Genomic DNA, 142,675 nt, shown 5'->3' with positions numbered 1-142,675 from the left:
GAGCCCTTTTCGACATGTAGAAGGGCAAAGTATTCCTGGCGGCGGACGGGATTGTTAAGTTGCAGTTCCAGGTGAAGCGCTTGTGCCGACTGATGATCCCGACAGTTTTGGGATTATCTGCAAGTTTGGGGATCCATGGCGTCCACGTTAGAGTTGGTGCCCTGGGCCTTTGCTCACATGCGGCCCCTGCAGCGCGCACTGTTGTCCAGGTGAAATCCTTTGTCTGAACTGTACCATCTCCCCTTGCCCCTACCTCAAGGGTCCAAATCCAGTCTCTCCTGGTGGCTGTCTCGTCCGAATTTGGAAAAGGGGGTGGACCTGGAGTCTCCGGTCTGGATGGTGGTTTCCACAGATGCCAGCCTCTCAGGGAGGGAGGCGGTGTGCTTGGGCCAGTCCCGTTCAAGGACTCTGGTTAGCGGAAGAGAGGCTTGGTCCAATCAACCAGCTTGAACGTGGGTGATCCATTGAGCTCTTCAGGCCGTCCTCTCCCCTAGTCCGGGGCCGAGTGTTTGTGTATTTTCGGACAATGCCACAATGGTGGTGTACATCAATCGGCATGGGCAGAACGAGGTAGTCCTGCCGTGGCACTGGAAGCATGCAGGCTCTTTGCTTGGGTGGAACCCCCACCTCGAAGATCTAGCAGTGTCGCATGTCGCGGGGTGACAACGTGCAGGCGGATTTTCTCAGCAGCAGCAGCTGGATCCCGGAGAATGGGCGTTGTCTCCCGAGCCATGGAATCAACATCTGCACCAAGTGTGGAGTCCCCCAACCGGATCTGATGGGCGACGAGTTGTCGGTGCGAAGACGGAGAGATTCTTCAGCCACAGAAAAGAAGTCTGCTCGGTGGGCCTGGATGCTCTGGTGTGTCCATGGCCAATGAGCTTCCTCCTGTACGTCTTTCCTCGATGGGCCCCTCATAGGAAGGGTCCTTTGCATAGAGTCGAATCGGTTCGGTGGTGCCAGAAGTGGCTGCGGCGCCCATGGTTCACAGACCTGGTTCGACTCACGGTAGACGGTTCTCTGCATCTGGCCCTCTTCCAGGATTGCTGGTCATGTCTCGTGGCCTGGCTTTTGAGAGGTGGAGATTGCATCTGAGTGGATACTATGAGCAGTTATTTCCACTCTCCTGCAAGCTAAAAGACCATCTACGTCTATGGCATATGTTAGGGTCTGGAGGGTGTTTGAAAACTGGTGTCAACTGCATGCATTAGACCCCCTCCCCCCCCGACGGCAGAGGTTTCACATGTCTTGGAGTTCCTGCAGCGGGGGCTGTCTTCAGGGTTGGCGTATAACTCACAGGTGCAAGTCGCTGCCTAGGGGGCATTCAAGGGGCAAGCATCATGGTCGTGTGCTTGCTGCTCATCCCAATGTATCCCGGTTTTTGAAAGGGGTTTAAACATCTGCGCCCTTCTCCCTCCCAGTGTGCAAGATTTGTCCGAATTGGAACCTGATCCTGGTTCAAGTAATTTGCGGGGCTCCGTTTGAGCCTTTGAAGAGAGCGACCATTAAGGACTTAATGCTGAAGACAGTTTTTTCTAGTAGCCATTTGTTCAGGCCAGGCGGATTTCAGAGTTGCAGCCCTGTCTTGTAGGGATCTGTTTTTGCAGATTTACAATGATAGTTTTGTTGTGAACTGTTCCTTCCTTTGTGCCTAAGGTAGTGTCGTCTTTTCACGTTAATCAGACGGTGGATTTGCTGGGGTTTCCAATCTGGTCGAAGACTCCCCTAAGGATAGGGAGTTGCATCTTTGGATGTGCGTAGGACTCTCTTGCGCTATTTGGAAGTCACTGATCCCTTTCGTTGTGATTATCTATTTGTGGTATATGGCAGAGTAAGAAAAGGAGATAAGGCCTCTAAGGGTACCATCTCTCATTGGCTTAGGGAGGTGATTACTTCAGCATATATTTGCAAGGGTCGACCAATTCCTGTGGGTTTGTGCGTTCACTTCCACAACGGCGCAAGCTACGTCCAGGGCTGAATGTCATCTTTTCTCGCCACAGGAGATTTGTAGGGCCGCAGTGTGGTCCTCGCTTCATACTTTCACCCGGCTTTATCGTCTGCATATGAGAGCGCAGGATGAGTCGTCCTTTGGTGAGCGTGTCCGTGCGGGCCTTTTGGATTCCCTCCCAGTGAGGGGGCTTGGGTACATACCACTGATCTGGACTGATCTGGGTATGTTCAGGAAAGGATAATTGGTTCTTACCTACTAATTTTCGTTCCTGTAATACCACCGATCCGTCCAGAGGCCCGCCCAGTTTGACTCAGCCTGAAATTCCTGTCAACTCTTGGGACACTGAGAAGAAGAAGAAATTTTGCCGGATTTCTTTCAAGCAGGATCCATGGTGTCCTGCATCTTTTATCTTTACTTTGTTGTTTATAGTTGTGGTTGCACACGTTTACAGTTCTTTATTGGGGGTTTCCAACCCTTAGGCCTGGTATCATACTTATTCTGGCTTGGGTACAGGTCAATACTGAGGGACTGCAGGTGGCTCTCTCTGAAAGAGAGCACGTAAGAAATTCCTCAAGGAAGCATTCGAACCTTCAAGGAAGCATTCGAACCTCATCACTGATGAGGTTTTGAGTACTTTGCTAGCAGCCAATCTGTTTTTGTTGGACTGTTTTTTTGGGTTTTTTTTTTTTTGTTTCTGTGTGTTAATGTTTGTTTTAATGCTTAATTTCTGTATTAGCTTAATGTATGTGACCCTATACCCCGCCCTCGACTTTGGAGGACATGGGCAGCCAATATTTTAAATAGATTGAGATCTGGTCCTGAAATCTGTCAGTGTATCTTCTGTGTTAGTATGACAGGAGGGCCGCATATTAAATTCCTGGCTGGTTCCTTTCCCCTGCCCGTGCTTCCAGATTGCTGGTATTTCTTCAGTGTTTACGCGGTACTTGTGGTCTGCAGCTGAAGGCGGACCTCGCATAAGAAAAATCTCCCAAAAGTTCAGCAGCACATGTAAGACACACAGAGCCTTCTACTAAAAGAAGTCTTCCTGCCTGCGTCTATGGGAAAAGTATTTCTTGATTAGGGCCTGATGAGTTTAGCTCTTATTAGTTGTGACCTTTCGCTGATCCTTACGAGCAGGTGCTTGTCTAATCTGTTGTTGTTTTAATGGCCCCCGTTACAGAGCACCTGTAGGCAGCTGGCAAGACCCCAGGGAGTCCTGAGCAGATCAGAGGTTGGGGGTGTCTGACACACCCCATGCTTTTTCTCATGTCAGGAGCCATGCAGTAGGCCGCTGTGCCCTATGCGTACCCCTCTTTCTGTGGCAGTTTCTGCTCCACGTGGCGTACGTGACTGCCAGCTGCCTTCTTGCCTGATGTACAATGGTAACTTAGTCATGTAGTACGAGTCTGCTGCGCCGCCGGCATCTCCTCTCAGACAGCGTGGCATGATTCACTAGTCCTGCCAGCTGCCTGGCATCAGCTCCCTTCTCTGGCAGGCTACTTCACATTGCTGATGTTTAGTTCTGGCATCTCTCTCTTAACAAAATTAATTTGTCCTTGTTGTATGATTAGCTAAATCCTTGTCCAGTTGTAATGAGGGAAAACGTGAGAGGTTTTCTTTAAGGATTTAAATCTGCGCACTTTACCGGCTGGCTCGAAAATACGAGAGAACTGTGTGCGAGGCGCTTACAGAGGTTGTGCTAAGACGTGTTTCAATAGAGCATAGCTCTGCCTGAGAAGATTTCCTGTTTAATCCTTTCAAATCTTTTTTTCGGCCGTGTGATGCGAGATGTTTAACCTTTATTCTGGGGGTCTCCCTCTCTCTCTCTGGCTGTTGCCTTCTTTGGCCATCATGGCAGGCTGTTGAACCGAGTTTGTACTTGAGGTGTAGAAATGATTGGAATATATTTGCACAGTGAGTGGTCCATCCACTCTGCCCAGCGAGTTGCCTAGGGTAATAGCTGCTGCTCTGGGAGGGTTACCCCTATGCCTTATGCCCATCCTTTAGTTGTTGGGCATCTTCGTGTGTTAATCCCACACCCTTTTGAAGTCCATTACTGTTCTTGTCTTCACCGCCTCTTCCAGGAGGGCATTCCATGCATTCATCACCCCTTCCATGAAGAAATATTTCCTGATGTTGGTCCTGAATCTCCCTCCTTGGAGCTTCGTATTATATCCCCTAGTTCTACAGCTTTCTTTCCATTGTAAAATGTTAGATTTTTTTTGTGGATCATTAATATCCTTCAGGTATTTAAGTCTATCTTATCTACACTGTCCCTTCTCATGTTTAAGGTATACATATTTAGGGTCCTTCAGTCTCGTCTCATAAGTCCAGTACAAGACCCCTCATCATTTTGGTCAGCTTTCTGTGGACCACCTCCATCCTGTCTCTCTCCTTTTTTAGATACGGGCTCCAGAATTGAACACAGAACTCCAGGTGAGACCTCACCAAGGATCTGTGTAAGGACATCACCACCTCTGGTTATGCCCCTCTCTATGCAGCCCGGCATCCCTCTAGCCTTAGCCGCCACCTTGTCACATTGCTTCTCCTCCTTCAGATCATCAGACGCTGATCCGGGCACATCACTCTTTCATCCCCCGTCACATACAGCTCCTTTGGATTTCCGCATCCCAGATGCATGCAGGACTCTGCACTTCCTGGCATCGAATCCCAGCTGCCAAACCTTCAACCACTCCTCCAGCTTTCTTAGATAACTTTTCATTCTCTCTCTTCCTTCAGGGATATCAATCTGTTGCAGATCTTAGTGCCCTCCACAAAAGGACAACATTTTCCTTCCAACCCTTCAGCAATGGTGCTGACAAGGATCCTTGAGGCACTCCACTTACCACTCTTCTTCCCTCAGAGTGGCTTCTCTGTACCACCGCTTGTTGTCTGTCAGTCAGCCAGTTTGTAATTCATTGTGTTCATGAGCTTCCTATGTGGAACAGTGTTAAAAGCTTTGCTGAAATCCCCATAAATTATATCAAGTGCTTTGACCTTTATCTAATTCTCTAGTTACCCAATCGGAGGTCAAATGAAGGTCATTTTGACATGACCTTCCTTTGGTAAAACCCTGTTGCCTTGGATCCTGCAGCCCCCCCCACCCCTACAGAAGGGTCCCATTTCTCTGGTGTCTCTGGGTGTTTAACGTCGGGGGTTGTTTTCATCAGCGTCTTGCATTGAGTAATATATTCCACAGTAATAGAGGAGCATGTATATGGTTTGTATGCTGAAAGATCCTGTGCTGCTGGCTGATCAAACCCGTAGAAATGGGCAGAGCGGGATTTAAGAGACATTGGGTTTCCTCGCTTATTTCCAGCCATAATGCAGACTCTGCTGTTTTGTCTGTTACCTTTACGTATGGAAACCACCAATGCCTGTAAAGGCTGGAAGACCCCTTGGCCACACTGTCTCTCCCCTCATCCTCTTACTTTACAACTCTCCTAGTTTTGAAAGCAAAGGCCACCCTTCGCAGGGGACCTGGATTTGCTTGTGTGTTGGGCTACATTATCCCTAGCTCATTCCCTGCTGACCTGATGCAAAGCTCGCACAAATGTATTATGTTAGTTTAGTGATAAAAAAAAAAAAATGGTCTGGCCTATAACTTGTTTGACCTTTTTATAGTTTGTAGGAGGGAAACAACCCACAGAGAAAATTGTGCGAGAAAGGAGGTTTTTTTCCTCACCAATTCCTAACTTGAACGCTTCTGGGCAAAAGCCTTGCAGTAGTTTTTTAGTGGCTCAGTGAACTTTTCGTTTATTCCCTCCTTCCTGAAGTTGAGGAAATTGAAATCCTCGGCCCAGAGATGCGCAGTTTTTAAAACTTTGCAAACTGCCTTGCAGGGGTCATGTACTACTTTAGCCCAAAATGTAAATCTAACCCTGAACGTAGTGCTCCTCCATAGAGTGTGTCCTGCGTGGGAAACTGCCGAGTCCTGACACCGAGTTTGTTTAGGGTGATTTTTATTTTTGTATAAGCATCCGTAAACAGGTGCTAAGCCGCCCTTGCTTTGGTTTATCAGGAGACGGAAGGACAGGCATGAAGCCAGCGGCTTTTCCAGGCGCCCAGACACCGAGTCCGATGAGGAGGAAGATTACGAGAGGGAGAGGAGGAAAAGAAGTAAGAGCTTTCACATCTTTGTCCTTGGCTGAATCCGGACTGTTCTCCCTCCCCCAGACCCGGTGCCTGTGCCGCTAGCAGATTGTCTCCCAGACGGGAGCTTAACGTGTGCCTTGGGGGTATGGGTTTAAGGAGAGCCTGGATTTAGGTGAATTAATCACCTGCAGTGAAAGCCAAGCAATGTCTGGACTCGCCTTTTATTATTCGTAAGTCCCCTGGTGCTTGTTTGTATCAGAACAGCTTTTAAAATGGCAGCCTTGATGTGTGCAGTGAACTGTCTGCGTAGGCCACATGTGGTAAGTGGGCTGCATACTATTGTAGCAGATCACAGTAAGGTAATAAATGTGGACCTGTGCAGGGGTGCGTGAAGGTGAATGCCTTGAAATCTTTCCTAAATAAATAAGAAGGGACTGAGTTTTGTTAACTTTGACCGTAAAAGGGTTTTAATACATGGGCTACCTCTTTAACCAGATCCAACCTTTCCTGTTCATACCCCAGATCAGTCCAGACAGGTGGGTTTTGCCTCCCTGCCAGCAGATGGAGACAGAAGAAAAGCTTTACTGACACTGCTCCGTAAACCAGTGAACTCCCTGCCGTCCCTCGGTGTTTCTCTGTCGCCGGTAGGTGGCAGAGGTGTAAACCTGCAGATGGGAGAATTTAAAAAGAAGAAACGGGAAATTAGCAGGACTTTACTCCCAGGGGTTGTGAGGTACCTGGCGGGGCCGTCACCCTCCGGTTGAGTTGGGCAAGCAGAGGATTGGTGGCCCTTGAGAGCCTCGTCGGTGGATTGGTGGTGGGACTTTGAAAGCTGGCGCTCCAGCTCCCATGGGACCCCTTCCTCCCCGGCAGTGGCTTTGAAGATTCAGCTCAGGAGAGAATTCCTTTTGTTATTGGGTATAAAGTTTGTTTAAAAAAAAAAAAAAAAAAAGACTGATGGAGAGGCAAGAGCCAGCGATGCTGAGAGCGGGGCGGACAGGGAGACCACCGCCCGAGGTTTGAGCAGAGCCGGGTAAGTCCAGGGTCGAGATTGTTGGTGCATTAAATCCGGTTGTGCCACCTCCCTTTAGTGTGTAACTGGCTGGCAGGTGGTGCTGGGCTGGTCGAGGTTGCTGAGGATATCGTGTTTCCTGGTGATAGGAGAACATCCAGGTGAAAGAGAAATCGGCAGAGACAAAAATCTTTGCTGCAGTGTTAACATCTTGGAAAGAGAAGTTGGGAGGAGGGGGTCTGTGAATTGGGCAGCGATGACCTGTGCACTGCTCAGTTCTATAGATAGTGAACGGATCTCCCTGTTTGCATACAGTCAGTGGTGTCTAAGTCTGCAATGGCTACCGTGAATTATATAGTGCCAGGGGTCAGCCAGAGCAGTCTGGCCCTGCTGACAGCAGTGACATGGTTCCATGGCCAGAGTTTTCTGGGCACTTGCCCCTTATGTTGGAAACTAGCAGTCCCAGGGCCAGTAACACACCCTTATTGTAGTCCCATGCTTGGAAGGTTCCCTGGCTTTTTCCTGAACACCAGTTCCAAAGGTTGTAGGAGAGCTGTTAGGACTCAGATAATACAGTAAATGCACCTTCACGCATCTTGGAAAGAGAATGCTTAACGCCAGGATCCCAGCAGTCAGCCGGACACTGGATCAGCCAGTGCGGCTATGTTTTCTATATTATACTTTTCAATCCTAGTGAGCTCAAACCAAGTTCTAGTATCATCATTTGCTAGTTTTCCTTCACCCCGCATACTGTAAATCTGCAGCTCGTCAAATGTTCAGACTGCCACCTGGAGTTATGTATTCTTAAATATAAACCTAACAGTAAACAGCAACCTGTCTAGCTGGACACATTCTCAGAATTTGACTAATTTATCTAATAATCTGACCAGAAGGGCAGAAACCATCTGTTCCTGTTTGTACCCTGGCTAAGTCCAGACGAGTGGGTTTATGCATCCCTACCAGCAGATGGAGGCAGAGAACAAAACATTGAGGCACTGCTACATAACCGAGAGCGCCACCTGCAGTCCCTCAGTATTTCTCTGTCTCCAGCAGATGGTAGAGGTGCACTCCTGAAGTCTGGAGTTTTCAAGAAATTTTAAAAATGAAGAACTGTGAAAATTTCGGCTCCCCGAGATGTTAGGATCCTTCGTGGGCCATCCCTTGGGTAGAGCAGGGGATTGGTGATCGCTGGGGAGCACTGCCTTATCTTCAGGGGCGGTGATAGCTGGTGGTTCCAGTTCCCTCATCCTCTCTGGGTCCATGTCGCCTACCTGGGCTCAGCCATCTTCACCAGAAGCAGGGAAGTATTTTCAGTGTCCCTTTAAGTAAAAAAAAAGTTGAGAAGGAAAGGGACGGTGCAGCTTAGGCTGTGCTCCAGCGGCTGGCTTCAGGTTTCACTGCTGGGAGGCAGGTCGAGGTGAGTGGAGCCGAATGTGTGTGTCGGGGCCAGTGGGCTTGGTTCAGCACCCGGACAGCGCCACCTGCAGTGCTTGCGGGCAGGGTTTATTTTTAGGCCCCTTTTGTTGGCATGCCGTGCAAGAGTTTGCCTCAAATCGGCCGCGCTTTGTGGAGAATGCGCCTCCGGAGGTGTGGGGACCTCAGCGGGCACCCTGGGGGACAGCAGGAACCCAAATTTGGTGGGGTAGGTTTTGAAGTGGGTGGGTCTGAAGAATGGGCAGCCATTTTGTGCGCACATGCTGGGAGCCAGGCTGCTGTTTTAGGGCCTCAGGACTCCCCTCCCATACTTTTTTCCTGCAGAACAAGACCCTGCTGACGGCAGGGCGGGGGAGTAGCCGCAAGGGAATGCGGATCTGGACCCTCCTTCAGGTCGGAAACTTTTTCCCCGCATTTCTCCTTTTGATGCATAAGGCCTATTTGGCCAGGAAGGGAGATGGGACCAAGAGGCCTTTGCCCTAGGAAGTCTCAGGCAGCAAGGAAACATAAGCAGACAGAGTCCGGAGGTTTCCTGAGGCTCTTGGGTCTTAAGAGGGCCGTGGTAGTGGTGGAAGACCCGTCTGAGACAGTTGATCTGGATCGGGTACAGAGAGGTTCGCTGGATCCAGGTAGGGACCCTGTTGGTATGGCACGGGATCCATTGCTGGATCCGGGTCAGGATCCTAGCACTCCTGTAGGGGATCTATGCAGGATCCGGACGAGATTCTGGCTGAGGATGGGGATGATCCTCGGGTGGTCTGTTTGTTCCGCAGGGAATAGTTGGACCCATTGATCCTCCAGGTTCTGGAAGAACTGGGGATTAAGTCACTCAGGAGGAGTCACAGTGAGAGGGTGAACCCAGTCCTGGAGGGATTGCAGGGGCCCCCTAAGGCTTTCCTGTTACCTAAGATGATGATGAAGTTCTTGGATTGGGAGTGGGAATCTCCTGAAGCAGGCTTGAAGGTAGCCAGAGCTATGGCCAAATTATATCCCTTGCCGGAACAGACCCTGGAGTCGTGGAAGGTTTCCCCGGTTACCAAGAAGACTACCATTCCGGTGGCAGGTGCAGCGGTGTTAAAGGATATTCAGAATCGAAAACTGGAAATCCTCCTTAAAAGGTTGTTTGAAGTTTTGGCTCTGAGCCTGCATGCAGCGGTTTGCGGCAGTCTGATGCAGAGAGCCTGTTTGTGCTGGGTTCAGAAGGATCACTGTAAGAAGTCGGGATCAACTGTAGAGGTGGTGCAAGCGGCCCACTTGGAAGCAGAAGCAGCCTATGTGGCAGATGCCCTGTACGACATGATTCGGGCTTCCACCAAAAGCATGGTCTCAGCAGTGGCTGCAAGGAGAGACTCCTTTGGTTATGAAATTGGTTGGTGGATGTGTGGTCTAAGGCCCAGCTGTCTAACCTCCCTTTAAGGGGAAGCTGCTGTTTGGAGAGGATCTTGAGCAGCTCATGAAGCAATTGTGGGAGTCTAAGGGTAACAAGTTGCTCGAGTACAAGAAGAACCCCAAGATGTTTTTTTTCCTCCACATTCTCGATTTTGAGAGGCAAGGAGGTTTCGCGCTGGCAGGAGTTGGGCGCCGGCTGCCCCAAAACAGAGTTTTGGCCGGCAGCAGTCCTTTTGAGCCCAACACAGGCCCCCCGAGGGACAGTGGGTTTCCAAGGTGGAGGCGGGAACAAGATCAGGCAATGAAGGCATGCGGGTCCACTCCTCTCCAGAGGCCATTGGAGGGAGACTGACCCTGTTTTATGAGGAGTGGACCAAGATCACATCGGACTAGTGGGCCCTGCAGATGGTGAAAGAAGGCTATGTTTTAGAATTTTCTCAGCCACTCAGGGATGCCTTTGTAATTTCCTGCTGTAGGAGTCGCTGCAATATGTGCAACTTCTGCAAGCTATTGTTCCAGTGTCTCTGGAAAGGGACAGGGTCGTTATTCTGTGAACTTCGTGGTGCCCAAAAAGGAAGGCACTATCGGCCCATTCTCGATCTGCAGAAGGTCAATGAGGCCCTCTGCGTGCCACGCTTTCAGATGGAGACGCGCACAGTGATAGCGGTGGTTTGCAAAGGGGAGTTTCCAGCATCGTCGGACCTGTCAGAAGCCTACCTCCACATCCCCATTCGGTTGACCACCAGAAGTTTTTGAGGTTCATGGTACTGGGGAACACTTCCAGTTTCAAACTCTTCCTTTGGTTGGCGATGGCGCTGCGCACTTTCTCAAAGGTGATGGTGGTAGTGGTGACGACTCTCAGGAAGGAAGATATCCTGGTGCACCCGTATCTGGACAGTTGGCTGATACGGGCAAAGTCAGAGGTGAAGTGTGTGCGCTCGGTCCAGCGAGTACTGCAGCATCTGGAGTCGCTGGGCTGGGTGACTAACCTTGCGAAGAGTCATCTGGAGCCAACCCAATCCCTAGAATATCTGGGAGCTCGCTTCGATACCTGGCTGGGGAAGGTGTTTGACTATGGAAAGAGTCCTCAAGTTGCAGAATCAGGTCCTTCAGTTACTGGACTTGTCGGTGCCCGGGATCTGTGATTACCTGCAAGTGTTGGGTTCCATGGTATCTACTCTGGAGTTAGTGCCGTGGGCCTTTGCTCACATGCGTCCTCTGCAGGGGTCTCTGTTATCCCATTGGGATCTGCTTCGGAAGAATTTCAGCTTCCTTTACTGTTGCCGGAGGATGCCAGGTCCAGTCTTTCGTGGTAGCTGTCTCAGCACAGTCTGGAGAAAGGGATGGATCGACTGGGTGTTAGTGACCGTGGATGCCAGCCTCTTGGGCTGGGGGATGATTTGCCAGGGGAAATCAGTCTAAGGTCAGTGGCTGCGAGAAGAGGCAACTTGGTTTATCATTCAGCTGGAAACCAGAGTGGTGCGCAAGGCCTTGTTAGCGTTTCTTCCGCTCATTCGGGACAAGTTAGTGCGAGTGTTCTCTGAGAATGCGACGACAGTGGTGTACATTAATTGGCAGGGCAGCATGAAGAGTCATCTGTTAGCACTGGAGGCGCAAGAATTGTTTGAATGGGCAGAGAAACATCTGTGGTGGATAGCTGCTTCTCATGTGGCCAGAGTGTGCAGGCGGACTTCCTCAGCAGGCAGCGAGTGGGAGTTGTCGACAGAGGCCTTCACCTTGCTGCAGACAAGGTGGGGCAAACCAGTGGTGGACCTCATGGCGACTCCAGTGAATGCCAAAGCGGATCACTTTTTCAGTCGCAAAAGGGAGGTTGGATCAGAGGGCATCAACACTCTCGCTCAACCATGGCTGGCACTCCTGTTGCTGTACGTGTTTCCCCTGTGACCTCTTGTAAGTTAGGTGCTGGGGCGCAACGAACTACATCCAGGCAGGATGATTCTGGTAGCACCCGAATGGCCACGGCGGCTGTGGTTTGTGGATTTTTTACATCTGGCAGTAAACTGTTCCATTTGCTTGTCTCACCTCTCGGGGTTGCTGCGACAGGGTCCCATGTTTTCAGACTGGGAGGATCGCTTTTGAGAGGCGGCAACTTCGTTTGAAGGGCTATTCTAAACCAGTGATTGCAATTTTGCTGCAGGCAAGAAGACCTTCCACTTTGATGGCTTATGTCAGAGTATGGAGAGTCTTTGAATCTTGGTGTTGGCAGAACAGGGTGCAGTCTTTAAAGGTCCTGGCCTTCTTGCAGAGCGGTTTAGCGAAGGGTTTGGCCTTCAGGTCCACTAGCAGCCTTGGGTTCCCTTTGTGGCAGGATGCAGGGTAGGCCATTAGTGTTGCATCCGGATGTTTCGTTTTCTGAAAGGAGCAAAACATCTGTGTCCTCTGGTATGGAAGATCTTTCCAGATTGGAATCTGAATTTGGTTCTTCGTGTGCTGTGTGGTCCTCCCTTCGAACCAATGCGGAAAGTGTCGTTGAAGGATTTAACCCTGAAGACTGTTTTCCTTGTGGCTGTCTACTCGGTTTGGCGAAAATCAGCTACAAGCGTTATCGCACAGGGATCCCTTCCTCTGCTTTTCAGGGGATGGAGTTTCCTTACATATGATTCCTTCTTTTTTACCGAAGGTGGTATCCTCCTTTCACCTCAATCAGGTTGTCAAGCTTCTGGCCTTTCTGAACTTGATGGCCGATTCTCCGATGGCTAGGGAACTTCAATTTTTGGATGTGCGTTGATTTCTTTTGCAATATCTCAAGGTGACCAATGCCTTTCGGAGATCAGATCATCTGTTTATCCTGTTCAGTGGAGCAAAGAAGGAAAATAAGGCTTCCAAGGGCACTGTTGCTCGTTGGTTAAAAAAGATGATAATGTTGGCTTACATCTCTAAGAGCTCATCACTTCAGGAAGGGTTGAGAGCACATTCCACCAGGGCGCAGGCAACCTTGTGGGTGGAGTGTCAGCTGCTCTCTCCAAAGGAGATCTGTCGTGCGGCGACATGGTCTTCTCTTCACACTTTTTACCAAACATTACTGCTTGGATGTGCGAGCCCCAGAGGAGGCTATGTTTGGGGAAAGTGTTTTGCGTGCAGGTCTTTCGGGTTCCCACCCAGAATAAAGGGGCTTGGGTACATCTCGTCTGGGCTGCTCCGTGGTACGAACAGGAAAGGAAAATTGGTTCTTACCTGCTAATTTTCATTCCTGAAGTACCACGGATTAGTCCAGAGACCTGCCCCCATCTGTCGAAAGACTTCCTGCCTTCTGGATATGGCTTCAGAATATTAAGCAGTGTACATAGTTTGGTATAGTTTTTTTGGTTAAATCAAGGAGGGGCTAGTTAAGTCTCTGTTCACCCAACGTTTATTGGGGTTTGTTAAGGTAGACAACTTGGCTTGGGTAAAGGTCAATATTGAGGGACTGCAGGTGGCACTCTCAAAGTTTTGTCATCTGCTGGTGGGGATGCATAAACCCACTCGTCTGGACTGATCCGTGGTACTTCAGGAACGAAAATTAGCAGGTAAGAACCAAATTTTCTGTTTGTCTTTCTAAGTAGAAACTGTGGGATTATTTCATTCACTGCTGTATACAGGATGGCTTTGTCCTAGTTTCTGTTTTGGTGATGTGATTATCATTGCTGTCCTAGGCAGGTTACAGGCTGGGGGTGTCAGTGTGCAGTGTGCTCAGCTCTCCTTCTCACATGCTACTGGAGGAAGATTTTTGAGTTTCCTCTGGGAGAACAACAGATTAAACGATTGGATGGATCAGTCCATTAGTCCTGACCTGTGAAATGGGTTCTCAGGTCTGATTGACAAGAACGTGTTTGGACAGTTAAATGCATGTGGCTTTGAGTGTATCTAATATGAAAATCAGTGCAAGTCTACACCTTGGGCAGCTCAGATTCCTTGACCCGGGTGCATGTGGGTGAGCAGAACAAACACGGGTTTGTCACCTGGGTTCTGGGATAGCTTATAGGTTATCCCACGTTGGCATCAGAGGTGGAGTTCTGTAACCTGACTCATAAAGATGCTACCTAAATCCAAATTATTTAAATTTGAAACAAACACTATGGCAATTGCTTGCTCTTGACATTTGATTTCCTTGGAGCTGTCTGAGTCTTTACATTATGGGCCAGTTTTTGTTCCTGCCAGCTGTGAACAGCAAAGCCTACGTTTAATAAAGTAGGACCTGACCACGACTTCCTGCTTTTCTTGGAATATGTTGGTGGATGAGCTCCTACACTTTGGGACCTGTAAATATTGCGAGATGCAGGGAAACCTGTAATGAAAGAACATGTCTTCAGTCGTAGAGCAGCTCCTGAATCATGCACCTGCCTATGGTCCAAGCCTGTTTCCCTCCTCTGATTAATCTCTTCTCTTTTAGGTATGGGAGGAGCCGCCATCGCACCACCTACTTCTCTCATGGAGAAGGACAAAGAGTGTAAGTATCCCACCGTTATCTGCCTCTAACATGACATTTGGTTTCAAGTAGGGTGAGGCTGTAATGCATATGTTCTACCACTAGGTGGCAGATCTTGACTTTGTTTTGCACATAATATAAACCTCTTGCATTTCATACAATTCCAACGTCATTACATTTTTTTAAATTTTCCTTTGTTTTTGTTCTAGAAAACTGGTGAAGTTACATTAAACCATTTTTAAAAGCTGAAATTAGAAATAAAAGCAGAGTAGAGGAATTTATTGATTTGAGAAAATTAAAGCAGTGTAACTCGTCTTTTCATGACATAATAAAGCTTTCCACACAAAAAATACCCTTTATAGATGTAGTCCAGTCTGCAGATAACCAGCAATAACCATTATTTGATTGTCTGGTCTCAGATCTCTGGCTCATTTTGTTATGAGCACATCGTGGTCCTGGCTGGGCAGAGGGTAGGAATACGTCAGAACAGAGAAATGGAAAATTCTTTTAAGCACGCCAAAGCCCCCTGCTGTATACGAGTTTATTTGTAAGTGCAAGCTATTCCTGCTTCTCTGTTCTCATGAAGATGCATGAGAAGGGTCATATAAACACTGCAGCACATGGCAGGCTGGGCTGAATGCACAGAGAAGTACAAATAAGGCCCACAACATGCACAGAGTTTAAAAAAAAATTCCACAGCAATGTGTTTTCCCTTAGAGAAGTGTAACCCTAGCAATAGCATCAAACCCAATCCAGTGAATAAAGCGAACACACCAGGGGGAATGTTCAGGAAGCAGGCGAGCAGCAAAGTTATCCGGATTACTTTCGCCCCTTATTCAGCAGAGCTTGCCTGATAAAGCTGTCAGGATGGTTTTGCCACTCGCCGACTTACTGAATATTTGGGCGGGTGGGGACATTTTGGGAGCCTCTCTGTCCATCAGCTGGGAGGAGGAGAGTCTCTCACCTCCTTCCATGATGTGAATTCAGTTCTGATCCAGGAATCAAGGAGCCAGTCCTGGCTCAAGTGAAGTGAATACTTAAGTGTTGAGTGCACAGCAGCCTTGCATGTTAACATTTGTCGGCATGTTCTGTCTGCTCTCAGCTGTTCCTGCTCCTTATGAAGACGAGCCGAGGTCGCGATCTTCAGGCTCTAAAGCCGCCGTCCCGCCCCCGATCTACGATGAGCCAGAGAGACCGCGATCTCCAACAGGCCCCAGCAATTCCTTCCTTGCTAATATGGGGTAAGCATTGGTCATTCTGAGTTCCCTGTACGTACCCAGATCAGTCCAGACCACCTGGATTTTGCCTCCCTGCCAGCAGATGGCGACAGAGTGAGTTTTACTGCTACTTAACCCCGTGTGCCACCTGCAGTCCCCTCAGTATTTCTCTGTATCCAGCAGATGGTAGATGGTGCAAAACCTGAAGTCTGGGCAATTCCTTTTAGATTTTGAGCCTTCCTCCGGGGGGGGGGGGGTGTTTGGATGCAGGTGGGTCCTTCCCTGCATGGATGAGGTGGATAGGCTGGGGGTTGGTGACCTTTTAGTACCCTCGCTCCTTGATCCCTCCCCTTCACGAGGCTGCTTAGACGGCTGCAGGCTCTGGGTAATTTTTTTTTCTCCTGAGTTACCCTATTTTTGGTTCCTCGGTTTTTGAGCTCTATTCTTTCAGCCTTGGGGGAGTTGTCAATAGTTTTTAAAAAATAAAAAAAAGAGAAGAGAGTCTGAGGCGGCAGCACAGCTCTCCTGTGTGGGCGACTTCCTCCTCTTTCTCGGGTGGCTGAGCTGTTTCACTGGGGTGTTTTTCCTTCTCTGAGGTAGGTTCCCCGACTACGGTGATGGGGGCTGCGGGTCGGCATGCCATGCGTGCGGCTCGGCGCATTCGCGCTCAGTTGGCTCAGCTTGTGCTCCGGCTGTTCAGCGGGCGGGAAGGGCTCATCTGACGGTCGGGTGTGCGCAAAAAAGAAATGGAGGGCTCCCGCTTGTGTTCCGACATCGCTGCCGGGTTCGCGCGGGGGCGAAGATCCTTTCCCGCTCAGCACGGGAACAGTGGCCATTTTGGATTAACTTTTGGCCGTTCCTGTGTCGGGGGGGGGGGAGGGGGATGGCTCCCCCTCATTTGTCTCTGGCATGTTGAGGCTCTGAGGGGGAAGAGGTTCATTTGCTGCCTATCCCGGGTGCCTCTTTGGCTGGGGCTGGGATTGTTAAGCCTTTTTCAGCTGATTTTGTATTGCTGCTGCATGAGGCTTATCTGGCCAAGCAACAGGGCAGCCTGGATTCTCAGTCCCAGTCGTCGGAGGGACGTGCTGTGGGGCCCGGGCAGGAAGCGCATTTCCTCTGGTCAGGAATTATTGGGTCCTCCTCCCTGTTCAGGCCCAGTGGGGGACGACTCGGAGGATTCTCAAGGCGGCGTCGCGCGCCGGGCGTCGCGCGCACGAAGGAGCGCGAACTAAGGGGCTTGCCCCTTAGTGGGCCCCTTCGTGCGTCCCCGTAAAAAGACCAACAGCCCTGTGCTTTAGAGCTAGCCTCTCAGCTTTTCGGCTCCAACAGACCGCAGAAAAGTAAACCCTATTTCAATTTGAACGGACGTTTCAAATAACACACATCCTCACTCGTCCAACTCTCCAGCAACTGTATTCAGCACGCATTCAACACCATCCAGCACCCATCCAACTGCATCCAGGACTCACTCAACACCATCCAACATCCATCCAGCTGCATCCAGGACTCACTCAACACCATCCAGCACCCACCCAGCTGCATCCAGGACTCACTCAACACCATCCAGCACCCACCCAGCTGCATCCAGGACTCACTCAACACCATCCAGCATCCATCCAGCTGCATCCAGGACTCACATCAACCTACCATCCAGGAGTCAACATATACAAGTTATCCTACTCCTCATCAGGCCTGCTCATTATCTACTATACCTACAATGATCAACAGGCCACACACTTACAAATCTCTCATTCCCATCATGATCTCCCCCACCACGCAGTTCTTAGGACTAACATTATTCACCTTCATCCTCTTCAACGCTCAATCGATCACCAACAAAACGTTGATCCTTAACGACCTTCTTCAAGATAACAACCCAGACTTCTGTGCCATAACTGAAACATGGCTCAAAACATCAGACATCGCCCTCTTAAACCAACTACCTTCACAAACATATGACCTCTTCTCCATTCCAAGGCAAAAAAAAAGAGGAGGGGGTATTTTCCTTGCAGCAAAAAAAACACTGAGATTTACACATCATACCATCAATTCTTCAACTAAACTTGAAATAGGCCTCTTTAAATCTGAATTTCTTCAAATTCTATTAGTCTACGCACCCCCAAGCTTTCTTGAAACTGATCCCTCTCCTATACTGGAAATAATAGCAGCTCACCTAAACCTAGACTCACCAGCCATTATCCTGGGAGACTTCAATCTTCATGTGGATAAGTCTCCTCTCTCTCCCAACTGCGAAGCCTTTCTCACGGCCATGACAGCCTTGGGATTCAAGCAACAAATTAACAAACCCACGCACAAAGCTGGTCATACGCTGGACCTCTTTTTTGTTAATTCCGGCATTTCACTCACAGAACACCCGGAGTGCATCAAAGTCCCATGGTCAGACCATTCATTAATCTCCACATCATTCTCACTGTTTAAACCGAGCTACAATCTGCTCCCCCCTCAACCATTTCTTTACAGGAGAACATGCCCTTCGGAACACCTAGCCAAGCACCTAGCTCCAGACCTCTCACTCATTGACCTCTCCACTCCTAACTCAGCTGTTCAATCATGGGCTAAAATAACAGAATCAGTAGCCAACACATTATGTCCCCTAACAACAAAAAATCCCAAACACAATGCGCCTAAGAATCAACCATGGTTTAATGAGGAATTAAGAAAACTCAAAACCACTTTAAGACAGAAGGAAAAAAAATGGAGAAAAGCCCCCTCACCGGCAGCACTTCAGGATTACAAACGCTCCCTACACCTCTACAAAAACAGCACACTAAAAACCAAAAGAGACTATTACGCCTGCAAGATCCACCACCTCATATTTGATTCAAAAGCTTTGTTCAACTACGTGTCCAGTCTCACAAAAACCATCACTCCAGATATCCCAGATGACCAAGCACAGACTAAAGCAGATGAACTGGCTCTTTACTTCAATAAAAAAATCGCCGACCTCCTTATGAAGCTGACACCAAACCCTAATGCACCCTACAATACCTCATTTCTCTACCATAACAAAGACTTCGCTTTCAACTCATTCGAACCCATCTCCACCGTGGACATACAAACAATCCTGAAGAAAATGAAACCTTCATCACACCCTTTTGACCAACTACCCACCAAAATACTCTTACTAATCCCGGATACGATTTCCAAAACTCTAGCGGACATCATTAATTGCTCCCTTGAACAGGGAATCTACCCAGATGACCTTAAAACGGCTTCAATAAAACCTCTACTCAAAAAACCAAACCTTAACACAAATGATCCCGGCAATTTCCGCCCCATCTCCAACCTCCCCTTCATATCAAAAATTATGGAAAAAATAGTAAATGCACAATTATCTAATTATCTTGAGGACCACCAAATTTTATCTCCTAACCAATTTGGATTCCGTAGAGCAGCAAGCACAGAAACGCTTCTACTCTCTCTCACAGACTTCCTCCTAGCCGGCATCGACAAAGGACACGCATTCCTTCTAATTTTACTTGACTTTTCAGCGGCATTCGACACGGTCAACCATCACATCCTTATAAACCTACTGGCAAACATTGGAGTTTCAGGCAGTGTTCAGACCTGGTTTAAAACCTTTCTGAAGAACAGAGGATACAAGGTAAAAATCCACAACAAAGAATCTCGCTACCATCCATCTTCGTTAGGGGTTCCACAGGGTTCCTCCCTCTCACCCACCTTATTTAATATATACCTGCTCCCACTCTGCCACCTTCTTACAAAACTAAATTTGAAACACTTCCTTTACGCAGACGACGTTCAGATCGTAATCCCCGTAAAAACAACCATTACAAACACTCTAAAATTCTGGGAGAGCTGTCTAACCGAGATTAAACAACTCCTCAACAGTCTAAACCTCATTCTCAATGCCTCAAAAACGGAATTTCTCATTATAGCCCCAGAAAACAACGACATTACTACAAACCCACCAGCTAACCTGCAAACCTCACACATAAGAGACCTAGGAGCAATTATTGACAACCGACTAAACCTAAAACCATTTATTAACCAAACGACCAAAGATTGTTTTCATAAATTATACACCCTCAAAAGAATCAGACATCTTTTCCACTCCAAAGATTTTAGAACTATTCTTCAAGCAATTATTTTTTCCAAGCTGGATTATTGTAATTCCATATTACTAGGCTTCCCCATCTCTCATACAAAACCTTTACAGATGGTGCAGAATACAGCTGCAAGAATGTTGACCAACTCTAGGAGATTCGACCACATCACCCCCATCCTGAAAGCCCTCCACTGGCTACCGATTCATTACAGAATTATGTACAAGACCATCACTACTATATTCAAAGCCACGCAACTTCAGGCACCATTAAATCTACAAATTCCGTTTGAAAAACGCACCTCTGTCAGACCTACTAGGGAATTTTACAAAGAAGCTTTACATGTTCCACACGCCAAAACCTTCCAACATAAATCATTGGAAGTCAGAGCATTATCCTCAGCAGGACCACGTCTATGGAATTCCATCCCATCTGAGCTACGCCAAGAACAGTGCCTATTAACTTTCAGAAAAAGGCTAAAAACTTGGCTTTTTAAAAAAGCCTATCAGATCTCGGATTGATCCATATAAACCTTACCCTTCAATCAGGCTATCCCATGTTACCAGAATCCCAGTGTAAAGACCATCACTCTGCCTTATTCATCATACTCTTCCTATTTTAGCCTCAATTTTTCCAGCCCATGACCACCTTTAGTCTTGCCTTTAATTTTGTACATATTGTAAATATTATCCTGTAATTTTGTTTTTTGTACCTATTGCTATATTTTTCTTCTTGCTTCCTCCTCTCCCAGTTGTAGTTTTCCTTGTTTTATTGTAACTGCTATTCCTGCACCAGTTCAATTCATCTAGTTTTATGTTCATTACACTAAATGTTAAATGTAAACCGGGTTGATGCGACTACCAGTCGTGAAAGCCGGTATAGAAAAATATTAAATAAATAAAATAAATAAATTCTGAGGATTTCCCAGTGAGGACAAGGGAACCTGCTGGCAATGATTTGCAGGTAGATCAGGCAGCAGGCGATATGGGTCTGGAGGGAATCCGGCCCCCAAGGGGGGATGACCGGAAGACAGTGCATCTTTTTTTGAAAAGAGGAACTTGGCCCATTAATTCCTCAGGCTTTTCAGGGGCTGGGGGTTAAAGTTCCTTAGGAAGATTTCTGATTTTGGAAGGTGCGGATCCGGTCCTGGATGGGCTGAGGGGTCCCCCGATGGCCTTCCCTTATCACAAGTCGGTGAAGAGGGAGTGGAAAACTCCACAGTCAGGGTTAAAGGTGGGAAGGACCATGGCAAAGCTCTGCCCATTACCCGAGCAGATGCTGGAGCTCTTCTCACTTCCTAAGGTTGACGCAGTTTCAGCAGTTACCAAAAAGACGAGCATCCCCGGTGGTAGCATCTGCAGCGTTGAAGGACATGCAGGATCGTAAACTGGAAGTCCACCTCGAGGATTTTTGAGGTATCAGCCCTTAGCTTGCGTATGGCTAGTTGTACTAGTTTTATGCAGCGAGCTTGCCTGCGCTGAGTATGGCAGGCGCAGGAAAGTCTCCCGAAGTCAGGCGAGGTGGTGGACAGGGCTGAACGTGTTGAGGCGGTGGTGGCTTTACAGGGTGGATGCGCTCTATGATTTGGTTCGGACGTCGTCTCAGATTATGGTGTCGGCGGTTTCTGCCAGGAGGCTGCTTTGCTTGCGTAACTGTTCAGGGGACGTATCTTCTAAGCCTGTTGGGTTCACTTCCTTTTAAAGGCTGGTTCCTGTTTGGTGAGGACCTAGAGAAGGTGATAAGAGTCTCAGATTGCCAGAAGACAAAACCTAAGGGCAAGAGGTTTTTTCAGGTCCATTTCGTTTTCAGGACATTCGGAGGTCTCATCCGGCAAGGGTGGCGCCAGGTCCGCAAAAGCAGTTTTCCTTTCAGGGTCAGTCCTTTCGGGGAGCCCGGAGACTGTTCAGAGGTGCTGCCGGTGGTAGTGCAGCCGAAGTTAATTCCTCACAGTGAGACGAGACTGGTCCACTCCGTCGTTCCTTTTAAAGGTGGTCGCCTGGTTCGGTTCTGCATGATGTGGGTCATCATTACTCAGGACCAGTGGGTTGTCAGTGTGGTAAGAGACGGCTATGCTTTAGAATTTGCTCGTCCGGTCCGAGACTTGTGTTTGGTTTCCCCTTGTGGTTCCGTAGACTAACAAATAGCGGTTCGAGAGACGCTGGACAGTCTGTGAAAGCTGAGGGCGGTAATTCCAGTTCCCTGCAAGGAGGTAGGCTTGAGAAGGTATTCCATTTACTTCATGGTCCCAAAGAAGGAAGGCACTTTCTTTCGATTCTCGATCTAAAAAAGGTCAATGCAGCTCTCAAGGTACCGTGTTTCCTTATGGAAACCCTGAGATGGCAGTTTGCAAGGGAGAATTTCTGGCATCTGTACATCTAACGGAGGCTTATCGCCACATTCCCATTCAGCCAGACTCGCAACGTTTTCTGCAGTTCATGATTCTGGGTCAGCATTTTCCATTTCAGGCCCTTCCTTTCAGTTTGGCCATGGCACCACGCACCTTCACCAAGGTGATGGTGATGGTAGCAGCGGCTTTGCGTCAGGAAGGGGTTGTGGTGCATCCTTATCTGGACGGCTGGCTTATCAGGGCAGAGTTGGAGTTTCTTTGTCTCCATTCATTTCAGAAGGTTGTCGGTATTCTCAAGTCACTTGGCTGGGTGTTGAATTTGGCAAAGAGTCGCCTGCAACCGACACAGTCCTTGGAGTATCTGGGAGCTTGGTTCGACACTCTGGAGGATAAAGTGTTTCTCATGGAGGAGCGAGTTCGGAAACTGCAGGGGCAGGTTCGTCACTTGTTAAAGTTACTGATGCCCAAGGTATGGAACTATTTGCAAGTTCTGGGCTCTATGGCTTCAACCCTGGAATTGGTGCCATGGGCGTTTGCTCATATGAGACTCTTTGGCACGGTGGAACCTGGTCTCTGAGGAGTTTCACCTTCCTTTGCCATTCGAGGGTGTCGTTCAGGAGAGTCTGTCCTGGTGGCTTCTAAGTTCCAATCTCATTCGGGGGATAGACCTCTAATTTCCAGAGTGGGTAGTGGTTACTACCAATGCCAGCCTCTCTGGTTTGGGAGCAGTTTTTCAGCAGCAATCGGCCTAGGGTTGCTGGTCCATGAAAAGACTGCTTGGTCTATCAATTGGTTGGAGACCAGAGTGGTGGTCCGCTTAGCCTTGTGGGCTTTTCTGCCGTTGGTGAGAGGTCATTTGTTACGGATCCTGTCTGACAATGTGACGACTGTAGCTTATATAAATCATCAGGGCGGAACCAAGAGTCTAGCGGTGACCCAGTAGGGGCAGGAGTTGATACTTTTGGGGGAACACCTGGAATGGATAGCGGCGTCACACATCACCGGGGTCGAAAATGTTCAAAAGGATTATTTGAGCTGCAGGATTTTGGATCCCAGTGAGTGGGAGTTGTCTGAATCGGCGATGCAGCTCATTCGCGAAAGGTGGGGCTCCCCACATGTGGATCTAATGGCAACTCGTCAGAATGACAGGGCGTTTCGGTTTTTCAGTCGGAGAAGAGAGCACGTAGCCGAGGGCATCGATGCTCTAGTAGTGCCTTGGCCTTGGGAGGTTCTTTCCTCCTTGGCCGCTTGTGGACAAGGTAACGCATCTCATAGGCATTCAGGCGATGTGATTTTGGTGGCCATGTCACCTGTGGATCGCGGATCTATTCAACATGGCAGTGGATGGCCTGATTCGCTTCGATCACATAGCGGGCATTCTTCGTAAGGGTCCCATAATTTCAGACCAGGCCACTTGCTTTTGTCTAGCAGAATGGCTTTTCAGAGGCAGTGATTGAGACGTAGGGGCTATCCTGAGGTAGTCGTTGCTACAGGCCAGGAGGAAATCTACTAACCTTTCGTGCATATGGGTATGGAAGGTTTTTGAGTCCTGATGCTGCTCTAACGCGGTTTGGCCTCTCATATCTTTGGTGGCTGACATTTTGTCTTTTCTGCAAAAAGGTTTAAGTGTTGTCTCTGAGCTCGCTTAAGGACCAGGTGGCAGCTCTGGGTTGTCTTTGAGGCAAAGTAGAAGGCTCTACTTTTATCAGCTCACCCAGATGTAGTTCAGTTTCTTCGGGGGATGAAGAATTTGTGTCCGGCCATGCGGAAAATGTGTCCACCTTGGAATCTTAATCTGGTCCTCAGAGGTTTATGTGAGGCTCCTTTTGAACCATTCAGAAGAGCTACTCTTAAAGTTGTTTTCCTGGTGGCCATATGTTCGACTCGAAGAATTTCCTAGTTGCAGGCTTTTTTGTGCCGTGATCCATATCTTCAGATTTCAGAGTCGGGGATTTCGTTGTAGACAGTACTTTCTTTTTTTTACCTAAGGTGGTCTCCGTGTTTCATATGAATCAGACAGCGAAACTTTCCAGCTTTTTCTTGAGTTGGATGCCTCCGCTCCTCATGCCAGGGAGCTGAAGTTGTTAGATGTGAGGAGAGCCTTGTTGGGATATCTCAGGATGACTAATGACTTCCAGAAGTCGGTTCATCTCTTTATTCTGTGGAGCGGGCCAAAAAGAGGTTTGAAGGCATCTAAGTCTCCTATTGGACAATGGCTTAAGGAAGCTATTGGATCCACTTACATCACTAAGGGTCTCCCAGGGATTGCGTGCTCATTCTGTGTTCTTGGGCGGAGGCTCAACTAGTTTTTCCGCAGTAGATTTGCAGAGCAGCGACTTGGAAATCACTACATACTTTTTCAAGGCACTATTGGCTGGATGTGGGGGAAGCGGTTTTCCCATCTTTTGGCGAAGGTGTTTGAGCGGGACTCTCCAGGTCCCACCCTGAGTAGTGAGCTTGGGTACATCCCAGGAGTCTCGACTGATCGGGTACATACAGGGAAAGGAAAATTGGTTCTTACCTGATAATTTTCATTCCTGTAGTACTACAGATCAGTCCAGCACCTGCCCGATTTGGTAGAGGGGGTGAGTCGTCCGCTCATTCTGCTTTTATAGTATGTAATACAGGGTTGTTTAAATAAGATTAATTAGTTGAAGAGTTTTTTCTGGTTTTGAAAGCTTTGAGATTTTTGGATAGATTTCTTTTTTTTCTCATTCTGGCTTGGGTGCAGACCGATACTGAGGAGCTGCAGGTGGCCCACGAGGTTAAGTGGCAGTGTCTGTAAAACTTTCTCTGTCTCCATCTGCTGGCAGGGAGGCAAAACCCAGGAGTCTGGACTGATCTGTGGTACGACAGGAACGAAAATTAGCAGGTAAGAACCAGTTTTCCTTTGGGAAACGATTGCTCAGTCCTAGCTGCCTGGCTTACTTTTAGCATTGCTGGTTGTGCCTATTGCACTACAGCCAGGCTATGCTAGTGTTTAAAATAAATAAATAAATAAATGGCCCAGCTGCCATGTTGGAGACCTTAGTTTAATTCATAGGCCCATCTCCTGTTCCGTAGGTTGACAGGAGTTGGGGAGTCTTGCAGAGGCAGTGTCTACAGTCCCCTGTGAAGCTCCAGCATTCGTTTACCAGCTGGCTCAAGGGTATCCGTTTACTGTCCTGAAAGGAAGCACAGCCCGTACCTCTCAGCCAGAGGACCGGGCTAGACAGGGGGAAGGGAAGCCTGTGAACCCCAGCTCATGGCACTGGAGCCCTGGTTCGGACAGGATCCTAGTAGAACTGGAAGTCCGAAGGAATTAGGAGGAAGCTGTCAGGCAATAAAATGTTAAGACAGTGTTTCTTCTTCCTCCTGTAATAGAGGGACTGTAGCCCACAAAATTATGCAGAAGTATGGTTTCCGAGAAGGCCAGGGGCTGGGGAAACACGAGCAAGGCCTGAGCACAGCGCTGTCGGTGGAAAAAACCAGCAAGAGAGGAGGCAAGATTATCATCGGAGATCTGGCAGATAAAGGTACTTCAGTTCATTAAGACCTTAGTGAAGTATTCAGAGAGCACCTAGGTGTAGCGCTCAGGTGGGGCATTTATTTGTTTCAAAGCTGGGCAAGCATTTGCCAAGGATTTTGATTTCCATAGTAAAGATGGGCTCTGCGTTAGAGCCGGCGCGATGGCTCGGCTGCTAAGGGCTCGGCACTGCCTCGCCAGGGTCCCCGCTTCAATCACGGGGTTGGCTGGGGACGGGGATGCTGCGGAGGCAGCTCTCTCAGTCTCCAGGAAGGAAGGGGGGGTTACGATCAGTGCAGGGTTCGAGGGGGAGCCCCGGTGCACGGTCCCTGCACTGACCGGACTGGGTAATGGTGGAGGTGGAGGAAAAGTACCCGGGCGGTTGTGAATGGAAGCTCCCAGCCCCGGCTCTGACTGAGCTGGAAGTGCAAAGGAGCTAGGAGAAACTATTGGGTCGTTAAAAAAAAAACAAAACAAAACAAAACCCCGCATTCTGGAAATAATCGCACACCGTGTGGGACTTGTGTCTTCGCTCCCTGTGAGTAATACGACCACGGTGTGGGCAGAGCTGCTCTTAGGTTTGTTCTGATTTACCTTGGGGAATCGTGCCTGGCATCGTTTGCCTCGGATTCGCCCAACCCTCCTCCCACCAGGAAATTCACGGGATTGACCACGGATGTTGGAGCTGCAGTACATCTGAAATTGTTTTAAACCTGCAGCTAGATCAAAACCCAAACCAATCGGGCTGTTCCTTTTCAGACCAGATTGTGTTTAATTCTCAAAATACGTGTTTGGAAGTTGTGTGAGCCACTCCCATTTCTTATTGCCCTAGCAACACTAATACACTTTCTACCAGGATTATCTTGGTATTAAGCACCTGTGAGTTTCCCCTTTGATAAGTATTTACTGTAACTTAAGGATCTGGGATGGTTTTCTTAATTCCCCACCCCAAGAGTCCAGCTGCTGCCTCCCGTTTGTGGGGATCAGAAGCAGAAAGTGTCTCGGCCCAAGCTACTGATAAGATTTGTGTTGCTTTGCAACCTAAAAGCTGAATAACAAAGGAAGAGATGTGGGCAGGAGGTTGGGAGAGTTTGCATGCGAGTGTGTGCCGGAGGTCTGCACGGAGGCCCCGTTGACCCGGCGCTGCGTGGAAGGCGCGTGACTGACGTACACGATGCACCTTGTCTGTTCTGCAAAGAGTTAAGACCTGCAAGTGTTTTGAACAGAAAAGAAAGGAAAACCAGGAAGCGCCCCAACAGAGGATGCAGCTGCGGGCTTCTCAGGTAGGGCCACCTTTCACCGCTTTGCTTTATCGTGCCTTGTGTCCGAATGCCGTGTAGAGAGGATTTAGCCAAACAGCTGTCTGTAAAATAGCCATGTGATGTATGCCCACCCTCTTTTGGTCTTATTCCTGGTTCTCTTTTTTTGTGTTATGAAATAATTTTGTCTACTTAAAAATCAAAAGGGTGGGCATCTTCTATTTTAGCTGAACTCTCTCCTAGCTGTGTCTGGGTCCTTCCACTAGGAGTGGGCCCCCCTTGTGGGGACTATCACCCCCCATGATGGCATGAGCTCTCACTGCAGAGCTGACTCCCAGGTTTAAATGAATGAGACCCTGGCCCTCTGCTCCCTAGGGGACCCCCCTTTTTCCTTTAAAGGCATCTGAGGGCCACTCTAGTGAAGGATAAGCCATGCCCTGTTCAGCTGAACTGGTCTGGAGAGACCACGTGTGTGTGTGCCCTGGAGACAGCTGCAGAAACCATCCTGCTCCCCATTTATTTTTTCTGTACCTCTCTCCATTTTGGTACTTGGACGCCTGTTGACAGCGTGAGATCAGCTCAGGCTTTTGAGCTCTTTGCACGTGTGGTTTTTATCCTTCCGTAACACAGCACTTTATGTCTTCTGGTTTTCAGCTTAGCATGCCTGGTTTTTTGTTTTGTTTTTAATTTAAGGTTTTTATTGAATTTTTAACATTGAAATACATAGGTAACGTACAGAAGCGTATTAGAAATACATACGAAACACAAATCCCCCCCCCACATCCCCCTTCCTGGGGGAGTCCATAAGAAAAAGAACTTCAATCCGTCCATAGCACATCTAAATCTGAAAAGAGAAAGCGATAGCCCAAATACGGAGCATAACTGATATGCAAGGTCTCGATTTACAAAATGTGCGTACATGAACCAAAGATTTACCCATCCATATACATAAGAACGAATCTGTAATTCCCAGAACGCAAAGCCGGGAAAAGGTAAGAGCAGCAGCCGGCCTCTCTTTTTAAAGCAAAGAATTTAGTAGTGCTGGGCAGCGCAGCGCGCGGCCTTTGTGTAGAAGAGCACCCTAAATCGGGGTCGTGAACGTGAAGGTGGCAGCTCTTCTCCCTCGGGATCTGATTGTTGGGTGGGGCTTACAGCCGCGTGTATTAACAATTACAGCCCATGCACTTTTGCCCTTCAGTTGACGCCCTGAAGAAATCTGACTCCAATCCGTTGACGGAGATTCTGAAGTGCCCTACCAAGGTGGTCTTACTAAGGGTGAGAAGAGAGTGAAATTTTTTTTTTATCAGGGTCCTTTATTTTCAAAGGGGTTTGGGACTTAAACTTACTTATAAACATGGAATGGTTTCCTGGCGAGGAGGTGGGGACAGTGGGCCGATGTAATAAGCTGTGGTAAGGCACTCGCGGGTATATCGGTGCTGAAAAACCCCGCGCAAAAATTGGAGTAAAAACACGTGGTTGGTTTAGTGCAGGCCCATGCAAATGAAGCACTTAACGGGTAATGCAGAGAAAATTGTTAGTACATGGGTTTTTTAGCGCCTGGATAAGGGCAGGAGTAAAAGTTAAAAGCACCTGTTTTGAGATACACAAAATAATCCAGGAATAAGCCATGCCAGATGTAAATAATACTGCTTTTATATTTCAGTGCATGTACCTGAGAATAAGCCATGCCAGTTGTAAATAATTCTGCTTGCATATTTCAGTGCATGTACCTGAGAATAAGCCAGGCCAGCTGCAAATAATTCTGCTTTTATATTTCAGTGCATGTACCTGAGAATAAGCCATGCCAGCTGTAAATAATACTGCTTTTATATTTCAGTGCATGTACCTGAGAATAAGCCAGGCCAGCTGCAAATAATACTGCTTTTATATTTCAGTGCATGTACCTGAGAATAAGCCAGGCCAGCTGCAAATACTGCTTTTATATTTCAGTGCATGTACCTGAGAATAAGCCATGCCAGTTGTAAATAATTCTGCTTTTATATTTCAGTGCATGTACCTGAGAATAAGCCAGGCCAGCTGCAAATAATACTGCTTTTATATTTCAGTGCATGTACCTGAGAATAAGCCAGGCCAGCTGTAAATAATTCTGCTTTTATATTTCAGTGCATGTATCTGAGAATAAGCCATACCAGCTGCAAATACTGCTTTTATATTTCAGTGCATGTACCTGAGAATAAGCCAGGCCAGCTGTAAACAATTCTGCTTGCATATTGAGTGCATGTACCTGCCCAGTTCTCATTTGTCAAAGTTTTGTATTGTACAGAGCCTGGCACATAGAATTGTTATGCATTTTCCACTCTGCCTGTGTATCTGAAGCTGAAATAATACTTTGCAGAGCAGTGGCTTGAGTTTGAAACCAGCTTTGCTTATCTAACTCGTAAGCATTATACAGGACAATTTCTTTTGTAGGCTCTGATATCTCTTGGATCAGCGTAGGCATAATCAGTTTGGCCTCTGTCACTTTAAACAGCCACTAAGGAACTCTGCAGCATTTTTTTACATTGGCGCTGATTTTAGCGCCTGTTTTTCCCGCGGTTTTCTGCATTGTGGGTTTAGGCGTGTGTTTTTTTTTTTTTAACCTCGTGTAGATTTTTGGTGCGGGCCTCGTTCGCATACCTTTTTATTTTATTACATCCCATGGGGCTGCCAGTTTTTACCCTGCCCTTGCTCAAAAATTGGCACAGAAACTAGCACCAATTTTGCATAGCTTTTATTACATCGGCCCCAAAAGCAGTTATGGAATTAAAGGAAGCAGTGGGGAAGGCAGGGGACACCTGGACCTTATATAGAGCTAAAAAAGGGAAAACGGCCAGACCTGACGGGCCTTGTTCTTTCTGCCTGGCCTCACTTTCTGTGTTTGCAAGGAACTGAAGATGTAATAAATCAGAAGGTAAAATAAATTCAGAAGCTTGGGCTCAGTGAATCCCTACTCTTCTTTCATCCTAACCCGCTGTTACCATATACTTGAGGACCTTTGTTTTCAGTTAATTCTTTAATTTTTCCTGGGATTTTATCAGTGTTTATTGCAACCAAAATAGGAGAAAACCGTGGAGGGGGGGGGGAAAAAGGACTTTTCATATTTCCAGGTAAATATCGTTGCAAAAAAAAAAAAACCAAAACAAAACCCCAGAAATTCCCAGGAGAAATAAAATAAAAACTGCAAACAGATATCCTTGCATCTAGCTACTCCATCCTTTCTGGATTGCTTGGAGCTCTCTGTCCTTCACAGTCTCTGCCCCCACATTGCAGCCAACGATCTGGGAAGCTGGCGTAGCAAAGCTGCTGGCTCGGTCCCTGTGTGTAGCACTCCCACGAGACATCAGAGCTGGGACAGAAGCAGAAGGGTGCGGTTCTGAGCAAATGTATTGAGTACAAGAAAAAAAAGATTTATTTTTTTTTTCTAATCCTTGATTCGGGTGCAGACGTTTTCTTGTTTTTCGCTAGGGCCAGTGCCCACTGTCAGAAACCTTCACCTTGGTGTAATTTTATTCTTGGAGAAATGAGCTTGCCCCAAACCCCTGGTGTTACAGACCCTACGCGCCCTGTACCCGGCTAAGTAACAAAACGATTGCCCCTGTTCGTGCTTTGCTCCCAGAATATGGTAGGTGCCGGGGAAGTCGACGAGGACCTGGAAGCAGAAACAAAAGAAGAATGTGAAAAATACGGCAAGGTCGGAAAAATGTGTCATTTTTGAGGTGAGGCGTCATTTTGCGGCTGAAAGCCCCTTTTCCCGGGGGTGGTTTTAGGGAAGCAGCGCCGCATGCTGAGTGCCCAGCGTTTTGGTATCGCTTACGTGCCAGGCTGGGCACTATCTCGCAGTAAGAGCATGGGGGGGGGGGGGGGGTGTGTGGGGCTGCTGGATCCGTTCGGTAACGCGAGGGGCAGTGGGGTGTGTGCCTGTAACAGCGGAGCAAGGGCCCGGGAGCCTTGTGGCCGGCAGCTCCAGTGGGTGTAGGGTTGTCACCGCCGGCTAATCTATGATCAGGCAAACTGAGCCCTAAATTCTACTTTACTGCTGCTAGGCCCCCCTGCTTTCATGGCGCTGGGCAGCGTGCCTGGTGATATCACTGCTGACCCTTTCTTCCCACTAATATTCCTGTGGTTCACCTTTCCAGGGGTATATTCAGGCTGACAGAACCAGAGCTGCCTCTTAATACCCAAATAAACGTCCATGAAGCAGAGGCATTCCTTTGGCAAATCTCAGCTTTACTGCCCAAGCAACATTATCATAATTCTTGCAGAACAAATCACCGGCAAAGTTCTTAGCTTCAAGCAAAGCAGTTGTCATTTTAGACCCACTACTAGACCCTAAGCAGTACTGGGGAACCCTATCTAGCACAGCGTATTATTTGTTTCTCTGGGACAGGAGAGTTTCACTGAGGCAGCTATGTGCAAGGAATATCCATGCTATGTAGCTAGCCCTGGCTGCTGAGGCCAAACAGTCCCTGTACGTATCCGGATCAGTCCAGACTCCTGGTTTTGCCTCCCCACCAGCATAATTGACGAGAAGATTTGCAGCTCTCACAGCTTACTAATTAAGCCTGGTCTTCTGCTTCCGGGCATCTCACAAATACAGCTTTTTAATTCAAACAAAACACTCTTCCTATGCATTTCCCCCACTGCAGTTTCTAAGCTGAGGAGAGGTTTGCTCCTAGGGATGTGTCACCAAGTCTCTCTTTACTCAGTACTGCCGTTGCCCCACATTCTCTGTACTGCTGAATATATTAAGAGTCCCCTGGTGCAGCAACCCAACTTGGACAGGACGCAGCACGCCAAGCAAACCCAGTTCCGACCAGGTTATACCTTACTTGCTTCTGCCTTGTTCCTCGTACTTGTCTGGCTTCCCTCATACATGTCGACAAAAAACCTTTCCTTTCCTTTCCTGTTTATAGCAGTGTCCTCCTTAGGCAGTATGGCAAAAGAAAACTATCACTTAAAAAACATATTGTGTGGAAAATCCTGCCTCAGGGTCCTCTTCCACTGAGTCACCTCCCATGGTGAGTCTGCTCAGCTGTTCCCCTGACTGTGACTCCTTTACTGCCCCAGGAACCCCCTATACCCCTCCCCTGAGCCTTCTGCGAGGTGCTCATGACTCTACCCAGTTGTGAGTCAGGAGGGCTGGCCTCTGGCCCAAGAGACTAGGCACAGGTACCCTGGGAAATGTAGTTCCCTGCACTGCTACTTTCACTTTTCCCTTATTTCTACCCAGTCTTGTGCTGATCCTGTGGTTTTAACCAGGGATTCCTGTGCCAGGGACTAAGCCACAGACTGATGCATGGCCACAATCATCATATAGCACAGCTAGAGAGAAGTAACTCAAAGGCACGTCAGCTTGCAAACTTTCTTCATCCATGTTTTAAACACTTTCAGATTCCTGGTGCCCCTGATGATGAAGCGGTGAGAATATTTTGGAATTTGAAAGGGTTGAATCTGCGATCAAAGGTAAAGTAATTCTGTTGGCTGCCTTCCAACTCTGTTCATTGGATTTTTCCAGGGATTTCCGCGTTAGCTTTCTAATCTGACACAAGATAGACGTGTGGGTTTTGCTAACTGATCCCGTGGGTCTGCTGAGATTGCACATCTGTGAAGTGAGGGAGGTTCAGCTAGCTGCAATTTTAGCACAGGGTGGGGGGCTGAGGGTAGAATGAATTCACTCTCTCTTTATGAAAAGAATTGAGGGCTTTCGGTCATAAGTATTAAAGATCTCTCGATACTTTAGCCAGGCCTCATAGTGAATACCGACAAATCATGCACTTTAACCTGCCAAAATCCCATTCAAGAAGAAACAAAAGAAGCCTTGAGAACAGTATCCCTCCTTGGAAATTAAACTAGAGTGCCGTGGCCTGAGAGGGAGAGCAGTTCTGGTGGCCTAAGGCTAGGAGGATCTCTTATAGGCAGAAGAGATGGCCTCTGCTATGCGCTGAACCATTACGTATGCAGAAGCAGATACCTTTTCGCTTTCTACCATCAAGCAGGAAGTATTTGCCACTCGTTTTTTTTTCCTCTAAGATTTACTGTAATAATAATTTGCATTTATATAATATTTTCCATCTGGGGCAGATAAGAAATCGGATTTGTTTTAGAATTGTTTGTATAAAGAATTTCTAAATTTTTTTTTAAATGTTTCCCTTTTTAAAATATAATTGCTTATAACCCAAATTTGAATTTAATACAAAGTATGTGTGAAGCTGAAAGATATAATCTAGTGAAAGCTTTTTAAAATATTATACAAATAAGTGTTGAATTCCTGAGTGTTGATCAGAAACTTGAGGTTAAATGTTTTGCATAAGAAGGAGCAGAAGGAAACACAATTATCTGACTTTTGAGGGTAAGATTATCTGAAGAGGCTGTGTAGCGTACTGAATCAGATCTTCTGTGGGATGTAATAGTGCACTTCTTAATGCCTTTTTGGCTGCTAAAATAATTCCCCAGTCACCCGTGAATGTGCTAAACCTGGGGCACTTATAGTCAAATGAGTGTGCTGATCATTTTTAGTGTGCAGATGACAGAGCACTAGTGTAAAACACAAAGTGAGCAGTAAATGCTGTTAATAACTCTGGGTTAGATTTTTTCATACCTCTGAGCACAGAAGTTAAAACTTCAGTGTTAGATGCGAGATCCTCTGGCATGGGACCTATGAAACACTGATTTTTCAGCTTTAATATCCGTGATTAAAGGTTACACTTAACTTCAGGGTTCGAAGTTAAATTTAAAAATGAATTTAACATGTAACGCTGAATTTTTTAGTGCACTTCTGTCTCCTTGCATGTGTATGCAGACAAAACCAGTTTTGTTTGCTAAAAAATAAAAATTTTGAGTGTGGTTTTGTCTTGGCTAGGGCAGCTGGGTACAAACTAAGTGGATTATTTGGTAATTAGTATGAATGATACAGGAGCTATAACTAAGAGGAGGCATCCTTTGGAAGGAGCAGAAGCGGCTGCTTTTATGTTAAAGTAATTGTACGGGGTATGAAGAAGCACCATCCTCGTTGAAGGAGTCTAACCGAGATAATTCGTAAGATGCAGTAAAAGTTGACGGCACGCATCCATACTTATGGTGATGGACGTTAGGTCGTGCAGAAAGTACACCGGGTCACTTCAGAAATACCTGGAAGGAGAGAGAGAGAGAGAGCGTTGGCGTGGGCTCTGCATCCTGCTGCAAGGTACAGGCCGGGAAAGGCCCTGGCAGAAGGCTCTGATCAGGCAGCTTTTCCAAGGTGCTTTTTCCCCCTGCTCTCTGAAACTCTCCCGCCCCTCGGGGGAGGGGGCGCTCACGTACCGTAAAGATGTAATCCTGTGCGTGCATCACTTTACCTGCAGAAAGCATCTCCTCAGAAACACTGGGGCAGATTTGGGCGGGAGCTTTCCCTTTGGAAATCGCTGCAAGAGCTATGGATAAAAAGCACCCGGGGACTTTCCACTTCTCTGGGCATTTTGAAAATTGCACTCAAAGTGGTTAAAAGTAGGAAAAGAGAACAAGGACAGGTGGCGATCAGGATCATGTTATGTTTCTAACCTGGAGGCAGGGGATGTGACAGGTTTGGCTGCTCCAGCTGCTCTTTCTCCCTGGATTATTTATACCCAGTTTTTTGTCGTTTATTTTTTTTTTTTTTTCTGTCTCAACACCGGGAAATGGGCATCTCTTGTATCTGTGCATTTTTCTGGCTTTTCAACTGTTGGCAGCCTCTTGCAAGCTAAATCCCCCCCTCACAGCTGTTTGGAAAAAAAAAAAAAAAAAACACCAGGTCTGGCTGGGCCTTGTTTCTCCTGTAGCCCGACTGTCGAGCGAGCCTCTTCCAGCTCTGTAGGCCATTGCCCTTCAGATGCCCTCGTAAACACCAATGGCTTCACCTCCCCTCTTCACGCCCTGCCGCCTTGTAATGTTCTCTGTGGATTGTCTGCGTTTCCAGGGCCTTATGAAACATCTTGGCTACAGTCCCTCAGCAAATGCTCTCTCTTCATGAACGTAATCGCTTTGATGGGGTTTTCTTCTGCTCCTGCCAGGGGAAGGATGACCTCTTAGATACAGCTCTTTTTGTGTTGTGCATTTTGTGTCACGGAGTTGTCATGGTGCTTCGTTCTGGTAAATATCTCACGCACAGTTTTCTGACTATACTGCTCAGCACTGCCAATGTCTACTAGGGCTTTAAACTGATAAAAAGCACAATTTAAAACTATTAAGAATTAATGTATTTGGGTAGAAAAAAGTAGCAAATAGAACATAAATGCTTTGTGTAGTGATAAAAGGTTTTAATTGTGTGCATCTTTTTTTTTTTTTTTTTTTACTCGAGTCCATAAGCATAAATAGAATAAAACACAAAATCAATTATTGAAACCCAGACTTTCCGTGTGCATTAATGAAATTGGTTGTTCTGGGATCTCTGACCCCTTGGGGGCCTGCACGGCTGAGCGGCAGCACATCCCTGCCCGTGTCGTACCAGTGTCTCGCCCGGGGACACTGGCTTAAGAAGAGAGGAAACGGTTGCTTAGTTGATCGCGCCGTTTCATTTTTCTAACTTGTTTTGTTTTCCGTTTCAGCCGTGGTTGATCTGAATGGAAGGTATTTCGGTGGCCGGGTGGTAAAAGCTTGTTTCTACAACTTGGACAAGTTTCGGGTCCTGGACCTTACGGAACTGTATTGACGCACCTGCGATCGGCTTTGACCTGCAAGACTGAGCAGAGAATCAAATGCTCTTGGGAAACTGGACCTATTCTCTCTGGGAGGAGATTCTCATCTTCATTGTGATGGCCCTGTTTTTGCTTTAGGTTTCATTTTAATTTTTATTTGTTTGTTTTGTTTTTTTTATAGGATAAAGAAACTTTCTAAGTGGTCAGTCTTTGATGCATTTTTATTTTTCACGATAAAGATTCGTTTCCATTTATGGTGGCCTTTATTTTATAGTTTCTTGCATTTTGGGATATTGCTGTATGTCGCTGCTCTTGCTAACAGAGGTCTCTCTTCCATAATTCAGACTTTGCTTTAGTGCAAGTGGGCATGGAAAGGACCACCTTGTAGGAATCTCTTCCTGTAATGCATATTAATGTTTGCTGGAACTTCAAATTGCAGTCAATTTTTCATGTTGATCGTGAAAAGGTATATTTCCTGTTAATACCCAGATCAGTCCAGACAATGGGTTTATGCATCCCTACCAGCAGATGGAGACAGAACAAAACCTTTGAGGCACTGCTACATAACCAAGAGCGCCACCTGCAGTCCCTCAGTATTTCTTTGAAATTTCTGTCTCCAGCAGATAGTAGAGGTGCAAACATGCAGTCAGTTTAAAACAAAAAAACAAAAGGGAAGAAATGTTAGTACAGAGTAGAGAAAAGAAGATCTGGAGCTCCCAGAAGTGTTTAGGTACATTCATGGTACCTCTCCTCTCTGGGAGCACTGAGAGAAGAGGATCACCTTGCTGGTGGCTGAAAGGAATCAGTAAATTTTTGCTAGGGACATTGTCTTTTTTAAAGTATTGGGGCAAAGTTAACTATTTGGGAATATTATTTAGTGTGTTTGTACTTTTAATAGTCAGTAAGGCAGCGAATAAACAATCACACTACCTACTTTTTTTTTTTTTTTTTTTTTAAATACAAGCACTCAGTTCTGCTTACTATTCTGTATTACAGTTCTGTATACAGAACTGTAATACAGAATAGTAAGCAGAACTGAGTGCTTGTATTTAAAAAAAAAAAAAAAAAAAAAAAAAGTATCCAGAAGCTAGAAATAAGCTAGGAGCAGTGTATACCTAAGTAAAAAGTTGAAAAGTTCAGTTAATCACTTTGGAAAGGTGTTGAGGTAGTGTGATTTGGTTTGAATAGGTACCAACATTTGTTAATCAAGAGAGCAGTGAGTCACTCTGGCTGACTAACTGAAGTTAGACTGTTTGTATTTGAATACTGTGTACAATTCTGGTCGCTGCATCTCAAAAAAGATATAATTGCGATGGAGAAGGTACAGAGAAGGGCTACTAAAATGTTAAAGGGGAATGGAACAGCTCCCATATGAGGAAAGACTAAAGAGGTTAGGACTTTTCAGCTTGGAGAAGAGACGGCTGAGGGGGGGGATATGATAGAGATGTTTAAAATCATGAGAGGTCTAGAACGGGTAGATGTGAATCGGTTATTTACTCTTTCAGATAATAGAAAGACTAGGGGGCAATCCATGAAGTTAGCATTTGGCACATTTAAAACTAATCGGAGAAAGTTCTTTTTTACTCAAAACACAATTAAACTCTGGAATTTGTTGCCAGAGGATGTGATTAGTGCAGTTAGTGTAGCTGTGTTTAAAAAAGGATTGGATAAGTTCTTGGAGAGTGTTTGAGGCCTGGTGGTGGTACCCATGACACTGATCCCTTGCAGGCAAATTACCTGCTATTAATTAAGTTGACTTAGAAAATAGTCACTGCTATTACTAGCAATGGTAACATGGGAAAGACTTAGTTTTTGGGTACTTTCCAGGTTCTTATGGCCTGGATTGGCCTCTGTTGGAAACAGGATGCTGGGCTTGATGGACCCTTGGTCTGGCTCAGTATGACATGTTCTTATGGTTCAGCCATGGCCAGAGAGGCTACTGCTGTATGTCTTTCCTCCATGGCTGCTTATAGGTCGGGTGCTCTGTCGCATCGAGCAGGATCAGGGACAGTGATCCTGGTAGCGCTGGAGTGGCTGTGACGTCTGTGGTTTGTGGATCTGGTGCAGCTGGTGGTGGACAGGCCCGTTCGCTTAAGCCATTTGAAGGGTCTGCTGAGCCAGGGACCCATCTTGTCAGAGCAGGCGGATTGTTTCTGTCTAGCGGCTTTTCAAAGGTGATGTTTCCGCCTGAAGGGTTATTCCGAGCCGGTGACTTCTACTCTGTTTCATGCTAGGAGATCCTCCACTTCTTTGGTGTATATCAGAGTTTGGAGAGTGTTGAGGCCTGGTGGTGGTACCCATGACACTGATCCCTTGCAGGCAAATGTGGTCCAGGTTTTGGCCTTATTTGCAGGAGGGGCTGTTGAAAGGTTTGGCCTATAATTCTCTCCGAGTCCAGGTTGCAGCCTTAGGTTGTTTTAGTGGGGAGGTTGCAGGGAAGACTTTTAGCTTCACGTCCGGAAATAGTGCATTTTTTTGAAAGGAGCAAGGCATTTACGCCCTCCAGTTCGTAGCCTGTCCATCCTGGAATCTCAGTTTGATTCTGTGAGTCTTATGTGGCCTTTCCTTCGAGCCTTTATGCAGGGCTTTTTTTGAAGGCACTTTTTCTAGTGGCGATTTGCTCAACGAGATGGACTTCTGAGCTCCAAGGCTGATCGTGCAGGGAGCCCTTTTTGCAGATTTCCGATGATGGAATCTCGTTGCGGGCGGTTCCTTTCTTTTTGCCCAAGGCGGTGTTGGCTTTTCATCTTAGATAATGCAGTTGCTGGGGTTTTCGCCTTTGACGCCCGATTCTACCCCCTGCGAGGGAGCTTCATCTTTTGGATGTCAGGTTCTCCTAAGATATCTCAAGGGTGACTAATGAATATCTGACCTTGGACCATCTTTTTGTGGTGTTCAGTGGACCAAGAAAGGGTGGTAAGGCGACTAAGAGTACGATGTCTCGTTTGGTTGAAGGAGGCGATTGTTTCAGCCTATATTTGTAAAGGTCGGACGCTCCCTGAGGGTTTGCGGGCGCATTCCACTAGGGCTCAGGCATCCTCCTGGGCGGAGTTTCAGTTGGTGTCGCCACAGGAGGATTTGTAGGGCAGCAGCGTGGTCCTCTTTGCACACTTTCACTAAACATTACCGTTTGGATGTCAGGGCCCCAGAGGAGGGCGCCTTTGGGGAAAGTGGGCTGCATGCAGGTCTTTCGGGATCCCACCCAGTGTAAAGGGGCTTGGGCACATCCCACTTGTCTGGACTGATCTGGGTATGAACAGGAAAGGAAAATTTGGTTCCTACCTGCTAATTTTCGTTCCTGGAATATCAAAGATCAGTCCAGGCTACTGTCCCATTCTGAGTATGATTAATTTTTAGAAAGACCTCGCCTGATTCTGGATGCTGCTGATGATGCAGAGATTAATTTTGTTTTGCAGACGATAATTGTGTATAGTTCTTGTAGTTTTTGAGATTTAAAAAAGTTTTTCTTGACCATAGTTCAGGGGTCAGTTTGGCTGGGAGCTCCAACTTGTTCCCCAGCTCCTTTAGAGGTTTGGAGTTACACATCTTGGCTTGGGCACAGGTCAATACTGAGGGACTGCAGGTGGCTCTGTTATGTAGCAGTGCCTCAATGTTTTTGTTCTCCGACTCCATCTGCTGGTAGGGATGCATAAACCCACTTGTCTGGACTGAGCTGTGGTAGTCCAGGAATGAAAATTAGCAGGTAAGAACCAATTTTCTTCTTTAGGACAGGCTAGGAGTTCCTGTGAGCCGAGCAATGAAAGTGCTCTTCCATGATTTGAATCGAGTCGTGAGGACAAAGCTATTGCTGTGAGTGAGAAGTTCCTGGGTCTGTCTCCATTCTTGGACCATGGGTGGAAACGAGTCCTAGTATTGCTTCATGGGTCCACAGCCACCCCCAAAATAGCTGGAAATGCAAACCGCATTTATGCACTGAACAGTTCCCGATACGTGATGGGAAGATGTAAATGGACCTTGATTTCTTTCTCTATCCCATTCTGGTGGTTGCCAGCCTGGAAGCTTTATCTGTTTCCAGTTGCACTGTTCTGTGGCCTTCTGGTTGAATTCTCAGAAGCTTTGCCTGCTGATATTATAATGTCACTGTGCTTTATGGGGAAATCATGCCATTATTGCCCATCTCCAAAGTGTATTTTATCTGCCTTGAAAGAGTTCAGACAAAGTTGGATGGGAGCCTGTATCATGTGCCAGGCCTTAGGCATCCTTTCCATTTACATTTTTTCTTTAACTCACTTTATGGAGAAGGTGTTCACTTTGATGTTTTGTTTTTTTTTAGTTTGAATTTTTTTTCATTCCCATGTTTGTAAAGGTGACTTGCAGCAGTGGCCTGGCTCGTGACCTACCCCATCCTATGTTTGTGCCCTCGCCCTGTGCCTACGTGTGTTCTGTATGGCCTTTCTAAGCCCCAAACTTACAAGACTTCCATGTGGCCATAGTCCAGTTGTGTGACTCCTTGCACCAGCCGGGCTTCTGTGCCTCAGCCGGTATAAGCCTGATTCTCTGTCCCTCTTAATCTTCCGCCTTCTCCCTGCTCCAGCTCCCAGCCTTTCCTCCTCTAGCCATAAAATCCAGAGTACCCTCCTGCTCTGCCGCTAGCATCCAAATCCTGATTGAACTTTCTCGGTTGGTACAAATCAAAATCTTTGCTCAGTCTGGATTGCAGTCTGGCCCTTGGCTGCACACTTCCTTCTAGCTTCCTGTATTTCCCCTGTGTGTCTGGCCAGCGTTCAGAGATCTGTTTGTACACAGTGAAATTGTCATATGCAAACCAGCGATGGTTGCTCTTTCAACCCAATTTTAATTTTTTCCTTTTAAATGGGATTGGTCATTTCAAGCTGAAACTTGCAAGTTTTCTACCCAAATTGACAATAGCATCAGCTGACTGTCAAATTGCTGTGCTTGGCCCATTCAAAAAGTCTATCGAGTTGTTTTTTTTTTGTATTACCTATAATTGAGCAAAGAGTGGAAAAGGAATGTGTGTCTGCATTTTGCCTTCTTAGAGCATAACTGCTGAGCTATTGTCAATGTGCGAAAGCATGCCACCACGTGCGGTACTATCAAAATAGTGACCTAACGGTAGCAAAAAAAAAAAATTGAGCTCAACAAGTTGATATAAATTCTGCTATAATGTAAAGCTCTTGTCCAATCTCTTATTGAAAGTATAATGCGACCATCATATAGTGTCACTCTGTGCTGGCGGCTTATATGTGAAGCCTGTAGGGCACAAGGACTATCTAATCATAGGTCGCTTATACTAAAGTCCATGTATTCTCTTAGACGGAGCTATACATGCATCGGAGAAGTGCACCACTTCTGAAAACGTAAGGTGCACTTATCTCTGAGAACCGCGGATGGAAGTCTCGTACACGATCCTGAAGTCCGGCCTTGAACACTGCGGTGTTTCGGAGCATGAAACTCCTTCCTCAGGGAGCTTCAGGAGAATTCTGCCTATGAATTGGGGTTACTCGTGTTCGGTCAGCCTATGCGCTGGTTTGGAAAATTATACAGCGTACACCAAACTGTGTGCTACCTGACCAGGACAGCCGCGGAGAAGAAATATTAGCAGGTAGCCCACAGTTTGGTGCACGCTGTATAATTTTCCAAACCAGCGCATAGGCTGACCACACACGAGTAACCCCAATTTGTAGGCAGCAGAATTCTCCTGAAGCTCCCTGAGGAAGGAGTTTCATGCTCCGAAACACCGCAATGGCGGAGGACGGACTTCAGGATCGCGTAAGAGATTGCCATCCGTGGTTCTCAGAGGTAAGTACACGTTATGTTTCCAGAAGTGGTGCACTTCTCCGATGTACGTATAGCTCCGTCTAACAGAATACATGGACTTTAGTATAAGCGACCTATGATTAGATAGTCCTTGTGCCCTACAGGCTTCACATATAAGCCGCCAGCACAGAGTGACACTATATGATGGTCACATTATACTTTCATTAAGAGATCGGACAAGAGGTTTGCATTATACCATGTGCGGTACAGCTTGTGGGCTCTCTTCCTGGGTATGAGAGCCCCAAAACCACATGTTGCAGCGGGTGTGTGGATGGAGCCTCATGTTGCATGATGTATACATAATTGTCCTCTTAAGGTGGAGGCTGAGGGAAATACTGATGAGTACAGGAGCTCCCCGCCATGACCTGACACCAGCTCTCTCTGTAATTTAATTTTATCCATTAAGTATGCAGGCATTTTATACCAGCATTACTAGGCTGCGGATAGAAACGCAGAAATTGGCGGCAGGAAAAGGCCAGATGGCCCATCCAGTCTGCTCCGCAATCTTATTTGAAATTGGATGCACAGACCTTTAGTGAGGGCCCTTTCTTTGCCATTATGGTTACATCTACAATTTACATTTTTTTTCTTGTCTCTTACTTTTAGTTCCTTAGGAATTCCACAGCGTGGATCCCATTCCCTTCTGAGGTCCCTACTAATTTCTCCCTCACTGCTGATCCCCATGACTCCTGGATCTAGCACCTTAGGCATCCGCACAGTCTGCCCCTTTACTGTCGTCATTCTCACCGTCTGCTCCGGAAGGGCGTTCCAGGCGTCCAGCACCCTCTCCGTGAAGAAATATTTCCTGACGTCCAATCTGAGTTTTCCTCCCTGTGAACCCCATGTTCTCTCTATTTCTTTCAAATGGAAGAGGTTGGTTTTTAATTGTGGATCAGTTATACCTTTCATGTATCTGAAGGTCTGTATCAGGTCCCTTCTCTCCTCCTCTCTTCCAGTGTATACAAATTTAGGACCTTCAACCTTCCCTCAAGGGTTTCTGGTCGCCTTTCTCTGAACCGCCTCCATCCTATCTCTGTCCCGTTTGAGATTCGGTCTCCAGAACTGACCGCAGCACTCCAGGTTGGGCCTCACCAAGGACCTGTATAAGGGGATTATCACCTCTTTTTTTTTTTTTTTTTCCTACTCTATATTCCTGACATTCATCTGGCTTTAGCTATTGTCTTTTCACACTGCTTTCCCATCTTCAGATTGCTAGACACTACGACCCCAAGCTCTCTCTCTCCCATACTCATCCTCCCTTCACCTCCCAACACATACACCCCCGGTGCATGACCCTGCACTTCTTTACATTGAATCTCGGCTGCCATGCTTCGGACCCACTCCTTGAGCTTTTCTAAATCATTTCTCGTTCTCTCCACCCCCTTCCGGGGTGTCCATCCTGTTGCAGATTTTAGTATTATCATGAGTAGAAAGAGGGTAAAATCTTATCTTTTCTGTTATATCGCTCAAAAAGATGTTGATCAGCACTGGTCCCTGTGCACACCACTTAACATCTTTCTCTCTTCAGAGTAGGCTCCATTCCCATCACACTCCGTGTCTTCTATCCATCAGCCAGTTTGCAATCCACGTCACCATCTTGTCACTCGGCCCTAACCTTCTCATTTTATGTATGTCTTCTTTGTGGGACTGTATCAAAGGCTTTGCTATATAGTCCAAATAGATCAAGGCCAGCGGCTTTCCCTGGTTCATTAGTCACATGGTCAAAGAAATCTAACAAATCTGTCAGCAGGACCTCCCTCTGGTGAATCCATTTGTCTGGGATTGAGCTTCTCCCTTGGGGTTTAGTGGATCTCAATGCCCTTCCTGGCTGCTGAAGGCACTTAGCCCTTAACAGTTATCCACAATTCTAATCGGCTCACAAAGCACCCCCATGCATAAGACAGGACCCCTAACCATGGGGTAACTGGAAATAAACGAGCTGTGCTCCAGTAAGGATAGCCATGGCAATATTTGCCCTGCTGCGTGCTCCTGATCACAGGCAGAGAGGTGGGGGTTAGGCTTGAGGTTTGCCTTCCCCCCCTACTCCGTTAAATTTATTTGGATAATCAAGATTCAGAAACATCAGGTACATGGTCTGATTAGGATGACTCAGCACCTGCCTTTAAAAGGCTGATAAATGCCCTGTCGACTAGAACTGCTTACCTAAATCAGCTCCCATTCTAATGTCACTTGTCTTTGTAATCTGATTTCCTTTAAACGCCCTTCTGGTTTGATGGTGTGGTTAATTGCTGTTGACATATATACACCACTGTACTGCAGCCAGGGAGAAACTGTGTGTCAGCAATGCAAGAGACCGGCTGGTGGCCGCCGAAATCAACTGGTTCTGTATCCTTGCAATGAAGTCCTCCAGGTGTGTGAGGCAGAGTCCCACATCCTCGTTTGCTGAGCCTGATTGATACCAGCCACTAAAACCCCAAGGGCATTAGCCATTAGAATTACTTTACCTCTTTTAAACGGTTTCTGTTATGGATTTTTATCGTGATTTACTTTAATTCACAATGCATGACAGTTCCGTGAGAAATGTGTGGCGTAGATTCTTTAGGCAACCACCCACAATGCAGTCCGGACTCAGGAATGCCTGGATCAGCTGTGCCAGAATCAGTTCCACCCAACGCTTCCCATACTTGCATTACAAAACCAAATACCCCGCATAGAAATAGTAAACCAGCCTGGATCTTACTTATATGTCCAGGAAGGTGTGGGCAGTGTCTGACAATCTCTCCACTGCAAGGAGATCAGCTCCCTCTGTGGCTTAGCTGGAACCGGTTCCACCATGTTAGATGGGTGGGAAATATTTCTTATTAGTCCTTGGAAAGCAGGTCGTTTTGTATAAGTAAAGGCTGGTGGATGGACTTTGCAGGCTAGCCTGACTTGCAACAAACACGTGCAAACAGGTAAGAGACCACAGAGAGTTGTACCTGTGTGGCATTTAGAAACCTTGTAGCAGTAAAGAAAAGGCCAGCAGGAAAAACTCTCTCCTTTAGGTTACGTCTTAGTGGTTAACTTTCTCCTTCATTGTGATGGCCCCTGCGCTAGATGTGAATGCCCACCTGAGCCCAGACGTAGGCAGTGATTAGCGCTGTCACTGGCCATGGGTATCCCGGTGATGAGTGAGTAAATGCTGATTTTTGTTAGCAATAGGGGCAGGTGATGGTGTCTGGAATAAGCCTGTTGAGCAAAATCTGCTGCTTTAACTGGATACAGTTGTCCAGCTGACCTGCAACAGCAAGTTTGTGTCCAGCCATTCAGCTACTTCTAGACCCTGTCCTGTTCATTGAACAATTGTAGTTCTTTGTCTCATACGCTGCTGTAATGTCCATCTTGTTTGGTTAACTGAGACACACAACTCCTTAAAGGGTAAGCTGGGCTAGGCCTTAGAGGAAGACTGGGACTGTCCTGATGCAGGTCAGCTGGACTCTCTCATTTCCACCTCATAATTTAAATTGTCTTTTGGAGTAGTCCTTCCTCCAGGGATGTATTACTATGGAAACATTTCATTCATTAACTGGCTACACTTCAGAAAGGCAGGGGTGACTGCATGCTGTTGAGAAGTGAGTGGACATAAAATACCTTCTCTGAAACGTTGAAAATATGTTTGAACAATTTCAGCATTTAAAGGCATCTGTCACCGCGTCTCTTACTAGCACTCAGCAATGTCTCGCCAGCGAGAGCTCTGGGAAATAAGCTAAGAAGCTTATGAGAATCAAATACAGGCTCTCTAGCCTCTTGGGGGGGGGGGGGGGAGAGTGAGTCTCTATTTGCCGCTTAGTCCTTTGCAAAGCAGACCATTATCGGGGGACTGTCTAAGCAATCTAGGTCTTACATATACACCCCACTGCTTCAATGGAGTATAGGACTTTTGAGCATCTTGCATAAGAACGTAAGAAGTTGCCATACTGGATCAGAGAAAAGATCCATCAAGTCCAGTATCCTCTGTCTAGTGACCAACTAAGTCACAAGTACCTGGCTAGTACCCAAACATTCAATGAATAGATCCCAAGCTACTAATCCTTGTTGATTAATAGTTTCTGGACTTCTGCTCTAGGAATTTATCAAACCTTTTTTAAACCGTTACATTAACTGTTGTAACCACATCCTCTGCCAATGAATTCCAGAGCTTAATTGTGTGTTGAGTGAAAAATAATTTTCCCTTTGCTTTAAATGTGCCACGTGCTAACTTCATTGATTGCCCCCTAGTCTATTATCCGAAAGAGTAAATAACCGATTCACATCTACCCGTTCAAGACCTCTCATGATCTTAAACACCTCTATCATATCCCCCCTCAGCCTTCTCTTCTCCAAGCTGAACAGCCCTAACCTCTTCAGCCTTTCCTCATAGGGGAGCTGTTCCATCCCCTTTATCATTTTGGTAGCCCTTCTCTGTACCTTCTCCATCGCAACTATATCTTTTTTGAGATGCGGCAACCAGAATTGTACACAGTATTCAAGGTGTGGTCTCACCATGGAGCGATAGAGGCATTATGACATTTTCCGTTCTATTAACCATTCCCTTCCTAATAATTCCCAACATTCTATTTGCTTTTTTGACTGCCGCAGCACACTGAGCCGACGATTTCAACATGTTATCCACTATGACGACTAGATCTGTTTTCTGGGTGGTAGCTCCTAATATGGAATCTAACATTGTGTAACTACAGCAAGGGTTATTTTTCCCTATATACATCACCTCATAGACAAGCTGTTCAATCCCCTTTATCATTTTGGTTGCCCTTCTCTGCACTTTCTACATCGCAACTATATCTTTTTTGAGATGCGGTGACCAGAATTGTACACAGTACTCAGGGAGTGTGTGAGAAAATCAATGTGTTATTTTGTGTGTATTTGAGAGAGAGAAGATAAAGTGTATGCAGCCCTATCTTCCGAATCCACGAAAATCTCAGGGTGACTGGAAATCAAAAGATCCCAGTTATGGAGAGCAGGAGATTTTTTTTCCTTATTAGTTTTAGTTATTGGGTGTAATTTGATGTTTCTGCTCTTTTGAAATATTTAATTTCTTGGGGAGAAATAGAACACTATTTACTTATTGGATGTTTTCAAATATTTTACTGGTGTTTGGGAAATTTTGGATATTCTATTCATTAATTGGTTTGAAATATTTATTCTTTTAACAAACTGCTAACTACCTAATCACATCCTTCAGCAATGAATTTTAGAGATTAATTGTGCGTTGAGTGAAAACAAGTTCTCTGATGTTTTAAATGTGTTACTTACTAACTTCATAGTGTCCCCTAGTCTTTGTATTTTATGAAAGAGTAAATTACTGGTTCATATTTACCTGTTCAAGACCTCTCATGATTTTATAGATCTCTATCATATCCCCCTCAGCTATCTCTTCTCCAAGCTGAACAGCCCTAACTTCTTCAGCTTTTCCTCATAGGGGAGCTATTCCATCCCCTTTATCATTTTGGTTGCCCTTCTCTGTACCTTTTCCAACTATATGCAGCTCCATCACTGCTCTCTACATTAATGGTGGGGGTGGAAGGAAAATAGAACCAAAGAGCTAAGAGAAACAGATAAGTAAGAGAAAAAAATGTGTGAAGCTTGCTGGGCAGACTGGATGGGCCGTTTGGTCTTCTGCCGTCATTTCTATGTTTCTATATCTTTTTTGAGATTCGGCGACCAGAATTGCACACAGTACTCTAGGTGTGATCTGACCTTGGAGTGATGCAGAGATATTATAACATTCTTTGCTTTATTCTCCATTCCTTTCCTAATAGTGCCTAATGTTGTGTTTGCTTTTTTGACTGCTGCCACATTGAACTGAGGATTTCAAAGTATTGTCCACGATGATGCCCAGATCCTTTTCCTAGGTGGTAACTCCTAATATGGAACCCAACATTATGTAACTACAGTGTGGGTTATTTTTCCTCATGTGCATCCCTTTGCACTTGTCCACATTAAATTCATTTAAATGCCTAGTCTCACAAGTTCCTCCTGCAATTTATCACAATCTGCTTGTGATTTAACTACTCTGAATAATTTTATGTAATCTGCAAATCTGATCCACCTCACTTGTCATTCTCTTTTCCAGATCATTTCTAAATATATATATAAAAAAAAAGAAACACTGGTCCCAGTACACATCCTGAGGCACTCCACTGTTTACATTTCTCAACTGAGAAAACTATTTATTCCTACTCTTTTTCCGATCTTTTAACCAATTTACAATCCATAGTAGGACATTCCTCCTATGCTATGACATTTTATTTTTCTCTGGAGTCTCTCAATGGATTCATTATATCCATTGTTTATTAACCCTATCAATAACATGTAGCAGATTGGTGAGGAAAGACTTCCATGCTGGCTGTGTCCCATTGAACCGTGTCTTTCTACATGTTTTGTGATTTTGTTCTGTAGAATAGCTTCTACAATTTTTCCCAGTACTGAAATCAGGCTCACTGGTCTATGGTGTCTCAGATCACCCCTGGAGCCCTTTTTAAAGATCAGCATTACATTGGCCAGCTTCCAATCTTCAGGTACAATAGATGATTTTATTAATGTATTACAGATTACTAGTAATACATCTGCAAGTTCATTTTTTATTTTCAGAATTCTAGGGCGTAAACCATCTGGTCCAGGGGTTTGGAATTCTTTGATTTGTCAGTCCCTTCTATTACATCACCATGATTTGTTTCAGTTCTTCCGAATCATCACTATTAAATACTCTTTCCAGCATGGGTATCTCCTTGACATCCTCTTCCGTAAACACCGAAGCAAAGAATTCATGTAGTCTTTCTGCTATTGTCTTTATCTTCCCTTTAACCCCTCTATCATCTAACAGTCCAAACAACTCCCTCACAGGCTTCCTGCTTCTGATATATTTTTAAAAGATTTTATTATGAGTTTTGGACTACCCTTCCCATTTTTCCAGTGGACGTCTATGTTTTATATCGTACCCCGCCCTGAACACCTATTTGTTAATTTTTGTACCCCGCTCTGAACGTAGGCTATACGTGCTAATAAATAAATGCTGAGGGAAATAAGGGAAGCTAACAAATTTAGCTGCACAATAATAATGGGAGATTTCAATTACTCACGTATTGATGGGGTAAAGGTCACACCAGGCAGGTAAAGATTCTGCATGAAATAAATGACTGCTGCATGGAGCAGCTGGTCCAGGAACCAATGAGAGGGGAAGCCATTTTACACCTAACTCTTGGTGGAACACAGGATCTGGTACGAGAGGTAACTGTAGTGGGGGCCGCTTGGCAACAGAGAGCATAATGCAATCAAATTTAACTTCATGACTTGAGGGAGAATATTAAGTAAAGCTACTGCTTTGGCATTTAACTTTCATAAGGGAGATTTAGATAAAATGAGGAAAAAAAAAACTAACTAAAAAGGTGCACTACAAACATTAAGTTTCCATCAGGCATGGACATTATTTAAAAATACCATCTTGAAATCCCAGACCAGATGTGTTTCACACGTTAAAAAAGGTGAAAGGGATGCTAAATGACTGCCGACATGGTTAAAAGGGGTGGTGAAAGAAGCTATTTTAGCCAAAATAATTTATTTTAAAAACCGGAAAAAGGATGCATTTGAATAAAACAGGATAAAGCATAAGCATTGGCAAGTTAGATGTAAGAAATCGATAAGACAGGCTAAGAGAGAATTTGAAAAAAAGCTGGCCATGGGGACGGAGGGGGGGAAGGTAAGCATCAAGGGCCATGAGACTGTCAAGGGGTCAGAGGGGAGGGGGTGGAAGACGAGGTAGCATCAGCTGAAGGGGGATGAATTGAGGGTAGGCAGTTGTCGTCTAGGTTGGGGGGATCGTTTTTAGGGCTTTGTTGAAGAAAGATCTTATTGCCTTTGGTAGACTTTCCACAGGAGAAAGCAAGTTCCCTGGGTGAGCTTTCATCATCCGCTTCTTCATTTTGGCCAGGTGAACAGTATTTACCTTCACCACAATCCTCTTCCCCATCACATACGGAGTTTCCACCGATAAAGATTGTACCGTGCATTTGGTCTACTGGAGGATCTTCATCCTGTTGGACTCTGTGCCATCCCTATCATAAAGCGCCTGTCCCCCATCTCCCCCAAGCTGATCCACCCTATCACTGCAATGTAATTTGTACCTTGGTATAGCACTGGCCCCCTGGGGTTAACCGCCTTGCAGGGTCTCTGAGATGCCAAACGTCTTCGGTGAGAGCTATACATTCTAACTCTCTTTTTACACTTCTGGCATTAGCATACAGACATTTCAAGATATTTTTTTTATTTCTTTATACAACTTTCCTAACAGTTAACAGGGATAATTTGGAATCTTTTAACTCATGTCCTGCTTTTGATTTTATTGGAACCTCTCCATGGGGCTATAAGAATATAAGAACATTGCCATACTGGGTCAGACCAAGGGTCCATAACCCATGCTATAATTACACAATGTTGCATTCCATATTAGGTGCAACAACTCAAGAAAGAGATCTAGGCATCATAGTGGATAACACATTGAAATCGTCGGCTCAGTGTGCTGCGGCAGTCAAAAAAGCAAACAGAATGTTGGGAATTATTAGAAAGGGAATGGTGAATAAAACGGAAAATGTCATAATGTCTCTGTATCGCTCCATGGTGAGACCGCACCTTGAATACTGTGTACAATTCTGGTCGCCGCATCTCAAAAAAAGATATAATTGTGATGGAGAAGGTACAGAGAAGGGCAACCAAAATGATAAAGGGGATGGAACAGCTCCCCTATGAGGAAAGACTAAAGAGGTTAGGACTTTTCAGCTTGGAGAAGAGACGGCTGAGGGGGGGATATGATAGAGAGGCTGAGGGGGGATATGATAGAGATGGTGCATCGCTGAACCTTGTATATAACGAATGTTTCGCTAAACTTTGTACATAACCTTTCCCTTTGTGTCATTGTTCTACTCCTTCCCCGCCCCCAACTTATGTCACTCCCATTGAATCCCTCCTTCTAATTTATCTAGTTTTTGCTTTGTTACTGCGTTCTATTGTTCTCTGTTCCTTGTAAAGGCAATGCCTATATATACATTGGTTTTAAGTTACATGTAAACCGACACGATGTGCAAACAGTTGTCAGTATATAAAACCGTTTAAATAAATAAAATAAATAAATAAATGTTTAAAATTCTGAGATGTCTAGAACGGGTAGATGTGAATCGGTTATTTACTCTTTCAGGTAGTAGACTAGGGGGCACTCCATGAAGTTAGCATGTGGCACATTTAAAACTAATCGGAGAAAGTTCTTTTTTACTCAACGCACAATTAAACTCTGGAATTTGTTGCCAGAGAACGTGGTTAGTGCAGTTAGTATAGCTGTGTTTAAAAAAGGATTGGATGAGTTCTTGTAGGAGAAGTCAATTTCCTGCTATTAAGTTCGCTTAGAGAATAGCCACTGCCATTAGCAACGGTAACATGGAATAGACTTAGTTTTTGGGTACTTGCCAGGTTCTTATGGCCTGGATTGGCCATTGCTGGAAACAGGATGCTGGTCTGACCCAGTATGTCATTTTCTTATGTTCTTAAGCCCAGCATTCTGTTTCTAATAGTGGCCAATCCAGGTCATAAGAACCCGGCAAGTACCCAAACACTAAGTCTATTCCATGTTACCGTTGCTAGTAATAGCAGTGGCTATTTTCTAAGTCAACTTAATTAATAGCAGGTAATGGACTTCTCCTCCAATAACGTATCCAATCCTATTTTAAACCCAGCTATACTAACTGCACTAACCACATCCTCTGGCAACAAATTCCAGAGTTTAATTGTGCGTTGAGTGAAAAAGAACTTTCTCTGATTAGTTTTAAATGTGCCACATGCTAACGTCATGGAGTGCCCCCTAGTCTTTCTATTATCCGAAAGAGTAAATAACCGATTCACATCTACCCATTCTAGACCTCTCATGATTTTAAACACCTCTATCATATCCCCCCTCAGTCGTCTCTTCTCCAAGCTGAACAGCCCTAACCTCTTCAGCCTTTCCTCATAGGGAAGCTGTTCCATCCCCTTATCATTTTGGTCGCCTTTCTCTGTACCTTCTCCATCGCAATTATATCTTTTTTGTGATGCGGCGACCAGAATTGTACACAGTCTTCCAGATGCGGTCTCACCATGGAGCGATATAGAGGCATTATGACATTTTCCGTTTTATTCACCATTCCCTTTCTAATAATTCCCAACATTCTGTTTGCTTTTTTGACTGCCGCAGCACACTGAGCCGACGATTTCAATGTGTTATCCACTATGACACCTAGATCTCTTTCCTGGGTGGTAGCATCTAATATGGAACCTAACATCGTGTAACTACAGCAAGGGTTATTTTTCCCTGTATGCAACACCTTGCACTTATCCATATTAAATTTCATCTGCCATTTTGATGCCCAGTTTTCCAGTCTCACAAGGTCTTCCTGCAATTTATCACGATCTGCTTGTGATTTAACTACTCTTGAACAATTTTGTATCATCTGCAAATTTGATTACCTCACTCGTCGTATTTCTTTCCAGATCATTTATAAATATATTGAAAAGTAAGGGTCCCAATACAGATCCCTGAGGCACTCCACTGCCCACTCCCTTCCACTAAGAAAATTGTCCATTTAATCCTACTCTCTGTTTCCTGTCTTTTAGCAGGTTTGCAATCCACACAAGGACATCGCCTCCTACCTCATGACTTTTTGCTTTTCCTAGAAGTCTCTCATGAGGAACTTTGTCAAACGCCTTCTGAAAATCCAAGTACACTACATCTACCGGTTCACCTTTATCCACATGTTCTATTAACTCCTTCAAAAAAGTGAAGCAGATTTGTGAGGCAAGAACATATAGAAAGACATGGTTTAATGTCCTTCCAGGATCTCTCCATGCGCTTCTGAGCCACTGTCGGCCTTCACCCTTGTTTTAGCAGTTATTAAGCTACCTGGAATTAAAAACATCAATGAAGATTAAAGCAAGCATGTCTAGAATGCCCCATCGGCTGGTTACGGATCCGTTTTGCATTAAAACATGTCCTCATTTGCAAAGGGCCTCTTGCATGCTAGCAGCGCAATTTGCTGTTGGTTGAAAGGCCCAGCTGTGGTCCGGTTTATTAGCAGCTTTCCTATGCGAGTCAGAAGTTTCACCAGGCTGCACTAAAAGGTGGCTTTGTGATTAAAGGTAGCCTGTGCACCACTGCATGGCACTGAACGAGGAGGGATGCTAACGGTTTGGGCTTCAGCCTCTCTATACGATCCGCTGTTTATTGCACCCCAAGTTCCTTGAAGTAATGTTGCGCCTGAGCTCACACCGATATTCAGAAAAAGGGCGCGGATCCCAAGGGGGAGTCAGCAACACTGTTTCCCGTGGCTTGTAAGGTTCGACCCCCTCCCCTGCCTGCTGCAATCGTCATTTCTCGCAGCTCCCCACGGCCCTGCCCTCGTTTGATTTTAAGTTTAGATTTTGAAAAAAAACCCAACAACAACAACCAGGAGGAGGCCTGCAAAGGCGGGGCCGTGCACTGGAGGCCGTTTCTATTGCCCGCTTCTGTTTTCGGTAGCAGCAGCCCACGCCGGGAAGTTCCGGGGGAGCCGCGAGGCCGCTTTCACTTCCTGGTCTCCTTCCTCCAAGTGACGCCCGGGAGTTTGCGGACGGTCCCCTGCCTCCCTGCCCTCACCCCCCGGGGGGGCCGCAGCAGCAGCGCGTGCCAGATGGCGCTCCGCCGAGGTAAGCGGGGGGGCCCCGGGGGTCATGCGCGGGGCCTGCAGCCCGTCTCGCGCGAGGACTTTATGCGAGGCGGCGGGAAAGTGAAGCTTTAGGGCCGGCGACTCTGCGGGGCCGGGAGAAAGTTTCACGCTCGGGGCCGTGGCGTGGGAGGAGCCCCGCTTGTTTTATTTCTTGCAGGGCGCAGTAGGCGGGGGGGAGTGTCCGGGAATCGCTTACCGGGGCTGCTCGTGGGATTCCCTCTGGGGAGGGAGAGGAATGACCCCGGGGGCATGAATGCAAAAAGCAACAGGGGAAACCTAAAAGTGAAAGGAGATGGGGGGGTTCCGTTTCCAATCTGCATGGGACTCTGGGTGGAGGGCTGAGGGCCATGAGAGCGGAGAGGCTGGGAAGCCGCTGCTGGAATTGGGCGAGGGGAGGGGGGGAGAGACTGGTCCCAGGGGGTGCAGAAGTTTGGCGTCATCTCCCCCCTTACAGTGCTCCTCCTGCTCTTTGATGGCTCTCCGTGTTCTCATAGCCGGGGAGCTGCAATTCCTTCCTTTGACGCGCATGTGTTATACGGGACTTTTCGTTTTTGTACTTAAAAGGCCACTTTTCAGCTCAGTAGAATGGGGAATTGGACGTCGCCGTTTTATGTTATTTTTTTTTTTCCATTGGTGCTCGGCTGTGCAGAGGTAAATGCATGCACACAGCACCGCCTCCTGCTCTGCTGCTGCTGCTGTTGCGTATCCTCTGTGCTGGGAATTTGCTGAAGCCTTCTCTGCCAGGTCACCCGCCTGGAACCTTTTTCATCTCGTTTCCTTCTTTTCCGTTGGGCAAAAGTGGAAGGTGGAGGCTGTTGCAGACCTTGAACTGCTAACTTTTTTTTGTAAAGATTACCACTATCTGAGTGCACATTACCTGGCTGACAGGTTTCTCCTTCAGAGCTATTTCTTGCTCCCCTGAAGCAGTGCATCACTGCATAAACTCTTGTTTTAGGTTTATTAAACACAGACTAAATTTAGGAGGAAACGTGATTCACTAGTATAGTATAGTCCATTGTCTTGGCTATACAGGGCATGATGCATTACATCTGATGAACTGCAGAAGGAAACTCCTTGATACATTGCAAGTTGCACTAAATTTTGAGCTTGCACCCGACATTCCCTGGTTTACCACCCAGGAAAAAGATCTAGGCATCATAGTAGATAATACTTTGAAATCGTTGGTTCAGTGTGCTGCAGCAGTCAAAAAAGCAAACAGAATGTTGGGAATTATTAGGAAGGGAATGGTTAATAAAACGGAAAATGTCATAATGCCTCTGTATCACTCCATGGTGAGACCGCACCTTGAATTCTGTGTACAGTTCTGGTCACCGCATCTCAAAAAAGATATAGGAAATGGGGGGGAAAAAGGATTTGCATTCACAAAAAAGTGTGGAGTAGTTTGCTTGTTACGGCGGTTACTACCCCAAACCAAATAAGCCTGATACTTCACTTTCAATGCATATCCGACGTAGCTCTCTGCTACAACGGCAGGGGGGGAATGAAGAAAAGTGGATTTATATTCAGACAACAACCAACAATGACTGAATTGCACAGGCTGGGTTAACAAATAAGCTTATTGAGGCAATTACTACCCCTAACCAATCAAGCTAGATACTTCACTTAGATGCAGCTCCAGCACTGCTCTCTACATTAATGGCGGGGCTGGAAGGGAATTGGAACCAAAAGGTTACTAAGGGCCAAAGAGTAACAGTTAAGTATGAGACAGAAAAAAACAAGTGTGAAAGCTTGCTGGGCAGACTGGATGGGCCGTTTGGTCTTCTTCTGCCATCATTTCTATGTTTTCAGAGTGGGAGAAGATGGAATAAAATTAGAAAACATCCAAATGATCAGTGGGGCACTGGGGTTTTGCCCCCCCCCCCCCCCCCCCGACACCCCTTCAAAGGATAATGGGCGAGTCTAAGTCCTGGGAACCGTGTTTGGTCTGCCCCCCTGGAGTACTTACCAATAATAATGGGGGAGGGGAGAGTGCGGGTTATGGGCTCTCCCCTTTAGTTTTGGTTTCAGTCGTACAAAAAAAAAAGATTTATGCTGTGAATAACTTGTGTGTGTATATATTTGTGTGTGTGTGTGTATAGTGTGTGTGTGTGTGTGTTCAGCTAGTCCCATACCCGATTTCAGGGCATATTTTTAAGTAGCTCCTAGGCCAGAGGGTCACCCTGTTTCGACACGTAACAAAGAAACCGCCCGGCAGTAACGTGATGGGCCTAGGCTCACGACTGGCCTTCAACCACGGTAGGAAAGATTTGCAAATCGATGCACGGCCAGCAGCCGCGGCACGGACCGCGTGATGCGGGGCGGAGGACGGGTTCATCAGATCTGACTGGGACCTGAGGCCCCCAGCAGAGGAAGAACTGGAAGCCGATGACAGAGCTTTTACCCGGGGGGGGGTTCAGAGAGCGGGATTTCCCGTGCAGCAGCGGCAAGGATTAATGTTCCCTCCCGGTGCCGCACGAGGAAGCAAAGAGCGGGTACCGGCATAATTCCTCGCATCGCACAAGGCAACTTTTTGAAGCCTGATATTCTTAATTGTTGCATGAGATGTCTTGGTGCGCACAACTCTGGCAGCTTAGCCAAAGTCTAGACTTGCAAATGAATCTAATATACGTAGACGAGTAGTAAAAAGCCCATCCAAGGATGGGGAAATACCGTGACTTGTAGGATGTGCGTAACTGAGACGTGTGGTAGTAGAGAGTGCGGGCTGAGCTTGTGTGTACTGTGTGGTAATAGAGAGGGGATTGACCATTCAGATAGAAAGAGAGAGTGGCAGAGCTGGAGAGTGCAGCCAGAGAGAGGGTTGGAACTCAATTTCTATATTTGGTACTATTGGAGAATACAGAGAGAGAGGGCTGGAGCTGGAGAGTGCAGCCAGAGAGAGGGGCGGAACTCAATTTCTATATTTGGTACTATTGGAGAATACAGAGAGAGAGGGCTGGAGCTGGAGAGTGCAGCCAGAGAGAGGGGCGGAACTCAATTTCTATATTTGGTACTATTGGAGAATACAGAGAGAGAGGGCTGGAGCTGGAGAGTGCAGCCAGAGAGAGGGGCGGAACTCAATTTCTATATTTGGTACTATTGGAGAATACAGAGAGAGAGGGCTGGAGCTGGAGAGTGCAGCCAGAGAGAGGGGCGGAACTCAATTTCTATATTTGGTACTATTGGAGAATACAGAGAGAGAGGGCTGGAGCTGGAGAGTGCAGCCAGAGAGAGGGGCGGAACTCAATTTCTATATTTGGTACTATTGGAGAATACAGAGAGAGGGCTGGAGCTGGAGGATACAGGGAGGGCAAGGGGGCGGAGCTCAGTTTGCTACCAGGTGTAGGGCAACCTTTCTCTTGTAGTTACATCTGATTTGCTTTTTTTTTTTTCTGCGGAGGAGGGGGCTGTGGCCTGGTGGTTCCAGCTCAGAATCAGAGCTGGGATCCTGGCACGGTGAGTGTTCATTCACACCTACCTAAGGATTTGTCCTCTCACTTAATAGACCCTCCCTCCCTCCCGTTGTTCCCCCAGTCTGCTTATTTATCCTGTAATACCCCACCCCCAGGGCTCTTCCCAGCGTCTCCAGCTTTCAGCCCAGCCTTCCACATGGCGGTCTGCTTCCAAACCTGCCTGCCTGTACCGCTCTGCTCTCCGTGCCGCAGTGCCTTGCACCGCTTGTGACGCGCTTGTGCTCTCGGGCTGGCTAAGCGTGTCGTGAAGGAACCGCGAGGATGATGTTGGTGCCACACAGCCACTAGGCCGGCAGCAATCCGATTCTCTTTAGTGGCCAAGTATGGAGCCATCCACCGGTCATTTAAATTACATCGCTGCATAAAACCATTGCTTTAGCCTGACTGTCATAACAGATCCTACTGTGGCAGGGACCAGGCTGGTTTGTCAGAGCCAAGAGTTTTTTTTTCACTCGACGCACAATTAAGCTCTGGAATTTGCTGCCAGAGGATGTGGTTAGTGCAGTTAGTGTAGCTGGGTTCAAAAAAGGTTTGGATAAGTTCTTGGAGGAGAAGTCCATTACCTGCTATTAATTGACTAAGAAAATAGCCACTGCTATTACTAACATGAGTGGCATGGGATCTTCTTAGTGTTTGGGTAATTGCCAGGTTCCTGTGGCCTGGATTGGCCTCTGTTGGAAACAGGATGCTAGGCTTCATGGACCCTTGGTCTGACCCAGCATGGCATGTTCTTATGTTGCTGCCACATCTGGAACAATGGGCAAACTTGATTACAGAGCTCAGTCAGGATGCCCTCTGAAGCCATGACCTGGGGAAGGTCAGAGGTCGGGCCTTGGTGGTTTCGGAATGCTTCCTGCACGGCCCTGTAAATATGTTGTTGTTTAAATAAACGAGAGTGACTCCGCTCGGCATGTGGCAAGCAGGAATTTCCGTGTGTGTGTGTGTGTGTGTGTGTCATAAGCACATTGCGTAAGGCAGCTCTTGAAATGCAGCTTCAGGGCACGGGTTCCTGTCAGCTTGCTGTCAGCGGTTATGTAAAACTCCCCCGTGCCTGGAAGCCTACGGCTGACCTGCAGCACAGCCACTCTAGGAACGGGTTGGGAAGGTCAGGAAAGGTCCGCAAAAGTCTCCGAGAATGCACAAATCCCCCTTCTCACCCTGATGAGGCATCATGAGGGGCACTTTCTAATAGCCTGCATCATGCCAAACCCTACTGTACGTTTTTCCACGCAGACTTTAGCGAGGATCTGCAGCGCACGCTTGCGCGCCTAAACTGGCTTCGGAAATTCTCGTGCGGTTGGCCGAGTCCCTGGGAGAGAGCAGGGGTTGCGCGTGTGTACACTTCCCGCCTGCGCTTTCTAAAATGTGAAACCGCCCAAGCGAGCGGCTTTAAAGGTGTCAGTAAGCCGCTGGTTCCCCCTCCTCCTCCTGGGCGCTGCTTTCTGCCTCTTTCCTGGCTGTGCAGCTGGGGGGAGGGGAGGGAGGGGCAGGTCTATTTGCTGCCCATTGCTGGGGGACGGATGGAGGCAGCCGGGGGCACAAACAAGCAGTCTCCAGCCCTCCTGTAAACATGGGGGGGGGGGGGGGAGGTCTGTTTGCTGCCCATTGCTGGGGGACGGATGGAGGCAGCCGGGGGCACAAACAAGCAGTCTCCAGCCCTCCTGTAAACATGGGGGGGGGGGGGAGGTCTGTTTGCTGCCCATTGCTGGGGGACGGATGGAGGCAGCCCGGGCCACAAACAAGCGATCTCCAGCCCTCCTGTAAACATGTTTTGCACTCTGAGCTGATCCCGGTGTCGCTGACAAGACTCGCACTTCCCAAGAATTGATAAGCATTAACCTGGAAATAAGCGGGCAAGAATTCTGTTTACTGGCCGGACAGAGAGAGAGAGAGAGAGAGAGAGAGAGGCACCGGGCACGCAGCCAGGGAGGGGTGAGCGAGGAAGGGGACAGAGAATAGGAGCAGACTGTACTTTAGGGGTTGGCAAATCATGAAAGAACATCCCCCCTCCCATGTACAGTAAAGGGTCACCGTGTCGAAATATTATTTACGACTTGTGACTGGGAGGGGGGAGAGGCTCCCGGGGGGGGGGGGGGGGAATCAGCATTCCAAAGGTCCCTAGTGATCCAGGCCCCCTCTGAATTGAACGATGCTATTCACGCTTCGATAAGCAACCATCAAGGAGGCCAACAGCCGGACAAGAGAGCTCACGTGCTTACCGTGTCCCTGCCTCAGAGAGCTTACTGTCTTTATCTTTTGCACACAGGGACCTTAGGTGACTTGTTGAGGGTGATGGTGTGGGGGTGGGGAAGGAAATGAATTCTCTTGTTTACAGCTCTGGAGGTTTTAAGTTATTTATAGGGGAGCCACTCTGACATGCCAGGGCGACCCGTGGCCTTTTCTGGCAGAAGACTCTGGGGCCTGAAAGGAACCGTGCGCAAGTTTCCTTTTGGGGGAGGGGTGGGTGGGTGGCTCTCTGCCACCTGCTCTTTGATTTAGGTGTGGATCTCCCGGACTGGCCCCTGGGCTCACCAGGACAGCTTTGGGAGCCGCTGCTCTGGGTTCTGTGGCTTCAGTCGGTTCCTCACACAATCTACAAGCTCTCTGGCCCTACAGCCAGACCGACCGGAGAGGCCGCACCCACTGCGCCCCCTCATCCACCACTTTTTTGTGAACTAAGTTCTAGCTTGCCTTGTCCTTATTCACACAGTAAAAATGGAGGTAACTCCAGATACACGGGCCGATACAGTACGGACGGGGTAGAAAAAGTGCGGCAGTGCCAGGCGCCCCCTCGTTTGCCGCGTGCACAGTCCGGATCACATACCGCTCGATACTGTATTTAAATGGCACGCAAATGCAAGCCGCGTCCATGAAGCGCAATCCATTTTACTGTATAGAGCGCTATACGGCGCCTATACAGTATCCTGGGTGCGCTGGTACCTGTCATTTCAAATGTCAGGTACCAGGAAGTGGATCCCAACTTAAAGCAAAAGAAAAGGATCAGAGAAGTATCAGCCGGCCTAAACTCTTGCCTGCCCAACCTAAAATCCAACGCACCGGGAAAGCCACGCTTCAGGATCGGGCAAACTTTCCCCCAGCCCCCGCTCACCTGCCCTGGCCGCGTCCGTGGGTGCCGGTCTCCGGAGCAGCCCCAGTCCTCTCTCCCCTCCTCCCGGGGGCAGCCAGCGGCGAGAGCGGCTTCAGCAGCCCGGGGCGGATCGGGCGCTCCCCATGCGAGGCTTCCAGCAGCCCTCGCCGGCGATGGTGAATGAGCGCACGCCGTGACCTCGGACGTCCAGCCGGGCGCTCAGGTCACAGCGTGCGCTCATTCACCATCGCCGGCTGCTGGAAGCCTCGCATGGGGAGCGCCCGATCCGCCCCGGGCTGCTGAAGCCGCTCTCGCCGCTGGCTGCCCCCGGGAGGAGGGGAGAGAGGACTGGGGCTGCTCCGGAGGCCGGCACCCACGGACGCGGCCAGGGCAGGTGAGTGGGGGCTGGGGGAAAGTTTGCCCGATCCTGGCTCCTCTAAATGTCTTGTCCCGGGGGGTGAGGGTTCAGACAGTGAAGCAATCATTTGCATGCGCTCATGCACCTTTGCCGGTGGGGGCTGCTGGAAGCCGCCTCGCATGGGGAGCGCCCGATCCGCCCCGGGCTGCTGAAGCCTCACAGGAAAGTTTGCCCGTGAAATTTCGTCTCTCTGCTGGGGCTTGCCTGACGCTCCACACTAATGCAGGGGTAGAGGTAGGTGGTAAATTAGCAGATTAAAGACGCGGCAAAACTGCAGGTTTAAAAAGGTGATAATCGGGGCGCGTGTTACTGTATGGGAGGGAATAGCTAATCTGATCGTTTACATCTGATATACATGCCGCGGGCGGAAAGGGTTACCCGTTGATTTCAAGAGGCGGTAAGGATGGGTTAAAAGGGATAGTGAATCGCGGGTAGGACTAACGCGGCCAAATTGTGAGTAGAAAGCGGGTTAGAAGCAGGGTAACCGCGGCCGCGCTTTACTGTATAGGCCTGACAGCGAGCTAATGTTGGAGGAGTTTAATAAAGCAAGCTAACCCAGGAACGAGTGCAAAGGGCGTGCATAAAATATTATGTGCGTCAACTGTTTTCTGCTCAGAAATCGCGTGCGGTGCAAATACATCGCAGCATACGACGCTCCCCATGGACTAACACTTCTGACTCGGACTTAATGTTGAGCATTAAGACGACACGAATAAAGGTTACGCATCGCTCTGCGTGGAGCGGATAATGGCTCGGTTAGCACGGGATTTGCACTCGCGTGCCACTCGAATCGGGACTAAAGTGTGCACACAAAAAAAAAAACCCGTTCACTAGTGTGCGCACGCGTTAGCCACGCCCTCTTCCGTCAGGATGCGAGTTTTGTCTGCCAGGATCTTCTCTTTTGTGTTTCATTGCCTGCCGTCCCGCTCCAGACTTGTTTCTAGCTGCTGTGTTGTTTTCATTGGGGTGGAGGGGGCGGCTAAAATAATTTTGTTTTCCGTTGTTCCATGTTAGCGTGCGTTAACACGATTTATCGCGCCCTGCGTCACTTTTGCGCATGCTGAAAATAAAATGAAATATAAAAGAGAGCGCGTGCCTGGTCTCCTTGTCTGTACCCACTAGGGATGTGAATCATTTTTGAACAATTAAAATTATCGTCAGATAATTTTAAAATCATCCAAAATCGTTAAGAGTGCACGATACAATACAAATGCCCCCGATTTATCGTCAGGGGCATTTGTATTGTATCGTTAAATAGGGCGCGGGAAAACCGGCACACCAAAAAAACCCTAAAACCCACCCCGAACCTTTAAAACACATCCCCCACCCTCCCGAACCCCCCCCAAAATGTTTTAAATTACCTGGGGTCCAGTGGGGGGGTCCCGACGCAATCTCCCTCTCTCTGGCCACAGCTGCGTTGAGAGAAATGGCGCCGGTGGCCCTTTGCCCTTATCATGTGACAGGGCAAAGGTAGCGCCGGCGCCATTTTGGTTCCTGGCTCCCGACGTCACGCGTCCAGATCACCCCCAGACCCCCCGCTGGACCCCCAGGGACTTTTGGCCAGCTTGGGGGGGCCTCCTGACCCCCACAAGACTAGCCAAAAGTCCAGCGGGGGTCCGGGAGCGACCTCCTGCACGCGGGCTGTATTGCCAATCTTCAAAATGGCGCCGGCGCTACCTTTGCCCTGTCACATAAGGGCAAAGGGCCAGACGATCGATCACACGATTCACACCCCTAGTACCCACCACCGAGGTCAGGATAGCAGGTCCGGAGTTGCCCGCTGCCTCCTCGCCCCCACGTTTGTGAAGCGGGATTACGCCCGCTCCCCCGCCTTCTGTCCCCGCCACTGGTCGGTTTTACCAGTGTAGCTCAGGGCTCTTGGTGCTTGGGAAACACATCCCCCAAATACCTGCAGAGCACCTGCCAGACAGTAAGGATGATAAACCCTACATGAACAGCAGAACCCAAAAATAGCTTTCAGCCCCTGCGGGAAAACACAAGCGAGCAGAGGCAACGGGGAAACCCCCCGCAGCCAGTGTCACAAGCGTCCGCGATGGCAGAGCACTGCCGGCACCCACAGCTGAAGTCGGCATGGGGTCCCCGCCACCCAGCGCGCACTGGCAGGACGCGGCCCTCTCGCGAGTTCCCGGTGGGTAACGGGAAGCCCTGCGCAAGGAGGGGTCGGGAGCTCGCACTGGCTCACAGGCCCCGGGATGACTTTTTTTCCATTACTCAGAGCACCGTCCGCTTGCAGGTCACCTTCAGGCCCTGGGGAGGGCCGAGCATGCAGGGGGGGGGGGGGGGACTGCCACCGCGCCTCGCTCACCACCGAACCTGCGCGGGAGGAAAACGGCGGCCCTGCCATCAGCCTGCCCTCTAAATCACGCCAGTTGTCACCCACCATTTGCCCAGGGAAAACGTTCCCACTGACCCCGGCCAGAGGGACATTTGGAGTTGGGGGCTGTTTGAGGCTGCATCAGCTGGTAGGGGGGGTTTAAAAGAGGGATCAGATGGGAGGGGGAGATGTGAGGGTGTAGGGGTGAGGCTAGGGATAGGTTTGGCTGAAAGGGAATGACAGACGATTGACTGGAGGATGAAAGTGAGAAGCTGGGAGTGAGAAGGGCAGGACTGTGGGATATGAGAGAAGGGGTGGAGAGGCGAGTGAGGAGGGAATAGGGGGAGGGGGATCAGCTGGAGTGCAGGGAGGGTGAGAGTGGACCGATTTGTTGGATGGGGTACGCGCCCCTGGCTAATTTCTTTGGCTTATCCAAAGTCGTATGAATTTTCGAGCGCTAAAATGCGATCTTTTACCCTGATCAACCTTCTTTTCTCCTCGGGAGCCCTGGTGTCGTTTCGTTTTGGTTTCTCATTACGTTTGGCTGGTTCCTGGTAACTGGTGCAGTGCCATACGATCACTTTCAGTTATTCTGTTTGGGTTTGAACATTCTATTTGCTTTTTTTGACCACCACCACTGCCGGCGCACCCTGAGCCGAGGATTTCAACGTATCATGACTCCAAGGTCCTTTTCCCGGGTGGTGATGCCTCGTACACAACCCCGGCATCGTGTACCTGCAGTTGGGATTCTTTTTCCCCTGTGCGCATCATCCGCCATTCAGATGCCCAGTTCCCAAGTTTTGCAAGGTCCTTCTGCAATTTCTCAGTCAGCTCATGCTTTTAACTATTGTGAAAAAATGTTGTGACTTCTGAAACACTGGGCCATCTGCAAATGTTGCATCACTTGTTGCTCCCTTTTCATTAAGGAATAAGTGAAACGGCACTGGTCCCAGTACAGACTCATAGCTCCACTTTGCTTACAGAAATAAGAATCACAGATACCCAGGTGATCGGGAGCAGTATGGCAAATGTTTGGTTAGGTAAAAAAAAAAATAATAATTGTCTGTTTCCACTGGTTCCTATCTGATTTCTGCTGCTGATCACCAATGGCTGCATGCAAAGCATCCACGACCGTCCAGGCTGAGGCCCTGTGCTCTGCACATTCCATGGCCGCAATGCCGCCAGCGACGTTACCAGATCCGCCTGCCCTTCTGCTAGGGCTCTGTGCCGGCCAGCGGGAAGCTTGAGGGTTTCAAGATTGCTCTGTGTCCCTGAGCTGACCTCAGCCTTTTCACACACCTTATTGAGCAAAAATATCGTTCAGATCCAAAGCAAACAAGGCCTGATGATAGCTTCAACAAAACGCCTGGTTAGGGAGAGCCGAGCCAGGTAATGCAGAAGTCCTGTAGGTCATCGACATAAGAACATGAGATTTCCCATACTGGGTCAGACCAGTCCATCAAGCCCAGCATCCTATTTCCAACAGCAGTCAGTCCAGGTCACAGGTACCTGGCAGGATCCCTAGGGGTCGATAGATTCCAAGCTGCTTATCCCAATAATTAGTGGATTCCTGCAATTCTACCTTAATGATGATTTATGGACTTTCCTCCAGGAGCTTGTCCAAACCTTTTTTAAACACAGCCATACTAAAGGCTTTCACCACATTCTCCAGCAATGAATTTGTTTAATTATGTGTTGAGAAAAAAAATATTTTCTCTTATTAGATTTAAATGTACCACCTAGTAACTTTGTGTGTCCCGTACTCTTTGCAGTAGTAAACAACTGATTAACATTTTTGTTCCACTCCACTCATTATTTTATAGATCTCTCTCATATCTCCCCTCAGCCGTCTCTTCTCCAAGCTGAAGATTCTTAACATCTTTAGCCTTTCTTCATAAGGGGATTGTTCCATCCCCTTTATCATTTTGGTTGCCCTTCTCTGTACCTTTTCTAATCCTGCTGTATCTCGGCTGGCACTCTGCTTTAAAGCAGCAGCTCAGCATGGCACTGGGCTGGAGGGTTTACTGCCTGCTGTGCCACACACAGTATAGTGTGTAGAGTGTAGCACTATTATATACCCAATTCCTGTCTGGAGGCTCAGTAACAGGGCTGGATAACCAGTGTATGCAAACTAACTAGGTTCTTAATGAAACTCATATGTAAATAGTTGACATGCATATTCATTAAGGATGTCCTGCAAATTAGCCCTGGCCTGAAGGGAAAGCCCTTTTCCTCTGTAAGAAACCCTGCAGGGATGCGGCCTAAATCCAAGCACTAGGGGGTCGCCATTCTGCAATGACTGTGACTCCCCTACAAGGGCCCTGTAAGCCAACTTGAAGAGGGAAAGACCCAATGCGGAGATAGAACTAAAGTCCAACCACATAAGTGCTAAGGGAGCCCATTTTTAAAGCTGATCGGCATGTAAAAAGTATCTGGATTAGGGCACCATCTGAAAAACCAAAAAAAAATCTGAGAGTTGTATTGGTCCTTGGGCAGCCCTAGAATAGGCCATGGCGGGACTGCTTTATTGGGTGACCTAGGGGCTCCTTGTCTCACTGGGCCGCAGTGAGTGGCATCAGGCCCCTCCAGTGGTCCCACTGGCCTTGCCATGCCTGGTGCAGTGAATCGTTGCACGCAAGGAAGGAGGAACGTTTGCCAGTAATAAAATAGGGGAAGCAGGAACTAGGAAAATTCTGCTGTTCATTTCCCAACAGCAATAAAGCACTCGGGGGAGGATTGGGTCAGCAGAGTGCCTTCCACACCCTGAGGCGGGTGATTTTAAGAGGAGGGTTAATTGCTTTGACGGTGCTAGTTAAGTTATGGAGTCCTTGATGGCGTTGGGTGGCAGGGCATAAACCCTCCCCCACCCATCCCCCAATATTGTAGACGTTCTCTAGCTCGGCCTACAGGCCAAGAAGTGACGACCCCCCGCATCCCCTCCAGCTCATGGCTTGGCTCTCACATTGCATCTTAACCAAAAGAGGCCAGGAAGCGACTCCTGAAGGGGGACCTTTCCAGCAAGCTGTCCAGGCTGTTTAGACCCAAGGGTGCAGGCTCCCAGCAGGAACACGGGGAGGGGGGGGGGCGCAAACGTCCAGCGCAGGGAGCGGGTATCTGATGTGCGGGACGGCGGGAGAGCTGCTTTCTCAGCTTTGCATGGGTGCGCGCACGCCGCCAGCGTCTTCCTTCTTCCCGCGGGGCGCGTGCAGGACTGAGCGCCACCGCCTGCGTGCGCACGTGAACGGCACGTGGGAGGTGGCTGCTGCGCTAGAGCCCGCGCACGTGGGAACAGAACGGGGAGAGAAGGGACCACGAGCCCCGCCCCCCCCCCTCCCCGTGCACAATGCTTGCCGGCTGTGGTGCCCCGACCCTTCTGAAAATACCATCTGCAGTGTAACTTTCCTTTGCTATTGAAATCCTGCCCCCCCCCCCCAAAATGGATTTAATGCTGGAAGAAAAAAACAAACCCTTTCATGTGGCAATTCTCGTGCTCCAACAAAGCACGAAGAGGACAACAGGTGGAGTCTTGCAGGGATCCTTTTGCTAATCTGATAATAGAATGCCGTGATCTATTGGTGTCTGTCAGGGTGATGTATTGGGTTCAGAGAAGACACAAATAGGAATATCACTACAGAGCTGTGTATTATTCCTGGGGGAATTCTGCACCCCCCCCCCAATTAAAATTCTGCACACAAAAATTTAAAATCCTGTGCACTGAAACTTAAAATTCTGCAAACTTTATATTGATCAAAATAACAATATACATGGAAGTCTTATTCACTATAAGAGTGTCCTTTCCACTCTCTCTCCCTACTCCTCTGGCCACTTTGCCCTCTCAGGCCCCCAACTCCTCCACCTGCCAGTATCTCTCCCCTCCACTTCTAGGCTCAACCCCTTCCACTCATCTCCACTCCCAGAGTTTGACCCCTCTCTCAGTACTGCCCCTCACACTGTCCCTCCCTCTCACACACAGGCTTCCGGCTCTCTAGTGCACATACACACCCCCTCAGAGGCTCCTTCACTCTCTCACACACACATCCCCTCATACAGGCTCTCTCGCACACACACACACACATCCCCTCATTCAGGTTCCCTCTCTCTTGCATACACACCCACACAAGCTCCCTTTCTCTCTCACACACACATCCTCACACAGGCTACCTATGTCTCTCTCTCTCACACATACACAATCCCTGACTGAGCGCACTGTTAACCCGCCATTGGATTCGCGGTTTTGACGCGTTTTCAGTAGGGGGCCGAAAACGCGCGTCCAATCCCTCGAACCTCAAAGCGCCCGCAACACGCAAATGCATGTTGATAGCCCTATTAGGTATTCCCGCGCAATTCAGAAAACAAAATGTGCAACCAAGCCGCACATTTTGCTTTCAGAAATTGGCGCCTACCCAAAGGTAGGTGCTAATTTCTTCGGGCACTGGGAAAGTGCACAGAAAAGCAGTAAAAACTGCTTTTCTGTGCACCCTCTGATTTAATATCATGGCGATAGTCTGAGGTCCCGAAAGTTACAAAAGTAAAAAAAAAAAAAAAAAATTTGAAGTCGGCCCACAGCTCGAAAAACGGACGCTCAATTTTGCCAGCGTCCGGTTTCCGAGCCCGTGGCTGTCAGCAGGCTCGAGAACCGACACCGGAAAAATTGAGCGTCAGCTGCCAAACCTGCTGACAGCCGCCGCTCCGGTCCAAAAGGAGGCGCCAGGGACGCGCTAGTGTCCCTAGCGCCTCCTTTTGCCGCAGGCCAACTTCAAATTTTTTTTTTTTTTTACTTTTGTAACTTTCGGGACCTCCGCGGTTTTTACTGTATCGGCCCGTTACAAAGAAGCACCTCACATATACACAGTTCATTTTTCTCATGCACCAGCTCCCAATCTCTCAGACACATACACATTCCTTCACAATCTCCTCACATAGGCTCCCTCTCTCTGGCACCCACGTTCACGCACCCTCACACATTCTCTCTCACCCCCCCCCCCCCCCCCCCCCCCAGGCTTGCAGTCTGACACACACACCCCTCTAGACACACTCTCACCGGGGCCTGCCCATCTTTGCCAGTGCCTTCATCTTCAACGCGAGTGGGACGGGTTCTGCTCGCGGCTCGCCGGGGCCTCCTCCATCTTCGCCAAATTCTGCACAGGGTGGGATTTCTGTGCAAACTCTGCAGTTAGGCAGAATTCCCCCAGGACTAGTACACATCTAGTCGTGCTTTACAAATGATGAATAGTAGTGATTGATTCTGGTTCCACCTCTGGGTCCTCTTTTCTGCCACCTCACCTCAGATCAACTAAATTAGCTGATCTGATCCTGTTTTGGCCCCAGTCCAGCATGTATTCTGATTTTGTGACATAAATCAATGGGACGATCTGAACTAGAGATCCATGCATGCAGTGGGGCAAAACCTGTATAGGATCAGCTCATTCAATTGACTGGGGGTGGGTGAAGTGACAACCCCTCTTCCAAGCCTTTAAGATCTTTAAGATCATGAGAGGTCTTGAACGAGTAGATGTGACTCAGTTATTTTCACTTTTGAATAATAGAAGGACTAGGGGGCATTCCATGAAGTTAGCAAGTAGCACATTTAAGACTAATCGGAGAAAATTCTTTTTCACTCAACGTACAATAAAGCTCTGGAATTTGTTGCCAGAGGATGTGGTTAGTGCAGTTAGTGTAGCTGGGTTCAAAAAAGGTTTGGATAAGTTCTTGGAGGAGAAGTCCATTAACGGCTATTAATCAATTTTACTTAGGGAATAGCCACTGCTATTAATTGCATCAGTAGCATGGGATCTTCTTAGTGTTTGGGTAATTGCCAGGTACTTGTGGCCTGGTTTTGGCCTCTGTTGGAAACAGGATGCTGGGCTTGATGGACCCTTGGTCTGACCCAGCATGGCAATTTCTTATGTTCTTATGTTAAGCCAGGAAGTGAGAGGCAGTACGGGGAAGCAAGGGTTGGAAGACTGAGGAGAGTTCTAGTAACTCTGTCCTGCAGAGAATACAGCTTACTTTGTAACAACTGGGTAAACATAAGAATTTACCATCCTGGGTCAGACTGAGAGTCCATCATCAACCTCAGTACCCTGTTTCCAAAACAGGTTACAAGTACCTGGCAAGATCCCAAATAGTAAATAAATCTCATGCTGCTGCCTTGTAGTGATAAGTAGAAGCTATTTCTTAAGCCTACTTGGTTAATAACAGTTAACTGATTTCTCCTCCAGGAACTTGTCCAAACCTTTTTTTTTAAACTCAGCTGTGCTAACTGCTTAAACACATCCTCCAGCAATGATTTCCAGAGCTTAATTGCGCATTGAGTGAAAAAAGTGTTCTCTGATCTGTTTTGAATGTGCTATTTACTAACTTCACGGAATGTCCCCTAGTCTTTATATTTTTTGAAAGAGTAAAATACATTACATCAATTTACATTTACCCCTTCTGTTCCAGTCATGATTTTATGGACCTCTATCATATCCCACCTCAGCCATCCCTCCATTCCTTTCCTAATAAATCCTAACATTCTGTTTGTTCTTTGACTGCTGTTGCGTACTGAACCAAGGATTTCAAAGTATTGTCCACTATGATGCCCAGGTCCTTTTTCCTGGGTGGTAACTCCTAATATGGAACCTAATATCGTGTGGGTTACTTTTCCCCATGTGGATCATTTTGCGCTTGTCCATATTAAATTTCATCTGCCATTTTAAATGTCCAGTCTTCCAAGGTCCTCCTGCAATTATTCACAATCTGCTTGTGATTTAACAACTTGGAATAATATTGTGTTGTCTACAGATCTGATCACCTCATTCATTGTTCTCCTTTCCAAGTCAGTACAGATCCCTTAGGCACTCCACTGTTTACCCTTCTTCACTGAGAAAACTGACCATTTAGTCCTATTCTCTGTTTCCATTTAACCAGTTTGCAATCCACGAAAGGACATCGCCTCCTATCCCATTAATTTTTTGTTCTTTTAGGGGTCTCTCATGGGGCACTTTATCAACACCTTCTGAAAATCCAAATCACTACATCCACCTGCTCATTATCCTCATGTTTGTTGACCCCTTCAAAAAAAAGTAGCAGATTGGTGAGGCTAGATTTCCCTTGTGTAAAATCATGCTGGCTGTGTCCCATCAAACCATATCTTTCTACATGTTCTGTGATTTTGTTCTTTAGAATAGTTTCCATGATTTTTCCTGGCACTGAAATTCAGTCTGTAGTTTCCTGGATCAGCCCTGGAACCCTTTTTAAAGATTGGGGTCACACTGGCCACCCTCCAGTATTCAGGCACAATGGAAGATCCCAACAAAAGGTTACAAATTACCAGTTAACAGATCTGCAATTTTATTTTTTAGTTCTTTCAGAACTATGGGGTGTATACCATCTGGTCTGGGTGATTTGCTACTCTTTAGTTTGTCAGTCTGTCTTATTACATCTTACAGCTTCACAGTGATTTGTATAGGTTCTTCCGAATCATCATTGAAAATAGTTTCCAGCACAGGTATCTCCCCAACATCCTCTTCAGTAAACATCAAAGCAAAAAAATCATTCAGTGTTTCTGTGATGGCCTTATCTCCCTAAGTGTCCCTTTAACCCCTTGATTATCTAACTCCCTCCTAGGCTTTCCTGCTTCAGGTATATTTTAAAAGATTTTTATTATGAGATTCTGTCTCTAGGGCCAGCTTCTTTTCAATGCCTGGTCTGGTTGAGCAGCCATGCTTTAGCTTTTCTTCTGGAAGGTTAAGGTTCAATGTTTCAAGGAGAATGAGCCGTGGAACCTCATTCCAGATTCTGGGAGCATAGGTTTTCTGTTTTGCGCTGGACAGTTTTGCAGCAGCCTGGGCAGGGGGAACCAGAAGGGCCATCGGTGAAGAGCGGAGCTCTCTAGAAGGGGGTGTAGGGTGTCAGGAGCTGCGAGGGATCCTCCGGGGCCGGTTTGTTTATACATTTGAAGGTGAGACGGAGCATCTTGATTTTTATCCTGGCTTCCGGGGGGGAGCCAGTGTAGATCATTTAGGATGGACCCTGTATGCCCTGAAGTTTTGGTGCCTGCCCAGAGTCTGGCAGCGGTGTTTTGTACGAGTTGTAGATGTTGCAGTGTTGACCATTGAATAGGGCGTGGCAATAATCTAGCCGACTGGTGATTAAAGCATGGAGGATCGGAGCTGAGTTATTGCGACTGCAGTAGTGGCGTAGTTGTCTAATCCAGCGGAGGTGCACGCGTGACGACATGGATGGTGTCGGGTCGAGTTGGACACCCCCCCGCCCCCCACCCCAGCTTGGTCACCAGAGACGTCTTGGAAGCGAGAGAGGGTGGCCTGGTTGCGTTAAGAGCTCTTGACGGTGAGAGGGGGGTGGTGGTGGTGGGTGCCGGAGATCTTGCTGGTTTGGACTGTCTAGAGATTCTGGGGCGGAGCGTCAAGATTTTGTTGGCGAAGGGGCGGGCAAAGCTTTCCTGCTTGTGGACCGCCGCACTTGGCAATCGCTTGGAGGAGGTCTTTTATGAATCCTGAACAGCTCTTCTTGGCATTCACGGTGAGTAACGAGAAGTAGCTTTTTTGCTGCGAGGATAATGGTTCTTTTGTAAGCCGCTCTGAGTTGTTTTTTTTTTTTTACAGTTCAGTACTGAGCTGGATGAACTTTTTGTGCGGGAAAGGGATATCTGTCATCCCGCGAGCAGAGGAGGGACAGTGCCTCCAAATAAAGGGTACTTTCTGGCCACCTTGGGGAGCTTCTCTCCTATTTGACTAGCAAAGCAACCCCTTTATCCCCTGACTGTCCCCTGCAAGGTCCCTTTTCTCCAGATCCCGGCTGCCCTCCCCGGCATTTTCAGGCGTCGGCGTGTCTGAGGAAAGTGCGAGACTTCCTTGCACTGCTGAACACGCAAGCGTCATGCGAGCTGGACTCAGGGGGGGAGGGAGGGTCTCTGGTACCTTCTTGCGCACAGGAGAGAGTGATCGCAGTTTCACGTTAACATGGGCCACACTGGGGAAGAGGTGTTTGTTCCTCTTCAGTGCAGGACAAGTTAAATCGACACAGAACAAAACCTGATACAAAATTCTGTTGTGTTAAAAATGTCACTACACTATAAAAAGAGTAAAATAAATTATAAATGATTCAAATGATACTCATCGCTCACAAGTATCCAAAGGAACTTATCACATCCCGACATCACTAAGGCCGTAAAACTCATCACATCTAACCACCAGGTCCAGAAACTCGACTTAAGCCTGGGGTGCAGCTCCCAGGTGCCAGAGCCTCTGTGCTTTGGAAGGACTCCTCCTTCACACGTTCAGCGGCAGGAGAAGGCAGCATATTCCAGTACCACCCATGACAGACGCCTGGCCAAAGCTTGCTTGCATGGACCCTGTGGGCACCCCCTGACCCTGCATGCCCCATCTAGCTTGCTATATCCATTTCAGTAACTTTTGTGTCCGTGCTATCTTCACGTCCCTCCAGCCCTCCGTTGGCGACGTTATTCATGGTAGTTTTCATCTGTGTAGTGCCTTTCGTTCCCTCCGCGCCATGCTTTTGAGAGGTGGGTGGGCGTGCCTTGCACTACTGGCGCTGGGGACCTCCAGGAAGCAGGTTTATCTCTCTTTCGGATGGATGTCCATCGCACCTCTGGTTGCAGAATAACTCTATTCTCTGCGCCAATGCCCTCCACACCCGTACAGGGCACCATCGCGTGCAAGGCCGTGAACGAGAAGTGTAAGGAATGTCCCGGTGCCCAAACAGAGAAAGACCCGACACAAAAGTTATCCAAGAGACCAGGCTGCACCCGAGCTCACCCCCTGCAATGTTCCCTCTAAACCTTTGTGGGTTGTGTGTGTGCAAATTTGTGCTCTGTGTTCTTGAAAGCACCATCCTGTTCTCCTTTTCCTGTGCACGCCACGGCTTCCAGGGAACGCTGCCCACGGGGGCCCCCTTCCTTGGGGCATCTCGGGTGGCCTTGCAAAGCTCACGTGGGACGTCTCTGGTTCATTAAATTGGAATCTGGTTTTCTGCTGAAGAGACAGGGTTAGGAGAACTGTGCCCTAGGATCAGCGGTGAGGGATGGGAGCCTGCAATGAAGACTGGCGTTTTTGTTTTTTTTTCCCACCTCCCATGTCCGCGTCCCTGTCTGTTTCTCCAGGCCTCCTCAGGTCGGGAGGGTCACATCGCTGGCGCAGAGTCCCTGAATCTGGGGGGAAAGAGTTGGGAGGTCTGGGACAGGAGGTAGGACATTTGCCGCCCCCCCTCCCAAAATTGTGCCACCCTAGGCACAGGCCTGTGTGTAAATCCAGGCCTGAAGGAGGTCCGTGCTCTGTGGGAGCTTTTCAACCAAGTCAAGACCCTCAGATGGTAAATTAAATCCCCTTCTTAAAACTTTCTATTAAACTATTTGCAGTTGTGTCCATAGTGTTTGCACACGTCAGCTGCCCCCGAAGCATTTATTCTACAAACGCTGCACTGCTTGCTTTTACCGTGTGAACGACTTCAAGGTCTGAGCAAAATGTGAGTCAGCAAACAGAGAGAAACAGCTGAGATCAGGAACGTCAGAGGGCCCTACTATTTATAGTGGAGTAATGTTTGGGAAAACCAACTGTAAGCCAGTCAACTTGTTTATAACTAGGGCCAGGAGCCGTGTACACCGCGCTGTACATGGTAATTCACATGCTAACTAGATCCCTTTATCATTTAAGTGCTAGAGGTTAAGCGTTTGTTCAAGGTCATAAGGGGAGGAGGGGGACAGCGCTTTGCAGCTTTGTCCCCTAACTTAACGCGGAATCTGTACAGTATCACTGCTAATGCATAATATCGAAGAAGTGAAAAATAACGAAGAGTTATAAAAGAATGCATTTTTTAAATACTTGGCTGGGTGTTTTGGTCCCAGATGTGTAAGCAACAGCGTGTAAACAAAATACAAGACATGAATAGCCTCAAAGATTTCACGTTTCCTTCTAGTTTTTGGCACGGTGCCCCCGTATACCGCGGACTGGGGAATGGTTTGAGAGGGGAACCATTCCTGAATGTGAGGTTAGAGCTCAGAAGTGGGGGGAGAACGGCCGGGAGAGATCTGTTCACACACGAGCGAGTTACAATTGTGGACTGGTAACGGATAGAGACTTAAACGAGTGGGTTTTTTTTTAATTTCATTCGCCTTTTAAACGCTATTTACCCAGTGTGCGCAACAATCTAGCGGAAGGCTAGCGTTTGACTGAGCACCGTGCAAAGTATTCTCTTTGCGATGTTACCAAGGAGGCGGCCAGGGTCCTCGTGCCACGGGGCTGAGTTTTCAGGGGGGTCACTCGGGGCCGATTTAAAGAGAGAGAATAAAATTAGCCGCGATCGGAGCTCCGGACGCGCCGCAGGCACGAGGGAGGGAGGGGGGAGGGGGAGCACGCTCTCAGCGCGTGCAGGGAGCCTGCGGAGCCCGGAAGAGGCCGCTGCCCGCCGCGTGCCAGCGGAGGCGGGGCTTGCACTGGGAAGGGTGGGGAGTGGGATTCTGCTCTCCCTCCTTCTCCGCGGGACGTGTGGGACGTGCCCCGGGACGGGCGGTTGGCGTGGGGAAAGGGATCTTTTTTTGAATTTCTAATGCCCGCAACCACCCCCTTAACCTCCATCCCTTACTCTCATCCGAGCCAGGATTTGAGAACATCTCAAAAAAATGTCAGATTTTGTAATAATAATAATCATAATAACAAAAAAATGTGCACAAATGGGGATCTGATTTGTTGCTATTTCAACCTGTGGCGTATCTGCGCACTATTGGATTTTATTTGGGGAAATGCACTTACACTTTATAATTGACACATGCCTGTAGAGTTATCAGATTACTCGAACCCTAAAATGTGTTTCTGCTCGAGATTTGCGATTATGTAAATATTTTTTTTTAAATACTGCTGTACGAATACTGCTCAAATACCGCAGCAGGTAATAGCTTTTATGGGGATACAGATTATTTCAGAGTCGATCGATCTGCTGAAGGGACGGAGGGGGGATACTGAGTATACATTGCTAGTTATTCTGCATTGTGGAAAATGAAATGCAGTACAATTGTCCAGACAACATCTGGAGTAAGAATTTAACAATAAAAATGTCCGAGCGGTCAAAACTTTATTCCTGTCTAACAGGACTGACTACTCCCTAATGTTAAAATGATCCCCCATTACAGTTTAATATTAAACATCGGTTTGAACTAAAATCCATGAACTCCCCCTTATCGCTGAAAACTCTTCTGAAAGCAGGAATCGTACACCTTTTGTTTTTTTTTCTTAAAATGATTCCCGTGCGGGTTCTTTGTATTAATATTGCGCACAGTCCTGGTGCGGTGTCTGCGGCGATTGGCCGCTGGGTGGCGGCAGTGGGATAAAGTCAGGCCCCGCCCCCACCCCCCGGCCGTGAGAAAAATCCCTCCAGGGCCCCGCCCACCGGCTGACGTCACAGCAGCCAGGTTGCCTTTTTGCCGGCCGGGGCGCCGAGAGCCGGCTTAGTGGGAGCCGAGAAGAGGAGAATCGTGCACGGCACTGGGGGAGCGGCGCAGCTTCCAGCCCTCCCGTGCATTTTCACCTCCGCTGTTCTTCATTACTGCTTTATTTTTCCTTCTCTGCCGGATTTTTTTGTTGCCTCCCTGCGGGTTTTTGCGAGGGTTTCCGCGCCGCAGCCATGCCGATGGAGCTGACCCAGAACCGCATCCAGAAGATCTGGCTCCCGAGGGATGATTGCCCCGCGCTGCCCCGCACCTGTGAGTAAGGGCCGCCGAGCATCGGATACGGGCGGCCGTCGGTCCCGCCCAGACCGCCCCCCCCCCCCCTCCGCATCGCCTGATTCCCCTTCAGTACCGCCTCTCCCCGCCCAGATCCCCCTCCGTCCGCGAGCACCAGGTCTCTCCCCTCCCATGCACGTTCTTCTCCCTCTGCACTTCGTTCTCTGCCCCCCTTTATGCCGGGCTTGGGGTATTTAGGCTGCTCCCTTCCCGGATTTCTTCCTCGCTCCAGGTGCCAGTGCCCTCCCTTTTCCCGATCCCTGGGCTCCAGGCTCTTTCTGGCATTCGGCGGAGCTGTGCCGGACGGGGTTGCCGAGTTGCGTCTGCACGCGGCTGTGCAGGGAGCCTTCTGTAATGGCCCCTGCTGGCTGGCATGACCCCCGGGCAGGTCCGCGGGGTGCCAGCATCTTGTGCCTAGCTCGGCTGTGCCACCTCTGGTTTGCTTTGGGCTGATGCTCCTGGCAGGAATTGGGAGGGAGCCTATTGCCTCGATCCAGGTTGTTGAGGTGAAAGTGAAATCAAAGTGATGTTAGCGGGCAGGGGCGGTTATCAAAGTCGTCATTGGCCTGCAGTCTTAATCTAGTGTCAATTTATTTACGGTCCAGGGCCATAAAGAGATTATGGGAGGGTTAATGCCCGATTGCTTTTGAGTGATGACTGCAGTAGAATACAAAGGAGAAACGTCGCAAGCATGTTCTCCGCTGCTGAAGAGGCGCACGGCGCTACCTCTCCTTTTCCCACTATGTTAAAGTGATGGAATCGGTGGCATTTAAAAAAAAAAAGTGTTTTTTTTTGGGGGGGGGGGGCGCGTCCTGTCACTTTAAGGCAGGGCTGCATCTTGTACACGACAAGCGGGATGGATGCTTGCGGGAGCCCACATTGTACCGAATGGCTTGGCTGCTTGCAGCAGCTTTGTGAAGAGCCCCCTCTAGCGGTGAGAGAGCTACATCCAGCAGCGCCTCCCTCTGGCCGCTTGGTGGCGCTGCGGCCTCCGGTCCTTGCACTTTCGTTTATTATTATTATTATTATTATTATTTGAATAAGATGTGGAATACCAGGAAGGTTCCGGGGGCACACAGAGGATGCTGTCGTTGTAGCAATGGCAGGGAGGCTGCATCTCTGTCCCGGGGAGGGGGAGGCTGGAGAACAGATGGGGGGGGGGGGTGGCGAGCCACTGACCTGGGAAACAGCCTGGAGGGGAAGGGGGCCACCCTCACCCCATTGCCCTGGAGGACTTCTGTCTGGGATAAACCCCAGAGGGCCTTTATTTAAGATTTCTGTGTGTTAATGTTTTAAAAAAAAAAGTGTAGAAGACGTTTCTTTTGAAAGGTGTTACTAGCAGCAGTGGCTTTCTGTTCCAGGCAGCGTTGCTAACAAGGGGATGGGAGAGGAGATTCCAGATGTGCAGCTGTAGCCAGCGGTTCCTTCTTGCTTCCAGCAGCTCTGAGAGATTTGCCTGCGGGGGGGGGGTCAGTGTCACCCTGCACCGGTGACCATGTTTCACCAGCTGAACATCTGGAAACTGGTGAACTTAGATTAAACTCTCCCGGTGAGGTCAAACACACTCCTCGGCATTAATGTGTCTGCCTAATTCGTGATCACGCCTTCCCAGTGACTGCTTGTGATATTGTCGTCATTTGTCCGCACAATGAAGATACCTTTTATTGACACCCAGTGCGGATTGCACTAGTGAGTCGGTGCAGCCAACAAAAGCAGACAGCGATGCATTTGACCATTTTACTTTTTGTATGCCTTGAGGGAAAAAAAGAGCAAAACCAGGAGTCTGGAGGAGCACACACACGTCCCTTCCCCCTCCCTCCCCCCCCCCCCCTTCTTGTGGCATGATCAGAATAATTTACCACGTAACTGCAGTCTGCTCTCTCTCTGTAACGGCGAGCAGGGTTTACAGGGAAGCAGAATGCCACATCCAAGAGATTGGCTGGTGCCCGCCTTCCCAGTGGTCCATGAGGGTGGCGGAGAGATGCACGTTTCTCACGCCCCCACCTCTGCCGAGCACAGAGAGGAGCCACCACTGGAAGGCGGTCCAGTCCCCGGGCGCACGCACACCCCCCCCTCCTCCTTCCTCCATCCCATGATACAAATCCAGTTTTCCAGCGTCTGATTTTAGTAGGATTCAGCAGATCAGCCTAAGCACTTCCTGAGGTTTTGCAGTGGTTTCCCTGATCTCTTTCTGGCTTTAGAAATCCCTCTCTGGTGGTTTTCCTCTCTGGGGGTGACGCTTGGGTTTGTTTTTTTTTTCTTTCCCATATAAACAGCCAGACGAAGCTTGAAGTCGGCAGGTGGCTAAACAGAGCGGTATTGACAGCCAGCGATGGGAATAAAAAAAAACAATTTCCACGGGACGCTGGCGCGAGCCTGAATGCCCATGATGGGCTTCTCGCCCCCTTCTCTCCAATCAGAAGGAAAATCGTTTGTAAGAGAAGCAGATGTTTCCAGATGTGAGGAAACATTTAACAAGGTCGCAGTGACTAATCCTTAAAACAGAAGAAAAGCAGTGACAGTGTTAGGAGAAAACCTTTTTGTGCTCATTCAGTGGGCGACTAAAACACTCGCGTGGGAATTCTCTTGGGTTCTTTTGTTTCAGAAATCGGGGGAGAGAGAGAGCAGTGTTTAAATGCTCCCGCCGTCATGAATCTGCTCGTCGCGGCCGTACCACGCCTACTGTCATCCTAGGAGCCAGATGACGAGCAGAGTCGGGGGAAGGGGATTTTTAAAAGGGGCCATAGCCCCCTTTTACCATTTTATTTAAAAAAGAAAAAGTGGAAATGTAGTAGTTTTTTAAAAAAAATTTTTTTTGTTTTTGGCGACAGAAAGAAAGGAGACCTGAGAATAAGATCAGGAGGATGGAGTAAAACTTTGAAAAGAGACCGCAGCAGTTGAAGCATAGAAACCTGCCAGAAAAAGGCCGAGTGACCCCCCCCCCCCCCCCCCCCATAACTGCACAGTCCCTGCCACTCCCTCCCAGACCCCGGGACAAGCGCAGGGGATCCCAGTCCTTACTTCCCCCTGGGAGGCCGTTCCATGCACCCGCCACCCTCCTGTGCCTCGGCCGCCGCTGGGGCTGGACGGACCTTGGGTCTGGCCCCGGTGTGGCGCGTCACCTTTCGCCCTCTTCCCGTGACCCCCGGTTCCAGAGCCTCCTTTCCAGGCTGCAGATCTCGTTCAGTAGACGTTGATATTTCTGAGTTATTTAAATGTCTTTCTCCTATCCCAGCCCTCCCCTTTGGGGTGTACATGTTTAGATCTTTTAAGTCTGTCCCCCCCATGTGCTTTACAGCGAAGGCCACTGACCACTTTAGTAGCCGCCCTCCGGACAGCGTCCGTCTCTGGTGCCGCACTGCGCGCGCCTCTCGCCCGTCCTTGATCACTGCCGACAAAGCGGGGGCCTGATGTCGCGGCTCTGATGGGGTTAATCTGTCGGGGGGGGGGGGGGGGAGAGGTTGGCCTTGCTGGTAGATCAGGTGCCGATGGTTACAGGTGGGGGAGGGGGTCCTCTTCGTAGAGAGCAGAGCTGTTCCGGCTCGTTAATTGCAGATCGAAGTCTTTTTTTTTATCCAAAGGGGCTCTAAGAACTTGTTTCTGTGTGAGAGATCCCTCCCTTTCCTAGGACACTATCAATCGCCTCCTGCTTAGAGTGCACCCTGCTCCTCGCAGGTCTCCCAGCGACCCACCCCCCCTCTCCCCTACGGTCCGTCCATAATTCAGCGGCACCGGTGGGGACGTACAGCCGCCTCGCCTCGTAGGTTTCCTGTCAGCTCCCGCAGCTTCTGCTCCCCTAATCCTCGCCTCGTAGGTTTCCTGTCGGCTCCCGCAGCCTCTGCTCCCCTAATCCTCGCCCCGTAGGTTTCCTGTCAGCTCCCGCAGCTTCTGCTCCCGTAATCCTCTCCATGTAGGTTTCCTGTCAGCTCCCGCAGCTTCTGCTCCCCTAATCCTCGCCCCGTAGGTTTCCTGTCGGCTCCCGCAGCCTCTGCTCCCCTAATCCTCTCCATGTAGGTTTCCTGTCAGCTCCCGCAGCTTCTGCTCCCCTAATCCTCGCCTCGTAGGTTTCCTGTCGGCTCCCGCAGCCTCTGCTCCCCTAATCCTCGCCCCGTAGGTTTCCTGTCAGCTCCCGCAGCTTCTGCTCCCCTAATCCTCTCCATGTAGGTTTCCTGTCAGCTCCCGCAGCTTCTGCTCCCCTAATCCTCGCCTCGTAGGTTTCCTGTCGGCTCCCGCAGCCTCTGCTCCCCTAATCCTCGCCCCGTAGGTTTCCTGTCAGCTCCCGCAGCTTCTGCTCCCGTAATCCTCTCCATGTAGGTTTCCTGTCAGCTCCCGCAGCCTCTGCTCCCTTAATCCTCGCCCCGTAGGTTTCCTGTCAGCTCCCGCAGCTTCTGCTCCCCTAATCCTCGCCCCGTAGGTTTCCTGTCAGCTCCCGCAGCTTCTGCTCCCCTAATCCTCTCCATGTAGGTTTCCTGTCAGCTCCCGCAGCTTCTGCTCCCCTAATCCTCGCCCCGTAGGTTTCCTGTCAGCTCCCGCAGTTTCTGCTCCCCTAATCCTCACCCCGTAGGTTTCCTGTCAGCTCCCGCAGCCTCTGCTCCCCTAATCCTCCCCATGTAGGTTTCCTGTCAGCTCCCGCAGCTTCTGCTCCCCTAATCCTCTCCATGTAGGTTTCCTGTCAGCTCCCGCAGCTTCTGCTCCCCTAATCCTCTCCATGTAGGTTTCCTGTCAGCTCCCACAGCTTCTGCTCCCCTAATCCTCACCCCGTAGGTTTCCTGTCTGCTCCCGCAGCCTCTGCTCCCCTAATCCTCTCCATGTAGGTTTCCTGTCAGCTCCCGCAGCTCTGCTCCCCTAATCCCCTCCATGTAGGTTTCCTGTCAGCTCCCGCAGCTCTGCTCCCCTAATCCCCTCCATGTAGGTTTCCTGTCAGCTCCCGCAGCTCTGCTCCCCTAATCCCCTCCATGTAGGTTTCCTGTCGGCTCCCGCAGCTTCTGCTCCCCTAATCCTCTCCCTCTCTCCCCCTGCACACTCCGCTTCTCTCCATTGCCGGCTCTTTCCGTCTTGTGCGCCTGGATCAGCCTTCCTGAGCTCCCTCTCTGGCCATGTTCAGATCCCCCACCTTGTTTGGGCTGCTTTTGCACCTTTAACGCTGGCTCTGTATGATCACAGCCTTGTGGATTTTGGCCATGGTTTGGTTTTTTCCCCTTCCTGTGATTTCCTGAAATATTGGTAAGCTCTACAGGGGAGGGGGACTCTCTTGCATGCATCGCTATGTCTGATAGCGCTACAGAGATAAGATGCAGCGGGTGTGCGGCCCCCCCAGCCAGCCCCTCTGCCTTGATGTTTGCAGGTGTGGGGGGGGGGGGGGGAGAGGTCCCGCCGCGAGACACAGGCTCCTGGCGACCCTGGCTGGCCTCGTGGATTTCAGTCTCCGTTGCTCGCCATCAGTCGTAACTTAATCCACAATAAAAACAAAACTGCTGACTCACCTTACCTTGCGTTTAGATTTCTCCTCCTGGTGTCCCCGAGATCCCAGGATCAAACGCTGCTGCGAATACCTGCTCCTGAATGTTACCAGGGTGGTCCTCGCGGGAGAGAGGGATCCTTCTCTATCGCAGGCCCCATCACCTGGAGCGCCCTCCCCGCGCACATCTGCCTCATAACGGACACGAAGGAATTAAAATAAGGGCACTAATAGCCCCTCTCTTCCAACGAGCCTTTCCTGATGAACGTTTTTCTAAACGACTTCCCCCTTCCTCCCCCAGTACCATTGCTTTTCCCTGCTCCCTTTCCAGCGCCTCTTCTCTGCTTCTCTCGCCTCTGGCTTCTTTAATGTTTTAGTTTACTACGTATTTATTTTTCATTTTTATGATTATTTTTATTTGAATTTACTTTAATTTTAATGGTATTTGTTTTCTATTATTGATTTTATGTTATGTTTTATATTGGGAACCGTCCTGGGAGGGGGCGGTATGTGAGCACTTTAAATAAACGAAAGGAGTGAAATCTGGGTGTGTGGAGAACTGACGTCCAAACTAAGGTGGCGTTACCTGGATTTTTTTTTTTTTGGGAGGGGGAGGATTCTGCAGTGGCTTTAACCCTGGGGTGCTGGGAGCCCTTCAGGACTCTGACTGGGGTAATCCGTGCCCTCCCTCGGACGTGACGCGTCTCGGATGTTCTCCGGCTTCTTGGGTGCCCTTCACGGGTGGGGGTTGTAGATGCTTTCCCCCCCCCCAGCATTATTCACCTCTTTCGTGTTGTGAGTCAGCATTTTCTGACTCGGATCGAATCGCGTGGCCGGCGAAGGTGTCGGGTGCCGCCGCTCCCTCAGAGAGCCAGGAATACCCGATGCAATGTACGCGGGGGGGTGGGGGGTGGGATTCATGCCAGGCCAGTTTTTTGAGGACGACCGTGCTTGCCCGGGAGGGGTTGGGTCGCTCCCGTCAGGTTTGGTGCCTGAAAGTAACTGTGCGTTTAACAATGATCTCGCGTTGACGGGTTCTCTCTCTCTCTCCCTTCAGCCTGCGGGCCGCAGCTCACCAACTCGCCCACCGTGATCGTCATGGTGGGCCTGCCCGCGCGCGGGAAGACGTACATCTCCAAGAAGCTGACGCGCTACCTCAACTGGGTCGGCGTGCCAACCAAAGGTGAGGCCACGGGCAGAGAGGGGAATTGAGCCCTTTAAAAAAAAATATTATTTTTTTTTTAAGCCGAACCAAACTGCTGTGACCTCCGTGTGACCTTGGGCAAGTCTCTTAGCCTCCCAGTGCCTCCGCGCCCAGTTGCTAGTAGCGAGATGCTTGCCCCCCCCCCCCCCCCCCCCGGTGAACGTGCCAGCTGTCTGCCACGTGGCGGCCTGTTCTAATTGCCCTCTTCTCCCTTGCAGTTTTCAACGTGGGGGAGTATCGCCGGGAGGCGGTGAGACACTACAGCTCCTACGACTTCTTCCGCCCGGACAACGAGGGGGCCATGAGAGTCAGAAAGTAAGCTCTTCCCGGAGCGACGGGGGTTAGAGACCGGCTGCCCAGCTTTCACTGATAGAGAGAGCGCAGGCTCCTCCGAACCCAGGCGCGCAGCCGTTCACGGCCTCGAGGTCCCGTGGCGCCGGGCGTCGGGCTGGCGCAGGCTTAAATCTTGAGTCTTGCAGGGCTCCCTTGCCAGGCTGACCCCCCCCGATATCTCTCTCCTCTCTCTCCACTGCAGGCAATGTGCCTTAGCCGCCCTGAGAGACGTGAAGACCTACCTGACGGGGGAAGGCGGCCATATCGCGGTGAGTTCTGGGTCCCGCGCTGAGCGCGCGGGGCGGCTCGGGATGCGCAGCCCCCGCGGGCAGGGACCCGGTTTTTAATGGCGCTGCTGCTCCTATCGATTGTTCTCGGAGGAAGAGAGCGTTGGTTTTACTACCTCGTGGCTTTACCAGGACACGGAACGCCCCTCCCTGGTCTCAAGCTATCGCCCCCCCGTGAGGTCTTGAACGAGTAGATGTGAATCAGTTATTTACACTTTCGAATAATAGAAGGACTAGGGGGCACTCCATGAAGTTAGCAAGTAGCACATTTAAGACTAATCGGAGAAAATTCTTTTTCACTCAACGCACAATAAAGCTCTGGAATTTGTTGCCAGAGGATGTGGTTAGTGCAGTTAGTGTAGCTGGGTTCAAAAAAGGTTTGGCTAAGTTCTTGGAGGAGAAGTCCATTAACGGCTATTAATCAAGTTTACTTAGGGAATAGCCACTGCTATTAATTGCATCAGTAGCATGGGATCTTCTTAGTGTTTCGGTACTTGCCTGGTTCTTATGGCCTGGTTTGGCCTCTGTTGGAAACAGGATGCTGGGCTTGATAGACCCTTGGTCTGTCCCAGCATGGCAATTTCTTATGTTCTTATGCTCGTGACTTCTCTCCTCCTCCAGGCCCTGATCGCAGCAGCCGAGAACCTTGCGTTCTGCTGGCAGATACTGGAAACGCTTTTTTTTTTTTTTCTTTTAATCATGCCAGGGATAAAATTGCACCTCCCTCCCCCTGAAGTGGCTGGCAGTCTCTGTTGCTTTCTCGTTCCCTCTGCTTACGAGCTGTGTTCAGAAACCGGGCAGCACGTACCGCACCGGCCTGACTGAACGAGTTTGCTTTTTTTTTTTTTTCTCCCTCAAGGTCTTTGATGCCACAAACACAACCAGGGAGAGGCGAGAAATGGTGGTTAACTTTGCCAAGGAGAACGGATTCAAGGTGAGTGAGATCCGTGCTGGCCGCCCCCCTTTGTGGTTTGCATTTCTATGGGGCTGGATTTACAGGCTGGGACCTGGTGGGGGCCATGGTGAGGTTTTTTTTTTTTTTGTGTGAAACGAAACTTCCCTGCGCTTTTAACCCCAAAATGCTCTCCCCTCGAGCCCCCGCAACTCATGCACTGGTTGTGGGGCGCCCGGGCGGCCGCCTGACCCCGCGCGCTGGTCTTCGCTCTGACCTGGAGGGTCTGTACCCGTTTTTAACTTTTGAAATCGCAGCGCCCGGGGGAGCGCGGATCCGGGTGCGAACGCAGCTCCTTTCTGGCGAGTTTGTGCTGGAAGCGGCTGGGAGAACCCCCTGTCCGGCATCTGCTTTTCTTGGGGGAAGCCGTCGGCTCGCCGACAGATGGCGTCCCTCCAGGTTGGGAACCGCCGCTTCCCTCCCCCCTTAATCCTTGGAGGGGGAGGGGCCTCATGCTCTGCTTTTCCCTTGCAGGTGTTCTTCATCGAGTCCGTCTGCGATGACCCAAACGTGGTGGCCGCCAACATCATGGTAAGGCTTCCGCCGCCCCGGGTGGGGAGGGGGGGCTTCATGATGTGCTCTTTGGCTTCTCTGCCCTTCTTGCACTCAAGTTTCCCCTTTTTCGTTATCCACGGATAACTTTTCATTTCTCCTCACCCTACGATTAAAAAAAAAAAAAAAAAAAAAGGTTTTAAGTCTCCAGTCCAGTAGCGTTTGGCCCCTTAGAGCGGTGGCTCGCTGGGCGGGGGGGGGGGAGGCAGTTAACGCCACGAGCACCTCCTCGCCCCTCCACTGCCCCTCTTGCTGGTGCCGGAGCGTCGTGGAGGCGCTCGGTGAGAGAGGAGAACCCCGAGTAAGGGAAGGTGTGCAGGGGAGGAGCAAGCGATAACTGGAGGGGAGGAGCAAGCGATAACTGAATCAAACGAGTGGGTGTTGGGTGTTGCGTGCAACGATGTTGCCTCTTCTGGAGGCGTGGGCAGCAGGGCCGCTTCCACTGCCGCTGCATGAAATTCCCCCCCCCCCCCCCCCCCCCCCCCTTTTGTGGCGTACGCTTCCTGCCTTCGTTGCAAACGCATGGCTCCGAATGCAGCACGCTTCGTTTCGGACCTTGTTAAGCTGCCTGAATCTGTCTGAAAAAAAAAACCCCATTAATCTCGCTGTACCTTCCGGATGGCGGAAGGGACTCAGTTCTGGCCCGGTTTGCTTGCAGGAGGTGAAGCTCTCTAGCCCGGACTACAGGGACTGCAGCTCCACCGACGCCATGGAAGACTTCCTGAAGAGGATCCAGTGCTACAAGTCCAGTTACCAACCCCTGGACCCGGACACTTACGACAAGTAATTGCACCCTCTTTCCGAATGACCCCTGACCTCGCGTGGTTTGTTTTTGCTTCCTCTGGACTGACTCCTCTCCTCCCCTCCCCCTTCTCGCTTAGGGACCTGTCCTTGATCAAGGTGATAGACGTGGGCCGGCGCTTCCTGGTGAACCGGGTGCAGGATCACATCCAGAGCCGGATCGTGTACTACCTGATGAACATCCACGTGCAGCCGCGCACCATCTACCTGTGCCGCCACGGCGAGAGCGAGACCAACCTGGCGGGGAGGATCGGAGGGGACGCCGGGCTCTCCAACCGGGGCAAGAAGGTGGGGACGGCTCCGCTGGGGGGGGCAGGGTGGAGGGGGGGGGGGTCCTGGCTTTCGCGTTCGTTAGGAAGTTCAGAGCGCGCGCCCTCCCCTCCCCCCGTAGGTAAGGACGGCCTGAAGCGTCTGGGGTGTGGCGGCTTGTCCGTCTGCGCCAGGCACCCCCCCCCCCCCCCCCCCCCCCCCGGATTTACGGTGTTTAGTACGGGTTCGGTCTTCCTGATGTAAGCGTTGAGCCGAGCCGCAGATTCTCTCTCTCTCTCTCTCTCTGTTAACGTTTTGGCGTCTCGCTTTCTTTTTATTTCTTTTCAGTTTGCTGTGGCCCTGAAAAAGTTCCTGGAGGAGCAGAACCTGAAGGAGCTGAGGGTGTGGAGCAGCCAGCTGAAGAGGAGCATCCAGACAGCCGAGGCCCTGCGGCTGCCCTACGAGCAGTGGAAGGCGCTGAACGAGATCGATGCGGTGAGCGTCTCGACCTGGCGTCAGCGGGCGGCTGTCCCCGGGAGTCCTGCCCCTGCCTGCCATTTTGCTTCACAGTTTTTTTTTTTTTGTTTTTTTTCTTTTGCCTTGGTACAAACCTAGCTGTAGCCCAGCTGTTGCAGTAATACTTGGGTTAATGGGGGGGTTTTTTTTTGGTTGTAAGTCTTGGTCCTGGGTGTTAGCCAATAAAGATCTTTATGGGATCAGTCACGAATGGGGGCAGGGGGGGCCTCATGCTGTGAACCACCTCCTAGTTTAAGTAAACTAAAGCACAGGGGTGCGGTGCTGGCGGGAGGGGGGGGGGAAACTCCTTCAGGGAGGGGGGGGGGGAACACCGTAGTCTTCCTGCTCAGTTTGCAGCCCCCCCTCCCCCCGCATCTGGGAGAGAGGGCGCTGTTTATATCCAGCCCCGGATCTGCTTTGAGCCGTCTGCTGCCGCCTGCGCTGCGGTCACTCGAGACCCAACGCGTCCTAACGCCGAGCCATGTCGTCGACAGGGAATATGCGAGGAGCTGACCTACGAGGAGATCAAGGAGGAGCACCCCGAGGAGTTTGCGCTGCGCGACCAGGACAAGTACTATTACCGCTACCCCTCCGGAGAGGTAAGCCCGTGCGCGCCCCTCCCAGCCGCGGCGGCCTAGGCTGAATGATCCAAGAGAGCGGCTTGCCTGCTTCCCAGCTCTCTTCACTTTTGGCCACCTACCTGTCTCTTCCCCCTAACGTTTGACTTCTTCTGTTTGTAGTCTCTTAAAAGAAATGTGTGCGGCTTTAATTGTGCATCATATCTGCTGGTTTTTAAGCTTTTTTTTTTCTGTATTGAATTATACATGAAAGCTAGGGATGCTGAGTTCGTGCTTTACCTGTATCGGTGCAACGAGAGCATTGGGGCTCTGAGGAGCTTCCAAACAATAATAATAATAATAATAATAATGCGTTAATGAAGGCTTCAGCAATTATATGTGCGCTTGCATCTCAGCAGGGGAAGGCGAGGTCGGCTGCTTTCAGTCCCTGTGAATTCCAGTCAAGCTATGGGAAGGGGCGTGCTCCCCCGGGGACCTCGATGTTTCCAGGCACGCAGCACAGCAGTAGCAGCTTCACCGCCTCCGCGCGTGCTTAGGTTTGTAACCTCGCTTCTCTGTTTGTATTTTTCCAGTCCTACCAAGACTTGGTGCAGCGCTTGGAGCCGGTCATCATGGAGCTGGAGAGGCAGGAGAACGTGCTGGTCATCTGCCACCAGGCCGTCATGCGTTGCCTCTTGGCTTACTTTCTGGATAAGAGTGCGGGTGAGTGGGGGGAGGGGTGCTTCCTTGCTGCTGTCCCGCGTGCAAGGCGACGATGAGCCGCGTGTCCCGCGTCTGTGGCTTTTTGCCTAGGTATGCCAGGAGCCAAGTGCGTATCGGAGACCTCCCTGGGCTCTGCTTCCGGCTCGGGTCTCCCACTTTCTGGGTGGGCTGGGGCTGTGTTCACAGTCCCTGGGGAAAGGAAGTTCGTCATTGTGCTACGGTCACGGGAGGGGGGGGGGGGGGGGGTTCAGGGGTGATACCTGGTGTTCAGTGATTTCGGGGTTCAGGAGGGGAGCCCTGGCGTAAAATCACGGGCACAGGGCCCCTTGTCTCTGGTGCCTTGGGCTTAGGGATCTGCAAGGTTGCGGCATTCGGGAGTCGGGCGCTGTGTCCCAGTTTAAGGGGTGAATCTCAGCAAAGGAAGTCCAGCTGCATACAGAATGCGTGTCTGTGAAAGTGAAACTTTCAGTAAAAATGTGGCAGGCCGCCTGTAAACATTTTCACGAGTCGGCACCTCTGAGCACAGTTTGTACCAGATCTAGCAGAGAAAGTGTCACAAATTGAGGAAAAACGATTGGAAAGAATTAGTGGATTTCGTTTTTTAATTGGCTTTCGTTTCTGTATAAAACGAACTGTACAGAGCTGGTTGGTTAGCAGACAGTTTCTTGCTGGCTAGCGTGCCAGATGTAACCTGCCCTGTGCAGGGAAAGGGAGGGGCTGCACGTGTGTATGCCTAACACACGCACAGATGAACTTGAACCGGTCTCTCCCTGATGTGACTGAATTAGTCTGGGGTTGGGTAAGGGCCTCTTGACTGGGACCCAGATCCGGCCACCAGCTGGTTTACTTTTCCTGCTGTTGCAGGAACTGAACCGAAACGAGACTCTCCATACCTGTTCCTCGCAGGGGACGCTTTCCCCAAGGTCGCTGGGATTAAAACCTGTCCAGTCTGACAGGAAGGACTAATAAAGCAAGAGGGTAGGTGGTAGAGATGTGAATCGGAACTGATATCGGATCCGATTCTGGTTCCGATTCACATCTATAGAGATGTGAATCGGATCCGATTCTGGTTCCGATTCACATCTCTAGTAGGTGGTCTAAAAAAGCCGTGTGGGCAACAATGCAGGTTAGACACCAAAGATAGTCCCAAGTGCAAACTTTATTTAGATGGAGACATATACTCGTACAAATGCCCGACTCTGGCCGAGTTTCGCCCCAATTGGGGCTGCCTCAGGGGTTGTGTGAGGTTAATCACTTTTTATGTATCGGAAAGATGTCTTAGAATGAATGCACCAAATACTTTGAAAGTCTGGTGATATTATTGTTCATGCTTTAACGAGTAAACCCCGTTCTATTGCCGCTTAGGGACTTATGAAAAACGCTGATTATCGTAGATACAATCGCAGGTGGTCTCCACATGGCGAAACTCGGCCAGAGTCGGCCATTTGTACGAGAGTATATGTCTCCATCTAAATAAAAGTTTGCACATGGACTATCTTTGGTGTCTAACCTGCATTGTTGCCCAGTCCGACAGGAAGGGCAGTGAGGTTTTGGGTGACCTGAAGTGTCTTGCTGTCTCTCCATGTTCCTCTAAAGTTTCCCTGCTGTCTCTTGCAGATGAGATGCCCTACCTGAAATGTCCCCTACACACTGTGCTCAAGCTGACGCCTGTGGCATACGGTAAGAGTCCAGAGTGTGTTTGTACGCCTCCGAAAATCGTCACGCTTAATCTCACAGCCGCGCCTGCTGAGGCTGGTCCTGAAACCTCCAGGCTCCCGTCCTGTCTTAAGAGACGTGCTCCTCTGCGCTCTCCACCTCTCCCTGGGATCTGGTTATTACTTTTTTGTTTCCTTTTCAAGGCTGCAGAGTTGAATCAATCTCCCTGAACGTGGAAGCCGTGAATACGCACCGGGAGAGATCAGAGGTGAGAAGCCACTTGCTGAGGATTTTCATTCCCTCTCTCCTTGTGCTGCGCTGGGGGTGGGGGGTCAGCGGTGGGATTATTGTGGGATTATGTGCGGCCCCCGCGGCCTTTGCTGAATGTTAGCAGTGAGTTAGCCCTCTCCTTGTTGTCCATGCTGTTGCCGGCTTTCCTGATCTGCCTTACTGATTTTTCTGTTGTCTGACTTTTGGGCTTTGTGCATTTCATTCAATGTTACTGTTTAGGGGGGGAGTCGGGAGAGGGAACCGGGATGGAGCTGGAGGAGGTTTCTGCCACATGACAGTTTAGAAGAGCCAGACGGGAACAGAGAGAGAAGTTAAACGGGTGGGAGAAGGCGAGACGGTGCCGGCTTGTTGAGTGATGCTGCCTTGCTTGGTATATTTGAGAGAGAGTTGTTTTTTTTTCTGTAATTGTAGCCCTCTCTTTTCCCCTCCCCTTGATTTAGGAAACAAAAAAGGCCCCTAACCCGCTCATGAGGCGGAATAGCATTACCCCTCTCGCAAGCCCAGAACCCACCAAAAAACTCCGCATCAACAGCTTTGAGGAGCAAGCGGCTTCCGGCTCTGCGGGCCTGCCTGGCTGTCTGTCCCCAGAGGTGCCCATCGCCTCCCCCCTGCCTGGACAGGTTAGTTCTGCTCTCTCGCTCGCGATGCCTCGGATTTGATGTGATTTGCTTCTGTAACACGCGCGACGTCTTGGCGCGTGACCAAGGCTGGCGACTCTAGTCCGGTCTCATCCCGTAGCCCTCCGCCAGCCGGGGAATACGGCGGCGAGTCAGCTGCTGTTCAGTTTGCTTTGACCTTCCACCAAGCCCCGTCAAAGAGCTTTGTGTCAGACCCAGAAGGACAGAAGAATAACATTTGGGGAGTCTCCTGGAGTCGGGTGCCCGGCGTGTGGGCGAGGAGGCAGGCTTCTGACGTCCGTAGGACATGCCGGCGTCGGTACCCTAGCAGCAGCTCACCCGCGACTTAGGGCGAAGGGCTGTAGGATGGCCTGGCCCACGTCGTGGGCGATCCTCGGAGGGTTGCCTGGTTACGTGTCGGTTGCAGACGTGAGGCCCGGTGCTGAGGGGCAAAAGCTACACGCAGAAGGTCATTTAAAGAAATAACAGTGCTGAGGGACCGGAGGGGCTGCTGCTTCTCTAGCAGTTGGGCGCCCCGAAGGTCTTCTGCTTTGTGGTCCACATGGTTGCTCACAGATCGTTAGAGCTTGCTCCACACCCCTGTCTTCCTCCTGAAGAGCGCACACGACTCTTGAGCTCCAGGACCAGTTAGCGCCTGCCAAGTTAATGAACGCACGGTCTCTGTTTTCCTTGGTGGTTAAGGCTGTGAGAAGCAGAAATTCGGGGTTATGAATCTGCGTGGAAGCAGCCTGGGGAAGGAGTAAAGGCTCGATGAGGTCTTCTCTTAGTTAGATGACAGGAAGAGGCTGGCGCCTCTGAAAGCGGGAATGGGCTCTGCTCTGACGGAGACGCGGTGTCTTCCGGCCACTGCAGAGCCTGGGATTTGGCTTGGCTCCTCTTTCAAAAAACCCCAGCCTACGCCCTGAAGGGGGGGAGCGGGCTGTTGACAGCTCACGCTTTGCTTTGAGCGTGTGTGTGTTCGGCGCTCTTAACCGAGGCGCTCCAGAGCGTTTCAGGAGCTGGACGTCACTTTGCAGGATTCGCTTCTCTCTAAACGCTCTTTTTTTGGTATCTAACGATTTATTTCCACTTCCTTACTGACCTCTTTCTCATCTCTCTTTCCCTCCTCTTGCAGCCTTTACTAGCGAAGGCTTGTCTGTAAGTATCTCTCCTTTCTCTTTCCTGTTCTCTAATAATTTGTTGATAACTTTGGCTGTATCCACTGTTCGACTGCAACTTATTCTATGAGGGGGAGAGCTCAGCGGGGAGGGGTGGAGGGTCGGGAGTGTTTTTTGGGAAGAGATGGAGGACGGTGCATGGCACACAGTGAGGTGGTTTGTCCATCGGTGGCGGTGCCACGTGTGGCGATTGCTTGCGTGTTCACGTTTGCCATCCCGCCTGCCCCTCTGCAGTCCTGGCTGGCACACGGGGTTGGGGCCCTCTATTTTATTATAGAGACTCGGGGGGGGGGGGGGGGGGGGGGGAGGCTGGCCTCTCTCTCCGTGAGAGCAGGTCAGGGGGCCTGGGTGAGGCTGCCTGGACTCTGCGTATGGGATGGGAATGTATTATTCCCGGGGAAAGGTGCCGGGTACGTAGAGCAGCCTCCCAGCGGGAGTTGGTACTTGGGGAAGGTCGGGGTTATTAGCTCCGGGGAAGTGAGAATAAAGCTCGCGCAGATCAGGTTAGCGGTGGCACTGCAAGCAGAAGGGGGGGGGGGGGCTGGGAAGACCTCGTGACGACCCCCCCCCCCCCCCCCACCTTGCCATCGGAAAGGTCTCGGGGGGGGGGGCCATGGTTTGAGTCATTGGGAGGTAGCAGGGGGGGGGTTGGCTTGGGGATTACAGATTTTTCCTTGGTCTGTGTTTTTCAGCAGGGGCAGAAATCGGGGCCGCTGACCTGCCCTCGGCGGGGTCAGCGGCCCTGCCTTCCTTGTCCAAGGCCTCGGAGGAGCTCTGGCAGCCCCCACTGGGCCGTGTAACGGTTCAGTCCTCCCAGTCGGGAGTAAAACGAGTCTCTTAAACTATTGCTAGCGCTGGGGCCCGACCTCCCCTTTCTCCCCCCGCCCTGATGTGTCTGTGTTGGGAGCACAGCCGCCGTCGCTGAGCCTCACATTCCTCCTGCTGCTTGCTGTGAATTTAAGGTTGTGGGATGAGCCCTGAGCGCAGCGATTCAGATTTTTAAGTGTCCCCCCCCCCCCCCAGAGTCCGTCAGCTTGGCTCTCGCGCCGGAGGTAGGGCTGAGAAGTCCTCGGCGCCTGCTCCGTGCTTTCATTGCTTCTCTCTTCTGGTATCGGTCTTGGTTCTCCTTTTTTTACCCTACCAAGTCTTTTTTTTTTTATTTTCGGATTTGACTGTTTTTTCCTTCTCGCTTGGGCTTCCAGCTCCTTGGGGTATTTCTCTCCCATTAACCCCGGTGTCTAGGCCACCCATCGTGGCCACAAGCCCTCGGCCAGGAGCCACCTGCCGTGGCTCTGTGGCATCTAGCCAGTAGGTGCTGAGCCCCCCCCCCCCCCAAGGCCTGTGAATGGTGTTTGCCTCTGCGGCCCCCCCTCACCCTGGCTGACCCGGGTCCCCCCTTTTATAGCAGAGCGAAGCAGCGCCGCGCGGCCCTGGGGCTGACCCCTAACGCTTATGCTTTTATACCCCCCCCCCCCCAGAGCAAAATGCGAGGACCTCTTGTTATCTCAGGATTTAAAAAAAAACCAAAAAACCCCAGCACCCATGCTTCATCTTTCCTGAAAGCTCTCTGCAGGGGTCGCGTTGTGCTCCGACCTCTGTCTGTCTGTCTGGGGCTCCGCGGACGTGCGCCAGAAACCCCGGGTCAATTAGGATTCAGGGCAGATCGGCCAAGTGGGAAGCCTTCAAGCACTGTAACTGCTCTTTAAATACAGAACAGACCGGGTGGAAGGAAGACGAGGGGGGCGATCTGACGGACGTCCTCAGTTTTTCTCCTCGTGCCTGTAAGGATTTGGAAAGATTTCGTTTCAATAAACGAAGGGCCTGCCCGTGGAGGCGTTGGGCTCGTCCGTTCCCTGGCGGCGGCGTCGCTAAGCTAACAGGGGGCAGAAATAGAAGAGAGAAAGGTTTGTGATTCCCGGTGGGCGAGGGCCTTTCCTGGCTCGTCCGCCTGCTGTTACACGGAGGTGAAATCACTGCAGCCTGGTCCGGGGCAGGAGGTGCTTCAACCGAGGAGACTGGGGGGGATCTGCCGGAGTGCACCCCAGGAGACTGGAAGAGCTCAAGCACGTTCCTACCCCCTCCCCCAATAACTCTGTTCAGTTAATCTTTGCAGGTAGAGGAGATTTAGGGTAAGGGGGGGTGTTTGGGAGTGGGAGCAGGTGGAGACTCACTTGGCGGGGGGGGGTGTGGGTGGTGGGTTAAGCAGTGTTAGCTACTGCCAGTATCAACCAGAGCAGCGGCGGGATTTCGGCGAGCCCGGGACAGGTACCAGAGGGCAGTGGGAAGAGGTGCCCGGGACAGGTACCCAGAGGGCAGTGGGAAGAGGTGCCCGGACGGTAACCAGAGGGCAGTGGAAGAGTGCCCGGACAGGTACCAGAGGGCAGTGGGAAGAGGTGCCCCTGGACAGGTACCCAGGGAGGCATGGGAAGAGGTGGCCCGGGACAGGTAACCCAGAGGGCAGTGGGAAGAGGTGCCCGGGACAGGTCCCAGAGGGCAGTGGGAAGAGGTGCCCGGGACAGGTACCAGAGGGCAGTGGGAAGAGGTGCCCGGGACAGGTACCCAGAGGGCAGTGGGAAGAGGTGCCCGGGACAGGTACCAGAGGGCAGTGGGAAGAGGTGCCCGGGACAGGTACCCAGAGGGCAGTGGGAAGAGGTGCCCGGGACAGGTACCCAGAGGGCAGTGGGAAGAGGTGCCCGGGACAGGTACCCAGAGGGCAGTGGGAAGAGGTGCCCGGGACAGGTACCCAGAGGGCAGTGGGAAGAGGTGCCCGGGACAGGTACCCAGAGGGCAGTGGGAAGAGGTGCCCGGGACAGGTACCCAGAGGGCAGTGGGAAGAGGTGCCCGGGACAGGTACCCAGAGGGCAGTGGGAAGAGGTGCCCGGGACAGGTACCCAGAGGGCAGGGGGAAGAGGTGCCCGGGACAGGTACCCAGAGGGCAGTGGGAAGAGGTGCCCGGGACAGGTACCAGAGGGCAGTGGGAAGAGGAGGTGGGGGAGGGAGCAGTCGGGTGGGGCCTGGATATTGGGACTGACTGTGGAAGCAGCTTGCAGGGGGGGGGTACGGCTGTGTTGCCTCGCGACCTCGTGAAAGGGCGGCAGGGCTCTGGGGCATGCCCAGGTGTGACCAGCTGGCAGAGGAGCAGCCGAGGTGGCGCGGGCAGGCTGGGTTACCCTTTCTCAGCTCAGGAGGGAGGTGGAGACGCGGCCTCGGGCAGGCGGTCAAACGCGTGTAGCTGACAATGAAGAGACGTCCTTTACTGGTAACGCAGGGAGGGGAAACTGGGCAGACTGTGGGGGGTGCCCGGTGGGCTCCATTCAGGTAGGTTTGCACCCCTGCAGCCAGTTCTGTCAGGCTGGATATCCGGGCAGCGGCCGTGCTCGTGACTCTGCCCGTTTTGGATTACGGGATCGCGGATCCTTGTGGTTGGGTGTGGGAGGGAGCTGGGAAGGGATCTCGTGCGCTCTCTCTCTCAACCGAGGTGATGAGGCACCAAGGAGGGGAGACCACAGCTGTCCTGGAAAAGGAGAGCGAGATCTCTTGCTGGTAGCCCTGCTCTGTGAGAGGCTGCAGGGAATAACCTGGCAGACTGCATAGGACAATCGTTGGGGGGGGGGGGGTTTCCCCCTGCTGTCGCTGTGTTAAAACCATCTCACCCCTCACTTAAGCTTCCCCTGCACTGAGCGCAGCAAGGACCCCCGGCACCGCACCCAAGCTTATCCACACTGAAGTTTACTTGTGGCGTTAGCCGGTGACTGAACATGGCAGACGGGTGCAGCCTCTGCCCGGGGGATGGGGGTCTGTAGTTCAGCGGCAATCACAAATTTTACTAAAGTTAAAAACTCCTTTAAAAAAAAAAAAAAAAAAAAAAGCATTAATGTCCTTCACACATGTGTGAAAAGCACAATTCATTTTTTTTTTTAAATTCTTTATGAATTTTCAAGTAGATTCCAAGAATTTACTCTTGAAAAAGGAAAGGAGTGGTGTAGAAAATTAGAACAAAAAAAAGAAAATATATATATAAAGTAAATTAATTATTATAGCAAAAGCACAATTAATTTTGATGTCTGTCTGGGTGGCTCACAGGCGCTGTCCGGCCCTTGGTGCTGAAATCTGATTTGATAAACCCTCAGGGATTATTGCTCTCGCCCTTATGGAATTTAAAATCTTCGGGTACAAGAAGCCACCGGGAACGTGTTTATAGCCTCTGTTTCCGTTTTACTCTTCTGCCCCTCCCCCCCCACTTCACGCGCACGGGCGAGCAGTGTGGCGCCAGCTCTCTTTCCGGGCGGTTAGAAGGTAAATGGCCGGGGGTGCGAGCCGACCGACCCTTTTGACCCCGGTTAGCCTGTGCAGTCAAATCTGTTTTTTGTGGGGCGCTCGCTGCCACGTGGGGGAGTCGTGGTCCGTTTTGTGGGGGAGGTGCTCGGAGAGTGGCCCGTTTGTCGTCGTCGTACCTCGCGTGTTCTCGGGCTCAGGATCTCGGCGACACGGGGGGGGGGGGTGCAGCTCTCTATAAGGAGTGGGAGTTTCGCACTCTGCGTGCACTCGGTTCTTTGGTGGTTCGGGTGGTGATAGGTCCTGGCGTCGGCGGCGCGTCCAGGACGCAGCTCCAGGACCCTCCGGCGTGGTTGGGGGGGGGGGGGGGCCTGTCCGGAGAGGGGACCGCTCCGGCCGGTGGGTTTTCCTAGGGGAGGTGGCTTCAGTGCCGTGAGAAGGTCAAGCAGTGACGGGGGTGACCGCGCTGCTATCTGTGGCTGCATTAAATGCTTCGACGTCTTTTTTTTTTCTCCCTGAGCTCGGCTGCGTCTGTTCCGGCCCAGAGTAGGAGAAATATCTTAGCTGCTGAATTAAACGTATATAGGGAGGACTTGTAACGAGCCACAGAGTGAGACCTGGCGGGGGGGGGGTGACAGGGACCCTGCATATTCTCTTTTTTTTTTTTTTTTTTTCTTTTCTTATTTGGGGTTTGAATTGAAACAGGGTGGAAGGTGTGGCTAACCCCAAATGTGATGAGGTGAACCCACTGCCTGGTGTTTTATGGGGCCTGCATGTTGAAGCATCTGGGGTTTGTTTTTTTGGGGGGGGGGGGTGTTATAGCTGCATAACCCAAGCTATTGTGGGGCCGATTTAAGGAGCCAAGCATAAAGCCTGCAGATCAGTCCCTTTGCACAGATTTAAACAGTTCAGTTTTACCCCACACTTAATTCCCTTCATTTACAGGAAGGGGAATCCATAGAAAACATTTGTAGAAAGACCCCCCGCCCCCCCCCCCCATGTCTGGCTAATGCCCGTCCTGTTTCTCTCCCTTCACAGAACGTGAGCGCCTGCAGAAGTGGCCCGGACTCTTCAGGGACGACGACAAAATGAAGCCAAACGTGTCCTGGGTCTCCCCCCTCACCCTCCATCTCGCGAGCTTTGCTTGTAAAGTGCTCGACTTTTCTTTTACCTTAAAGTGGAGGCTTGGCTGGCGGCTGCGTCTCCTGTCGCTCGTCTGTGAATGGACAGAGACCTGAATGAGTGCGTGACGCGGGGGCAGGGGGGGCGGCAAAAACTGAAATGAGCCCCCCCCCCCCCCCCCCCCCCGAGCCTCTGTCGTGCAAGGAGCCTGAATTTCAGTCTTTGGGGAGGGCTTGTTTTTGTTTTTTTTTTGTGTGTAGAGCGTTTAAAACTCCTCGCCATGAAACTATTGCGGACCTACCTGAATGCTGAATGTAGAATTGTGTGTGCTGAACGTGGACGAAACAGGGTGACCCCAAAACTGAACAAAAGATGGGAAGGGCTTCTGATTTCCCCCCCCCCCCCCCACACACACACCCACCCCCCCAGTCTGTTTGCCGGTCCTGGGATTCGCTCCGCCTGCTCTGTGCAAAGCGACTGTGCCATACAGGAACGGGCCAGACAGAGGTCGCTAGGGGTCACTGCATGATAGGGAATGTGTGGGGTTTTCGGGTGTGCGGGGGGGGGGGGTGTGAGGGGATTCCTTAAGCAAGACATTTAATTTTTGTGGGATCTTTTTTTTTTTTTTTGTTCCTTTAAAGATTTGAAAAAGAAGCGAGCAGGGCCGTGCCCAGTGTAGAGAGCGGGGAAAAGGGCGCAGGAGTGCACGCTTGTCTTCCTGACCTGTAACTTCCTTCACGTGAAACCCCTTCCTCTGAGCTCCGTACCCAGTGCTGAAGTGCATTTTGTAGAAAATACGAGTGTGGGGGGGGGGGGGGGTGTGTGTTTCTTTGTTATTTATTGTGGTGGCATTTTTGTCCTTTGACTCTGGAGGGGCAGGGATGAGGCCCTCGCACTTCCTTTCCCCCGTCCCAAGAGGAGCCCTTTTTTTTTTGCGGCAGGGCTGGCTTCCCTCCAGCTGCCGCCTATGCACTTTAAAGGCTGCAGGGGCCTGGTTAGAGCGGGCTCCCCGTCCTGAGATGCTTTTGCTGCTGTCTGTGTGCAGGGAGTGGCCGGGTTATGTATTGTGTACCTCGGTGTGACCTGCAAGGTGTGAGAGGTGGGGTTCGGAGGGGTGGCAAGATGGGACTTTAGGAAACATTAAACCCCAGTTATTCAAAGGCCTCATTCTGTGCTCATGGGCTGTTAAACTGCTTTGTCAGAAAATTACGGTTTAAAATCAAAGTATCCCTTACCGCAGTGTGACGTCTGCCCCTCTCCCGGGGGCAGGGGATGAGCTAGAGCTACCCTGGGCTCGGTTGGCCCGATCCTTAGGCCCTCGACATCAGTTCTGGCCACATGGTGCCTCCCAGATGTGGAGGGTAAGGTGATGCTAAGCAGGCATGGGAGATGTGCCACCGTGCTCTGGCGCACTCGCAGGAGCGTACGTGGGAGGGATTAGACTCTGCCGTCTTGCCAGATGTTACGGAGAGCTTTACCGTGCCCTCTAGCTCCGCATCACCGCTACAGGGTATTAACCAAGGCTTCCTGGCTCCAAACCCCACCCCACATCTTTAAATTGACAGCCTGCCAGCGAGACTTCTGTAAATATGATTGAAAGGTGTTTGGGTTTTTTTTTTTTTTTTAATGTTTCTTAATCCCCTGTTTGGGGAAGTTGTATGTTTTTTGTGCAGTGTTAACATTTCGCTGGTTCACGTAAAAGATTTAATGGGGCATTCGTTTCTCTCTTCCCCATTCTGTTGGCCATGTTGCCGGAACGGTGACTGTGTTGGGCGTTTATGGAGGGGACTGCAGCTGGGTCCGCTTCTACGCCACTGCTTTCCGATTTAATGTTCAAAGCACATGTTAAGGAAATGGTGCACGCCTGAAGCCGGGTATGAGGAAGATTTCACATTGAGGCACCCAAGGAGCTTTTTGGTTCTGGTTGCGATCCTGAGACTCATCTGGGGAAGAAGCTGGGTGACATGGAGAGCAGCTGCTGATCCTCGCAAGGCTGCGACCTTTCCTACCTGCCCGCCTATTGCTCGTTTGACACCCCCCCCCCCCCCCCCCATCCCTATCCTGTAACTGGGGTCCGCATGAGTTGTGTTTTTTTTTTTGGGAACACCGGACTGAACTGAGCTATACCAATGAATTTTCATGTCCCCCATTCACGGTACTTGAATTGTTTTTCGATAGCCGAGATGCTGTGTTTATTTATTGAATGTACACTGCTGAGCTTGCAGGAGGAGTCTGTGACTTGTGATGTGCGACTTGTTACCTGTAGCGTTAACGTAATTGCCTGGAAGAAAAGCCTGAAATTTAGACAGGGTATGCCTTTCACAGATTTGTATATTTTGCAGATGCTGGACCAATAAAACCATTGTTGAAATAATGTGCCTGCTGGGTGTGTTAATTCTTTCTTGTGTTTAATCAGATGGTTGACGTGTCTAGGCGTCTGTTCCCCTAGGCTGCCATCATGGTTGCCGCTTCATGGACTGATGTGCCCTGATGGAAATGTGGGATGAGGTTATGGTTACACTAGGACTGGCCTATTGCCTGGCTTTAGCCCATAGTACAGCCTTGTACGGCAGGCTGGACAGTCTTAACATACTCATGGCCCCGGACTGTAAATCTTCCTGAAAGTGTCACCCTTGTGTCTACTTTAGCAGTAAAATAACATCTGTGTACAGATGTCTGTCTCACAACTTTTAAGGGCAAAGTAGATTTCTATTAGCAGCTTAAACTTCTAAGTCTCTGCCCCCCCTTGGTTTCTCTCTTGTGTAAAAGTATCTGACACTAATATATCTGAAGAAACACCCAAGGACCTGTGCTTTTTTTTTGTTAAATTTACTATGTCTGTATCCTTGGCAATCTGCACCACCTGCTTCCCAGCGTGAGATCGCGTACAAACTGTTGAAGTACCGACGGTCTCACTTTTATAGTTTAACAGTTTTTATTGGCATAATCACAAATCTTCAGTATTCACACAACCTCAGCCCTCTGCCGTGCCCGGTACTTTATTCTAGGCCTTCGCAGGTAGCGAGGTCATCTTTCAGAGCACACGTTGTAGACGTCTGGGGAAGCCACTCCTGAGACACTTCCTCCAGGGCTCCGGCTGAGATGAGTTTTTTTTTCCAATAGAAAGCAGTGGCTAAATGAGCGAGACACACTAATTGAATCGGGAGCTCCTGGGTGTTCCTCTGGGTCAGATCTGCTCCCCTGTGTCGGTGCAGACGTAACAAAAGAAAAAGGTTGCACTGCCTTTAGTAATCGGACATGTTTTGCTGTTGTGCAAGTATGCGTTCCTCTGCCCCACATACTCCTAAATAAAGGTCAAACCAAAAAAAAAGGGGACACCTTTCCATTGTCCTAACATTACATTACTTCAGTAACTTTCAGTCATTAGGAATGGCCGTCTTTAATCTAGAAGGTGCTGTGTAATTGGATCTCTAGTACCTGTCATTCCTACAGTGCTACACAGAAACGGAGAGATGACGGCAGATAAGGACCAAACGGTCCATCCAGTCTGCCCAGCAAGCTTCTTATGGTAGTATCGGCCGTCCCGGGCGGGTGAGGAGGTAACCTGTGCGGATCAGCAGGTACAATCTAAAACACCTTGCTGAGTAGACTGAAGGGGGGCCATTTTGGTCCTTGGCTGCCAGTATGGTGCTATGATACAGAGCAGTCCGGCTCCGTGGGAGGTCTGCAGCAGTGCAAGCGAGGGATGAGGAGAGCTGTGGCACCAGGCTCGGAAAGGAATGCGTGGATTTTAGCAATGTTAGAGTCTCACGGCAGCAGATTTTAGAATGGGGGGAGAGAGGCCTCAAATATGACCCCCAAGATTAGGGGCAGAGAACTGGGAGGATGAGAGAGCCAGAAGGAAGCGGGGACACGAAGGCTGGGCCCTATTACACCATGTCCTGGGCTTTCATGGGGGATGACGGTGCTAGGCCTCATTTAACTTGGGTGCAAAACCTTGCCCTTCCTGGATTTTGAAGACAAATCATTTTTGCGGCGCAGCAGCTGACAAGCGAGCGAATCCAGCGGCACTGGCAGTCTCTGGGACGGGGATAGGCTGCCTCTACTGAGCGGGATGATAATGCTCCCTGGGCTGTGAGCTCTGTTAGGGAGATCCTAGGACCTGGCTTACTGTGCCAGCTCCGTCCCTAACCCGAGGGTGCAGGGATACAAAAGCCTCTTCTGCTTCCCATGGTAAAGCACCGTCACCTTCAGGCGTGAGGCAGTCTAACCTGATTAAATGGTCTGCCTCTCAGACAGCTGTGTGCAGGACCGACTTTAATATCTGTCACCTCGGTTAAGTCTGTCTCTCATCATGTCCTTGTCACAGATCACCGCAGCAGAACCTGACCCGGGACGTGACTGCTTCCCCGATGGCCCCTGGAACCGGCCTGAAACCAGCAGCTCAGCTCACAGAGGTGGCCTTTCTTAAGTCCTTACCACTCTGAGCTGGATCTGACCTCGGGGTATCTTGTGGTGATTCTCTTGGGCCATCTCGCCTCCATGCTCTTAAGGACTCGTGCGGTGCTGTCTTACGGGGATAAGATGTACCGTGAGGAGGCCCAGCAGCCTCCTTTCCATGTAAACAAGTTTGAGTTCCTCCTTTTGAGTGCCTTTCATTGGGTGAGGTCAGCACCCATTCAGTAAAGCTGTCTGGACCAGATTTTAGGGGAAGTAGAGGGTGGCAGGAACCACGGGACAATTTATTTTATTTATTTATTTATTTCCGATTTTTATATACCGGCATTCGAGACAGCAGTCACATCGTGCTGGTTCACATAGAACATGGGTGAAACAATGAAAGTAAAGCTGTAAATGTAAATGAATGTAAATGTATAAATGTAAATAATGTATAAATAATAATATATTGTATAAATAAATAATGTATGAATGTAAATGTAATTGTAAATGAAAGTAAACATGGGTGGAACAATGAAAGTAAAGCTGCGCTTTGAGTGGATCTCGCTCACACTCACGCACACGGGCACTCGCTCTTTTCTGCCTCTCTTCGGCAGATCGCTGACAAAACAGCAGTTACACTGGGTTTAAATCATCTTAGGCCAGGGAAGGGCGGGAGTGCACAAGACGGGAAAGCATTTGAAATGAGGAGGATGAAACACAATAGGACTTAATGAGGACATTCTCTTTCTCATCCATGGTTTGATGTTGTGTCTGTAGCCTCCTCCTCTCTGCATTGGCTCCATCCTGTACATCATAATCCGGGGCGCAGCAGGCATGGGACCCTCCCGTGGATCTGAACGGCCTTCCAGGCGGGCGGCTGTAGGGTCCTGCCACATGGGCTGGCCCCAGCTTCTGGTGTGGGGGGTCTTGCATTTTTCTTCCCCCCTCCCTCGCCTGGAGTACAAACTCAGACTGTGAGCCCTCGGGCAGGGGCAGGGAACAGGGTAGCTACAGTTACCTGCATGCAGTCCGCTGAAAGGTGGACTATAAATCGAATAAATGTTCTGTTCTTCAAAAGCCATTCGTACCCACACTAAAAAGAAAACCGTTTGAAGGAGGGCTGGATTTTTATTTTACGGCCCTACCCATCTCTAGTGCCCACCCTGAAACCCCCCCCCCAGCTGGCAGTCAGGCTTGCATCTCTGTCTGTACTGCAGGGGCACCTTCTCTCTTCCCTCTGCCCCAGACCCCAGAGCTGCCTCTGGTACAGAAACATCATTTCCACCTCCACTCTGGGGGTGAGGCCGTGGCCTCCATCCCGTCCTCGTCTGGCTGGAAAATGGCGCCGTGTTGGCAGCACGCGTTTGGGAGACGTAACGGCATCGGGTACGGAAGTCCAGCCTGTCCTGCAGCCGACGTGTGCTGCTTGGGTGGCCAGAAGGGCTCCAGCTGTTCCTGGGGGGGAGGGGGGAGGGGGGGGGGGGTAGGCGCAGGAGTTTCATGGCCCTCTGGGGGGGGATGTAGCGGCATCGCTTGGGCCGTCCGGCTGACCTTTGAAATGCTGATGGTGTTCCAGGAGCTGCCACATTTCTCGGAGGCTCTCCTGCTGGCTTCCGCCCTCCTCAACCTCCGGGAATCCCAGGTGTGGACTTCAGCAGCCCAGCAGGCCCTCGTGAAAGGTCGATGGCCAGAGGATCACCCCGGGGCGCCTGTGACCCCCAGAATGTCAGTCTCACTGTAGGCGAGGCCTTCCTGTCCATTTTAGCAGTAACATAAAATACCGCTCTGTACCTCTATATAATGTGTGTGTTTTGCTGCGACTTGACTTGTTAAGGACAAAGCAGATTTCTATTGGCAGTCGGTCCTGCTGCTCCCAGACATTTTCCTCGGTTTCTCTGCCTCTGTGAATCTGCTGCGTCTGAAGGTAAACTAATCGGGCGCTATAAACAGAAGACGAATCGGCTAAAGTCTGGCTCTAGCCTAGATTTTCTGGACCCTCTTCAGAAATTCACTGGCGGACAGTGAATTTCAGGAGCCCCCTTGCCACAGAGCCAGGGCTCCCGAGAGGTTTCTGTTCTCGGCCCCAGTCGGTCGGAAGCGCTGGGAGAGGATCCCGCTGGGCACGGGAGCACTGTTGACCCCCCCCCCCCCCCACTACCGTCAAGGCTGCTCCCGGCGCTTCCCTAAGCTCCAGAACCGGAGCGGATCCAGAGCTTTCCCCCAAACGTTCTAAGGCAGCCGTGACCCAGGGGAACCGGACCAAGCTGGACCCCCTGCCCCAGGGCTGACCCCTGCCTCCTCCCGTAGGCCTTCCCTCTCTGATGCCAAAGTACTCAGGCTGCCCCCCTCTGGGACTTTGCGCCGGGTTTGACAGCAAAGGCCCACGTGAGCTTGCGCTTCCCGGGGACTTTTGCGCGGGCGGTTTTCCTCCCGGGACCATCCCCGCCCGCGCGTGTGCGCGTTTCCTTCCCTGCAGGGCGCGTCCCCCCTAGGTGCGTTGTCCAAGGCCCCTGCGCCCTTTTAGCCTTATTAAAAGGAGGGCAGGTTTGGGTTTTTTGGGGGGGGGGGGAGGGAGTGCATAAGCGATTTGGCTGTGAAATTGCCCTCTTGAAGCAGGGCCTGCGGTTCCGTCCAGCTGTTTGCATAACATAAAACAGCTGGATGAGCGGATTCCGGTGCAGCTGCCCGCCCGGCCTAGAGGGAGCCTGCCGGGCCGGCTCTGGCCGTTTGCATCCATTTAACCGGTGATGGAGATAAAGTTTAAAACTGGGAATTTATTTTGGGGGGGGGGGGGGGGTGGGCATGTTCACTACAACTCATACAATTCAGTTTGCTAATTCCTTCGGCTTTAAACCATGAGACGACATCAGGGAGCGTGAAGGGTCCCCCCCCCCCCCAGCTCTGCACTGCATCCGAAGGCATCGCTCTGCTTCCGTCTGCCCTAATCTGACGAAGGGAGCCTGCTAGAAAGGTAATTAACGTAGCGTGGCTTAATGTGGCAGCACCAGTGCAGTTTTATCGAGTGGTAAATTAGGCGCCAAAATGTGTTGGTATTTCAAATGCTTTCTGAGCACTAACTGTCTGTTACTGGGACTGAATGCAGTTTGAATGAGACTCAAGCTACATTTCCTGATTCAAAGTAAGAGAAGAGCAGCATGTCCCCTCTGTGTAATCCCCTAACCCCAAACTGCAGTGTAAGCCCTAAGGGATCCCACACTCCAGCGCTGAATTGTATGCACTAAGGGATCCCACACTCCAGCACTGCATTGTATGCAATAAGGAATATATGTAACTTTTATTTTCCATTCTCTCTGTTAAAGTTATTCCCCCCCCAGTTATTTGTAAACCAATGTGATATCATTTGAATGTCGGTATATAAAAGTTTTAAATAAATAAACTACAGTCTAAGCACCAAGGGATCCCACACTGCAGCACTGGATCCCACTCTCCATTCCAGCACTAACTACAGTGTAAGCACCAAAGGATCCCAAACTTCAGCACTGCATTGTATGCACTAAGGGATCCCACTCTCCATTCCAGCACTAACTACAGTCTAAGCACCAAGGGATCCCACTCTCCAGCACTGCATTGTATGCACTAAGGGTTCCCACTCTCCATTCCAGTACTATGGAGTAAGCATGAAGGGATGCGACACTCCAGCACCACAATGTAAACACCCATGGATCCCACTCTCCAGCACTGCATTGTATGTACTAAGGTATCCCACTCTCTATTCCAGTACTATGGTGTAAACAGTAAGGGATCCCACGCTCCATTCCAGGAATACGGTGTAAGCATTAAGGGTGTAAGCCCTAAGGGATCCCCCACTCCAGCACTGCATCGTATGCACTAAAGGATCCCACTCACCATTCCAGCACTACAGTGTAAGCAGTTAGGGATCCCACACTGCAGCACTGCATTGTATGCACTAAAGGATCCCACTCTCCATTCCAGCAATACAGTGTAAGCAGTTAGGGATCCCACACTGCAGCGTTGCAGTGTAAGCACTTGAGGTTATAGATTTCTGAGTAATAAGCCTCTGTTTTCTTAACTTTACCAATTACAATTACATCTCTGCAATTTATTCAAATACCATAGGTTTTAGGTCCTGACTAACCAACAGGTCAGCCTGACTTAGGTTCTATTTTGCCATAACTTTAAGTATAACACATTTTATTACTGATAAGAAAAGGTCCCACATCATTATATCTATGTTCTACCAATTATAATTATCTCCCATCTTGTTTATAAACTCAGATTTATTAAAACTCTTTATCATGCTGACTTTATGTTTGGAAACATTATATTAATTGTGATTTCTGGATTTCCAGAGTGTCCACTGAGATCCTGGACAAGTGTGGTTTTCTCCCATGTGATATTTTTCCTATGTGAATATTACATGTCAAGCAAACTTGGTAGATTTGTACCGCAACATATTCATTATTGGCTATTTTAAAAATACTCCAGTTCGGCATTGTAAGCACTAAGGGATCCCACTCTGAGTCTTGCAACCCTCTGAGGTTCCTGGTTAGGTCACCAACCTGCAGCTTGCCTGGGTCTTGTTCGCAGGAATGCAGCCTCTACCCTCAGAGTTTCAACAGGACTGAAATAACCCCACCCCTTTGTCGATTATAAGCAGTCGCCTCTTGCACTAAGCATGTGCAATGTCCCTCAACATGGCTGCCCCCCATGGCCATAACTGCACCCCTCACCGTTGGCTCCTCTTAAAGGGGAATTCACAAAGTCAATGGGGGTTGCAAGAGCCCATCAATGATTAGTCTCGCCGACACAGAGGTGTTTACAGATTGCCCAGAGATGTCTCCTCTTTGTCTCTTGGGCACCCTCTGTGCTGGGAGTCATCTTCATGGACAGGTGAGACTTGTAAAGTGCCAGCGAGTCAAACAATGGAAACCTCTGCCTATGTGGGGGGGGGGGGGGGGGGGGGGGGGTGCAGCCTTTCACACATCAAGAGCCACGAAACCAGTGTTCACAGAAGCAGAGAGCCACCTCCTCTCTGAGGAGTGGGGAGACGGAAAGGTCAACTCTCTCAGTCTCCTCCTCGTTGTCCTCACTGGTCTCAGTATTCACTTCTGTTTGTCCCCTCACCAGTCTCGCCCTCTCTCTTAATTCCCCAACCCTGCCTCCCAGTCTCTCCCTCAATCCCCTCCGTGGCCCCTCCAGTCTCTCCTTATCCTCCCCCCACCCATCCCCACCAGTGTCTCTCTCTCTCTCTCTCTCTCTCAATCTCCCCACCTTGGTTCTACCAGTGTCTCTTTCTCAGTCTTACCTCTCTGACCCTTCACTGTTTCTCTCTCTGGCCTCCACCAGTCTCCCTCCCTCTCAATACCCTCCTCGTCCCCACCCTTCACCCCCACCAGTCCACAGGGCCGGACTTAGGATTGTGGCTCTCACGAGTAAAGATCTGGTGCTTGGGAAGTTGTCATCTTCGTAAATCAAAGAGCAGCAGGGGGAGTCCCAGTTTTTGGGTGTCTTCAGAATTTGGTGCCCTAGGCATATGCCTGTGTTGCCTGAGCCGAAATCTGGTCCTACCAATCTCTAGTGAGGATTCAGCAGTATTGCAGTGCCCCAGTGAGAGTTCAGTGCTAATGCAGTTCTCTCTAATGAGAATTCAAGGCTAATTCTCTGCTCTCCAGTGAGGATTCATGGCTAATGCAATACTCTCCACTGAGGATTCAACATTAATGAAGTGTTTTCCAGTGAGGATTCAGTGCAAATGCAGTGTGCTCCCCAGTAAGGATTCATCACTGATGTACTGCTCTTCAATGAGGATTCAGTGATAATGTAGTGCTCCCCAGTAAAGGTTTGGGGTTGATGCACTGCTCTCCAGTGAGGATTCAGTGCTAATGCACTGCTCTCCAGTGAGGATTCAGCATTAATGCAGTGCTCCCTGGGGAGTGAGGGTTAGCAGTAATACAGTGTCTGGGAACCCCAGCCAGACACAGGAGACCGAAGTGAGGTAGAGCAGTTAAGAGCACTCTGCCCCCCCCCCCCCCCTCCCAGTTTCTGCAGTGTTCTCTGATTAAACAGCCACAGCTGACTGTGCTTCCCGCTCTGCTTCATGATATAATCCTGTAAATCCCCTTTGGACCTTGAGCATAACTTCCCTCTTTTTATTTTTGTGTGCTGATGTGCCCATGTGCCAGGCCTCCCTCCCCTCTCCAGTGACTTCACCGCAGACCGGGAAATCCTCTGAGTCACAGGGCCCAGGAAGTGAAAGAGAATATCTGAAACCCAGCTCTCCTTATCACCCGCTGCTGGTATGATCGGTCCCTCACGCACCTTGGCTTGGCAGGAAGTGGATTCAAAGTAAAGCTTGGGTCAATTCAAACAAACAGATTCACTGGAATCCTTACCAGCCTCACGCCTGACGAAACATCAGTGCTTAAAGGTTTCTTTCTGGTTTTCTATGTGGCATTGCTAGCCAGAGTGCCAGGGTGGCACATCCTCCTAAAGCAGGGGTCCTCTTCGGTTATTTGGAACCTAGGCTGATACTTTGAGCAGGTGGGCTCTCATGCCAAGGTCGGAGGGTCCTTCAAGCTGCTTTTGGAAACTGCAGGAAACCTTTGTCTATTATCCCTGACCAGGGTCTGGAGCTCGCCATCAAGTCCTTCAGTGTCTGTTGCGGGGAGGGATTCCCCCCCCCCGTTAGGTTGCATTACCTCTGCTTCACCGCAGCTGCCGTCTGAGCCGGATGTGGGAGAACAGTGACATGCGAGGGGCTGATTAATTAAATCAGTGGAAACGGGGATAGCGAGGGAGGCGATCAGATTTGCCCATGACACCAAATTATCCAAAGCTGTTAGCTTGCAAGAGGATTGTGAGAAAAATTTCAAGAGGACCTTGCAAGACTGGGCAGGCAAATGGCAGATGACATTTCATGTGGACGAGTGCAAGGTGATGCAGTTAGGGGAAGAGCAACCCAAGCTGTAGCTGCACAGTGCAAGGTTCCCCATGAGGAGTCACCGCTAGGCATCGCTGTGGATAGTATTTATTTATATATTTGTATGCTGCTTAAACCAAAGCCCTGAGCAGCACCAAAATCCCCTGCTCAGCGTGCGGTGGCAGTCAAGAAAGCAAGTTGCTGGAAGAAAAGTCAGAAATCATTATTAAAGTGGACTTGCAGAAATCCGCCCCTTATCCCTGGGATAAGCAGCTTGGGATTTCTCTACCCCCCCGGGATCCTTCCAGGCGCTGGTGACCTGGATTGGCCTCTGTGCTTGATGGACATTCGGTCCGACCCAGCATGGCAAATCTTGGGTTCTCGTGTCAGTCTGAAGGTAGAGTAAGGCCAGAGATCTATTTACTTATTTATTTAGCATGCTTTGCATTCCACAATTCCCAGATTCATGATCGGTGCACAGTACAGCGTGGAACTGATAATTCTGCATAAAACAGTGCAGTCAACAATTTACACATGAAATATTAAAATCAACTTTAAAATAATAAGCTTTGACTTGCTTTCTAAAAAAATGTTATGCCCCTGACTAGCCTTAAGTCTCTAGGTAAACTATTCCATAACCACGGCGCTGCGTACGAAAACGCTCTTGTTCGTGAAGCCTGGAATCTGTCATCTCGAGAGAGGGTAACTTCCAAAATCTTGGTATCCTGTGACCTCAAAACCTTGACCGGTGTCTGCACTAAATTACAGGGATTGTCTCCATGGAAGAGCCCTGCTGTTTTAAATGGCTCTCTCTTCGCCACGCCGAAGACACCTATTTCTCTCCATCTGGAACCCATACTTGCAACATCTCCCACCTCGAGCACGAAGTCTGGTGTTGAATGGCTGACTGTTTACCTAACTGGAATTTTAGGAGTTCTTTTCGGACCTCAGCTTGACTTGGACATATATGATTGAACATTGTGGATTGACTCGGGCAGCTCCTCGGGGGGGTAATAAGGAATACTGGTAGGTCGGACCAGCCGGTCCAGTTTGGGTTTTGTTCTATTCTATGAAGGTCAGAACCTCACCTGCACAAACTTGTACCATTATTACTCTGTTGTAAGAATAAAACCAATAAAAACTGTTTGAACATAAATGGATCTCTCTCTGTGTTCATGCAAGCCAGTGCAGCTCTGTAAGTACTGGACCCGCGTGCTCAGTATTTGTGCTGCTGTAAAGTAAGGCCGTGCAGAGATAAAAGCATGGGTCCTGTTCACAGCTGGGCGTGAGCTGCAGTCCATTTTCATCACAGTGCATGGGACAGACCGGGAGGGGAACACTGTAGGCACAGCACGGTCCTATGTGACTGATGTCCTGGCCGATGAGCCCAGATCCAAAGGTCAGGATTCACGAAACTGAGTCACGGAAAGCAGGCGTGGAGGGAGGATTAGGTCAGCTCAGCCACCTGATGGAGGAAAGCCAGAGCGGGCGTTGGTTGCAGGATAACGCGGGCAGGACCCCCACCCACCTGACCGCCGCTTCATTCATGACAACGTACCACACACGCACACACACAAGAAAAGGTCAACCCAGACCTTTTAATGGGCCCTGTTTATCCTCCACAGAGAGGTGCACCTGACAAGTGCTTGTACTTATTTAGGGGCATCAAACAGCGCAGCGCAGTAAAATAACATAATGTGACAGACCCCCAGAGCTAGGCCCTTTGTCACTGGAGAAACTCTGGGTGAGGGAGTCCCTTGGGGGTTCTGGTGACGGCTGATCAGTGTCAGAAGAATCCAGGCCTCGCCTTCGGACGCCGTCCTGCAAGGAGTCCAGTTTAATACGACTGCTAGAGCAGCGTCTTGCAGGCATCTTCTACTCTGTGGTGCTTCCCACCCACCCGCCGTGCTGCCCAGCCAAGCGCGTCTCTCCCGATCGCCAGGTGGAATTGATCCGCGTCTTTTTTTTTTTTGGTCTTTCACCTGCATTTCCAGTACCTTCCTGTCAAGGTGGCCGTCATCTCTTTCTTCCACGTTTCCAAATCACACCGGCCATCTCTCCTTTTCCATAAAAACTACCTCCCCCTACCTCTCGCCTCCTCTTTTCCCTTCCCTCTCTTAACGGTGACAATCCACAGAAAAAAAAAATAAATAAAAATGCATTGCCCAATCATTTCTGTCCCCAGAAAAATTCACCTACAAATAAAGAATGAACACAAATACTGGGGGGGTGATTGGGGGCTGTCACTGCTATGACTCCTGGGGGGGGCGCGCGATGCCATAAGACGCGCGCTCAGAACGGGCGCTGGTATCGAGCGCCCGTCGTCCTAACGCTCGCGCGCAGCCGCATCCCCCTGCGCGCCCGAAGCGGTTTTTAAATGAGAGGATAATCGGGGGCAACGTAAAAAAGGGGGCGGGCCAAGGCAGAACCGCGCGCCTCTGGCGCTCAAATGATTATTGCATCGGGCGCCCACAGCTGCTCAGTACCAGCGCCCGTGGGGATCCCCCCCCCTTCTTTTGGTTATTTTGCTGAGAGTCTGAAGTCCATTGCATCAGGCGCCCATTGCTACGGCCGTCTAAATTTATATTTTATTAAGTTTAACGCCACATACCGGTGAAGTTAGCAAGCAACCATACTAGAAGACAAGGAGGAAAAAAAACCCAAACAAATCCCATTCCATATAACCATGGTCGGGGTATTTCGATAACTCAAGGCCCCATTTATAAAACTGGGAAGCGTTACGAAGCACAAACCCGAAATGGAGAAAAGAAGAAGAAGTGTAATGAATGCACCAAAACAGAGCGAATGGAATAGTTCATGTCAGCTGTTCCCCTCAACTAGTCGCTGCCCTCCAGTCCGGCCCCCTCTCCAGAAATGTAAGCGTATTCCTTTGCTTTGTTATCAGGCACTTGCAAGGGAATTTCCGGAGAAATCCTGCTCCTGGCTTCAGTTGTCAGAACTGCCTTCCTCCTGGCCGCATCAGGAAAAACGTGGACCTTTTTTTTTTTTTTTTTTGCCCACAATCTTGGGTGCGCGTCCTTTTCACCAAATCAATCTGCACGCGGTATATTTTTCACCACCGCAAGCAGCGAGGGCACATTTATCACAGCACAGAGGGCGTTATGGGGTTTTTTTTTTAATGTTTCTCACGAGCCCTTGACTGCGAGCAAACTTTACTCCTTCTCCGAGGCTGCAGTTAAATCCCTCCGCGTTAAAAAAAACAAACCGTGCGTCAGAGGCCCAGCGCACGGGGCGCGCTTTTCCGCATCGGAGGATAAATAGCGAACGTCTTCATCCACGTGGGATTTACATGCGTTGGGCGCTATCGGATACGCGGCGGTAAGGGCGCGTGTTTTGGACGCACAAATCTCACTGCATCGGACGCTATCGTTGTGCGCCCCAAAATGCGAGCCCAACCGCGAGGAAACTCGCGCACTAGTAGTACCTTATCGCATCGCCGCCCCCCCCTCCCTCACCAGTGTGTAAAGTCTCTCCATGTGGAGGACTTCAGGTGTGTACAAAGCTGGTCTGTCTATGGTACAGTGTGTGCCTGCATTAATAAAAATCCATTTCGATTCATCTTGCCATTTTCGGGGCCTTTAGGGGCAAAGTCTTTGTGTTTTCAGAAATCAGAATGGTTGTGTGGGCTAGTTCAGCTGAGAGAGGTCACATGGCATGCCAGGTGTCACTGCTTGTTCTGCGCTTCATCTTTTCTGGTGGCGGCGGGGGGGCCATATACGCACAAACGTTCTGCTCTCTCATGCACGCACACTCTCTCTTACATGTTCACTCTCACACTCTCTCTCACACTCACATACATGCTCATTCTCTCTCACCCACACACTTACTTTCACATTCACTCCTCTCCCACACAAACCACTCACGTTCACTCTCTCGCACACACGTGCCCGCTCACATACATTCTCACGCACACACTCATAATCACATGTTCACTCTCCCACTCACATGCTCATTCTCACATATACGCTCACTTACACACTCAGTTCTCACATTCTCCCATGCACATGTGCACTCTCTTATACATACACATGTACATACACTCCCTCACATGCACATGAGCAATCACACGCCCTCACTCACACATGGCCACACGCATATACTTTCTAACTTACACACGCTCACGTACATCCATGGTGTGACCGCACCTTGAATATTAATTGCAGTTCTGGTTCCCCCATCTCAAAAAAAAAAAATATATAGTGGATATAGAAAAGATACAGAGAAGGACAGCAAAACTGATGTAGGGGATGGAAAAGCTCCCTTATGGAGAAAGGCTACACAAGATTAGGGCTCTTTAGCTTGGAAAAGAGATGACTCAGAGGGAATATGATTGAGATTTATAAAACCATGAGTGGGCTGGAATGGGTAAATAAGGAACGGTTATTTGCCCTCTCAAGCAACACTAGGACTAGGAGACACTCCATGAAACTACAAACAGCAGATTTAAAAGAAAACATAGGAAGTATTTTTCAATCAGTGCCCAATCAAGCTTTGGAGCCTGTTGCTGGAGGATGTGGTTCAAAAGAGGATTGGATGAATTCCTGAAGGAAAAGTCCATAAACAGTTATTAGTCAGGTAACTTGGAAAAGTCAGTGCTTATCTCTGGAAGTGAGATACAAGAAAGAGATCAACTATCGGGGATGTGATGGGTACTTGTGGCCCGGACTGGCCTCTGTGGGAGACAGAATGCTGGGCTCGATGGATCTTGGTCTGATGCAGCGTGGCACTCATAGTCTCTCTCACACACATGCCCACTCTCTCTCTCGTACACACATGCCCACTCTCTCTCTTCCTCACACACATGCCTTCTCTCTCACACACACATGCCCACTCTCTCTCTCACACATACATGCCCACTCTCTCTCTCTCTCTCCCTCACACACATGCCCTCTCTCTCTCTCACACATGCCCACTCTCTCTCCCTCACACACATGCTAACTCTCTCTCCCTCACACACATGCCCACTCTCTCACACGCACACACACTCTCACACACATACTCACTACTTCCCCTCTTCACCCCCACCCCCCAACACACACACACTCCCTCTCACTTTACTTAGAGTCTCCAGGCCAGATCCAGAGATTTCTCAGATGTGTTTATCAAACAATGCAAATTTATCAGCTTCCAGGCACCAGAGGGTTGAAAACACTCAGTTACTGGATGCAGTGTAATCTATGTAACCTGTACTGTATTATTAACTACAAGGAAAAAACCCATTAAGAGTTTTTATTTCTGCTCATGGTCTACATAGACAAAGGATTACTGAAAGCTTTCTTGTTTAAAGAGGCAATACTGTTAGGTCACCTGTAACTTTGGTTTTGAGATTTCTATTATGCTGGACTGTTTTTATATGTTTCTTTTATGTATGTTTTAGATTGCACACCACATAGAACAATGGATATTGTGGTTTACAAATGAAAACAGAAATAAAAAGTTACTTTAATAACAGCACGTCTTCCTTAGCAGAACAGAAAATTCTGGAAACCTCTCCTCCCACCCCCCTGTAACTTATGCTTTTGCTTTTCCATCCGATGCTAGTCTAGTGCATGTCAGAGCCCCTCAGGGTCCTGGGGAATTCTGGATTCTTGGTGGGCAGTAAAAACCTCTCTCGGACTAATGGAGCAACCATGCAAAGGCATTGCCTGTGACCGTGAGGTCCTGTCTTCGGGTGTCACCGGTTCAGATTTCCTGATTCGATGCTGTGTGTGAGCACATGACCATTGTTTAAAGCAGCCCAATGCACTCAACACACATAGGCGCCATCTCTTGTGAGTGCTTGAACACCCCCAGTATCAGATCTCCTCTTGTCTGCTGCAGGTCTAGTAGACTGAAGAGGTGATGGGGAAAGGAGGGAGGGAGGCAGATCCAGTGTTGCGGATGTGCTATGGCTTTCGCCTTCCTTGCCGCTCCAGCAAACCTCACTGTCAGAATGGACACTGGCCTCGTATATAAGAACCTTGCCTCGGCTCATTCTACATTGGGTTCCATTGAGCTAGCTCATGTTCCGGATCCAGCTGGATGATGCTTCCGGTACATTTCAGACAAGACACCACAAGACATCTCCCATGAAGGTGACTATCCAGATTGTCTCTTCACCATTCAGATAATCGTTTAGCAGTTCCTGTGGACATTTTAGTACAATTTCAATTTTCCTAAAATCTGTCTTCATCATCCTATCCCCACCCCAATCTAGTGAATTCTGCAGTGTCTAACCATGACTGCATACTCTCTACAATGCTCTCCTAAGACCCTGTCTCAACATGGTTCAGTCACTTAATCCACACAAATGGTCTACTGATTCCCATAAGTCCATGCTCACCCACCTGTCTTGAAAAGAAACAGTGGACTACGTATCGTTGTACCTGCATTATTAGGAGGATTATCAAATGGCAGCTGAGCATCTTTTATCTGAAGGAGTTTTTATCTTGTGATACCTCCAGTGTCACCAATAGATATTCCATCCTCAACTTGTCTATTCAACGCCATCCCAGTGCATCCTTACCAGCCTCCAACTCTCTATTACCACCCAGAAATCTGGCCATAAACAGTATGGCCCATTCAATTTGCCCATCCCGCCAATCAATTTAGCATTATAATTCTCATCGCTTCCTTACAGGGGATATCTAAGGAAGCGATGACAATAGCAATGCTAAATTGATTGGACGGATGGGCAAGCTGGATGGGCCATACGGTCTTTTGTTTCTGCCGTCGTGTTTCTATCAACGTGTGAGAAGATTTCTATCCCTAGAATACAATATTTTAAGTTGTCTTATCCGCACCCGGCTCCCTCCTTTAGAAGTATATGAACTGGAAATGTTTGGGAGAAATCTCTCCTTCATCATAGAAGAAATAGCTAATAAGACCAGTCAAGGACCGTCTGCCCTCCAACAAGAAGTCTCCTCTCTCTTTGAGGTCGTAATGATGGCCCTGGACATCCTGTTAGCTGAAAAAGAAGGGTTTTGCCATTTTATAAACCCTTCTTGTGGCACACATATTGATGATGAAGCTCAAATCAAGCAAACCAAACCCACAAATGATCTTGTACAGGAGGAGGATGGGATTGGAACGTTTTAGGTATAGATTCATTACTGGGGGGGGGGTGTCCTAGGGCAAATGATTGCCTAGATCATCATTTTAATTGTTCTTTTCTTAGCGTTCCTGATGTGCATTTGCTTAAGTGCTCAATGTTTTATTTCTGTGGGCCGCAAGAATGTCTCCAGCACTACTGTCAGGGTGGTCATTCCTTCTTCTGCAAGACCCGGGCATGAAGGAGATCTCGCTCAAGGAAGAGGTTACTCGTTTCCCCTGATACTGACTTACTGTGAAGTTGCAGGTGGTGTGTGCGATGGCACGGATGGTGTGATGGCATGGAGTGCGTAAGAAGGTTCTGTTTGTAGGGTTCCCTCGGCCTGGCATTGTGAACATCACCCAAGGAGGAGTTGTGAGCCAGTTAAGCTGTGCAGGTGTCACGGAAGTAGCTAGAAATTGTATTTGTACTGTGGAACTGTAATAACCAATTATCAGCTAAGTACTAATAGATGCTATTAATGTCTAGCTGAAGTTATACATTGCCCTGAACTTCCTGGTCTCTTCCGAATAGCTCTGCTACCCTCAATCAAGATAAAGTTACTGAGGCCACTGAGTGCGGTTTTGCCTCAAAGGCACCCACTTAGAAGGTCAGCTGAGGGCCCAGAAGGCTCCCTGGATTTAGGAGTTTCAACAACTGACAGCACCCACGGAGCTGGCACCTATGCACATACTGCACCCTAAGGACCTGATTTTCAAAAGCATTTACACCCTTAAAACTGGGCTTTACAAGTGTACGTGCATTTTACCCGTGTTAAGTGGGCTTTTGAAAATTGCTACAGTATATGCCATTGAATTATCAACAGGTTTTATTTATTTATCAAATCTTGTGTTCCGCAGTTGGGCACAGTCTTCAGTGCGGATCCCATAAAACATACACAATAAGGCGGGTAAATGGCTTTTGAAAACTGCTATGATAGTATGTTACATTTCCCTGCGTAACCCCTCTGAAAATTCATCCGTTAGGACTCAATTTTCAAAACTGTAGTCAGGAATTAGCTATGCACATGCACAATGGGGATTTTCAGCAGAGCTTCACTATGGGGCAATTCTGAGCAGCTCGTGTGGCTGCAAGGTATCTGGCAGTGGCACCAGACGCAAGTTATAGTTATTTTTTCAGAGAAACGACCAGGGTAATCTTTCTTTTAAAATGACCTTACGTAAAGTACTTTGCACATGTTATTTGTGCAGGGGGGGGAGGGAGGAGAAAGTACATTAGCACAAGGAGGAGCCTAGTGGTTAGCGTAGCGGGCTGGAAACCAGGGTTCAAATCCCACCACCGCTCCTTGTGACCTTGGCCGTGTCACCTTAGCCTCCCGTCACCTCAGGTGCAAACTTAGGTTGTGAGCCCTCCGGGGACAGGGAAAAACCCGCAGGACCTGCACGCGAGCCGCTTTGACGTGGAAAATAATTAAATGCATACTTCTGAAAATCCTAAAACGTCCCCAAACTAAAGGCGCCCCCCCCCCCCCCCCCCGAGAACATCCCCTCTCAGTCCGGGTGCAGGTGTGTGCATTGTGATGGCCCGCAAGGGCCTTTTGCCGGCCAGTTTATCCAAATTAACGGCTTTGAAAATCACGCCGGGAAGGCGCGCTTCACCGCCTGTGACCTCACACGCGTGCAAGAGAAATTGAACTCCTCTCACGGGCAGAAATGTCAGGCTGTTTCCACGTGTCTCCGTGCACCGCGCGTTGAAATGGGAATCGTTACACGCATACGGGGGGGGTTTCGACGCACGAAGATCCGATTTTCAAAGTTAACTTGCGCGCTCTCCCCCGAGCTGTCTGTAAATCGAGGGGGATTTTGTACGTGCTCAACAGGACGCGCGTTAGCTGGGAATAATCTAGCCCGGGGGAATAAGAGACGTCAGGTGATGTGCAGCGGGTGCTGCCGTCTCTAGGGATCTGGTTTCCCCTGAAGAACTGAATTTCGTCAGCATTGTGCCGATGTGTCCCTGACATTTGCGTTGTGAGGGAAGGTGTGATAACACGGCCTTATCCTGCCTGCCGTGTGCACAGACCGGGTGGTCTCCGGTCTCCCGTTTCCCCAGCCCCCGCCACTTTCCCCCGGGGCAGCTGGAGCAAATGTTTACGGTGCCAGGACTGAACAAGAGAAATAACTTGCTCACCTCCTAAAATCCTGAACAGGTATCTGCTGTGGGGCTCCCCAGGACTGGACCGGACATTACCGCAGGTCCAGTCTCCGAGCCTCGGGAGGGCCGGCACTGAAGAAATCACCCAGGTTCCTGTCCTGTCCCAGCTCAGGACTATAGGAGATGCTTCAGAGAAACCAGCAGGTCCCCCTGTAACCCTTTTTTCTGCAGTGAGCAGGCACTGAAGATACTTATTCATTTATAATTGTATATAACGTCGTTCCATATTAAGATCGCAGCAGTTTACAAAAGTAGCATCCATAATAAGAATCAGCAAACAATGCCAGTTTAAGAAGGTGATATTCATTAACAGGAATTAATATAAATCTACCGAGGCGTTCTAATACATAATATTAACTAAAGATCTTAGACACCAGGTGGGCAGTACAGGAATTATAACAATTTTCCCGTAATCGTCGGTACATTATCTTAGGTGCCTATGGCCCAGCTCTAATTACAGTCAGTCAGAGCTTTTATTACACCGGGAAGAGCTCATCAAACACCTGTGACAGTATTATGGGCCCTCCAAGCTCTCACTCAGCCTCCCCCCGCCCAGTGATTTTCCACGTTGGTTATTTGCAGATGGAATTGGCTTTATTGGGCCTTTCTTCACCTCTGTGCCCCGCCTGCCAGAATTGTACACGCCCGCTGCACAGGTGCGCCTGTCTGGTTCATGTGACAATGTCAGGGTTCCCCCTGTGTTGCACGCGTCTGCTTCACAGGACCTCCCCTCCCCCCCCCCCCCCCCTCTCCTATATTTTATTTACAGCGCTGATCCCAGCCAGAACGGCCTCAGGAGATGAAGCATTTTTTTTATTTCTCGGGTGCCAGGGGACGGCAGACGCGCCGCGGTAATGCAATGAAGTTTAAATTCCGGGAACTGTGCCATCCCCCTGGGGGACTTAGCAGGCGTCTGAGGCAGGAGTTGCTAAGCTGACTGCGCGCTGAGGACCAAGAGCCCCCTCCTGATGCTGTGGCGTGTACGGGGAAATCCGGGGAACCCGCATGCGACGGGAGGACAGAAAAGGGGAAGGGTGGTTATGTTCAAATTCCTTCCTCGCCCCTGCTGACAGCTGGTGACCTGCTGTGGATGCTGTTTTAAATGGAGCAGCTCCTGACCCTGACGGTAAAACTTACTGCTGTGGTGATCTCTCTCCTCTTGGTTTCACAGAGGGGGAAGTGAGAAATATTGGCTTGGAAACGCTGGGATTCTCCAGACACGGCTAACCCCCTTGGAGGTGTGAGATCTGAGAAGGGAAGGTTTGCTGATCCTCCTAAATCTACGAGGACAGGGCCTTCCATGCACAGGCACAGGCTTAGGGAGGAATTTTCAGACTTATGCGCCTACAGGCCAATATTCAAAAGCCATTTAGACGGATAACTCAAATATTATCCATCTAAATGGCACAAAAAGGCATATTCAGCCGCTTATCCAGCTAAATAAGAGTTATCCGGCTAACTTAGCTGAATAGCGCATCTATCTGGATAATAAGTTAGTCGGATAACTGTAGACCTGATCTGCACTTATCTGGCTTTGTTCAAAAGGACCCAGCGCCGGTTAAGTTACCTTCTCCAAAAGAAAAACACATCGTGGGCCTACAGGTCCAAACCTGTCCCCCGCCTGCCTCCCACCCAAGCTCCAAAGGCCCCTATTGGACCAAACTTGCCGACCCCTCCTCAAAAGGGCCCATCCCACTGCTCAAAAACCCCCCAATTCTTTAGGGCAGAAGCCCCCCCCCTCAACCCCTTCCTCTATTATTTTAAGTGCACCTTGCGCTGTCTCTAGCCCCTCACCCTACTGCCCACCCCAATCCTTTCCCTTCTAGGTCCCCCCTGCTCTCCCCTCCCCCATAGTAGCTGCACTCCCGGATCGAGGTGGCCTCCCACTGCGATCCGGGCCCGGCGCTTCCAACGTAGCCGTGGTTCGCTTCTGCCGTTGTCTTTTTCTTTTTAAATAAAGAACATATAACTTAAGCGGCTACGTTCTTTTGAATATAACCGGTTACGCGTGACGCTATCTGGATAACCACAGCCGAATAACTTTATACATAACTGACGGTATTCGAAAGAATATCCAGTTGTGTATAAAGTTATCCGGCTGTAGTTAGTGGGGTAATTTTATTCAGAGGGACGTTTAGCCCTCTGAATATCCGGGCTAACTTTAGCCGGCTAACTTGTCCACTAAATGGCCAGCTGAATATTGGTCTCTTAAAAATTAGCACAGCCGCACGTAAGTGGAATCGACTTGCGTACTTGCCATTTTATAAACATCGAACATGCGTGTGTATTCTTGATTTTGCGCACACATATACGTACGTAAAACTGGGCGGTCCACGGATGTTCCTGGGCAGAGCCAACATTTACAGGCTTAAGTTGCTATTTTAAAATCGCGTGCATGGATTTGCCAACTTACCTGTGCAAATTTTACACTTACTGATTATCTGGTGAGTTATGAAATGGGTTTATTGGCCAGATGGGAGCACTGCGTGAACTGGGAGGGGAGTTCAGACTGGGAGAACTGGTGGACTAACTGGTAAAACTGGTAAAGTATACCGACTTACGCACATAAATCAGGATGTACGTAATTAAAGTCCTACTTTACTTTTGCAAGCCATTATATATATATATATATATGTGCATATATTTTTAAAATAGGTAGGAATAGTACATGCTGTCAGTGCACTGAAATTCTTGCTTTCAATGCTTTGCACATATTTGCACGTAAACGTACGTGCATGCGTATGTTCCGGGGTAACACGCACATATGTGATAGGCGTGGGTTATAAAATGTTATCATAAATCTACACTTGGCCACACATTCGTGTATATGCTGCCACGTGCAGTTGGTGCAAAGTTATCGCCCCCGATTCTCAAGCCGATGAGAATCCACGGAAGATAGGCAGCTGGCTGCACAGTTAGGGCAGTGACTCAATTCCTCCTGACCCTTTTCCTGTCCCCTTCTCCTTCCCCTACCCACATGCACATTCTCCGATATGCGAGGCATTATGCCAATCATGCCATGGGTCATCTGGGTTCCTCAGCATTTTTCCAGCTACCACGCTCGTCTGGAAACTCCACTTGCCAGAAGTTGACCGTTGCTAATCGGCCTAATTCTGAAGTACAAAGCAAGGAGTTTATTATAGCACAAACCTTACCTGTCTGCTTTATGTTTGTTCTTGCTAAGAAACTCGATGTGATAATCAACTTTCTACAGCTATTTATTTGCTGTTATTTATTCCCTGTAAACAGGATAGATGAGTGACTGGTATAGGGATATGGGATTTTTCAGTTTAGGATGCTGGTTCAAATTGAGCCCAGTTCAGAAATAAGCAGGGCATCATGCAACCCAATTTTTTATGGGGGAGTGTGGAAGGGGGAAGACTGAATCCAACATAATTGCGCTTTGCTAGGGCTGTGCTGCTAGCCAGCTCCCTTTTTCACTGAAAGCCTGATATAATCCTCTTGGCAAGAAATGGAGCTAGCTGGCACCAATTTATGAACAGTTTCCGCGATCTAGGATCACAGTCCATCCCCGTGATTTTTTTTTTTTTTTTTTGCTCATTGGTAATGAAAGCCAAAAAAAAAATAAAAATTCTACAGGAAAAGCTAAACAGATTCCAGAGAAACCCTGTGAGGCGGCGTCAACCAGTGAGATTGCACCTGGGTCACATGCATTCCTAAAAACCTGTGCCCTGCTGCCCTCTCTTGGCCTACGGTTCCCAGCGCCAAGGAATGCGTAGGCTCTCGACAACGTTTGTAACGATACTGTTTGTTTCTAATTGTCAGACTCTGGCAAGGAACACCAAGCATCAGCCCCCTGGAATATGTCAGCGGCCCTGTTCTTGCACAACTTAAACCCTGCCTGTTGCATCACCCGTCTGCCACGCTTTCCACCGTCGTGCACGTGATCACAGCATGTTTCCCAGCCTTTCCTTATTTCCCACTGGCCCGCGCACAGGGACCTTTAGAGCTGGGCCGAGCCGATTCTAAGGTGTAATGCGTTCAGCAAGCTGATACCGTCCTGAAAAGAGAAGCACCTGGAGATTAGGTAGAGGGACTGAGGCTCCGTCTGGCGTTCAGGCCACCCCCGCCTGCTTCCCACTCTAGCCCAGCAAGGCTCGGAGCAGATCCATGACTTGACTCGCCGTGAACGTGTGTTCTTGACTCGCCGTGAACGTGTGTCCTTGATTGACCACAGCTTTCCTCACACATTGAAGAAGGCTGTGTTGGATGACTGTGCTGAGGCCTTCTTCTAGGCTAACTATGTAATTCTGTATGGTTCCCAGCACTGGCTATATGGTTTGTCCATCGGTACTCTAATGGTACTCGTAAGGTTATATTCAGAGTTCATTAAAGCAGTGATTATATTGGGCGACCTTGACTGGTGGAAGTGCTCCCTTCTGAGAGAGTGAACAGAGCTAAAAATCGCTTTCCTCATGCAAATCTTTTTAGAGGTGGATCTTAAGACCCGCACGCGGGCGCAAGCTCGCGCGTTTGCTGGCGCGCGCACACGGACGCGGCGATTTTATATTGACGCACGCATTTGCGTGCAAACGCCAACTCAAGAGCATAAGTGGGGGGAATTTTAGTAGCCACGCATGCCGTTGCAATAGCCCTTTTTCCCAGTCTGCTCCCAGTTAGTCCCAGTAAAGAAGAGGACTTCCTACCCCCCCCCCCCAGCTAACTCGCCTCCCTCTTACCCTGTTAGCCCCGATCCTTAAAACCCCGCTGACTAGCCTCGGTTTCTTTTGTTACACGACTTACACGCCGTCCATAGCAGGAGTAAAGTCATGCGGTGGGGGACCCCGGTGTGTGTTCGTGCGCATAAATCCTTATGCGCTGACTCCATTTTACAGATTCGGCCCGTCCATGACCCGCCTGGATCCCGCCCCTTTTATATTTTTAGGATTTGTGCATCTAGTGGGAGATACGCACATCCCTGCACGGGTTTTAAAATCCGCGCGGCACACGTCACGCCGAGTCACGCTCATATTTCCCGGCTTCGGCGCGCGTAGGGGTTTTAAAATCAGCCAGTGATCTATTACACATCCAGATTTGCCGTTTTGCTTCCTGAGAGTAGAAATATCCTACAAACTTCATTTTACTAAATCAGTAACAACTGATTTGAACCGATTACATGTATTGATCTTGTAAACTGCCTTGGGCGATCACTGGACCGGGAAGGTGGGCCGAGAAATAAATAACAAAACTTCATTACAAGGAATTGAAGCAAAGTAAAAGTTCAAACTCTGCAGTGCCAAAAAAAAAAAAAAAAAAGACGCAGAGAAAGCCATTGTTCTCAAAATATTGCGAATGCTCCCACGTTGGCTCGTAGGTGACCACAAGGAGATGTAGTCTGGAGCACAGAGATGATTGTAAGTTCTGGACTGCCTTTTTGGGATAAAATCCTACTCTTCCACACTCCCTGCCTGACCTTGGATAAAGTCATTTTATCCTATCTATTAGCTTTCTCATCCCTCTCCATGCTACCAAGAAAATCAGGGACAAACCTGGCAGTTAGATTTGTCATCCCAAAGGTGAGTTATTTAATTTGAATGGCACGCTAGGGCTGTATTTGAATGAACAAGCACTGTGCATTGCAAATTATTCTCTTCTTCACTGCTCTGTGCAAATGGCGTGAGAATTAGGGAGCGGGAGGTTTGTACGATGGGGCTGAAATGCCCTTGTGCAGGAATAAGACAGCATTAGGCATGCTGCGAGGGTGCAGTGCTGCTGGCCCGGATGTGAGTTCAAATGCTGCACCACCTCCCAACTCACACAGCGCAGACCCAGAAAATACCGAATTATAACACAGAGCAAAAATCAAACACCCCAGTCAGGGCTGGAATACTGTGGGGGATGTGATCTTCCTTCCTTGGTTAAGAAGGTTGGATAATCATTAGATAAAGCATTTCTTGCATTTAATAGTGTTGATAAATTTCATTCCATGAATTGTACTGATAAAGCCTCCTGCGGCGGCCTAGCATGCTGAGGCAGGAATCCTGCATTTTGATTGGTTGAAGATTCCAAAGCCCTTTTACTTGACTGATTTATTACCTCACTGGCGAGGATCCCAGAAGAGAGCAGACTGGTTATTATGACAGCTCTAAATTTAAATAGAATTAATGGTTTTGAAAGTTTAATTTGACATTGCATGTCAGGCTGTGTATATAGCGGACATGATGAGGCGTTGATGACATCATAATAAACCATATGACATCACTGGAGCTCGGGAGCCATCCCTGGCCTCATGGTAGCTTGCCTTTTGCTATCTTCTAATGGGGAATAATTTCCAGCCTCCCTTTTACACGTTTTTGGTGACGCTCGCTTTGTCTTTCTCATTTGCAACAAGAAAACAGAGCTGAGGGGTTGCTCTACTTCTAGAAGCATTGGGAGAATGTGTGAACCTGCGTACGTGTTAACAAGGAAAAAAAGGCCTGCTTTAGGTGTGTTCTACGCGGGGTTCAGAAGGTCACGTGCAAATAGCTATTTTGTAATTGGTATACACACATACATTGCCAAAATTGTCCGCACGTTTTTATACCGGCTAATTCGGCCACAGAAATTAAATTGCACTTGCCTTTTGTCTGCAGTTCTAGGGTGGGAGGTCTGGGGTAAGCGATGGGGCATCGGGGTGAAGTCCTAGAGGGTCTGGGTGAAGTGGGGATTCCAGGCAAACGCACAAATACGTATTTTCATAAGCAGAGAAAGTGCACATTTTACAAAATACCTGCCTCTGCGTTTAATTCTGGGTTATTTCATGCACATGAGGTGAAAAATATATGCGCAGAGTTGCATAAAATAGCAAGATAAAGTATGCACTTTTCTGCACTACAAATAGATGTGGCTACTGAAACATGCTTTTGGAGCACCGTTTATAAAACACTAGCCTAAATCTCTACGGGCCCGCTTGCGTGGCTCGCACAGACTGTTGAAATCTGGGCTCCCTAGGAGCAAACCCATACAGTCCCCAGATGCCTGCTGGCAGACGCAGAAAGGAGCGATGAATGTGTCTGTGTCAGCGCAGGAACCCTGGGGCTGCCTGCACCGGTTCCTTTCCACGTCGTGGGCGCTGCCACTGCTGTAGATTCTGCCGCGCTCAGCCGTCTGCAGCCCAAGCCACGTTCTCGAGCAAGCTGCTGCCAGTTCATCTCTCTCTGCTGAATAAGGGGAAATATTTCCCTCTGTCTGTCCCAGGAGGCATTTATAAAAGCAATTTTTTTTTTATTAGCTGAATGACATCATTCTTAACACCATTTCTGTAAAAAGCTGGGACTAATTGAATGATGGGAAAAAGAACCACAAAATCCCTCCTTGAGTAAACATTCCTTGTGTGAATTGAATCTTTATATAAGAAAAAAAATACACCAAGGCTTTCTGCTGCGCAGTTCCAGGACGAAACATTAATCTCAGTAGGAGAACTAAAACTGTAAGCACTTTACATGGGGTTATTCATGTGAAACTTTTCCTAGCCCTGCACCAAATGTCCCCTGGAATAAAAGAACTGCACAAAACATTTTGGGAGGGGCTAGGCCACTGGGGGGGGGGGAGAGAGAGAGAGAGAGAGAGAGAGAGGAGAGAGAGAGAGAGAGAGAGAGAGAGAGAGAGAGAGAGAGAGAGAGAGAGAGCACACCTGGCCATAATATCATGGCCCATAGGTAGGTATTTATATCCCTATGGTAGGCCCACCTAGTAACTCGAGGTGGGGATTAGGTAAGAGTGTAGGGGGTTAGGGGCCACTTTGACATTCTACATGACTCCTACAAACAGAACAGTGGTCTCTTGTGAAGATTTGCTGGCCTTCGGAGTGAGGAAACTCACTCCAAGATGAGATTTGGGCAAGGTCCTCTCAACCTAGCTTGATGTTACTTGCAGTTCCTGCAGACAAGCTAAGGTTTCCTATCGGATTGCAATCTTCCAAGCCATCGCCCAGGGACGCAGACCCGTCCGAAAATTGCTTCTAAAGACACGTGGAGCCCCGCTACGCATGTACCTTTAAGCTGTGTTGAAGGGAAGCCTTCCCAGAGGCCTGTATTGGGGCGGGATCGGAAAATAACATGCACAGAATTGCCTTTCCGAAGCTACGCGTGTAAGTTTCCATAGAAAAAAGCGAGAGCTACAAAGGTCTGCAGGATCTTGATAATCCTGGCAGTTTTCCAAGGGAGCAGACGTGTGAGAATGAGGGTTAAGGTCTGCAGGTACAAATTACCCACGGGTTTTGAATTGAGGTAGGCAGTTTCAAAATTGGCCCCCATAACAAGTCCAAGTACAGATCCCTGAGGCACTCCACTGTTTACCCTTTTCCACTGAGAAAATTGACCATTTAATCCTACTCTCTGTTTCCTGTCTTTTAGCCAGTTTGTAATCCACGAAAGGACATCGCCACCTATCCCATGACTTTTTACTTTTCCTAGAAGCCTCTCATGAAGGACTTGGTCAAACGCCTTCTGAAAATCCAAGTACACTACATCTACCGGTTCAACTTTATCCACATGTTTATTAACCCCTTCAAAAAAGTGAAGCAGATTTGTGAGGCAAGACTTGCCTTGGGTAAATCCATGTTGGCTGTGTCCCATTAATCCATGTCTACCTATGTGTTCTGATGTCAAGAGCAAGCCAACGGAAGGGAAGAACAGGAAGGTGGGTTTGATGGTTAGGACACCAGGCCATGAGCCAGGGATGACCTGAAGCCTGTGCGGGGCCCAGGGTGAATGAACTGCAGTGGGGCCCTGGAACGCTGAAATTATAGTATTGGGGATGAAGCTTCCAGGGCACTTTGGGGGCCTGCCAAAGTTTGGAGCCCAGGGCAGTCACTTCCCTTTACCCCTCATTAAGGATGGTCGTGCCATGAGCAAACCTTGTGCTCGCACCATGAATCTATCTCCAGGTAGAGACACAACTTTGTGTCAGGGATCTCTCAGAGAGGAGAGGATGTGAGTAATTCAACACCTAGTTTTCTTTTTATTTATTTATTTATTTAAGGATTTATTTTTTTTATACCGATAACTGTTTGCACATCGTATCGGCTTACGTGGAACTGGGTGATTAAATAATGCAGGATGAAACATTTACATGGAATGGTTTGTAACATAAGATAAGATAGGTACATATGGTTAAATAGGTACATATCTATGAGAGTAGTAATAAAATATTAATACTTGGTATAATGAAAAATTTTTTTGTAATTCCATAGAGGAATACAAATAATAATTAATGAGTGAAAAAGTAAGGAGGGAATGTCTACAAGGAGGCTAGAAGGGGGGGGGGGGGGGCAGGGGAGAGGAAGGGGGGGAGATAAAGAGGAAAGGGGTGGGTGGGAGGGAAAAAGGAAGATAAGGGGCATTAAGTGAAAGCCTGTTTGAAGAGCCATGTTTTTAATTTTTTTTAAATTTCTGAATACGTGGTTCCATGCGGAGGTCAGGCGGCATTGAGTTCCACTTTCTGGGACCTGCTATCGATAAAGCTTGATCTCTTGTGGAGGAAAGGTGTGTGAGTTTAGGGGGTGGTATGTGAAGGGTTCCTTTATAGGCAGATCTGGTGGGTCTATTGGATGAGTGGAATTGAAGTGAGTCATTGAGCCATTGGATGTTATGGTTGTGTAAGGTCTTGTGTATAAGGGAGAGGCTCTTGTAAAGAATTCTGCAGGATATGGGGAGCCAGTGGAGGTCTCTTAGGATAGGTGTAATGTGGTCTTTCCTGCGTGTATTTGTAAGGATTCTGGCTGCAGCATTCTGTAGCATTTGGAGAGCTTTGATGGTAGAGGTGGGGAGGCCTAGGAGGAGGGAGTTGCAATAGACAATTTTTGAAAAAATTAAAGCCTGAAGGACTGTGCGAAAATCATTGACGTGTAGGAGGGGTCTTAGTTTCTTTAGGACATGAAGTTTGAAATAACTTTCTTTCATGGTGGATTTTATGAAGGTTTTAAAGTTTAGTTGGTTGTTGAAGGTAACGCCAAGATTTCGTACATATTGTGCGATGTGTGTAGGAGGGGGCAAGGTGTTGGAGTGAGTGTGTGTAATGGTGTGGGGATTGTGAGAAATGATGAGGAGTTCTGTTTTGGCAGTATTGAGTGAAAGATTAAGTTTTGTGAATAGTTGATTGATTGCATTAATGCAGTTATCTCAGATTTTTAGTGAGGTGTGTAGAGAATCAGTGATGGGAATGAGAATTTGGACATCATCCTCATATATATATTTATTTATTTGTTTGTTTTTATATACCGAAGTTTGGCGCAGGCCTTCACTTCAGTTTACAGAAATATCAACATTTTACATGAATAATCAAACGGTTTATATTACATGAATAATCAAATGGTTTACATTAAATAACTATGTGGGAGGCGGCACAGGCCTTCATTCCGACATACAAGTATATCAATGGTTTACATGAACAGTCAAACGGTTTATATTAATAACTGTGGGAGGGTATAAGAAGAGTTTATATGAACAGTTTTACTATGTACCATAGTACCGATAGGGTTGTGGTTTCATAGTTATATCAGTTAGTTTTAGGGGGGTTTCATAATGAGGTGCAGCCTCGTACTGAGTATATTTTACAAGTGAGGAAAAGCAATTGTCTACAATAGGACCAACTGGTTATGATGATAGGTATGACGGGTAGGTAGAGTTATCAAGTTATAAAGTGCTTAGCAGTGGTTATTTATTTTGGGTAGGGCAGGGTAGTATTGAATGTTTACCCTATCCCTTCTTTGTAGGCATGTCTGAATAACCAGGTTTTGAGTAGTTTTCTAAATATTTTTGTGTTGTTTTGTAGTCTTAGGTTTTCCGGTAGAGTATTCCAAAGACGTGGTCCGGCTATTGAGACTGCTCTTTTTCTTACAGTGGTAAGTTTGGCAGTTGTGACTGATGGGATGTCTAGCTGGGCTTTGTTTGTTGATCTGGTGTTACATTGAGTATTGTGTTTTTGTATTATGTTGTTTAGGCAAGTGTTTTCACTGTTGTGTATTGAATTGTGTAAGATGGTTAGTACTTTGTATTCAATTCTTTTTTTTACAGGTAGCCAGTGTAGACCTTTTAGAACAGGGATGATGTGATCTGTTTTTTTTTGTGGCTGGTGAGGATTCTAGCAGTGGTATTCTGTAATATTTGTAGTGGGCGAGTCGTTGATTTGGGTAAGCCTATCAAAAGAGAATTGCAAAAGTCGAAGCTTGTAAATATCAGAGATTGGAGAATGGTTCTGAATTCGGGTTGGTTCAGTAATGGTTTGAGGTGTTTGAGAATTAATAATTTGTGGAAACCTTTGATTTTCATTGCAATGTGTTTTTTGAAGTTCAGTTCTGGGTCAATCCAAATTCCTAGATCCTTCACGAAATGGGTGTGGCCTAGGTCAGATAGGAGTTGGCAGAGGGGTAACATGTAGATGTTGAAGAGGGTAGAGGATAGGGCAGAGACTTGAGGTACATCTCGGGTTAGGTCAATGGGGTCGGATTCAAAGTTACCCAATTTGACCTTGTAGTGTCTGTTTTTGAGGTAGGATTCAAACCAGTGGAAAGCGGTTCCTGTTATGCTGATGTTTGTGAATTGGTTTAATAGAATTTTATGGATGATAGTGTTGAATTCTGATGATATGTCGAGCATTGCTAGGAGGTAGGAATGCCCATTGTCTATACCTTTGAGTATAGTGTCGGTGAGTGATAATAGAAGTGTTTCCGTATTGAAGAATTTCCGGAAGCCAAATTGAGACAGTGATAGAATTTTGTGTTTGTCCAAGTATTCGGAAAGACGGATGTTGACTACTTTTTCTGTGATTTTGGCTAGGAAAGGAAGGTTTGAGATTGGTCAAAAGTTAGCGAGTTCTGATGGGTCGCGATTGGGTTTCTTTAAGATGGGTTTGACAATTGCTTGCTTTAGCATGGTGGGGACATTACCAAGGGTGAGGGAGCAATTAATGATCTCAGATATGGATTTGGCCATTAGGTTTGTAATGGTTAGGAGATTGGTGGGAATGGTATCAGATGGGTGTGAGGAGGTTTAATTTTCTTTAATAGGGATTCTACTTCGGATGATGATGTTGTTCAAGGCAGTCAAGGCTGGCCATGGAGTTTATGGGAAGGACATTAGAGTAGGATGTGTCAGAGGGAAAACTTAAACTTAAAGTAAGTTTGGATATTTTGTTGTTGAAGAAAAGGGCAAGGTCGTCACATTTGTCTTTGGAGTCAGTGTCTGATCTGGATGAGGGAGAGGTATTGGTAAGGTCAGATACGAAGGAAAGAGTGCCTTGGCATTGAATTGAAAGTCGTGAATTTTGAGGGCGTAGAAATCACGCTTTGTTTTACGTATGGTAATCCTGTATGTATGCATGGAGGATCTGTATGAGGCAAGCAGTGAGGGTGAGGGATGTTTTCGCCATTTTCTTTCTTTGTTTCTTAATTCACATTTAAGTTTTTTTAATTCAGGGGAGTACCATGCTTTTTTGATGTTATGTGATGGGTTGATTATTTTGTTGTAAGTGGGCAGATTTTGTCAGCTATGTCTTTAGTGATATTGTTCCAGGAGGAGAATGCTGATGCGGGGTTAGTTAGGCCAATTTTGTTGGTGATGTCGGTGCAGGTGGAGATTAGGTCCTCTCTGGTGCATGGTTTTCAGAATTGGAAGATGGAAGGGTGGAAGATGTTTTCTTTATAGAGAGAGTGGTATTTATAAGTGTGTGGTCAGACCAGGGGACAGGGGAGCAAGAAGGGGTTTTGGCTGTGAGGATGCTCGTGTTCGTGAAGATTAGGTCAAGTGTGTGACCTGCTTTCTGGGTTAGTTGGTTTATAATTTGCGTAAAAGCCATGGAATCAAGGGAGAAGAGAAAGGCTTCACAAGAGGGGGATTGGGGGAAGGTATCTACGTGTGGGTTGAAATCTCGGAGTATGATGGTTGGTAAGTCAAGGTCTATGTTATTTATGATAAATTCAATAAGGGGGGAGGCGTTACTTTCAAGGAGACCAGGGGGGTGTAGATTAGGCATAATTGAAGTTGTGAAGATTTAAAGAGGCCGATTTCAAATTTAGGGGGTATATTAACAGCTTGGGAGTGATAATGGAAAAACCTTTCTTGTTATTTTTCATTTTGTTTTCTAATCCTTTCATTTTGTTGTTTTGGCAAGCACTAATACCATTTGCTGCAGATGAAAACCATTATTGTGCACAAAAACCATTTAGCACATGCTAAATCATTCTAGCGTGTTATGGGAGGCAAGATGGCATCCTGCATACAGCAGCTGCTCGTATTCCTGGTTTTCTTTTGGACTTCCCTTCATTATGTCACCGAAGAGAAAAAGCAACGCGAGGGCTTTTCCCTCAGTTCCTTTCTCCCTTGAGGAGCAGCCGCTGACTGCATCGTACATGACTTCAGGAGCTACCGTTTCGGGGGGAGATATGCCCACCGTGGGATCCGGTGAAGGAGTGCCGCTCTCACCAGGGAATGAGGCTTCTCTCGGCCCCCTCCATCTGCGACCCCTGCCGGCACAGAGGAATGGTTTTACCTGAGCGAGCTGTCGCAATCTAGTGAGGTCATCGATGTGACGCTGGTGGAGGGGGCTCGCGAAGCTGCAAAGGTGGAGCTGCGAGCCTTGGTCTCAGAGAGAGGGTGGAGTGGAACAGCAATTCTTGGACCGGCCTCCCCGGAATTGTCTGGGGCGGCCGGTGTCGGCGTTGGCGTACCTCGCTCTCTGTCTTCCCGCCGCCCGGACCAACACCAACTTCTTGGTGAGTTTCAGCGTTCAACCATTAAGCCGGCTGTGGTGACCCTGGACACTTTGTGGGAATTATCAGCTAGGCTTGGGCAGGCCATTAAAGATTGGACCGTGAAAACTGATTCCCTTACTGACAGTTTGGAACCAATGGTGAAGAGACAGAAAGAGGAATTACAGGGAGCAGAAATGACGATTCAGACTTTAGGAACTGATATCAAGAATATTCCAAGTTTCAATGCTGCTGCGGTTAAAGAGTGAAATCCTCTTTCCAGGGCGAATTGAAATCTTGGAAAATTGGAATCACCTTAATCTCAGGCTGATGAATTTTCCTAAAATAATGGAGGAACTGCATTACACGACTCGGAAAAAAGTATTTCCTGGAAGAGTTGCTAATCTCGGAAGGATCCGATCCCCCTCATTCACTGCCTCACAAAGACTTCTAGACCATTAGGCCAACCTGAAGGCGTCTTCTGAATTGTTTAACCTCACCAACGTTCCTGAGAAGTCGGGATCAGAAGAGAAAGAGCACAGCACTTTATTGGTTCCTTTTGTTGTGGTATGATAAATGAGATCTTAATTCAGGCATCTGAACTCCCATTTTCATGGACAACCTGGGAGAAGGTTTCCAGGTATTTCTAAGACCGCAGAAGAAAGGAGAAGCGGTTTTCTTAACTTGAGCTGGGAAACTATTGCTATCAGCGCCTCTTTTCTACGACGTTACCCCTGTAAGTGCATCGTTAAGTGGAGCAATGACCGATTTATATTTTTTGACCCTGAATAACTTAAAAGCTTTTTTGGATGCTAGGAGACAGCCGTCTCCCTCACAAACCTCCAGGTAGTCTGGTTCAGATATAAAGATTGCTTGCTAGTTCTCTCGTGTTGTTTTTACTTTTTTATCTGCTTTGAAATTTCGACTCCCTATTCTTTTCTTTTTTGTGTGAGAGACATATTAGGCAGTCAGTTTTACTTATGTATTTCTCCGACGTGTCATGTAGAATTATTATCATCTATTTCTTTTGGTGCCTGAATTGTTGCTTGTACAAGGTGGCATTTTGCTTTTTCTATTTGAGAAACGAATAAACAAATATAAAAAAAAAAAAAAAAAGGAAAATTCTGGCATGTGCTGAAACCACAAAACAAAATGAAATTCCATTGCTTTTTTTGAGTATTGCTTTGGTTTGGAAACCATCCCAAAATGACACAACAAATGTTTTCCCCTGTGGTGTGAAACCCCCTCCCCGGGCTACAAGATCCCTTTTAACACCTTTGTTAGCTGGAGGTTTTGTGTGGCGGTGGGGTGGGGAAGAGATGGGGGAGGGGATTGAAGGCAGCTCATTAGCTCCAGGGGGCTCCGTTTGCACCCCCAAATGTCAGAGAGATTCTGGGAGCTGCTCCTCCCCTGAAAGGAAACTGGTGGCTATGGAAAGGGGGAGAGCGTTGGAATTCCAGGGCTTTCCCCATCTGTGAAGGCGCTGGGCTGGTGCTGCTGGGCTTCAGAGCGCAGGCAGGGCAGGAGGGGGACCCTGCTCCTGTGCCTCCAGCAGCTCCCTTCGGATGCCGTTGTCATACTCCAGCAGAGGCTGAGCAGAGTACGTGAGGGCAGTCACATTCCCCCCTGTTTGCTCTCTCCCGTAAGAGTGAAGCAGGGCTGCATTACATCAGTCCCAATTCAGATTCCTTAAAGAAACAGAGGGCAGTCCCAGCACCTCCGGCCTTACCGCTACGTATTCCTTCTGTAGCGCTAGCTGGCCTACTCCGTACACGAGAAAGTCCCTGCAATCTGATCAAGGCGAATATACAGGGCAAAAGAGGGTTTGGGGATTTCATTTATTAAGAAAACGGTTAAAAGCAATAAAGGCCGTAAGCAATCCAGGGAGCACTGCTCTTACCCTTCAGCCCTGTCCATGCCAGGTTCCTGTGGGCTCTGTATTCAGTCCAAGACAAACTTCCCATCTTTTAAAAAATGCAGTCATCCACTGATACTGGGACTGGAGAAAAGACTGTGTTTGTTTCTTCGTATCAGAGAGTTGTCATCACCTCCCAAATGAGAACAGGTCCTTGCTGAAGCTTTGTATCCTGCCCAATACCAACTATGAAACGAGTATTGTTCTAATACTTGTTTTGCTGATGGACTCTAATGAGCGCATGAGAATATTCCTATGCATTGGTACCCAGTTGACATCATTTGCATCCCACCAATTCTGTGTCTATAGGAGGTGGCAATATCCAATCCAGATCAACATTTGACCCTTATAGAGCTGAGTATGCAATGAGGTTTGACTCTGAGAAAAAGGAATCTGAGTTACCCAGATGGACTTTTGATTTGGACATTGGACACTATCTGAAAGAGCCTTTGCTAAGGGCTTTTCCCCATGGCTTTCCTTCATGGACTACCCGAAAGCTCAACTTGAGAGCCGTGCTGCCATAACCGACTGTGCAGTTAACTATAACTGTGACTTGTAAGCTAAGACTGAGTTCTTGAGATCATGAGAGGTCTTGAACGAGTAGATGTGAATCAGTTATTTACACTTTCAGATAATAGAAGGACCAGGGGGCACTCCATGAAGTTAAAACATGTGGCACATTTAAAACTAATGAGAGAAAATTATTTTTCACTCAGCACACAATAAAGCTCTGGAATTTGTTGCCCGGGGATATTGTTGGTGCAGTTAGTGTAGCTGGATTCAAAAAAGGTTTGGATAAGTTCTTGGAGGAGAAGTCCATTAACTGCTATTAATCAAGTTTACTTAGGGAATAGCCACTGCTATTAATTGCATCAGTAGCATGGGATCTTCTTAGTGTTTGGGTACTTGCCAGGTACTTGTGATTTGGTTTGGCCACTGATGAAGACAGGATGTTGGGCTTGATGGATCCTTGGTCTGACCCAGCATGGCAATTTCTTATGTTCTTACTCATTAACGTGAATGCAACTGTTTGCCAAATATTCCCATGAAGCACTTTTGACCAATTAGTAAATTTTACCCCTTTTCTGCCATCAGATCTCACAGAGACATCTGTGAGACATTTTGGGTTTTATCTGTCATCCGCTAATAAAAGGGATTTCATTGGATTAAGCCCTTGGTGTTAGAGGAGTGACCCCGGGCTTGTGCAGTACTACAGAGGGTAGGAACAGTGGCTTAAAATTACCTTTCAGTTGGGCTAATCTAGTTTTGGCAATTGCTTAATTTCTAAGTGCAAAGTAGAGTTTAGATAATATTTATAACTTCTGGCTATCTGTTACATGACAGCGCTTGCACCGTAAAACTGTAAACAAAACTAAAACTGAAACTGTAAGATAACCAAACATGCAAAATAAAGAATTGTACCATATGACTCTTGTTTCATGTGCGCTCCTAATAAACTAATTGGCCACATCATAAAAGTGTTTTATTTACTCCCTAAAGCTAATGACTTCCTATCTTAAAGTAAGGCCCAACCAGTCTGCCCAATGTAATTCCTGTAACAATATCCCAGACCTCAGCTGCTCTCTGGCATTAACCTCACTTCTCAGGTATTAAGGGCTGAGAGAGAAGGTATGCCTTCGTGGTTACAGCATTAGAGCGAGACGCAGGGCATTCCTGCCGGCATTCCCTGTGAGAACCTGAGCAAGTTGCTTTATTGACTGCTGCCTCGGTAGTGGAATAGATGGCAAGGTCCTTGGGGAAGAAACTCATTTTACCTGAATTCTGAAAGCTCTGCAAGTGCCCCTTGAGTGCTATTTCAAAAGACAGGATAAAATCTAAATTACATACACATATACAGTATATATCTACTAAGGACGATCTGTGCTTATCCTTAGGCCAGGTTTTCCTGAATTCTGTTACCCTGTTTGCCTCCACCCCCTTAAGCATATTAAAATGTCTGTGTGAAAATGCTAAAACAAACTGCATCTTGCTTCTGGATAACACCGAACAGGGTCTGAGTCCTGGATGAAACAGGACTCTTTGTTGGTTGTGGTACATTGCACTGGGCCTATTACGAACTGTCCAAAGACGATTTTGTTCCGACATCTGACAGAGGGAGCTCTGTGCCCTCAGAAGCTCATGTACAACGCTGTCTTCTCCGGGTGGATGCCGAAAGAATGTGCAATCGTGGTGGTGGTCACACGACAGCCAAACAAGAACAGTGCGATTTAGATCCTGGACCTGAAGGAGGCATTTGGGTAAGCTCTACCAGGCCTTGAAAAAGATGTTGGCCCTGCTCTTCCCTCCCGAGGAACAGGAGCCGGGGGCTCCCCCCAACGCTCTCATAAACTGCACCTCTGCCCTGCATACAGCAGAACAAGGCTAACTCCAGGCCCTGCAGTGCTCTGAGAGTAATGCAGCGTGCAAGATCCTCCCCTTCGATTTTAATAGCGATATTACGCTTTGCTCTGCAATCTTTCCCTTAAGGATTTCCATCTTTCTGCTTTCCATTCCCCACTGAATACCTTGGAGTTTTCCCATGCAACAGGGACTCTCTCTCTCTTCTGTGTATATTTGTACAGGACTGTGCAAGGGTACAGCTGCACTGTAGAAGTGCTAAATAGCACCTGAAATTTAGGAACAAATTCATTCTTTTGTGGAGAGATTACCAGCCTATACTACAACCCCCAACCTAGGGATCTTGGGTCTCTACCTTATCTGACCCTCTGACACTCTCGCAAGTGTAAGCCCCTGTCCCTATCACAGCGACCTGCAGGAAAGTGAGATCCAAGCAGACACAGGAAAGGAGGGCATGACGGTCATAAGAACATAAGAAGTTGCCATGCTGGGTCAGACCAAGGGTCCATCAAGCCCAGCATCCTGTTTCCAACAGAGGCCAAACCAGGCCACAAGAACCTGGCAAGTACCCAAACACTAAGAAGATCCCATGCTACTGATGCAATTAATAGCAGTGGCTATTCCCTAAGTAAAATTGATTAATAGCCATTAATGGACTTCTCCTCCAAGAACTTATCCAAACCTTTTTTGAACCCAGCTAAACTAACTGCACTAACCACATCCTCTGGCAACAAATTCCAGAGATTTATTGTGCGTTGAGTGAAAAAGAATTTTCTCCGATTAGTCTTAAATGTGCTACTTACTAACTTCATGGAGTGCCCCCTAGTCCTTCTATTATTCGAAAGTGTAAATAACAGAGTCACATCTACTCGTTCTAGACCTCTCATGATTTTAAACACCTCTATCATATCCCCCCTCAGCCGTCTCTTCTCCAAGCTGAACAGCCCTAACCTCTTCAGCCTTTCCTCATAGGGGAGCTGTTCCATTCCCCTTTATCATTTTGGTTGCCCTTCTCTGTACCTTCTCCATCGCAACTCTATCTTTTTTGAGATGCGGTGACCAGAATTGTACACAGTATTCAAGGTGTGGTCTCACCATGGAGCGATATAGAGGCATTATGACATTTTCCGTTCTATTAACCATTCCCTTCCTAATAATTCCTAACATTGTTTGCTTTTCTGACTGCTGCAGCACATTGAGCCAATGATTTTAAAGTATTATCCACTATGATGCCTAGATCTCTTTCCTGGCTGGTAGCTCCTAATATGGAACCTAACATCGTGTAACTACAGCTAGGGTTATTTTTCCCTATATGCATCACCTTGCACTTGCCCACATTAAATTTCATCTGCCATTTGGATGCCCAATCTTCCAGTTTTGCAAGGTCCTCCTGCCAGAACAGGCACCGTAATCTAACCTGGGGTGATGAGTGCAAAACGTGGAGTATCTAAATGGTAGTGGCAGTGGCACCATTTCCAGCTGGGTCGGTGCCCTACGGTTTGCAGATAACAAAGTCTCCTTGGTGATCCCTTTGTTTTGTGTCTGAAAATAAAACCAGCTGGGGGTTTAAGTAAAAAGGCCACTGAATCTAGAAATCTAATTTATTTTATTTATTTAAATTTTACATAGCACCTGTAAATCATGTTAACCAAGTGGGGATACAAAAAAAAAAAGCAAACAGGGAATACAGTAAAACAAACTAAAAAAATTAAATTAAATTATAAATTAAAAATGTACAGCAAATATAATCAATAATACAATTAAAGATAAAATAAAAATAAAATTCAATTAGTCATTACTAAAAATAACAACCATAATAAACACCACGGCAGATTAAGATTACAAGGTGGTGTTAAATGCCTGTGTAAAAAGCAAAGCTTTAACCGCCTTTTAAACTTTGCAAAATTGGCTTCAGCACGAATATCAGGAGGTCATTTATTCCAACGCAACCTGGTTGGCTCAAGGTGAATCACAGAGGGTGAAGGTAGAGACAGCCGACCCTTCTGGGAAGAACGAAGAGAAGGAATTGTTACATAAGGACATAAAAGTTTATCAAGATATAATGGAAAATGAGTATGTAGTGCTCGAAGGGTCAGACAAGGCTTTAAATTGAGTACGGTAAATAATCAGAAGCCAATGCAACTGTGATAAGATAGGAGTTATAGAATCACATTTCTTAAGGACATAGATCAATCTAGCTGATGTATTCTGAAGTAACTGTAACCTTTTTAGTGGTAATTTGGTAGAGCCAGCAATAAAGACTTACAGTAATCAATTCTAGACGTTATAAATGCATGAAGTAAAGTCTTCAGATCATGAGGTTCCAAAAGAGACCATAACCGACGGATATATCTAAGGTAAAGAAAGGCCTTCTGAATAATAGAAGAGATTCGATGAGCCAGTGCACTTACAGTATCTTTCAAAAGTATGTTACTTCCAGCCGTAAGAGGAGTCACTAAAGAAACCGAGGGTCGAAGATTAAACCAAAGAGCCCCCGACTTTGCAGGCTGAACTTGTAAATGGTGACCCGATAATTCCAACAAATGCTGCGTGAGATTAATACCACTTCCCCCGAAGGCTCTGGATTTAACGCGCAGGGCAAATGTACACGGGGGGGGGGAAATGCTTAATTATGGCTTGGAGCAAATGTGGTCAAATAATTAAGTGGGGGAAATGTGTGTGCTTGGTTAATCAGAGTGCTAAGGTGGTTGAAAGCGAGCTGCAGACAGCTGAAGTCCTGACTTCCAAATAAACAGCACCAAAAATGAATACTTCTGGAAAATACTTCCCTCTTGGTTTACTACACAGAATTAAACAGAATTCCTGAGCAGTACGGTTGTCTTCATGCATACAGCGGGGTAAAGCCAGGATTGGATCAGCCTGTCCTGAAAAAAAACCTCAAAGGAGCCGGTTAGCAGCCTTAGGCTGACTGGGTGCATAACTTAATGCGCACGTACCGCAATCACATAAGATGCTATATCAGTATATCAGACAGAGGTCACATGTGTTGATTGTAACTTTTTGACTCATTCCTACCTACTGTTTATCTTTCGTTTACTTGAATAGTTACCCCAGTTTTTTATTCTTGTTAATTGTAAACTGATCCGATATGGTTATTTACTATGAAGGTCGGTATATAAAACTGTTAAATAAATAAATAAATAAATGAATGAATGAATGAATGAATGAATGAATGAATGTGCACTAGGGTAGTGGGATAGTGAAGAAGCGAGACCTACAGCTCAGGTGTCTGCTTAACCACTTCCAACCTCCCCATCCCTGTGTTTCCTGGCTTATGTATCAAGCCAGAGTGGAAATCTTACAGAGGCTTTGGATGGGGTTGTAATCCAGGCCATCTTGGCCTGATGAAGCTAGAAACAGATATATTGAGTTAGCCTAATACAAATGTCACACCCTTACTGCTACATCTCTTTATAAAGGGGCCACATATTCACGTCTTCTCCCTGGCTTTTTTTTTTTCTATTTTTCTCCTACTGAATCTCTTCACATTTCAGGTTTATTGAGTTATACCCGCTCATTACTTTTTTACTATGCTATTTAGTCTTTCGAATTAAGTAAATCAATTAATGTTGCTCCAGAAGTCAAGGGAAGCTGATTGTAACCAGGGACAGGCCGTGCTTGGGGTGGAGGATGCATCTGCCCCTCTTCGGTGTTGCGCCTCCTGCTGGCGCCGGGGAATAGATACCTCAGGGTAATAAGAGGGCAGCCATGGTCAGGGATATGCACCAAGCAGCCTCCTCCCTACAGAAGTGCATGCACGATGGTTACGACTCTCGCTGCCCGACGTCTCCACTCCGCCCTCCTCACCTCTCTGGCGACTCCTCCCGCGGTTGACGGACGTTTGGCTGCCGCGGTGTCTGCCTGCCGTCCTCTCCGGTGTCCCCGGTCTGGCTTGGGCGCTGCCTCCCGCCATGCTGTCCAGCTGCCTTAGGGCGCGCGCGCCGTGCGGCCCTGCTTCAAATACCTTCTTTGGCGCGAACCTCAGGGGCGTCCCCCTGTGATGACGTCACGCATCCCGGATACAAAAAGCCTACACTAGTGCTAGCTAATCGAGTTAGCAAAGGGTCACATATTCGTACTGGTGAACTCCTTACGGATGGGATTCGCTCTCCGTACCTGGCTAGTCTGCCTCTCCATTATTGGACTTACTCTATTGGGGTACCCGCTCCTCGGGGGCCTCTCTCTTCTCTTTCAGCTCGCTGTCTGGAACCGGTACTCGCTCCTCGAGGGCCCATGCTCCCGGACTCGCTGCCTGGACTTCACTTCTGCCTGGAGGATACTGCTGCCTACACCATCAGTGAGTTACCATCTACTTCTCTCAGAGCTGATCCCTGGAACCAGGTACTCGCTCCTCGAGGGCCCATGTTCCCGGACTCGCTGCCTGGACTTCACTTCTGCCTGGAGGATACTGCTGCCTACACCATCAGTGAGTTACTATCTCCTTCTCTCAGAGCTGATCCCTGGAACCAGGTACTCGCTCCTCGAGGGCCTGCCTCTATTCCAGCTCCTGTGTTTCCTACCGAGAGAAACCGCTGTGTGAGTAATCTACCAACGAGGCTCTATAGCAGAACCCTGCATCTACTTCATTGTACTCACTACCTCAGTTTCTCTTCACTACAGCGCAGCCATTGAGGGATCGCTGTTTCAGAGCCCTGAGGGACTCAAGCCCAACCGGGCTTCTTCTGTGCTCACTACTGCCACCTCTGGTGGCTCCTCAGTACTGTTAATAAAAGAGCTGTCTGTGTTGTGTGTCCTAAGCTGAGCCTGACCTGTGGCCCCTCACGGGACTTCCCCCCCCCGTGGGCGTGGTCAGCAGCCACAGTGTCCAAGGGTCCACCCAAAACCTTACAAACAATAACAACCATGCACCCGCGCAGACGCTGCAGCAGGCATGCAGGGCGCGCTGCACTGGGTGGCACAGCTGGCGAGAAGGGGGACGGCGGGTGAGGGGCGGAGCTGACTTAAACCACTGTCCTGATGAGACCGGCGAGGGGGATGGGAGCAGCACTGCTGCAGGGGATAAAAGCCAGGCCAGAAACCAAGGGAGAGGATGGTCAGTGCTTAAGCCTCCTCGACAGTGACCGAGCAGGAAGCTTCAGAAGCAAAAGTGCATCTGAGCCTTGGTTTCCTCACTGGATAACTTCAAGAGCTTTATTGCTTCTGATGGTCAAAGGTGGCAGCTGACTCATCCGGCATCGTCCCTCGCCCTCCCTCCCACGGCTCTGTTTCATTTCTCAGAGGTTGGCCAAGAAAGGCAGCGGAAGGAGCCTGGCCTGGTACAACTTCAGTGCCGCCCGGGTAAATCTCTTGCCGCAGGGATTCTCCAGGCTGAATACTGCCCCTCCTCACCCGGGCTTTGGCGGCACGTGCACTCTGAGCCTTAGGGTCGAATATTAAACGCGCTGCTCGCTTTAAAAGGCGAGCAGCGCCTTTTAAGGCGCTGCATGGGCAGCTCGAATTTTAAAAGCCGCAAACTTCGCACGTTTATGCATGGGCGCGAGCTACAGGACACGCGGGGGGGGGGGGGGGGGGGGGGGGGGGGAAGGGGCAGGGGCAGAGGCAGAGCGTGTCGGGGATGTTCCGGGGCGGGATCAACAGTTAGACACCGTAAATCCGTATTTTAAATCCGGTGGCCACTGCACATGGCTACTTCTGCGCTTCACGAGGCGGAAGTCTGCAGAAACCTCTGCTTAGGCCTACGACGCTGGGTGAGGATTCTGGGTGCAGGCTGGAGAACCAAAGGGGTCTGGGTGACCTCAAGATGGACGGGGCTAACTGGTAAAACTGGGAATGTCTTCCATGTAAGCATGTTTTAAAATCCGCTAATGTGTGTGCATTAGAGCTGAAAAGGTCCTAAGGAGGACACACAAAGTAGGTTTGCTCGCGTATCGGCTTAAAATTGGGGGCACACATACGCGCGATGGGTGTATTTTGAATGTTGCAGACGATTAAAAATTCCTGCGTATGTGCGCCTGCACATACGCACATAGACCGACACCCACGTGCTCGTTTTAAAGTTACTGTCCCTGTGAGACGAGGCGTTCTCACGGAATAAAACGGCCTGTGGACATTGGATCGTATTTGATTTACATTAAGAAATGTATATACCGCCTGGCAGGGTTCATTGCGGCTAACAAGCCTCCGTCTATAAGTAAAACCTAAATGGAAAACAGCTTCCATACAAATTGGACAACTGGCGATCGGCCAGCGCACAGAGGTGCAAAGGCGCACAGGCGTCTTTAGCGCGTGCACATTTGAAAATTGCCTGCAACAGAAAGTGACCGAGTACTCCAGTTTTGTAACAAATTTCTCCTACGACGGAGCTTGGATGCTCTTGCGACTCCATTCAAAATAATATTTTCAAATTCTGGTGTCACCTCAGTGACAGCAACACAAACACCTTCCACTGCAAGATACCTTTTACTCCAGAAACTTATCCAAACCTTTTTTTTAAACACAACTACACTAATAGCTTACACCATATGCTCTGGCAGTGAATTCTAGAGCTTAATAATGTACTGAGTAAAAAAATATTTTCCCTTATTAATTTTAAATATATTACCTAGAAACATCATTGTGTGTCCCCTAGACTTTGTACTTTTTGAAAGACTAACAACTGATTAAAGTTTACTCCTTCCATTCCACTCATTATTTTATAGACCTCTATCCTATCTCCCCCCCTCGGCCGTCTCTTCTCCAGGCTGAAGACTCCTAACCTCTTCAGCCTTTCCTCAGTCCACCCCCTTTATGAGGCAGGGTGAGGCGGCCATTTCAGGCGGCAGAATTTTGAAGCGACAAAGAGTGCCCCTTCAAATTTCTGCCCAGCCCCCCGCCATCACGCCACCCTCCCAAACCCCCCCCCCTAAAAAAAACCTCATGAAACCCCTTCTGGTCCAGCGGGGGCCCTGGGAACAATCTGCCACTCCCAGACTGTCGGCTATCACTAACCAATGGCACCGGTAGCCCCTGTCACATGGTAGGGGCTAAAGGCCACTGGCGCCATTTTGGTTAATGGCAGCCGATGGCCTGGGAGCCCCTGAGTCTTGGGGGGGGGGGGATTGTGCAGGGGGTGGGGGTGGTGGCATGTGGTCCCCACGTCAGGTGGCACATTGCCGTAAGCTGCCCCTGCCCGTTATCATCTTGGTCGCCCTTCTCTATACCTTTTCTAATTCTGCTACATCTTTCTTGAGATGTGGGGACCAGAACTGCACACAGTACTCAAGATGAGGTAGCACCATGGAGTGATACAGAAACATTATGATATTCTCTGTTTTATTCTCCATTCCTTTCCTAATAATCCCCAGCATTCTGTTTGTGTATGATATATGAACACAAGATGAGGATGCACCATGGAGTGATACAGAGACATTATGATATTCTCTGTTTTATTCTCCATTCCTTTCCTAATAATCCCCAGCATTCTGTGTGTGTATGATATATGAACACAAGATGAGGTCGCACCATGGAGTGATACAGAATCAGTATGATATTCTCTGTTTTATTCTCCATTCCTTTCCTAATAATCCCCAGCATTCTGTTTGTGTATGATATATGAACACAAGATGAGGTCGCACCATGGAGTGATACAGAGGCATTATGATATTCTCTGTTTTATTCTCCATTCCTTTCCTGATAATCCCCAGCATTCTGTTTGTGTATGATATAAGAACACAAGATGAGGATGCACCATGGAGTGATACAGAGGCATTATGATATTCTCTGTTTTATTCTCCATTCCTTTCCTAATAATCCCCAGCATTCTGTTTGTGTATGATATATGAACACAAGATGAGGTCAGCACCATGGAGTGATACAGAGACATTATGATATTCTCTGTTTTATTCTCCATTCCTTTCCTAATAATCCCCAGCATTCTGTTTGTGTATGATATATGAACACAAGATGAGGATGCACCATGGAGTGATACAGAGACATTATGATATTCTCTGTTTTATTCTCCATTCCTTTCCTAATAATCCCCAGCATTCTGTTTGTGTATGATATATGAACACAAGATGAGGCAGCACCATGGAGTGATACAGAGACATTATGATATTCTCTGTTTTATTCTCCATTCCTTTCCTAATAATCCCCAGCATTCTGTTTGTGTATGATATATGAACACAAGATGAGGATGCACCATGGAGTGATACAGAGACATTATGATATTCTCTGTTTTATTCTCCATTCCTTTCCTAATAATCCCCAGCATTCTGTTTGTGTATGATATATGAACACAAGATGAGGATGCACCATGGAGTGATACAGAGACATTATGATATTCTCTGTTTTATTCTCCAGTTCTTTCCTAATAATCCCCAGCATTCTGTGTGTGTATGATATATGAACACAAGATGAGGATGCACCATGGAGTGATACAGAGACATTATGATATTCTCTGTTTTATTCTCCATTCCTT

At 48.7% G+C, this 142,675-nt stretch overlaps 2 protein-coding genes across 5 annotated transcripts in view; both read left to right on the top strand.

Annotated features, from left to right (window-relative positions):
- Positions 1-35,625, top strand: part of RBM17 (RNA binding motif protein 17) — a 44,930-nt gene extending 9,305 nt beyond the window's left edge. Inside the window, 10 exon segments of the mRNA XM_029615901.1 lie at positions 5,973-6,070; positions 14,272-14,328; positions 15,410-15,548; positions 25,323-25,474; positions 27,922-27,998; positions 30,340-30,420; positions 30,422-30,439; positions 32,115-32,151; positions 32,154-32,186; positions 35,282-35,625. Of these exon segments, the coding sequence (XP_029471761.1) occupies positions 5,973-6,070; positions 14,272-14,328; positions 15,410-15,548; positions 25,323-25,474; positions 27,922-27,998; positions 30,340-30,420; positions 30,422-30,439; positions 32,115-32,151; positions 32,154-32,186; positions 35,282-35,385 (796 nt within the window). The 3' untranslated portion in view covers positions 35,386-35,625.
- Positions 35,626-52,611: 16,986 nt separating this feature from the next.
- Positions 52,612-98,085, top strand: PFKFB3 (6-phosphofructo-2-kinase/fructose-2,6-biphosphatase 3). Of its 4 annotated transcripts, XM_029615822.1 has the most exons (16): positions 74,701-74,919; positions 81,456-81,581; positions 81,821-81,917; positions 82,138-82,204; positions 83,082-83,156; positions 83,649-83,705; positions 84,385-84,509; positions 84,608-84,815; positions 85,125-85,271; positions 85,787-85,891; positions 86,443-86,572; positions 88,190-88,252; positions 88,432-88,496; positions 88,960-89,139; positions 90,272-90,294; positions 95,628-98,085. In XM_029615822.1, the coding sequence occupies exons 1-16, from the start codon at positions 74,841-74,843 to the stop codon at positions 95,632-95,634; spliced, it is 1,554 nt and encodes a 517-aa protein (XP_029471682.1). In that variant the 5' UTR covers positions 74,701-74,840; the 3' UTR covers positions 95,635-98,085. The 4 variants fall into 4 exon arrangements, with proteins under 4 accessions (XP_029471683.1, XP_029471686.1, XP_029471682.1 ...); XM_029615823.1 differs by lacking the exons at positions 74,701-74,919; positions 90,272-90,294 and adding an exon at positions 52,612-52,870; XM_029615826.1 differs by lacking the exon at positions 90,272-90,294 and having other exon boundaries at positions 74,622-74,919.
- The last annotated feature ends 44,590 nt before the right edge of the window (positions 98,086-142,675 follow it).

Source organism: Rhinatrema bivittatum, chromosome 9, assembly GCF_901001135.1.
Source record: "Rhinatrema bivittatum chromosome 9, aRhiBiv1.1, whole genome shotgun sequence".
NCBI lineage: Eukaryota > Metazoa > Chordata > Amphibia > Gymnophiona > Rhinatrematidae > Rhinatrema > Rhinatrema bivittatum.
Note: the sequence above shows the minus strand (reverse complement) of the source record. Positions and strands in the feature narration are given on the sequence as shown.

Excerpts from the sequence above, each read along its gene's own strand:
- PFKFB3 (XM_029615826.1), top strand. The coding sequence starts at position 74,841 with ATGCCGATGGAGCTGACCCAGAACCGCATCCAGAAGATCTGGCTCCCG. Across the intron at positions 81,582-81,820 it reads GGTCGGCGTGCCAACCAAAG|TTTTCAACGTGGGGGAGTAT; the intron begins GTGAGGCCACGG and ends TCTCCCTTGCAG. Across the intron at positions 81,918-82,137 it reads GGGGCCATGAGAGTCAGAAA|GCAATGTGCCTTAGCCGCCC; the intron begins GTAAGCTCTTCC and ends TCTCCACTGCAG.